General features: G+C 34.8%; 9 protein-coding genes, 1 long non-coding RNA gene and 2 pseudogenes across 16 annotated transcripts in view; 8 read left to right on the top strand and 4 right to left on the bottom strand.

Moving 5' to 3' along the window:
• Positions 1-6,228: 6,228 nt before the first annotated feature.
• Positions 6,229-11,952, top strand: LOC115987689. Its single transcript, XM_031111285.1, has 2 exons — positions 6,229-6,960; positions 11,442-11,952. The coding sequence occupies exons 1-2, from the start codon at positions 6,422-6,424 to the stop codon at positions 11,446-11,448; spliced, it is 546 nt and encodes a 181-aa protein (XP_030967145.1). The 5' UTR covers positions 6,229-6,421; the 3' UTR covers positions 11,449-11,952.
• A 5,529-nt stretch (positions 11,953-17,481) lies between these two features.
• On the top strand, positions 17,482-18,235 carry LOC115987630 (histone H2B). The gene has a single exon (XM_031111221.1). The coding sequence runs from the start codon at positions 17,585-17,587 to the stop codon at positions 18,029-18,031; it is 447 nt and encodes a 148-aa protein (XP_030967081.1). The 5' UTR covers positions 17,482-17,584; the 3' UTR covers positions 18,032-18,235.
• Positions 18,236-29,411: 11,176 nt separating this feature from the next.
• LOC115987682 (organelle RRM domain-containing protein 6, chloroplastic-like) lies at positions 29,412-32,804 on the top strand. Its single transcript, XM_031111275.1, has 4 exons — positions 29,412-29,553; positions 29,638-29,706; positions 29,816-29,922; positions 32,439-32,804. Exons 1-4 carry the CDS (start codon positions 29,517-29,519, stop codon positions 32,511-32,513), a joined length of 288 nt encoding a protein of 95 aa, XP_030967135.1. The 5' UTR covers positions 29,412-29,516; the 3' UTR covers positions 32,514-32,804.
• A 659-nt stretch (positions 32,805-33,463) lies between these two features.
• LOC115987648 (glycine-rich RNA-binding protein 2, mitochondrial-like) lies at positions 33,464-35,417 on the bottom strand. Of its 2 annotated transcripts, none has more exons than XM_031111242.1 (5): positions 35,239-35,417; positions 34,612-34,680; positions 34,398-34,507; positions 34,112-34,283; positions 33,464-33,830 (listed from the first exon to the last, which is right to left on the bottom strand). In XM_031111242.1, the coding sequence occupies exons 1-4, from the start codon at positions 35,336-35,338 to the stop codon at positions 34,236-34,238; spliced, it is 327 nt and encodes a 108-aa protein (XP_030967102.1). In that variant the 5' UTR covers positions 35,339-35,417; the 3' UTR covers positions 33,464-33,830; positions 34,112-34,235. The 2 variants fall into 2 exon arrangements, with proteins under 2 accessions (XP_030967102.1, XP_030967108.1); XM_031111248.1 differs by having other exon boundaries at positions 34,398-34,504.
• Positions 35,418-42,203: 6,786 nt separating this feature from the next.
• LOC115952772 lies at positions 42,204-49,597 on the top strand (annotated as a pseudogene). Its single transcript, XR_004083538.1, has 4 exons — positions 42,204-42,814; positions 43,673-44,004; positions 44,128-44,615; positions 49,379-49,597. The product of XR_004083538.1 is annotated as a polygalacturonase ADPG2-like (transcript).
• Positions 49,598-49,657: 60 nt separating this feature from the next.
• LOC115952769 lies at positions 49,658-78,254 on the top strand (annotated as a pseudogene).
• Positions 78,255-82,841: 4,587 nt separating this feature from the next.
• LOC115987638 (histone H2A) lies at positions 82,842-83,756 on the bottom strand. The gene is made up of 2 exons (XM_031111234.1): positions 83,436-83,756; positions 82,842-83,305 (listed from the first exon to the last, which is right to left on the bottom strand). Exons 1-2 carry the CDS (start codon positions 83,628-83,630, stop codon positions 83,066-83,068), a joined length of 435 nt encoding a protein of 144 aa, XP_030967094.1. The 5' UTR covers positions 83,631-83,756; the 3' UTR covers positions 82,842-83,065.
• Positions 83,757-95,339: 11,583 nt separating this feature from the next.
• On the top strand, positions 95,340-96,097 carry LOC115987621 (histone H2B). The gene has a single exon (XM_031111209.1). It carries the CDS (start codon positions 95,431-95,433, stop codon positions 95,890-95,892), a length of 462 nt encoding a protein of 153 aa, XP_030967069.1. The 5' UTR covers positions 95,340-95,430; the 3' UTR covers positions 95,893-96,097.
• Positions 96,098-96,598: 501 nt separating this feature from the next.
• On the top strand, positions 96,599-100,544 carry LOC115987663. Of its 4 annotated transcripts, XM_031111257.1 has the most exons (3): positions 96,599-97,205; positions 99,646-99,700; positions 99,804-100,544. In XM_031111257.1, the coding sequence occupies exons 1-3, from the start codon at positions 97,111-97,113 to the stop codon at positions 99,966-99,968; spliced, it is 315 nt and encodes a 104-aa protein (XP_030967117.1). In that variant the 5' UTR covers positions 96,599-97,110; the 3' UTR covers positions 99,969-100,544. The 4 variants fall into 4 exon arrangements, 1 of the variants encoding a protein (XP_030967117.1); XR_004091187.1 differs by lacking the exons at positions 99,646-99,700; positions 99,804-100,544 and adding an exon at positions 97,914-98,981 and having other exon boundaries at positions 96,603-97,205; XR_004091184.1 differs by lacking the exons at positions 99,646-99,700; positions 99,804-100,544 and adding an exon at positions 97,892-98,981 and having other exon boundaries at positions 96,603-97,205.
• Positions 100,545-101,374: 830 nt separating this feature from the next.
• Positions 101,375-103,087, top strand: LOC115987615. Its single transcript, XR_004091160.1, has 2 exons — positions 101,375-102,184; positions 102,304-103,087. It is a non-coding gene; the product is annotated as an uncharacterized LOC115987615 (long non-coding RNA).
• LOC115987600 (ACT domain-containing protein ACR9-like) lies at positions 102,718-105,978 on the bottom strand. Of its 2 annotated transcripts, XM_031111193.1 has the most exons (5): positions 105,652-105,978; positions 105,444-105,538; positions 104,377-104,728; positions 103,349-103,656; positions 102,718-103,041 (listed from the first exon to the last, which is right to left on the bottom strand). In XM_031111193.1, the coding sequence occupies exons 1-4, from the start codon at positions 105,652-105,654 to the stop codon at positions 103,366-103,368; spliced, it is 741 nt and encodes a 246-aa protein (XP_030967053.1). In that variant the 5' UTR covers positions 105,655-105,978; the 3' UTR covers positions 102,718-103,041; positions 103,349-103,365. The 2 variants fall into 2 exon arrangements, with proteins under 2 accessions (XP_030967053.1, XP_030967047.1); XM_031111187.1 differs by having other exon boundaries at positions 102,718-103,656.
• A 22-nt stretch (positions 105,979-106,000) lies between these two features.
• Positions 106,001-107,474, bottom strand: part of LOC115987592 (putative pentatricopeptide repeat-containing protein At5g59900) — a 3,057-nt gene continuing 1,583 nt past the window's right edge. The window contains exon 1 of the mRNA XM_031111180.1: positions 106,001-107,474. This exon is cut by the window's right edge and continues 1,583 nt beyond it. Coding sequence (XP_030967040.1) covers positions 106,216-107,474 — 1,259 coding nt within the window. The 3' untranslated portion in view covers positions 106,001-106,215.

Raw genomic sequence — 107,474 nt, 5'->3', positions numbered from 1 at the left:
AAAACAAAGTTCTTCAAAACTTAAGGTACGTTTGGTACACTGAATGAGAATTACGACAGGAATTGTAATCTTTATTACTAAGAATAAAATGTGTTGTAATGTAATAACTAAACATATTCATTAGTTTGGTTATAAGTTATAACATTAGAATGAAACTTAACATTTATTTTAGGAAATTTCTTACTCATACAATTATATTTCCTTCAAAATTGTTATTTTTAAATTTAAGAGAGATATGTGTTATTTTTTATTATTTTTTATTTTTATAATTGTTAGTTGTATATGGAAAGTTTGTTTACTTTGAAATATATTAAGTTTTGAACTTATTGCACTTACTAAGGAATAACTAATACAACCTTTTATAGAGGAATAATTATTCCTCATTTTGAAGAATAGTTATTCATAAGGAATGATTATTCCTTGTAATAAAAATATAACCAAACTAAATAATAATTAAACCATAGGAATAACTATTACATTACAGCGCCTATTACAGTCTATCAAACATGCCCTTAGGATTCTCTTTGGTCTCTATTGAGAAAATAAAAATTTAGGATTTTTTTTTTTTATTTGCATTCGTACTATGAGATCCTTTCTTGCAGGCACACAAAGTCAATTGCTATCTTTTAGTTGCTTTTTTCTTTTTAATTTTTTTTTTCTCCTTTTTTATTGTGGGTCTTCAAGTTCTTCCTCCACTAAAGTGATCTAGTATAGCCAATACCTCCACTCACAAAATTAGATAAGATCTACTCAAGGTCCAAAACCCACTTAAGAATAATTCTCAAATCAAATCTTTGCAATGTCACCACGACATCACCATAATGGGCAAGAAGTCATTGCAATGTCACTAATCAAATCTCTAGCATTTACTCATAACGCCAACTAGGGGTGTTAGCGATGCGTTTCGGTGTGATTTTGGGCTATTTTTAGCACCGCACATTGCAATGCGGTTTGGCCAAAACCATAACCGCACCGCACCTCAGTTTTGCAATCATATGTATGGTATAGTGCGGAGTACAAAATGCGGTTTAAACGGTTTTGGGCTGGTATATTGGTCACACACTCCCACAAATTCACCTTCTCTTTTGTTTAGAAAAAAAAATGCAAACAATTGAAGTAAGAAACATAATCAAAATATATCATCCCATCCATAAAGCTTCAAATCAATGTCAAAATAAAAAACTTAATAAACACGAAATTCACAAAAAGATATGATTGAAGTAGATCCAACCTTAGATTTTGAAAGGCTTCAGCTTTTCCCACCTCTTTTCCTCTTCCTACACCACACCCAATCCAAAAATATATATATGTATATACTCAAACAAAAATTAACAAACATAACATAGTAGCAAAAAAAAGAAGTGTGTAAGAAATAAAACTGAGAGAGATTGAACAACTTGACTTTGAGATTGAGGGAAAGACCATGAAAGTGATATACATTAAAGCTGTTTGGTTCAATGTAAATCAAATTCCGAATGTAAAATGAATGCAGGGGAAAGTAAATTTTCGTAAGGAAAATAAAATTCGGGTGTTTGGTTCTGCAATGGAAAATAGTCCAGAAAACGATTTCCGATATTTGGTAACATTATGAAAATGCTATTTTTCTACAATTTTTTCACATTTTCTCAGCTCCCAAACAAATTTTATAACAGGAAAATTCAAAATATATACTTAACACAACCAAAAATCAAAATAAAAACATCTTTTATGCACAAACTCGAAGAGAGGAGGAAGAAAGAGTGAGAGATTAAGGGAAAGAGAGATAGATCGGGAAAGAAAGGATAAAAGTGGATGGAGGCGACAGCAACAAGTGGGGGTTTGAGAAATGGGTTTGCGGAATGGGTTCGTCGGAGTGGTGGGTTCGCCGGAGTGGGTTTTCTGGGTTTCAGGGATGGGTGTGGTGGGATGCAACCAAATCGGGTTGAGTTTGAATAAGAAAAAATGGAGGGGACGACGAAGCTGGAGGGAACTTCAGACGACGCCTTGTGGTTTGGGCATTACTCAACGAACAAGCTCAGTCTTGGGTGGGTCGAGGACGAGATTGGTTTTGGGTGGTGACAATCTAGATGACAGTGCCGATGAGCTTCCAGCAGCGACTATGAATGCGATCTTGCCAATGCTGGGTGCAACGAGACTGGTGCTTCTGGTGCGATCTCCTTGCTATTTCTCTCTCTCTCTTCTATTTTCCTGGGCTGTAATTCATTTGAAGGTTAAATAAAACCTAAAATGGTTTTACACCCTTCAAGCCTTATTTTACAGTCAACGCAGAAAACCAATTTCATTTGACCCAATTTTTTGTACCTACCAAACACACACGCTGGTGTAAAAGCATTTCCGGAAATGGTTTGAAGCCAAAACAAACGCAGCCTCATAATTTAATTTAGATACAAACAGATTGAAATAATGATACTGAGAGGCGGTTTAGCTAGGGGCTAGTGTATAATACTATTTTAATATTTGTATTGATATTAAAAATTTGTAATACATTTAATATAAAATAAATATATATTAATAATTAGATATATATATATATATATATAAGGTAAAGTGTGGTGCAATTTGTGCTGTTATCTAATTATAAAACCGCACATCGCACTACACCATGCAATGCAGTTCACTGCTACTTCTGGTACGGTGCAATTATGCCATTTTGCGGGCGGTTATGCTGCGGTTTAGTAAACACCCCTAGCGCTAACAATCAACATCTATCTCTTTCACTAGTCAAATCCGATGATTCCAATAGTTTTATGGGTCCCCACCTTCAAAAATTGGCACCGATGAGTTAAGCGCAGGTCTTATCCTCCAAAATCCTACTCTACCTCGATCCGACCATGAAAACCCTTAAATCCAATGAGTTCCACAAATTCAAACGATGAATCAAGTTAAATCTGGTGGAGATTCACTAGATCCGACAAGATCTCCGTTATATATGGCAAGATCTCACGTGATTTGGTGAGACTCTCGTTGCTGCTCCACCTTTCTTTGCCAGTTCTAGTTTTGCTGAATTCGACTACAACCCAATGAGAATCTGATTCGGCTAATCCAACCTTCCTTATCAATCAATGACAAGTCTAGTTCTCCAACACCCGACAGGATCGAGTCAGGTGCAAGTTGAGCACAAACCCAATTTAACTCGACCCATAAACATCCTTACTCATAAGAACATTGCCATATGCATGTAAAACTATATATATTATGTTATTTGCATGTAGATTTTAAATTTTATTAAAATGAAATATGTGAACCATTACATTGATATTGGCAAAAATAAATTATGCAATAATTCATAACCAAACCTAACTATATTTAGTATAATCATTTTTCAATCAAAATTTTGACATCATACCAAACGGAATTTTTTTATAAAAGCTATGTCATACTAAAATGCATTTAGAATATTCCAATAGAGCTTTGAAAAAAAAAAATCAATGCTATTGTATAATAATAATAATAATAATAAAAGTTATGTTCTATAAGTTGTAACAACTTCAGGTGGTTACTTTCTATTTATAGTTTTTTTTTTTTTTTTGGTGAAAACTTTCTATTTATAGTTATGTCCTATAAGTTGTAACAACTTCAAGTGGTTACTTTCAATTTATGCCAAGTATACATCTTTTCTACCTCTTTTCTTTTTAATTTTTATCTATCTCCTTTTATGTCTCCTTTCTAACTTACCGTTGCCGCTACTTTTTATCTTCTTTGTCAACACCACCATCCTCAAGGTTTTTGATATTGCCTTTTTGCCCAGCCCTTGTTTGCGGTCACTCACCTTTTTGTCACCACCAATGGCTTTAGATTCTATCTCTTTCAATGGATTGTCGTATTTTTATTGTACTATCGTTGAAATTTGTAGCAATGTGTTGTCAATATGGTTAGTTGTTGGATTAATTATTTTGATTTTTTTTTTTTTTTTGATTTTTTGTTCCTTATAGGTTCATGGATACAATTTTGTTTATTGTTATTATTATTTCGGGAAAATTTGTATGTAATATATCATATGTACAATCGACCAATTGAAAGTAAAATATGGTCAATATCAATAGTCACTAACGTGTTCAAGAGCCCTCCACCCGACATGCTCGAATCGAGCAATGGGTTTTTAAGAAATATTGGATTGAGATCTGGTGCAAGTGCATTTTAGCAATTGCACTGTTCAATTTACCCAATCCCTTCACAATTATTTATTTATTTATTTAACTTTTTTACTTTTACTTTTTTTATTGTTACTCATTTTTTTATATTTAATAGTTGAGATTTAAAGTTGCAAAAATGCAACTTTAAATCTCAACTATCCATACCAATTGCATCAAATGCACCTAATCTCAATCCATAAATATTGACCCAAATCCAGGTGTGACCAACCCTATGATATGACCCCGTGATTAGATTTTTATTTTTTATTTTTTTATGTATACAATTTATGGGACTTTATTGACCTAAACTACTATATTAAATGACCGAGGGAGAGATGAGTTTCGCTTGTCCCACTCTATTCTAAATGTGTGTCCACACATATATATATAACAATCGCATACCCTCAATGCGATAGTCACCCCACAAGTATAGATACTTGTGAGGTGTGGGAGGTAAAAGTCGGAATTCAAGTCTCCAGGAGGGAGTTTCACACACATATACATTTAGATTAGACTAAAGTATAATTTCTATCTTGTATAGTATATACACACACACACATACACATACTAGCCTCATCACATGTGCTTTGCGCGTGCGATGAGGTTTTTTTTTTTTTTTTTTTTTTTTTTTTTGTCTAGTGTCATAATTTTTATTTAAAAAAAAAAATTGGATAAATTTGTTTTGAAGACATGAATTAGTAGAAGAGTGTCCTATTTTGTAGACATTTTAAGTGGAGTTAGAGATATATTTTTACCGGATTATTTTCAAGTTTTTTCCTTATTAAACCTAAGGTTTAGGGGTATTTTTGAACCACATAAAAGTCCAATCCAAATAGAAGAATCCTCTTACAAATAGTACTAGTCTCATCACACGTGCTTTGCGCATGCGATGAGGCTTTTTTTTTTTTTTTTTTGGTCTAGTGTCATAATTTTTTCTTAAAAAAGAAAAGAATTGGATAAGTTTGTATTTCTGAACTATATAAAAATCCAGTCCAAAGAGGAAAATCCTCTTATAGATAGTACTAGATTTATTACACACGTTTCTCTTTTTTGAGAGTCTTATTACACATGCTTTGCGCGTGCAATAATACTCTTTTTTATTTATTTGTTTTTTTGGTTTAGTGTTATAATGTTTAAAAGTGATATATAAATAACTATTTTTTTTAAGAAATAGGCAAGATAACATGGAATAATGTTTAAAAACGAGATAGTGATAGTGCCCTAACTTTTAGGCTGAACGAAGAAGATAAAGTAAAAAGCCTAAAACTTAGGAATAGTAAATTACTCTTTTAACTCATTTGTGTTTTTTAATTTAAAATTATTTATCTAAAAAATAGGGATATTCGAGAGAGATAAGGGTAAGCAAAATGTTGAAAACAAAATCGGAAATCCTATTATTAATAGTATAGATAGATAGATAGACAGATATGTTTTTTTTTTTTTTAAAAAGAAAAAATTATTAACGCTCTTATGGCTACTCTTTCATTTCTCTCTCATTTCTATTTCATTAATGTGAAAGCCACCTCATTAGAGATGACAAAATGTATTCAACCAATTTGTCCTCAACTTGCCCTACTCTTACCTTGAATAGGTTTTCTCAATTTTCTCAATTTCAAGTTATGTTCATTTTGCCTATTTTATTATTCAAATTTTATTTTATAGATCCAAGCGAACATAGTTTGTCACGTCATTTAAATTATAAATTAATCATGAAATGAACAAATTAGATAAAACCTTTTTTTCTAGAAAAGAAAAAAAAAACTAATTAGATAAAACTTAATACATTAACCATATATATATATATATATACAAAACTTGGATGATACACAAGATGCGTTGAGTATGAGGTGCAAGGTTTAAGTATGAATTTAGACTCACTTAGGTTGCCTCCCTCAGTAACTCAAAGTTTACTAGTGTTCTTCATGGAATTGGGGAATTGTGCCTCATCGTGGTCCCCTTGCACCTTAGCGGGGTCCTAGATCGAGCGGGAATAGTCATGCCTAAGTAGGATGGCTACACTCCTTACCACTTTTTTTTTTTTTTTTTTTAAGAAAAGAAAAGAAATATATATATATATATAACTTGATACGGAGACAATCAGAGAATCCTTTTCTTGATGAAAGTGAAACAAAAACCCCTCCCCAATCCAGTTGCAATCCCTAAACCAAAGGTATAAAAACCACAGAGTTCTTCTAACATCAATACAAAACCCCGTTAAAACCCTCCTTTCTGTTCCCTATTCCCAAAACAACCAAAAGAAAAAGTCCCAAAGCCTCAATCAAACAATAATGAATTCATACAATCCCACCAGCAACCTCGATGCTATCTTTCTTCAGTCTCTGAATCCACTACGCCTCCACACCAATCTCTTTCCCTCTCAAACCCCAAAACCCCAGCCCCAAGAAACCGACAATGGCAACCACAGAGCTCAGATACTGAAAGAGGAAAGAACAATCGAGAGGGAGATTATCAAGGCAATCACAACTGGGAAGCTCGACTCGCTGAAGCCCAACTCGGGTCAATCCGTACCCATTGGCGAACACTACGTGTGCGTTTCGTTTCACGAGGAGTCTGACTCCGATTGCAGAGTCTGGGAGTGGCACGGGCACGTGGTGTTTTACGACGATGAAAATGGGTACACGCAAGAGTACGTGTATGGGAATTACTTCGAGAGAATGATGATGACGAGGGAGGTGTTTGGTGACGAGAGCGATGAAGAAGATGAAAGCAATGAGAAAAGGAATTTGGGGTTAGGAGACTTGATTTCTAGCTTGAGTTTGAATGATGGTCATCTCTTTTCTAGGAACATGGGTTCCAATTCTCGAAGGTAACTTTTTTTCTTTTTCCTTCAATTTTTTGTTGGGTATGCATTGGTTTGAGTGTGTGTGTTTGGGTACATTGTGTTATTAATGTTGAGTAAATTATACTTTTCATTACTGAAATTTTGGTGTAGGTTTGATATTAGTCTTTAAAATTTGAAAAGTTCAGTTTAGGTCATTGAATTTTAAAAAGGGGACAATTTAGCTGGGGCAAGAGCTACCAAATTGAACCGACCACATATTTAAGGGACTAAAATCGAACCAAGGGACAAAATTGTTGCCATTTTTAAATTTCATGGACCAAATCCAAACTTTTTTAAATTTGAAGACAAAATCAAACTTACCTAAAATTTTACGGACCAAGAGTATAATTTACCCTAAAATGTATGAGTTGGTGATTTTGAGGTCTAATTTAGGGAGTTCATTGTTGGGGTTTGCTTGAATTTATAGGAAGTTAGGAACTGATGGTAGCCATTATGATTATAACACTGTATTCTCAATTATTTTGATATCCACTATTCTTTAATGAATATAAACAAAAGCTAAGATTACAACATTTGAAATTATCATGGTGGGTTCCATACCCTAGAGGCACCATGGAACAAACCAAATTTATTTATGTAGTAGTGTAGTACGGGTTTTTTGTAACTTTGGTTTATTCTTTTTTTTTTTCTTGCTTTGTTTGTATATGTTCATAGATATTGCATATTGCAGTTCTTTAAGGGTCGGGGTTATGATTTTTTTGGTTGTTGCATGATAATTGGTTTTTGCAAATATTTTTTTGATAATCTTTATGTTTAGTGATTGGTTGTTATTACCTGATTATGGGACTTCATTTGTATTTGTGGGTTGCAGGTTTAATCATACCTTTAGGTTGCTCTCTGTTTAATCTGTTAGTTAGAGGTTTATAGTTTTCAATATATCTCCAGCCAAGGAAATTTAAATGGCCAAAATTACAATCACTTTTAGTAAAACTATTGATCCATGTAATTACTAGAAGAGCTTGATTCCATGAGCGTTTGTGTCGTTTGATAATTTATTTCTAGTGACAATTTTTTGATTATTTAGCTACTGAATGTAAACAAGTTAACGTCTCCTAATCCCTAAAGATAACAGTTCATGATTTTGTACTTGGGTTATATATATATATATATATATATAATTTTAGTCATTTTTGTAGTTCCTGCTAAATTTTTTTATGCTTATGTTGAAGAATCCATCAATGAAATCTTTTGTTAAGTGAGAATGTCATTGCAGCAAGCCTTTCCCTTTAAATTTAGATACTCTGCAAAGGCTGGTTAGATGATTTTCATGCTTTCTCTTGGGTTATTGGAAACTACAATCTGATACATGTGGTATTAACAGAAGCAATTTTATTAGTAGACATTACCATTCAATTTCTTCTGTTGTTTTTGCTATATACCAAAATGTTATTTCAAATGGTCTGGCTTGTGTCATTGATATCTGCAACCAATATAAATTTGACCGGTTTCTTCCATTACGTACCTTGAGTTTTTTCTACTAGTGCACTTGCAATATATGTGCCCTACTAGATGAGATGCACTAAACTATTATTTCAGTTTGTTTAGGTTTTATTTTTTTTTTTTTTGGGTGTTGTTTTGTTGTTTTTGTTTTGTGCATTCACCTTGTGATGATCACAAAGGATACTCTTTATCATTTTTAAGAATAATTAATAAGCAAATGAGGCAATTTTCACTTTTAATTCTTAAATATAGACAATTCTTACAGCTATTTGAGTAGGTTGTCAATTATCACTATTTTTATGATTTTTTGAATGTTTTTGTTCATTGTTCATCTTGGGGTTTGACTTCACAAATTCTCCTTCTCCTGTATTCCAAAATATTACTACAGGGTCCTATTACACATGCTCAACAAAGCTTTATCCCAATTACCTGGGGTTGGAATAAAAACATTCCTCCAGTCCTTTATTTAATATAAGGATTCTGTCATTTCTTACTGCCTGCATTATGCTTTGGCTTGTTTTTGCAGCAGCACCAACTTGAGTTTGTATTCTTTCTTGTTTGATGGTGAGGCAATTGGCCTTCTTGCTCATGAACAAAACATTTGGGCTTAATTTTTATTTTTAGTTTATCCTTAGCTAATGTTATCTTTAAGCTCTTGTTAAGGTTTGAAAGTATGATTTTTTTTATTGGTAATATGAATTTTATTAGAAGAGGAAAAATAAAAGCTAGCCACTCCTCACATACAGCCTAGGAAAATTGTCAAAATGAGCACAAATCTAAAAACTCAACAGGCAAGGGAACAGAAAAACCACTCCTCACAGTCATCCACTCATACAAAGAACCCAAGAAAAACCGTTGCAAGTCCAGGATGGAATGTTCCTCCCCCTCAAAAATGCGGAGGATTTGCCCTCTCCAAATAGTCCCCACAAGACATAATGGAATGGTCCCCCAAATCTCCGCAGGTTGACAATGCCTAGAACCCCCTTTCCAATACACCATCAAGTCCACCACTTGTCTCGGCTTCACCCAAGAAACGCCAAACAAATATAAAACAAAGGACCATAAGTGAGATGCATTGGGTGCAATGAATAAGCAAATGGTGTACAAATTCCTCACTATATTTTTTTTGATAACTTAGGGAACCTTTCTAAAGAAGAGCCCTTCGGACTCACCTCTAGCCAATAAAACCTACAAGCAACTAGCCCCACCCACCACAACCAATTGTCATGTAATCCAATTTATCAACAACAAAAAAAATGTCATGTAACAGATTCTTCACTATTCTCACGCATACAACACCAATTGACAACATATATATTCCTCATTTTCAAATTATCAAGAATAAGAATCTTCCCTTTTAGCTGCTGCCCAAGTAAAGAAAGCCACCCTGTTAGGAACTTTTGCCTTCCAAATATTTTCTAAGGTAAGGAATGCAGTCCACCACCCGTGAGAATTTTATAATAGGACTTAACAGCAAAAAGGCCACTTTTTTCAGGAACCCAACACATCCTATCTTCCATATGCCAATCAAAACTGTGGGAATATAGATAATCAAAAAAGACCTGTAAGCTCCCTAACTCCCAATCATGAAAAGACCTTGTAAAGATAACAGTCCACACTATTTCGCCATTATTCCAACACATAAGATCAGCAACAAAAACATCTTTATTCTGGGCAATCTGAAACAAAGCCAGAAAGTTCTCTTTAAGAGGGGTCTCCTAATATCATGAAGAGTAAATCCAAAGATTGAGTGCTAGGAGTGAAAATCATGGGAATTGATCCATCAATTATATTGATTTACTCTTAATAATATGGAAAATGATTTATAGTTTCCTACAGTTACTTATGCACTTGTGACCTACTTTTAGTCATGGATAGTCTTATAGCCATCTTATAGCATTTGGTATTTAATTAGCAAAAATTAATGACTTTGAATTTTGTACCTGTGATGTCCAGCTTATCTGCAACACATTTGTAGACATTTCTTTATCAATAATAATTCTCTGCATTGCAGAAATGAATGATGCTTAAGGTTCATATTTAATACATTTAAATTATTAATTTGATCAAATGATCTATTTATAAACCCAAAAAACAAAGAATGATCAAATGATCTCCTGGTGGTGGTGTTTTTTTTTTCACATGCTTGACATTATATGTTTTTTGTGATTTGAATGGTGCGTTAAGGCAACCAGAGCCATGCTAGCTGCTGTTGGAACTCTCTTTTGGTGTAAACAAGAGTTTTACACACAAGCAGTTGAAGGATTACATTTGTAGAACGGAAAACGTTTTCAGCACTGGATGCCATCATAATTATCTGATTCAGTGCACTTTTCTTTGATTTCCTCTACACCTTCAATCATAATCGTCAGAAATAACATTTATTATGAGTTAATATATGTTTATAACATTGCTTGTTATGTGAGGGTAAATTTTAATACTAAGTGTGTTCAAATTAAGTGCTTGTCTGCTCAAAAGTGTAGTTTCTCTTTCCATTGCCAATTTGGGCCATAGAAAACTTGCTTTATAAATTCAACTCTGCCTGAATGGTTTAGTACTGACTTGGTAACTTGAAAAATCTAAAGGGTACAATAACGGTGATGCACCATGTTTTTGGAAAAAGCAAGATGGTGACATCCCAAAATTTGTTTTGTTTCACTTTTGGGATTGTTTTGACTTCCATGCAAGAAATGCCACTTCTGAATTTAAGAATCATGTGGTCAACATGTTTTATAACCATTTTGTGGAACCTTCTCGTCTGGATTGGCATAATCTGACCGCACATGAACTCCTAAAACAGGCTTTTCAATACAGATAGTTGTGCCTTGAATGGCCAGTTGGCCACCTAACTTGTCTTTCTGTACTGACTACTGTGCAACTTGGGTGTTTGTGTTGCATTGTTTATTTATTGTCCATGTTACTCTGTATGTAATTGTTATGAACCTCTGTTTTAAATAATGTAATACTTCTTTTCCTAATCACTTGTCATCTTTCATACCCTGCAGGTCATAGGAGCTTGTATGTGGGCAAAAGAAGCCTGAAGATATAAAGAACAGGCATTTTTTTTTTTCTTTTTTTCATTTTTTTTCCCGCCATTCAGTCTTTACAAACAGATGTAGGTACAGCTTCATTTTTTGTCTCTGATGGAGATCTGAAAGTTAGAAAATGTACCCAATTATCACCATAGCACTAGAAGTTCAAATTTAGAATCTTAGATGCTTTACTTGTCCTTACAGCCAACATATTAAGCAGGAATTGCCATACCATTTATTTAAATCACTATACCATATGTTATCTGAATTTCAGTTTTCTTCCACCTTCATGGCTCCTACTGCATTTCCTTGCTTCTAGCTTTTCTTAAAGCACGAAGGATGAGTGCTTTTGAGGCAGATATGCCTGAAGTTAACCTGGAGGAAACTGTTAAATTGCTTTGTCTCTGCTCGCACAGATTTGACCATGTATAAGATTTTCATTTGGTTCATTTATCAGAATGGTTGCCTAGTGAAATTAAATTTTTGGAATTTATTATAACCATTGAATTCCTAATTTTGTAGGCTTCAAAGATTTTCTCTTATCTTACAGTTTATCTTGGAAACAAATAATGAGAGCAATTCTGTTACGGGTTTGTTAAGTTTGCTCCCCATGTTAAATCTGAAATGATTGGAGATGGGGATGGCAGAGCTTGGAATTCTTTGCTCATAACAGAGCTAAGTTTTATTTTTGGGCCCGTTTGATAAGAGATTTCTAGTAACGATATTTAAGTTTTGTGGAAATACTTGTGCGTGAAAATATTATGGTGTTTAAAAAAAAGTTTTCTTTGTTTTAACACCGTTATCAAATGGGGCCTATTTCCCGAATAGCATTCTGTGAAGAAAAGGCTCTAAAATAAATCCATTATACATAAATATGATTATTACATTGTTCATTAAATCATCTTTTTTTTTTTTTTTTTATTATAGAAGAGGTTCAGTAAATCATCTAAACATGATATGATTATTAGATAAATAATATACTAATTAAAAATACATGTGAGTTGGTATTTCAATTGACACAGAGTATATTAAAGGAAAATAGTATCTTATTAATTTATGGAATTGAACATTTGTTTTCCTATCAATTGTGGACAACATTTTACCGTGGATTGGTGTAAAATTCATGTCATATTTATTACGGAAGGATTTCCTCTCAATTATAGTCAACACTCAACACTAATAACATATTGAGTCGTTCACCACACAAGAAGCAAACAAACAGACAGTTAGAGCACCATATGGGTTGTTGATGTGGAAACATCAATTGATTAGATGAATATTAATTAACTAAAATCATCCAATCAAACTAACTTGCATATGACTTAAATGTAGTTGGAATTGAACTAATCATTAGTTTCCTTGGTAAAATATGTAATCTTAACGTGTAATGTCAGTTTAAACGTAACATATGGTACATCACCATGATTATTAAAATAGAGAGCAGCTTAAAATGATTATTTCAGTGTGATAGGATATTAGAAAACAACAATTTTGAGACATACAACATTTACTATTAAGGGAAGCTCCATTTTGGTAGTTCTCTTGTTTGCACAAGTGTCCGTTTGCATGTAGCCTTTTGTTGATTGTCGATTGCTTATTTGCTGAAAGATAATTAAAATATAAAAAATTGTATATAATATAAGCAAATAAGTTTAAAAAGTTACAATAACAATATGATGGCAAACAGACTAAATTGGATTGTGAACCTACATAAACTATAAACAGTTGACTGGTACACCTAATACACAATATTTATTTTTTGTATTCTCCCTTAGTCCATAATAGTCTACATCGATTTTTAAGCCGGAGGATCTAATCGACTTACTATTTTGGCCTTTTAGGATTGTCTATGGTAGATTTGGGTTCAATACCCCTTAAGAATTTCATGTTTGTGGATAAGAGTGTGCATGAGTTAGGTTGGGTCGGTTTAAGGGTTTTTTCAATCTGACCTACCATGGTCGAGTTGAAAAAAAATCCAATTCAACTTAACCCAACCTATCACAGTAGTCCAACTCAACCACTTGGATCAAGTTGGACAATTTTTTTTAATTGAGCATTGTAGGGGCCTTTTTATGCCTTTGGGCTAAGGCTTTCTACTATAGGTAAGGGAATTGAGCCTGACCCAATATCTTTGCAAGACCTTTCTCAGGGCCAGTCTATACACAAGACAAAAACCCCAAAAAGACCACAAGTAATATATATATATATATATATATGATATGGCAGAAAGGTTAGTCCAAACAGTTAGCGGTTAGACATAGCTAAAGTAGCAAAATCATAATATATAAATAAAGGGTTTCCACAAAAAGTGAACTAAAGAGAGCCTAAACTTGGACAACCTTATTGTTAAGTTAAGCCATTTTGGAGAATGGGTCTAGATAGCTACTTCTCGTTTTGATGAGATTACAAAGAGTGGGTTTATTACGTGAGGGAGAGAAAAGATTGCCCATCGATGCATACTGTTTCTGCCATATACACTCTTCTATCTTTCTAAGTATTACTTCACTCTTTCTCTTTTCTCTCTTCTTTCCTTTTCAACTCTCTATGTTGATTGCCTTAGTCACTATCATGTTTCCTCTTATGGGTATTATTCCTATATATACTAAATCAAGCTCACGTGATTTCCTTTTTTTACCCTTGTTACTCACTAACCATTTTTATTTGTTGCAAACGCCCTTCAGAGGTGCTCACTACCCTTCTGGTTGAATAGGCTTAACCTCCATTACATCTGGGCATGCTCAGCGTTTTCTCTCTCTTTCACTACCCATCCTATGACAAATTCTTATCCATTTTCATTTTGCCGAGTACCTCTCTCTCCTTTGAAGGGTAAAACCCTAGGTGTGATACCCCAATTTGATTGATTGTGTGATGTGTGTGGGTGTGTAATGAGTCTCACATCGGATATTTACTGGGTAGATCTGGGCTTTATTAACAACTGCAAGGAGCCTCAATTGTGACTAATCCTTTTGAGGTATAGCGCAGTTATGACCAGTGCTTTTTCTTGGGTTGTTACATATGGTATCAAAGCTGGCCCGGTAATCCTGTGTGGGCTAAAAAACACTACCTCACAAAGTGGGCCCTAATGAGGACGTTAGGGATTTAAGTGGGGAGATTGTGATGCACCAATTTGATTGATTGTGTGATGTGTGGGATGAGTCCCACATCGAGTATTTACTGGATTGAATTGAGCTTTATTAACAACTACAATGAGCCTTAATTGTGACTAGTTCTTTTGAGGTATAACGCAAATGTGGCTAGCGCTTTTCCTTGAGTCGTTACATATGGTATCAAAGCCGGCCCGATAACCCTGTGTGGGCTCAAAGACACTACCCCACAAAGTGGGCCCTAACGAGGATGTTAGGGATTTAAGTGGGAGAGATTGTAATACCCCAATTTGATTAATTGTGTGATGTGTGTGGGTGTATGATGAGTCCCATATCGGGTATTTACTTAGTAGATCTGGGCTTTATTAACAACTGCAAAGAATCTTAATTGTGACTAGTCCTTTTGAGGTATAATACAGATGTGGCTAGCGCTTTTCCTTGGATCGTTACACTATGTCTCTCTCTCTACCAATCTCTCTAGCATACACCAAGTGGTCCTAGTCGGTTTATTATCTATTTTGGGCAAAAATGCTTTCCCATCGGAGCATCCTAAAAGAGGTCTTGGGAAGATATCAAAAATAGACCTTTTTTCCCCTTCACCAAACTACACCTTTTGTAATTCTCTCAACCATGGGTCCACCCCCCTTGCATTGGCTGGGTACAGGTTGGTGGTGCTTGGGCCATAGCATTGTTGTCATATTGCTTCATGTTTTGTTTTCTTTCCTTCCCATGCAATTTCTGCAGCGACTATTTGATTTTATTTTTTATTTATTTTTTAAATTCTTTCTTGAGGCTAAGGCCTTCTACTTATGTTTGCTCTTATGGAAAACAACGTGAGCTTGTTGGGCCTGTGGGCCCTTCAAAGTATTTCCTTCATTGTTTTCCCTACCAGTTATTGGTGGGTTGGCCCATTGGGCCTTTTTCCCTTCCCTTCTTCCTTGGGCCCATTCAAAGCTCACTTTCTTTCCTCTTGAAGAGGGTCATCCCACCATGACTGGCTCTTCCACATTGCCTATGGGCCAATGTGTTCTATTCCTTGTTCTTTATGGGTATTTCTTCTCTTTGGGCCTTAGAGGCATTACCCCATTGTTTTGCTTTTATTCCCTAATCTTTCCTTTCTCTTTCTTCACTTGATTTAGGCTTTTTTTTGCAGTTGGATCTTTGTGTCCATTTTATAAAAAATGGGCATCAACAAGCATCAGAATGACATTAACATAAATAAGAGCAAATTTATAACCTAACAAACCTAAGTATAGCACCAACCTAACACAAATGATCTCATTAGTGCTTCAAAGTTTAAACTAACACAAATAATTAAACCAAATGACATTGCATTTTAGTTAGCAAGATATCAAATAATTTTATCTCAATTCAGTTAAGAAACAAATAAACATGAACTAGTTTTATTATTCTTAGTTGTAGGATATTATATAGTTCTATCAAACTCAATTAATAAATAAAAGAGTAAGTAATAAAGTTATATAATATATATTTTTAAATATACGTGGATTGGGTTGGGGTAGGCAGATTTATGAATCTGCTGACCCATATCCAACCCAACCCACCATAAAAAAAAAGTTTTAACAATCCAACACAATCTACTAACCCTTGAAAATTGACCTAACCTGATAGGTTGGGTTAGATCAGGTCTGTTTTAGCAAATAGACAAGTTGGCTGATCATCCTATTTGTAGCACAAGTTATGCAATTAGATATTGTTCATTGGTGAGTTGCGCTTAGCATGTTGATATATAATTAGTCATAAAAAAATGACTCTTTCATCTATAAAGAGATCCAAGATCTACAATCTTAGTGGCATGACCTCGCTTATTTGCAGATTTAGCCCCTAGGCCTATTTTGTAATATGTCAAAAAGGAAAAAAAAGAAAAAAGAAAAAAGAAAAAAGAAAAAGGAGAGGGTTAAACCATATAATGGAAGAAAACGTTTAATATTTAAGTTCAATTATTACTACCAAGAATCTTGTGACTTAATTGGTACACTTTTATACATAAAGTGCATAGAAGTTTAGGAAAAAAAAGGTTGGAGCTCAAGAGCTGCATATTGTAACTATCTAAATAAAAGTTATATTTTCACGAATTGAGCAATGAATTTATCAATTTTTGCTAGTTCAATTTCACTTAAATTTATTTTATCTTTTAGATAGATAGAACATAAATTTATTTTATCTTTTTCATAGATAGAACATAGTGTCCATTTTATGATAATTAATTTTCATTATTAAATCAAGACATAATAGTCTTTTTTTCAATATAAATAATATTCAATTATAGGTTGTTTATTTTTATTTGTTGTGCTAAAAATTCATTGAACGGTAAATGATTTTTTCAGTCCAATAGTGCAATTAATTGGAATTCATTAAAATTTATATTGTATCAGTGGCCAAATGTTGCTCTCACTTTTTATTTTCCAAAAATGCCTCTCGGATAATTTCAAAGTTCAAAGTTCAAAGTTCTTAAAGCTTTTTTTTTTGAGAAACTCAAAGTTCTTAAAGCTAATTTTGCTTATTGGTGGAAACTGAAAAATGAAGGAAAAAAAAGGCGCTTGCTAATTTTCAAAGGTTACCGCGCTAGTCCAAAACCCAAACTCCAAATTCCAAAAACCAAAGATGTGCCCGCGCGACCAAAAACAAGTCACGAAATTAAAATAATCATCTCAGCCGTCAATTCTCCAGTCCTCCATCCAACGGTCATAAATAATCCAAGTCATCGATCCACACCAAAAACGACGTCACTACCCCAAACTCCGCATTCTATAACGCGCCACATCCGTCAATTCTCAAACAATCTAACGGCGCAAAACACATTCCACGTCACCGATCCGCGTGAAGACCCCATTATCCAATAGAAATCAAACTCTCTTTTCTATATAAACCCTTCACAGCCTTCATTCCCCCACACACAAAAAATATCTCACACCGCTTCTTCAATACTCAATCAAAAGTCCTTTTATTCTCTGTTCCTCTTTACCCCTTTCACTTTCCAAGAAATTCCCAATGGCTCCCAAAGCTGAGAAAAAGCCCGCCGAGAAGAAGCCGGCAGAGGAGAAGAAATCAACCGTCGCCGAGAAGGCTCCGGCGGAGAAGAAGCCGAAGGCCGGGAAGAAGCTCCCCAAGGAAGGCGGAGCTGGCGCCGGAGACAAGAAGAAGAAGCGCGTGAAGAAGAGCGTGGAGACTTACAAGATCTACATCTTCAAGGTCTTGAAGCAAGTTCACCCAGACATCGGTATCTCCAGCAAGGCCATGGGGATCATGAACAGCTTCATCAATGATATCTTCGAGAAGCTCGCTCAGGAGGCTTCCCGATTGGCTCGCTACAACAAGAAGCCAACCATTACTTCTCGGGAGATCCAGACCGCGGTTCGCTTGGTCTTGCCCGGTGAGCTCGCTAAGCACGCCGTGTCTGAGGGGACCAAGGCGGTGACTAAGTTTACTAGCTCTTGAAGTGTGGTGGTTGCTTGTGATTTATGGAATTTGAATGTGTTTATTTGGCTAGGGTTAGGGTTAGGGTTTCGTAGATGAATGAATGCTTCTTCTTTTGGTTTTTGAATATGTGGTTTATGAATCTGTTCTGTATGTGAACAATATGGATCTTCTCGATCCAAATTATGTCTATGGTAGAAATGAAATCGGATAGCTTTTTCTTAATTGTTGCGTTCTTCAATATTCCTCTTATTATTTTGGTTACTGTTTTGAATTAAAGTGTTGTTTTAGTTTGTAAATTGGTTATTGCTTGGCGAAGTGAAGCGTGTTACGTATATGTGAATGTTTTGTTGGTAGAATGAATATCTAGTAGCACACTTGAGCTGTGGAGAACTGAGTCTTAGTTCATAGTAAAAAAAAAATGACATCAATTAGTCGAGATATAGGTCACAACTTTGGGATTTTTATCAATTTTATGTATCTATTTCTTTTCGTTTTATACCCAACGAAATAGGGCCAAGAGTGTAATATTAAGTCATTCATAAAAAAAGGGTGTAAAAATTAGTCATTCATAAAAAAGAAAGTGTAATTAGTCTATTAGCTGTATGCAGTCTCTGAAATATTGGCTTAGGGAATTAGGAACTGGGTGTGCAATTTAGTCAATCAGAAACTGTTAGTTCTTAAAGATAGTCACAATTTTAATTAAAAAAGTCTATAACAAGAACCCTTCTTTGTTAGTAATATATATATCTTGTGAGGTCCATGGGCGGATGAATTTTCTCAACAAAAAATCTTAAATTCTTTTTCGGCTGTATTTTTGGTTCTCGATCTTCTGCTCAGTTTTGCACTACATATTCAATCCAACTTTGTGTTCTATTGGCAGCAATTTACATTTCTTGTATTTCCTCGATTGCTTGTAAGTTTCAAGTCTGTTCAACGACACTCGTAACACCAGGTTGACCAAGCTTACATGCCATGATGCCATACCCGATACCCATGTAACTTTGCAGCAAGACGAGTAAAAATTCTTGTGTACACTAGTATGTTTAATTCTTGAGGGCTTTCTTGGATGGTGTTGGGCCTTCTTTGTGCAAGGCTATGTGTCAGTCAATAGAGTATGGAGGGACAGCCTTGATAGACCCAACTTTATTTTTAGGGGTCAAGCTTGGAACTAGACATTAGCCAAAAGAAGACCAATGACTACTAGTGCACCTTTTCCACCCAACATAAGCCATGCTGAAAATCCGAGAAACAAGACACGTGTGATAGGTGGTCTTTAATCCCTGTCCAATGATAAGTCAATACATGATAATAAGCAAAATCCACTAGTAAAACAATACATGATAATAAGAAATTAGTCTCAACAATGATCGCATATAAAAGAATTCAACAATACAAGGCCAATAATTAGTCTGAACTAAACAATAACACAACCATAATTCCAGCAACAATAGAATAGTAAACCAATATTAAGTCTTTCCATGTGCACTTTGGATTAAAGGGGAAAACTCGGTTGTGGTGAAGGGGGAGAAAGCATGTCCAGTTGTGCACAACAATAAGTTGGTCAAACCCTTGCTTTTCAACCAACTTAGATCTTCTTAATGATAAATATTTTCCTTATTTGAGAAGGGCATTTAGTTAAGTGGAGTGAAAGAAGGAATGTGAGGTGTAAAAGAAGATTTTCAATGTGCTTTTGGATATGGATGATGATAGTTGGGGAGAGAGAGAGAGTTGTATGTGGGGAAACATGGTTTAGTATTTTTGTGAAATACGCGCTAAATAATAAAATCGAAAGCACCGCAAAAATAAAATTAATGTGGTTTTAGTTAACTCTAAAAGCCTACACTCATGCACAACACCCTATCAATAAGAGGAATTACAGGCTACAGCCACACACACATCAACTCTCACAAAAATTTCTTAAATAGAAACTAACTCCAAACCTAATACACTCTGAGGTGCCCTCAAACTAACGCTAGAGAAAGCTTAGTCTTTAACTCTTTCATGAGACAACTTTTTTTCTAATTCTCATACAAAAACAACAAAACTACGCAACTACTCTTTTTATAAGGAGTGACCTTCTTGCTTCTTTTCTTTTTAGTGTGAGACTAACTCTTTTAATATAACTAGTTGCAATCCTGCACGATGCGCAAGAATATTTGATTATTTTGTAATAAAATATAATATATAATTTTTTTTTCTAAAGTATTCATATAATCATATAAGAGAATTTAATTTTAGATGTATTGAACTATGAATTAAGAAACATTTTTTTTTTAATCACCAAACCAACTATGCGTGGCTCAACTTGGAAAACGAGCTTAGGATCACAATTAATTTATGTTATGGGTTGATAATAATCCACAATGGTAGATTTGAACAAGAACCACGAAATTATACGTAAAAACCACGTAAAAAGGTGTATTCATAAGATTTTTGGAACAATAGTACAAGCTTTTTCTCAAGAACCAATCTCCTCTCCTATTCTCTCTTTTTTCTCTCGTATCTCCTCTCTTCTTTGCTCTTATCCTCCCTTATATTTGCCATGTTTTCTTCTCCAACATAAGATGTCCCTGTACAGTTTGGCAACTTTCTGAATCAGGCTTTTCTTTCCTCAATGTCATGATGAATGGAGACTTTTGGGGCTTCTTTCTTTGTTTTGATCAATTATCCATCATTAAATGCGATTGTGCCAGGCAGGTGACTGTAGATTTATCAAGAAGCTTAAGTAGGTGTCCTTGGATAATCTTGTAAGTTCCAGAATTCTTCTTCAGAAGCTCGGCAGGCATTTTGGTTTTACTAGCTCAGCAATGATCTTGACTTTGGATAAGGTCCTCGATGAACTTATCCTCGGATCCATGATGATGCACCATTTGGTCCGTGGTCTGAGGTATGGGTCTTTTAGGGAGGTCTGTTCTTAAATAAGCATGCATTGGGCTCATTTTAGCTCATGACCTAATGTCATTTGGGCCCTATAAACCACCTCCCTACAATAGATGTTAGATGGGAGATTTTGAAATGACCCTTAGGATTCTTGCCACAATCTCGTCCCATGAAGTAAATGGGCACAAGATTAGGGGGGCTATTGTAGGGAGGTGATTTATATGGCCCAAATGACCAAAATGCCCATGCCAAGCAAACTCTGACCGAGTTGACTCATGGTCAAAGTAAAAAATTCACCTAATTTCCAAATTTCATCATTTTGTATCAAAATTAACATTTCCAAACATTTTTCAAAGTTTGACCATAGTCAGCCTGAGCTTTACCTTAATTTGACCAAAAATATGAAGCTTGATTGGGATGAATATGAGCTCATATTGTAGACATTTGAATTCCTCTTTAGAATGATAGCTCATGGGCCTAGATCGGATTTAAAACGATCAAGATATTGCAAAAACAGTGAAAAAATGTCCAACACTGTCATTTTCAAGACGAAGTGTGATAAAGCTTGATGTAATTTAATCTCAATTACATTGTGATTAAATGACCTTGGTTTGACCCAAATAAGGAGTTGTTGGGACGGACTTGTGATAAATTTCAATTTGGTAAGCTTGAATTGTTAAATTTTTTTTCAAATTGATTTAAAAAAAAATCATAATATCAAAGACGGATTTTTCCAAATAAAATTTGTGTGTTACCCTACTTTTAGAAACATCAAGCTTGCACAATTTGAAAATCTGAGTCATAAAGTTTACATTTTTTGAAAGTAAACATCATAAGCTTTCAAATGGTACCTTGCTTGAGCCAAACAGAGGTTGAAAAGGCCGAAAAGTTTTTGATCACAAAAATAGGACAAAATCATGGAAACCCATAAAACCTTTTTTTTTTGAAGCAAAACCCATAAAACCTTAGTTTGGAACTCAGCTTGCAGCCAAATTCTTAAAGGCTCATGAAAATTGATTCCAAAAAGCTAGTGCTTTCACAAAATAAAGTTGATTTGTGCTATGTTTATTTTTGTTTAAAAATGTATTTTTTTAATGGTAAATGAAGATGTGGGTTACAAAAGACTAATGGAACTAATCTCAGTAATCAAAGTGCCAACTTTTGAACCATGAGTAGTTAATGTGAAAACAAGCCTAACATCATGTATGTTTAATTAAAGAGATTAAATTCTGTAAGAATGTGGTGTAAAACTTATATTTTACCTCTCCAATCCCAATATGTCAATCATCTTATTACAAATTTAAGAATAAGCACAATCACGTCCCGTCAATTCTAATATTCATATATAAATCCAACCAAATTGAGAATTTATTGAGATGTTGTTAGGTGTGGTAAAATGTATTGAATTTTAAGTAAAATACTGATGTGACAATCTTTTATTGAATGATATAAAATATGAATTATACACCAAATTCATGAGTCTTTTGGCTGAATATTGCTAAATCTGAAATTTATTTGCGTTATAGGTATTGTTCAAACTTATTTAGCGAAATGAGGAAAGAGAGTGAATTTCGGCAACAGTGTTGCCGAAATTCAACAAAAGTATGAGAGAGAAAGAGGAAAAGTGGGAGAGAGCAAATTTTGAATTTCGGCAATAGTGTTACCGAAATTCCTGCTGCCCAAATTCCCTGCCCAAGTGTGTCCTGTGTGCTTGAAGTGTGAGTTCCCAAAAAAATACAATTGCGGCAATGCCATTGTCGAAATAGGGGAAAAAAATTGGTAATTGTGGCAATGCCATTGCCGAAAATGGGAGGGAAAAAAAAATTGGAATGGAATTGTGGCAATGGCATTGCCGAAATAGGTGAAATTTTTTTTTGGCAATTGTGGCAATGTCATTGCCGAAAATGGGAGGAAAAAAGAAAAATTGTGGTTGCCGAAATCTGGGGAGGAATTTAAAAAAAAAGTGTTACGTTCACAATATTTTTACAATATTTTCACAACAAATCATAGGTGATTAGTTATTATTAGTTCAAATTTGAATTTGATACTGAGATTAGTTTTTTAATCCAACAATAACAACCTGTCACTTAAAATTTGTTGTAAAAATATTTTAAAAATTGTGTGCACTTATCATTTCTTAAAAAAAAAAGAAAAAAAGAATAGAATTGTGGCAATGGCATTATTGAAAATGTGAAAAAAAAAGAGGAATAGAATTGTGGCAATGATATTGCCGAAATAGGTGAAAAAAATATATATATATATATATATATATTTTAAGAAATGATAAGTGCACACAATTTTTACAATATTTTTATAACAAATTTTAAGTGGCAGGTTGTTATTGTTGGATTAAAAAATTAATCTTAGTGTTAAATTCAAATTTGAACTAATAATAACTAATTACCTGTGATTTGTTGTGAAAATGTTGTAAAAATATTGTGAATGTAACACTTTTTTTTAAATTCCTCCCCAACGGCAACCACAATTTTTTTTTTCTCTCATTTTCGGTAATGACATTACCACAATTGCCAAAAAAAATTTTCACCTATTTCGGTAATGCTATTGCCACAATTCCATTCCAATTTTTTTTTCCCTCCCATTTTCGGCAATGGCATTGCCACAATTACCAATTTTTTTTCCCTATTTTGGCAATGACATTGCCGCAATTGGTTTTTTTTGGGGGCAGAGAATTTAGGCAGCAGGAATTTCGGTAACACCGTTGCCGAAATTCAAAAATTTCACTCTCCCACTTTTCCTCTTTCTCTCTCATACTTTTGTTGAATTTTTTTTTTTTTGAAAGCCCTGTCAAACTTCATTCATTAAGCGAAGAAGAATCAAAATACAAGGCATCAAGTGCTGGTGGTGGAGACTCTTCCAACCACACAACATCCTCATCTACAACATTTGCATATCTAGCTAGTGAATGGGCTACTGAATTAGCACTACGCTGAATACAATTAAAAGCAACATAATGAAGACCTGCTGCTAAGTGTCTAATATCATCATAGATCACACCCAATCGCGACCAGTCCTGATGAATGGATGAAACAGAGGACAAAACTACTGAGTTATCCCCTTCCACAACCAGTTCCGAGAAGCCTGCATTAATAGCAAACTCCAGAGCTTTCCGGCAGGCTATCGCTTCCGCTTCTTCACTGTCAATCACCGCTGCCCCCCTTGCAGAAAGAGCTGCCAAAACCTCCCCAGCAGCGTTCCGGATCACCGCACCAATCCCTGAACTATTAGCGAAGATAGCTGCGTCAAAATTCAGCTTATATAGCTGACCCATTGGAGGCTTCCAGTTCTGCAGAAAATCAGCAGAGACTGAACCAACTGCCAAGGAGCTCTGAGCCTCACGGTACTCCTTTAGATAATCTGTAGCTCTCTTGTTTAACTGCATAGGGTGTTGCATACAGCCACCATGTACCAGCAAGTTTCTACGATGCCAAATGAGCCAGCATTGGACTAAAAAAGTCTCGAGCTCTTCCACTGAAAGTTTGGCCATCATAGCATGAAAAAGCTGCATAAAATCATCAAACTCCCCACCACACTTCTGTATCCGCACAGTGGACCCAGCCCAAACGTCCTTAGCAGCACCACAATCCCAAATTGCATGAACCAACGTCTCTGGACACTGTCTACATAAATCACACCTGTCTTCTTGCAACACTTGCCGTCGAACTAAGTTCACCTTTGATGGCAAAATATTCAGGCAGGCCCTCCAGCCAAAAACTTTGATTTTACTAGGCACATGGAGTTGCCAAAGTTTATTCCATAGACAACGGTTTCTCCTTGGGCCAGAACTTTCCTCCCTTCCATTGGAATCGTCATCTAACATGCGAGCCACCTGATAACCCGACTTAACCTCATACTTCCCCTTACGCCCAAACTTCCAGACCAATCTGTCTTGTACATGTCTCCTGCTCAATGGAATTTTCAAAATTGCCTCTGCATCAAACTGGTTGAAACATATACTAATCTTCTCCTTATCCCATTCATGCACATTCCAATCTATTAAATCTGAGACTCTCCATTCCCATTCATCATTTTCAGTTGGAAACAATACCTTATTCTCAGGATGATTCGGTATCCATCTGTCTTCCTTTACTCGGATTGAGGAACCTGTGCCCACCCTCCAATAGCACCCTGTTTGTAGAATAGATTGAGCAGCCAACACACTCTTCCAAACATAGGAGCTGTTAGGACAATCTCCTGCCTCCAGAAAGCTACATCTTGGAAAGTACTTGGCCTTGAAACACCTCGTTAGCAGTGAATTATGGTCTTGAGTCAACCTCCACCCTTGCTTTCCTAGCATAGCTAGGTTAAAACTCCTAATATCCTAGAAACCCATCCCACCTTCATTCTTTGGTTTTGTCAGAAATTTCCAACTCTTCCAATGAATTTTCCGTTCATCTCCGGTTTGCCCCCACCAAAACCGTGAACAAAGTGCATTTAATTCATTACAAAGCTTTACCGGTAGTAAGAAGACTCCCATGGTATAAGTTGGGATGGATTGTGCCACTGCCTTGATTAGAACTTCTTTTCCAGCACGAGATAACAATTTGCCTTTCCACCCTTGAAGTTTTTTCCACACCCGTTCCTTAAGATATGCAAAGGTTTGATATTTGGCCCTTCCAACCAAAGTCGGTAGCCCCAAATAAGAATCAAATCTATCCACTTCCCTTACTCCCAGAGCTTGTTTAATCCATTGTCTTTGTCTCTTAGAAGTATTGCTGCTAAAATATGCAGATGACTTCTCAAAATTAATGCATTGTCCAGAAGCTTCTGCAAACAATTGCAATGTATCAGAGACCACCTGCACTTCTTCCTGACTTGTTTGGCAGAATATTAAGGAGTCATCAGCAAAAAGCAAGTGTGAAATACATGGAGCCCGTCTGCATATTTGGACCCCATGAAGCCGCCCTTCAGATTCTGCTTTGGAAAGCAAAGACGTAAAACCTTCTGCACATAAAAGAAATAGGTAAGGTGATAAAGGGTCCCCTTGGCGGAGCCCTCTTGAAGGGATAATATTTCCATATGCTTTACCATTAATCCGAACTGAAAAAGAAGGAGTGGAGACACAGCTCATCACCCTATTAATCCATACCCCCGGAAATCCCAATCTAAACATCATACCCTTCAAAAAATCCCATTCCACTCGATCATAAGCCTTACTGACATCAAGTTTCAAAGCTAGAGCACATTTTTTCCCCTTTTTTCTCCCATGCATGGCATGTAAGGTTTCATAAGCAAGCAGCACATTATCAGTTATAAGTCTTCCTGGCACAAAAGCACTCTGGGTGGGGGAGATCAACTGGGGTAGAATACTTTTCAGTCTATTAGCTAAAACTTTAGAAATAATTTTGTAAATTACGTTACACAGACTAATAGGTCTGAAATCTGTCATCTTCACCGGAACCTTTACTTTTGGAATAAGAACAATATGAGTGTAATTAATTTCAGGTAACATTGTTCCAGAATTCAAAAAATCCAACACAGCAGAACAAACATCATTACCAACTATATGCTAGAACTTTTGGTAAAAAAGAGCATTCATACCATCAGGTCCTGGAGCTTTGGTCGGTCCCATCTGAAATAATGCTGCTATTACTTCCTTGACACTATACGGCCTCATCAACTCTTCTGTCATCTCTGTAGTCATCTTTTGAGGGACTGTGTTCAGACATTCTTCCATTCTCTCACAAGTACCTGAGTGAAAAATTGTCTCAAAATAATTAGCAGCCACTCCCGCCACTTCTTCAATATCCTCCACCCAATTACCATGTTGGTCTTGAATACCCTGAATGAAATTCCTCTTGCGCCTCTGAGAAGCTTTCGAATGGAAAAACTTTGTATTCCTATCTCCATGCTTCAGCCAGGATACCCGAGAACGTTGTGCCCAAAAGATTTCCTGTTTAAGAAGTAGATCATCCAATTTTTTGCTTGCTACAAGCACCTCCTCCCTGCTCTCCTCCGTTAACTCTTCTTCATTCATCTTCTTGATCTTTTTAGTCAACATCTTTATTTCTTTCACAGCAGGAGCTGTTTTGGCCGACCCCCAAGCCAGTAAATCCGCCCCACACTCCTTAATTTTATCCACCGTTGCACTTAGACCAGCAACCTCACCACCCGAATGAGTCCAAGAATTCATTACCACATCTTCACAATCATCCCACATCAGCCAAGATTCTTTAAACCTAAAACCCCGAGGCCCACTCCTCCTGAAGTCACGGTCTGTACCTGTTTGGAGAAAAATTGGGACATGGTCAGATGCATGACTGAACCCGTGGATAAGAGTGCTAGCTGAAAACCTCTCTTTCCACTCCCGGTTTGCCACAGCTCGATCCAATCTCTCCCTAGTATTAGCTGCCCCCGGTCTTTTATTATTCCAAGTAAATTTGTACCCTTGGAAACCCAAATCATATAGATGACACAACTCCAAAGCTGCCTGAAACTCTTCCATCTGCTTATACGAAGGTGGATGTCTACTCTGCTTTTCAGACTGATGCAAAATTGCATTGAAATCACCTATACAACACCACGGCCCATCCACAAACGAGGAAATATGAGATAAAAGCGCCCAAGACTTCTTCTTCTCACTAGCTTCTGGCCACCCATACAACCCAGTCAAAAACCAAGTGAAACCATCATCCTCTACCACCTTCGCTAATATGTGATTATCTGTGAAATTAATAACATCTAACCGAACTTCAGATTTCCACAACAGTGCTAATCCCCCCCCAGAATGAGGCTTTTTAACAATGAACTTATTCTGAAAGGGCAACTCTCTACCATGTTTAGCAAAACCATCTTTATCTAGTCTAGTCTCCATTAAGAAACAGACTGTGGGAGCTTGATCCCTCACTAACTTGTGAAGGCTTCGAACTGTCCAAGAGTTCCCAAGCCCTTGGCAGTTCCAGCTAAGAAGTTTCATTGTGATCGGCAAGGGTGCATGGGCACCCCCGCCGATTCCTTTGAATTAAGATCCACATTGCTTCTCCCTCTCTTCACTACTTCAATTTGCTCCTCTCCATTTTGACTGGTTTCTTCTCTATGTGTACTTCTTTTCCCCAATACAGACTTTGCCCCTTCCTTTATTAATTCCACCGGCCCAATATCCATACGCCTCAGCCTAGTCCACGTTGCTTTTGTTTTTGGGCTGTGAGGCCCAATTCCAAAGTCCACTCCAGCCACGTGCATGTGTTCCTCTCCTTCAGTACCACACCCCGGTTTTGAACTAAAAGACATGCTCCTTGTATCAGTTACCCCACAACCCGGCCCTTCCTTATTTGTAGATTCCATCCCATTAATTTCGGATGCCACATCAGCCACTTTCCTTTCTGTTCCTTGATGTCCGTTAGGCAAATCCGCAAGTAACGTATCTTGTTCACTAGGGTTTGAAACCCTATCCCTACCGTCCGCCGCCTCCTGTACATGACTGGCCTGAGCAGTCCAGTTCTCATCCCGGTGAAACTCCCCAGTGGCATTCTCCCTGACATTATTCCGACGAGGAGGTGAACGATTTCGCCCACCCAACGCCTTCAACCAATCACCGTATTGGCAGCTTATCTCTCCTTCCTTCTTAGTTGCACTAAAGTATGCAGCGCAATGCTTTAAATCGTGTCCTAGTAAGCCACAATGATGGCAGAACAGTGGAAGCCGTTCATACCTGAAGGTAACCCAATGCCGCTCACCCTCTGAACCAGCCAAGAATGCACCCCTTCGAATCGGTTTTGATAATGGAACCGCAACTTTAACCCGCATAAAGTAGCTCTGCCCCTCCGTTTTCCTATTCTTCTCCACTTCGACCACCGACCCCAGTTTACTCCCCACCGCCTCTGCAACCTTGGGCGACATCATATCGAAAGGGGCGCCCCATATTTGTATCCATAGAGGAACGGATTCAAACTTAACGTTTTCCGCCGTCATCCCCGCCTTCCACCGAAGCAGCATCAGAACCTGGTTGTCAAACGACCATGGCCCACCCTTAAGCACCCTAGTCATCTCAAACTTAGAGTGGAACTTGAGTTGAAACAGGTTCGTGCCCACCTCAACAATCTGGACTGCCTCCTCTAAACCCCATGCTCGTTTCAATGTAGAAATAGCCGCTTTCTTATTGAAGGGACGACAAGTGAGGAACTTCCCAATTAGACTAAGCGCACAATTCTCCAGCCCTTCCTTCCTTCCATCATCCGGGATCTCAATAGTCTCCTCTTCTTCTGTAGTCAGTCGCATGTTCTCCAGTATGCTCGAAACTTCATTTGCCATGGTAGCGTCACAATGAAAAAGAAAGAAAATTCAACCCCTTAGAACCCTAAGGGAGAGATGTCTCGCACTAACGAGAGAGAGAGCTCCTACAAGCGAGGAGAGGAATTACACTTACTTTTGTTGAATTTCAATAACACCGTTGCTGAAATTCACTCTCTTTCCTTATTTCACTAAATAAGTTGGATCTATAACGCATATAAATTTCGAATTTAGCAATATATTAAGCCAAAAGACTCCCAAATTCACACTCTTAATTAAAACGTGAAAAAACGACCCTTCAAACATCGTTTCTATGACCTACGCCAATGTATACATACACTAACTCTTGCACGAAGAACACCAACTTGGAACTGAGATGGCTAATAAACTCAACTCACAGCTATTCGTTAGCAGTACTCTCTCTCTCTCTCACACAGATACACACATGTGGGTTTTGTTCAGAGCCGTGGTTTTAATTCTTGCTGTTGTCTGTGTAGGATTATCATCGTACACCACAAATGAACATCTGAAGAGGTTGTTTTCGCGATTTGGGGTAGTTACAGAAGGTATGTTATGTGTGCAAGTAACTGATTTTTTTGTTTTTAGTTTTTGTGTGTGAGGAATATTATTTGGTTGGTTTTTGCTCTCTGAGATTGTTTTGACTTTTTTCCGTAGCTAGGTTAGTTAAAGACCCAAGAACCCAAAGGCCCAAAGGTTTTGGCTTTGTCACATACGAATCAGAGGTAGAGGCTCAGAAGGCTTTGAAGGCCATGAATGGCAGGGTATCATCTTTCTCTCTCTGCGTTATAGAACTCAATTATTTCACTTAAAATACTATTACAATTAATTCTAATGCAAATTCATATGTAATTTAATCTGGTTTTATTAGAATATCTGGGTTAAATATTCAAATTACTGATTGGGTGTTGTGTATATTAGTAAATTGATGGGGTTTTTCCAATAGTTAGGAATAGGGAATTTCTTTTTTAGTTTATCATTGATTGGTTTTCTTAGTAATTTGGACCAAATGGCATCTCTTCCCCCCATAAGAGGGTGAAGTTTTAGGTCATCAAGTTCATCTGTGTGGGTGCCTGAGATGTGTTTACCTATGGAAAATGCAAGGAAGAGTAGTTTAAAGGTTTGTTTGGTTCATAATCATATTTTCGGGGAAGATGAAGGTAAGGAAAATGGATGATCAGAAGAAATTCTTATTAAGTCAAAACACATAACTAAGGTCTTTGAGAAAATGAGGTTGACACTCTTGCAAGTATTTAACTATTATTAGAGCAAATGCATTGTCGTGTTTGTTTTAGTGCAATACATAACAATTTGAGGTTTGCAATAGCTATGGAGGGGTTTTTCTTCTATGAATTTAGCTCAAAGTCTGAGCTTATCCAAAAAAAAAACTTTAATGTCCAACTTAGATGAAAGAGCTTATTCATGCCGGGTTAGACTTTTGAAGATTCATATGATCTTTTAATTAGTAATTTGGTATCACCACAGAGAACTGTAGTTGGTGTCTGGACCTGGAGAAAGTGAGAAAGGATGCACCCTTCTGCTTTGAGTGCTTGTCCAATTATTTTAGATATTCAGTCATTTAAGAGGAGTTGGAGTATGGTGTTTTTTCTTTTTGGGGCCTACCGGGTTATGCCACAAGGGGGGTGCGTTGTGGAGCTTTTAGCGAGTTTCCAAGGCAGGTTTGGTAGATGCAGCAATATTGTGATTTGGAGTGGCGCATTTGGAGTGAGAGAAATGCTAGAAATTTAAAGGATGTGAAAAACTTGTTCTCAATCTGAAGCTTTTATTCCTTAAATCTTTATTTGAGTAAATGAATGCTTCTGCTCTATTCTATTTTGCCCATATGCCTGAGATGCGTGACAGTTATACTTGTAGTGCTTAATTTTGGTGTACCTGTGTACATGGATTACGCCTTCTTTGTGTTTAATCATTGAAACATTTACTTATAAAAATAAAAAGAAGAAGAGAGCCCCAGATACCCTCAACTTATCTTGTTAGGAATTGTATCTCTGTATGTAAGTATTTACTTTCATTTCCTTTTTGTTGGTCTATATCATCATTCAAAGATGTTAATGATTCAATCTTATCTGCTCAAGAAAAGAAAGTTCAACATTACGTACTTAGTCTAATAAATTGGCAAACATTTATGTTGTCCTTAAATATTTAAATTGTGCCAATCTGTACTAAATGGAAATCTTACATACGAAGTCCAATAAATTGGCACACATTTAAGTGAGAACAAATTTTTGTCATAACGTTCTGGTTTATAGTAGTTGATTTCCATTCTTCTGCTGATTAGCATTATGCATACCAGAACCAAAAACATGGTAACACTTCTTTTTTTAAGGCTAATTATGTTTGAAAATTTTTCATTATTATATAATCCATGAATACGACTGTGATGAGGAGAAGGTATATCCTATGCCCGCTACATGCAACAGGTCTCTCACAACGTGTGGGCCCCACCAGTGTATGGGGCCCATGTGCTGTGACCCGCTGTATACAGCAGGCACAGGATATCCTTTCACCTGTGATGAGACTTCTGGAGCACTGTAACTTTGAACGTATGTACTTATTTAACAGTCAGAGGCGACGGGTCATTATGCTTTAAAATGTTAGAACGTAATGGCTGTTCAATGTTGTTCCATCATTTTTAATCATTCGTAATGATTTTCAAGATAGAATAATGTTGGACTTTTATTGAATATTTATTTACTGTAAGTAGGCATTAAATTAAAAATTTTAAAATAAATAAATCTTATCTCGTCTTTAAGGTAGGCCTGTGAACTTATGTTACTTCATTCACAAAGGCTAAAAGAGTTCAAGCCCTAGTGATTGACTGATAGTAGATGTGGATGTTATTATGTATTTTTGCTGAAGTGTAATTATAGAGTAATATACTTATCAAAAAAAAAAAAGTAATTATAGAGTAATATGTATTAGATTTTGTTTTGCATCTCTTTTGTTTGTAGGGTCTTGATGGGAATAGCCTTACCAAGATCATTACTTCAATTAGCCTGTAGCAGCTTTTTCATCTCAAATTTTCTTATCCAGCAAAAAAATAAAAAATAAAAAGAAATCCCATAATTTTGGAGTATAGTGTATTTTGTTTGTTTGTTTTTCAGTCTACATGGCAACTACTTGGAGTTTTAACCTTCCATAATATGCAGTAGAAGCTCAAATTTTATCAACATTGCTGCGTTTTGTGCTTAACTTCATATTTAATGTCTTCGAAGCACCAAATGCCAGTTTATCTTATTATTTTCTTTCTCTTGCACAGATAGTTGATGGAAGACTGATATTTGTGGAAGTTGCAGAGACTGAAAAACCTGGAGAGGATGCTACCTCAAAATAATAAGGCTCTTTTTTTTTTCTCCATGCAGAGATCTGTGTGACAAATGCTGTTGAGATTTATTAGTGTCAAATGATTAATAGCATACTGTAAAACAAAGTAGCCCCCAATCTTTTTCAATTCTTCTCTTCTTGCTACCAAAAGAAAGAAATATTATGCATATTCCTTTGGAAATTAGAATGCATACTAGTTAATTTCTTCTTTCTAGAACAGAACTTTTAGCTTGTTTGAACTTGTAACACCACACGAGCAATGTGCAATATCGTCTGATTCTTATGATTTACCAAAAAGCAAGTTGTTGTGTTTATTAAATACTGATATGGTTCTTATTGAGTTAAAGATCAGTTGAAGTGGGGCACCTTATCTACTCATGATTTTTATGCTTTTGTAATATAAAGGGGGAAATGGTGTTCCGAAGTCTAGATGATCTTAGGAGCCGTAAGGTAGTAAACTGTAAACCCTAAGATAAAGGAGTGCAAAAACATCTTGATTGGAAATAGAAAAGCGTAGTTATGAGGTTACTGCATCAAGAGATGGATAACTATCCCGATTTTGAGCAGGCTAAAGTTCTCACTAATTGTACAGGTAAAGGATATTAGTACAGTGACTTATGAAATGTATTTCAAATTGCCACAAATTTGGAAATCATTAAATTTTTCCCACACCTTTGCCCGGATTCAAAAAAAATAAAAATTAAGGTGGAATGGGGAGTGGCTTTGCCCTACTTGGTACCTTCAACATTATGCTATTAGTATTACAATACAAGATTCAGAACACAAATTTCACTTAATTTCTTGAGGAAATAAATAAATTTATCAACACTATCTAGGTATAACTGCTAAGACTTTTCAGGCCATGATGTGATTTGCCTCAACGCCACTATCCCTGCTCAAATAAGCAAAATAAGTTTTCATTCACCGCTAACAGTGAATATGGTTGCGAATAAAACATGCTAAATGCAAAATATTATATAAAACTTTCAAAAACCTTAGAGCCCTTTATGTGCTCAACCCTTAAGCTAAAATGGACAATTTAGGAATTATTGATAAACCACTTCCATAAACAGATAAACTGTCAGCACAGGGAGATTTGACACTCCAAATTCTAAAATCCTCAAAAACGATGGAAAAAATTCATCCTCTTGAAAGTGTCTCTTTAAGAAACAGGTTTGTTTGTTTGTAGTTAACAATATGCCAAGGCTGTCACATGTATAGGATCCAGCAGCAAGTCCGCTGAATTGAGTAAACCTTTAGCAGCATCCAGCTTCTCATTTACTTCTGAAACACATGAAGACTTGGAGATGCAACCATGACAGTTCACCTACATACAAATACATGCATAAGCTCAAATTAAAGGAATTTATGATAAGTTTCTACCTCCAGGCCGACCATCAAAGATAAAGATCTGAATCCCTAGATTTCCATCACACCATCAAGCAAATGGCCATAGCAGTGAGGTAGGCATAAAAACTCTTTCCTCTTTTTTCAGTATTTAATTGGCACAAGGAAGTATGAAAAGAGCTATTTGACATTTAGAAGGTGATACTGCAACTTTTGTACCCTTTCAATGTTTTAAATTCTAATGCATAAAAAATGACCTACCCAACAGATGAGATAGCTTATAGCTTCATCAATTAATCTCATGGCAAGAGCCACAAAATGTTAGCGGAACTGAGTCCCAACCTTCCTCCATGCCTCAAAGTGCTTGTACCTGAGATCCAAGTTGCTACCCCCGGTGTGCATAATGCACACGGATATTTCTGCCATCCAACATCTGAAGAGGATCATAAGATGCTAGTAAATCACATTAATTTCGATTTGAGATTAGGCCCTTAACAGGGCTCTTTGTAAGGCATAAATAAATAATATCATGCCAAAGTAAATTTACCTGACCATCCATTTCTTTTAGAGCTATGGTGGCAGTAGTTTCAGAAGTGAACCGCACAAACCCGTACCCTTTTGATCTTCCACTGACGTGATCACATATAACTTTAACTGCTAAATATGACAAGAGCATAACACCCTCAAGTAAATTCATGGTCATCAAACCTATAAGCATAACTATAAGTAATAAGTTACAACCAAAAAATCTACTACATTACCTTCAATTATCTCGCCATGTCGTCCAAAAGCATCCTTTAGAACAGCTTCATTAGTATCATAGGAAAGTCCTATAATCCAAAACTTAACATTACTCTTACAAAATTCGGCCATGAAGTACTGATATTCTCAGGAGACCAGGAAATAAAAAGACTCCCAAAATCTGAACCATTAATTTAATCTCATGATTGGCTAGGATTTTAAGAACTCCACGAAGGAATTAACTATAGAGAATCCTGATCCCGAAAAACTCGTTATGCCGAACCTATTGATTTGTGTATTCCATTTGGGCATGTGAGAATTCAATTGGCCTCTCTCATTTGATTAAGTGTAGGACACAGGACCCAGAAACTTAACATATCAAATGAACACTAAAACCATTGAACCTAATTATTTATACCATTTTGGAACCCAAACCAACAGAAATTATGTGCGCTCAGTCAAAATTTTAAACTATTGCATATTTTATATTCGCATCCTGGAATAACATATACTAGAGAAAATTGATAGCAAATAGATCCCAATTAAATTAATAAATTTCTCAATCGAGCAATTTTAGGAATATGAGTTTGATACTGAAAATTCAGAAAAAGATAAAGATAAATTGAATAGTGAAAGTTAGAAACGACCTCCAACAAATAACTTGGTGGAAGCGTGGCGGGCCCACAACCATCTGCCTGAACGGAATGTCGTACGGCAAATACGAACACCATCTTTCGAGCACTGCATTTTCTGTTATCGTTGCAAAGACGAACACTACCGGCGGAGAAAATGCTGACGTTTTGACTGGAGTGTAAAGCTAAAACGTTGGTCGTTTTAAAGGAAGTAGCAAAAATAAATAAGATAACGTTTAAATATTTTATTTGATTTTTTTTTTTTCCATTTAACCTTAAACCTCTAAGAATTTTGTTAGTCGTTACGTTTCAAAACAAATTGAACAACTAGCATCTTGAGTTCTTAAAACTCAAGTTCAATGGTGGAACTCGAGCTATTAATCCTTGAGTTCTGGAGTTTTGAAACAACTTACGTGGACAAATTTTCCACATAGAACCACGTAGAAGTCGAGTTTATAATACTCGAGTAACAAAAACTCGATTTCTCAACAATCAAAATTTCAAACATGTTTTCAAAAACACAAAACACAAAACACAAAACACAAAACACTTTCACACTCAAACACTCTCTTCCTTCAGACACCTAAACCTTCACTCTACCGGAGATGCTCCCCTTATCAGCGGCCACTCATTCAGACACCCAAACCCTCACTCTACTGGAGACACTCCTTTCATCGGCGGCCAGAAAACCCTTAGTCATCTCCTCTCTCTAAGAACAAAGTCCGTTAACCTTACCCTTTTGTCAAAATCCCGTTTGTCCCTGCCCTTTTGTCAAAATCCCTCCTTGTTTGTCTCCTTTCAACATCCCAGGCTTATATATATATTCCACTAACAAAAGTTCAGATTTTTTCTTTGTATAGGTATCTCTGTCTTTCTGTAACACCCCATAGAGCACCCAAGTTTCAATTTTTAAGGTTTGTTTTTTCATTTCTATGTTCATTTATAGTTGGACCCAATTTCTTTGTTCTTTTTGTTTTTTTGTTGGTTCCTTATACCCTTTTCCATTTATAGTTGACTCAACTGCATATTACATTTCTTTGGTGTATGTTTTTTGGGATTTTTTTAAAATGTGATTGTGTTTATGCTTTGTGATTTTGTTTATAAATATGTGTTTTTTTTAGTGATTTTTTTTAGTTGGTTATTTTTTTTTATTTTTTATTTTTTGTAATTGTTATGTTTCAATTTGTTATGAGTTGATATTTTGATAAGTTTGTACTATTTTTGTGAAGATCTGATGAGGAAACATTAGTGGATTGAAAAAACAAAACAAAAATAGAAAAAAGAAAGAGGAAAGTTTGAATTTTGTTATAGTTGCTTGATTTGTGGTTCTTATATATGTTGGGGTGGACATAGAACTAGAAGTTTTACCAGCGGTTTGTTTGCAAGTTGAAGCTTGGGTATTGTAGGGACACGTTTTGGACCTTAAACCCAAAGTACGATTGGATCAAAGCCCAATAAGTCCAATACAATGAATTTGTAGAGAGTGGGTTGGACAACTAAGCTCTAATGAATGAGATAACAGTTAGAATGGATTTTAGAAGATAATCAAACAGAAATGGACTGGAATAATATAAGTAAATTGGTCCTCGACACAATCCGAGGATGTCTGTTCTAGTATATATTGATTAGAAATGGTTACAAATAGGTTTAAGCTGCTAAAGTGATTTCCTTTACCAATTTCCAATCTCCTCTCTCACTACTTCCTTCCTCTTTTATATCCTTTTCCTTTTTCATCTCTACCCTTCACGTGCAGGCTAGATGATTGGTCTTGATACCTGTTTCATCAGCACCTTCTTGAAGTATTTAGGTAGTAGTTATAAGGCTGAAAGCCACTGTTTAGGTATCACCTCCACATTAATGCGGCCAGAGAGTTAGCTGCAGAGCAGTTAGTGCGGTGGTAGCATCTTTCTCTTTAGATATTTTAGAACTTCCTCCCTGTACTCTGTTCTCACAATGCTTATCCGTACTAGCAGAACTTCCTAGAACATCCCCTTGGCGGCAGGTTAACTACTCAGACCTTGGCTTTGACTAGCCGAGGAAACATTTATCCTCGGACTACCATCTTGTGCCAACATAACCAAAACTGACCTCGTCATCTACTAACATGGACTCCCTTGACAATGTTTACTCCTCCTCGGACGATCCCAATTCCTCGGCTTGGGCTTTAGGCCTAATGTATATATGGATAACGAGCTCTTGGGCCCAATGCCCCTACAGGTATTATATTGGAATCATTGTGGACCAAACATATTCGTCTGCCTGATTAGGCTCAACAAGATAAGCCGCAAAATTTCTAATCAAAATTATTCTCCATCTTACTCTCTTTATTTTTATTTTTCATTTACAAAATTCCTGACTTTCGTGAACTTGTAAAGAACATAATTTGAAGTGTTCTTTTGTCAATCACACATTCAAGCAACCACTTAACTGTTGTTGTGAACTTTTTTTTCTTCGCCCTACAGGGTCATTTTAAAAAAGAAAAAAAGAAAAAGCCATTGTGAACCTTTAGAAGTTTTGAGGGTATATTTTATACGGCAAGATGAAACTGATGCTTTGATGCCTAATTAGGAACTTGTTCTCTATAGAAGGTTTTTTTTTTTTTTTTTTTTTTATAAAGAAAAGTAATTCTAGTTCCACATATTTTTACATACTTTATTATAATCGGTGACGCCCCCAATCAGGTATTGTCCTCTTTGGAAATGGCGTTGAGCCTTAGTCCTTAAGGATTTGTTCAATCCCACATCGGGGAGAGACGCCTCCCACTCATGCCTTATAAGTCTGTGGCCTAAGGATGAGGGTACCATTACTATACATGAGTGGTACACTCATCCTTAGGCCAAAGGTTTATAAGTAGGGCTGTACACGGTGCGGTGCGGCCGGTTTTTGTGGCCGTTTCTGCACCGCACCGGAATCTTCGGTTTCCTAAAATCCCAAGCCGCCTCCGCGCCTGAGGAACAGTTCTCCGGCAACATCGGTGGCGGTTCCAGTTGGTGCGGTGGTCGGTGTCCACCTGTCTATCACACACACAGATAGGAAGAGAGATCTAAAACCCAAATCAAACCCAGAAAACTCAAGGATTCAAACCACGAATCAAAACTTAGATAAAATCTAAATATCAAAAGATTCAAAACCAATTACAAACCCAAATATTAAAACCCAAACAAGCTCAAGATTCTTGAATCTAACCATCGATTGACTCACCTGCGAAGTTTAATAGAGTAATCAACCACCGGAAATGAAGGCAGAGACAACACCTTGAAGATCTGACCTGGGTGGCAGCAAAAACAGAGGTGCTTGAAGATAAAAAGCTGAAATGGTGGTGGATTTTGTGTTGTGGGTTTTGTGTTGTGACAAAGAGGAGAGAGGAGAGGGTGAAACTCCAAAAAGCGCAGCATCAAGCACTAGTTGTGGCGGCAGCAAGCGGCGGCAGCAAGTGGCGGACGTTGAGGGGAGAGAGAGAGGTGAGATGAAGACTTTTGTGGCTGGGACTGGAAGAGGTAGGCGGATGAGACGATGAGCGAGAGATATGGAGAGGTTGGGTAAATAAACTTAGGTTTTTTTATTATTATTTAAATCTGATTATAAAAACTACGTCGTTTTGGAGCTGGTATTAAAATTTAATATCAGGTCCTAAAACGACATAGTTTTAGTGCCAGATTTTATATATATATAAAATAATAAAAAGAAAAAAGAAAACCTATCCTTAAGTGAAGTCCAGCGCCGCTTTCTTCTTCTTCCTATTCCTTGCATTTGCTTTCATGGCTTCTTTGGTTTTTCTTCAATCTACTGAAACATGAAAATAAAAAACTGTAAACATTGATACATACATGTTAAATTATAGTGTGTGTATTTATATATATATATATATATATATGCCGGTGCGGTGTGGTTTCTCGGCGGAGTGCCAAACAGCCACCGCTCGCCGCACCGGACGCCCTCGGTTTGTTCAGATCATCGCCGATCACTGCGTTGAACACCTACGGTGGGCTTGTGAAGTGGTCGGATCGGTTCGGTGTCGGTCGGTACCTGAACAGGCCTACTTATAAGGCATGAGTGGGAGGCATCTCTCCCCAATGTGGTATTGAACAAATCCTTGAGGACTAAGGCTCAATGCCATTTCCAAAGAGGACAATACCTGATTGGGGGCCGAGATGAAAGTCCTCCAACAAAACTCAAATTAGAATTCCAAATTAGAGTTCTAATTTTGCGTCATGTGTCCTAAATTATTTATTCTTAAAGAGTTTTATTTCTTAATTTTAGAATCAAATGTGGGACTACATCATAAATATTCATCCAAGTGAGTTATTAAGTATAAAAACCAAAGAGTCCAGGATAAATGAATTGTAAAAAAAAAAAAAAAAAGTGCTTCACAATAGAAAAAAAATAAAAATAAATAAAACATGGACAATTTACATTTTATACGTAATAATACCCTTATAATTTTTTTTAAAGAGTTAAAATATAAAAATGACTATCAATAGTATTTAAATTATATATATATATATAAGAATTATATTATGCATCTTATATTCTTATTGTATATCTTTAAGTATATCCATGCATATGCATGTGGTTACAAGCTAGTAGTAATAGTAATAGACAAAGCACTAGCATTGGGTATACTAAATTCTAAATTTTTAGCATTTAGCACACCAAAGATTACAAAATCCCTTCCATTGGATGTTTCAATTGTCAAATGCCAGGTCGACTCGTATTTTTTTAACCTTTTTTTTAAAAAAAAATTATTTAAAAAAAAAAACACGCATTTGCCGCTTGGTAAGTCATACAACACATTTATTTGGTGTAAAATACATTATTTTGAATTTACCACCCATATCACAAAATAGCTTAGCTCAACAAATTGATATTTGTTCAACAATTATAAAATTATAAAAATAACAATATTGCTAACCAAAACAAAATAGCACAAATACAAAGGAGTTTAGTCTACAATTTGAAAATCTAATTAAAATAGACACACAAGTTTCACTTCTACACAATATCAATATCCCAAAATAGAGAACGAAATTACAAATGCCCTAATGAATAGTTAATTTGACAAAAAATAAAAACATATAAGAGATTTAAAATTTTGAAAACTAATTTCATAATCTAATGGTTGTGTTTAATTTTAGATGTGTTGTAGTTGACACTCTGTTTCAATTTGGGAGTATAGATCAAAGTTTGATTATTTACTTATTTATATATGGTTTCTTTTATGAATATCATGTCATTGTTACTAAACATACACTCTAGGAACACATCATCTTTTATTTTGAAAATCTGTTTATTTTGGCTATGGATTGTTAAAAAAATAGTCCCAAGTATCCATAATTTAAGTCATTTCATTGATATACTTTAGATTTACTTTTTTCACACTTATAAATACTTCTCAAACATGTCTATAATTTCAAATATATGTTTTTTTACTCTACTGAGACCAGATTATTTTGGCATTTATATTGTTATTTGACATTTAAATTTTTTTTACTAATCATGTTATCCAAGTGAGAAGAAGTCAAAATCATTCATCTTTTAGATTCTCTAGCATACAACTAGATAAATGTCTCAGTTGTTTTCTTTAGGCCATTATATTTGAATGACGTTAAAAAAATTGATATTTTTTTTTTCTTTTAAAAAAAAAAAAAAATCAAGTGGCAATAACATTATACTTGTTAATTGAGCTCGAGTTTTGCATTATAAAACCAATACAAACAAGTAGACCAACCTTGTCTTAATTTAATTTATTTTTTTACAAAAAAAAAAAAAGTTTTAAAATATGGATTGGTTTAACCTAAAAAAATGGGTCAAATCACAGATCACCCATTTTTACTTTGGGTGGAAAATTTTAGGTTTGGGTCAAGTATTTTCCCACAAATTTGAATCAGGTTGCTGGGTCCCATCCTATTTTCCACGTCTGGATCATATCACTTGCCTTCTCTCTCTCTCTCTCTCACACACACACACACACACACACACACGAATACTCTCTTCTCATTGTCTCTCTCCCTTTCTCTAACTTGAATTCTCTTAGTTTGGCAACGATGTTTATAAAGAAGTTGATTGGCAATGACATTAAGGCGTTGAGATCAAAGGTTTTTGCGCTGGCATAGTGCTTTTATAATGGCAGTGCTATCACTTTTTGGTGGTTTGCAAGTTGTGGATTTTCATATTAAGCAAATCATAGCAATTGGTTATGGATTTTTGGTGTTTTTGAGTTGTGGATTTTTGCATTAAATGAATCGTAGCAATCAAGTTGGAGGCAGGGCAGCTGGGTTTTTGCATTAAGTGAATTGCATCAATTGAGTTGTGGGCTTTTGGTGTTTTTGCAAGTTGTGGTCTTGATTTGCTTAAATCTAGTGAGTGAGTTGTGGTAAGGGGTTTTTTTTTTTTTTTTTTTTAAAAATTAAAAAATAATAATAAATAGAATATTGGTGCCATTTTAGGGGTGGTAAGAGATGAGATGTATGGTGTATTGTTAAATATCATACTAAAATAGATAAAGTAAGTTTTTATGTGTGTTAGAATAGCATTTTTTTAAAACATCCAATGCTAATACTCTAAGTGAATTGATTTCAAAATCCTACATAAGCAACACTTTTATAACAAATTTTAGGTGACAACGTGTTACAAGCTATAATCTAGGTCCACTATTGACATAATTTTTTACCCCACAATAATAGTTTGTTATCATCTAAAATTTATTGTAAAAATATTATGAAAGTATTGTGGACTTAGCATTTCTTATCAAATTTATTTATTTTTAGATTGTCATAAAATATATCCTATTACTAATCTTGTCTCATTTCACAATAATTTTCTTACTTTTAGGATCATTGTAGCTAAAGGAGTTGTAAGAGATAAGTTAAGCCTTAAAATAGAAAGACATTTTAGTAAATAAACTACGATAAACCCAATTCCACGAATGAATGAGACTACTATAAAAATTAGTTAACGATTCAATATCAAATGGGTCAAACAAAAAAATGGCAATCCCAGTAAGGCCATTACTCCTTCAACTCTTCCTCCTCACCCTGCTCTTAATCTCAATCCATCAATCACACCCAGCCATTGCATCCACAACCCATCTCCCACTTTCCAAATATCCTCACTCACTATCAGTCACTGACTTCGGAGCCATTGGTGACGGACTCCACTATGACACAGTCGCCATCCAATCCGCCATCAAAGCCTGCCCCGCCTCCCACCACACCCAATGCCACGTTACCTTCCCTCCCGGAACCTACCTCACCAAAACCCTGTTCCTCAAATCCGGCGTCGTATTGGACATCAAAGAAAATGCAACATTGCTGGGTAGTACAAAAATGGAGGACTACCCAAAAGAATCGCGGGAATGGTACGTGGTGGTGGCGGAGAACGCGAGTGATGTGGGGATCACTGGCGGAGGCGTGGTGGATGGACATGGTTTGGGTTTTGTGAAGAGGTTTGATGTGAGGAAGAATGTGATGGTGAGTTGGAACACCACCGGAGCTTGTTTAGGAGATGAGTGTAGACCCAGGCTTGTTGGTTTCATTGATTGTAAGAATGTTAGGGTTTGGAATATCACACTCACAGAGCCTGCATATTGGTGGTGCGTATACACTTACGCTATACCCTTATTATACTTTAGCTTTCCCTCTTCCTTTTAATGATTTTGTTGTTGTTCAAAGTTAGCTATTCTTCCAGGATTGGTAGTTTATACATATCGTATGGTGGAAGAGGTGATGTTTGTTGCATTTTTATTCTCTGACTTTCAATATTTCTTCCACCACCCACATTGTTTTTGTACTTCTTGTGTGTTTTCTTTCCATAAAGTTTTTGAGTTCATATATATTTTTTCATAGATAAAATAACAGTTCAACCTAAGAAATTGATATATATATATATATATATATTTATATTTAACGAGATTGTTAATTTAGATATTGATTTGGGGGGTATTGCAAAATAATCTCAAATAATAGGGTTGATTGTACTTGTACAAATTTATGGTTTAGGGTGAATATTACAAATGACCTCTCATAGTTTAAGGTAACACTTCACCTTTAGTTTTCCTCCATATTGTCTAGTTGTGAATAAATTCCCTTTTAAATAATTTTTTGTTACAAAATGTATAATGGGAAACTATAATAAAGTTTTTTTTTTTCTCCCTCTCTTTTAAATAGTAGAGATTTGTACTTACCTAAAAGAAAAAAGAAAAAAAATTGATATTTCTATTAGTGTATTACTGCGATAATTATAGATATAGAAAAACTATTCCAAAACAAATGAAGTGTTTCTTCATTTTCATTTTCATTTCTTATTCAAATTGAACCCTTTTCATAACAATGCACAGAAAGTTAGCACTTACAAAAAAATAATCAATTTGGTGCAAACAGTTATGATATTGTCAATTGCTATATTTTGATATTGTAACACTCTTATTTATAGCCATGTATCTTATGAACAGCTTGCACATAGTACGGTGTGAAAACACATCAATTCATGATGTTTCGATTTATGGAAACTTCAACACACCTAACAATGATGGGATTGATATTGAGGATTCAAATAATACAGTCATTACAAGGTGTCACATCGATACAGGAGATGATGCTATTTGTCCAAAGACATACACTGGCCCCCTTTATAACTTGATTGTGACAAACTGTTGGATTCGAACAAAATCTTCAGCAATCAAACTTGGTAGTGCTAGTTCATTTGATTTCAAGGGTCTAATTTTTGACAACATCACAATTGTACAGTCTCATAGAGGGCTGGGATTTCAAATACGTGATGGAGGTAACACTCATCTTGCTTTTCTTGTTTTATTGAGAATTTTTCTTGAATGATTGGAAAATTAAGCTCAATGATGCTTAGACCTTTTTTTTTTCTTAAAAAATAATAAGCATTCACCTTGTGTAGGAAATGTAAGTGACGTTACCTTCTCAAACATAAACATAAGCACAAGATACTATGATCCTTCATGGTGGGGAAGAGCGGAGCCTATATATGTGACAACATGCCCAAGAGACTCTAGTGCAAAGGAGGGTTCAATCTCAAATGTAGTTTTTATTAACATCACTGCAAATTCTGAAAATGGTGTATTCTTATCAGGTTCTAAACATGGGTTACTAAACAATTTGAGATTCATAAATGTGAACCTGACTTATAGAAGATGGACAAATTATTCTGGTGGATTGATAGATTACAGACCAGGATGTCAGGGACTTGTTAATCACAGCATTGCTGGGATCATCATGGAACACATTGAAGGTTTGGAGGTTGAAAATGTTGACATGAGATGGTCTAATCACCAATCAGGACGCTGGAACAATCCTCTTGATTTCAAGCCTTCAACTGTAAATAATATTTCTTTGTTTAATTTTCGTTCAAGTTTGTACTAAAAACTAGTTGCTAACCCGTGCAATGCACGGTGTTATTTATCATAAATGTGTAACATTTATATTGATTTTGATGTCAAAGTAAAAAATAATATTATTATTCTCTTAATAACTCAAATGATATTCCATTCCTAAATAACATCAGTTTACCTCGATAGGGAGGCAGAAACTATAGAAATTGAAGCCCACCAAGCTCTGTTGTAGTCTTGTGCTGTTTTTGTACCTCCCTACGGTGTTTTTCTCATTCTTTGTCAATTAGCCACTAATTAGGTGAAACTTTTAAACTAAAAAAGAATTGATTGGAGTTTGTTATGGCCATTGGCTAAATCAGACATTTAGGGTGGGTTTGGATTCAGCGTTTGCTGAATCCTGCGTCCACGTTTTTCCCTTTTCTTTTTTTTCTTTTTTCACTTTCACGCGTTTAAGGAGAGACAGATTTTACTGTTCAGAGACAATTTTCACTGTTCATGCACTGTTTCGTCATTGTTCACGTACTGTAGCAGCACTGTTCACGCATTTAAAAATATTAAAAATAGGTCCCACGGTACTTTTCACACATTTAAAAATTATTTTGCTACAATGTTTTCAGTTTTCAGTTTTCAGTTTCAGCAATAATAAGTTCAATCCAAACAGACCCTTAAATTAGATGTTAGGACCAACAAAAATAGAAATTGAATGGAAATAAAGAGACCCAAATATCAAAACAAAAGACAATCAAGATAATTCAATCATTCTAAAAATATACAATTTAATATAATGTCTAGTAGAAATAATTAGTATTAGTTTAAAACATCCAATATAGTACAAATAATAACTAATTCAATGATTATTCATAAAAGCAAACACCAATAAGTTGATTATAAATATGGTGACAATATTGGAATTTAGTATCACCTCCTTCATTTGTCAAAACATGATTAGAATTTGAAATTGATATAAGGAGAGGATAATGAAAAGATATTGAAAACTTAATTAAGATTAATTCAATCTTTCAAACACACCTATTGAATTCTACAAAATGGAATAAAATATTTTAAATTCAGATACTAAACGTGTTCACTTTTAATCATGATTTCCTACAACATAATGAACACAAAATATTGATTTCATAAACAGAAGTAGTGACTCACCACCAAATTTAGGAAGTTCATCTTCTTGCTTCATGCTTCTTGTTTTTAAATTTTAAATTATAAAGTTCTACAATAAAAAGATCAGGTTCAAAATTTGTATTGGATAAAATACAATAAATCAAAGTACTAAACCTAATGTTTAGGCTCTGCTAGATAAAACGTTCCCAACTATTGAATATGAGTAGTCACAATGGTGCTCTTTAACTTAGTTTGCTCTCTCTCTCTCTCTCTCTCTCTGTTGATTGCCACCAATCTAAAAACCACAACAACAAAAAAAAAAACCCTATATAGCTCCTATTGTATGATGCTACATATGACGTTATGTATGACTTAATGTTGTAATTAATAAATTTGTTTTATTATTATCCAAAATAATGGTAACATGAATATTTGGACATTATCATATAGTCCATGAGATGCATAGTATGTGATTTATGTGATTTAGTCACAGAAGATATAAATCACAAGTTCTTTGTAAAGTTAGAATTTTAGTTCAAAGTCGGTGATGAAATTGGGCATTTCATCTGCGAAGACTATATAACATATCAACTAAGATGATTTGTTTTGATCATGGAAGTGCAGACTTCTAATTGATATGTTGATATATTTTAAGAGTTAAGACATATTGAACTGGACCGCTGTGAGATTTATTATTCTCCTAACGACTATCAAATGAATAATAAATCTCACGATTTCTATTTACATGAACTCTTAATTCTGAGAGAATAATGGACATGATCATGAAGTATAGGTTGCTTTGATATATCAAGAGTAAGATCTAAAGTAACGATCAAAACCTCAGTATTTTGGGTAGCCACATTTAGTCTTGATGGAACACATATTCTCAATATGGAATTCATAATCTCTTAACGGAGATATAAAATATTCTCTTGACATAAGTTTAATGAGTTTGGTTATTCAGAATGTTAGGCCTAACTACTTTAGTAAGGAGTTACCAAAGTATATATTTATGAAATTGGATTTCATAAATATATGAAAAATAACTTAAAGAATTAAACTGGGTATTCAAAGATTAAGATGTAGTAATTTTCAAAATGGTAGTCTACATTCATGACTTTGTATTATTATGAATATTTTATGAAGGAGTTGCACGTACAATAAAATCTTAGGATATAATTTATTAATAAGACCTAGAGTGTAATTATATTTATATAGTGGTATTAAATATAATTAATAGTAACTTTGGACTTGTTAAAAGTTGACAGAAAAGCCCAAGGCTCATTGAAGCTAAAGTCTTATTTGTTCTCTTTTGGTCCCACTCCAAGCCACATACTAAAGCCCAATTGGAATGACCCAAAAGATTAACCCAATTAGATAATTAGTTATAAAGAGAGAAACATACAGAATTTTGGATGAGAATGAAATGGTTTGTATGCGAGTATAGGGCACTCTTTTATTCTCCCTTGAATACATACATATAAATTGATTGAGAAACTACACTTCTTGGGCACAAGTGGAATTGGAGTGAAGATTAAAGTTTTCCCAAGTACTTAATCTTTGGTTTTTGAATTTCACCGCACCAAGGTACACTCTCTTGTTCTTATATTTTGAAATTTATATAGTACATGTTATCAATTGCGAATGAAGTAGATCCATTAACTTTTCGTTACGTATATTTTGTATATGATACAAACATGTATTTTTCCAACAATAGGAACACTCCTGCAGATGCAATTTTCATCAAAAAAGAAAAGAAAAGAAAAGAAAAAGCAATCTATATATCAATTCCAAGAAATACTAAAGAAATAATTCCAAGAAACAAAGAAGGAGTGGAAAATCAACCTTCATCGAGGAGTGGGACGCAAAGATACTAATGAGATTTAATATTTGTGTTGGTGCTGTAAAGGGAGGTTTGTATGCAAGAAAGAAAAAAAAAAATCAAGGTTTATGTTTGTGTTGATGCCATACAGGGTTCTTATGCAAGAAAGGAAGAAACCCTAAAGATTTTTTAAAAATAAAACTTGTTAAAAAAATATTAAAATTTTTTTTATAGAATTTTAGTTGAAGTAGGATTTTCAAACTCTTGAAACATACATTTAATAGAGTTTTACTTAAACTAAACTATTGTAACACTTGATAAGATAATTATAAGTTGAAGAGAAATAATAAATAAATAAGATATAAAACCTAAAATAAAAAGAAAAAGAAAATAGTGATGACGTGGAAAATTATGGAAGTTTCAGAAGTTTCGGTTTTATATATTGTGGGGCCAGAGAATTTGTGACTCCGGCCCACTTTGCATTAGGGCCCAAGGCCCGAGCCGAAGAGAAACATTGCCGATGACATATAATGAAAGTCCAAATGGCCTAGATATAGCTGATGACAATTCTGTCCTCGGCATCCCAAAGCACTCCTAGAAAAAAAGGGTGAGTATGGTATGGGAGTGGTTCAAAGGAATAGCTAAACATCTTCGCAGTGATGGGGAAAGGACCCCTGAACAGTGTGGCGACAAAAGACAAGAAAAAGGCTGTCATTACTGCAATTAAAGTACTCTGCGCTTGACAGAGCAATACTTTTCAGTTTTTACAACCACCCCCAACCACTTTGGGTATGGGCTGATAGGACAAGTATCAGCCCTAAAAGGCTGAACCTACACGTGGACGTTAGGGGGAGGGTAAATGCTAGTATAAAAGGAGAAGGAAGCAATCTAGAAAAAGGGGTTGGGAAAAAGGCCAAGAACCAGAGCCTCCCAGTCCGTGCCGAGGAGAAAGACTTCTTGGGCAAGCACGGTTCACCTCTGCACGATTACCATGAACACCATGACCAACCACTGTCCGGTGACCAGGGTCTAGCCTTTTAGCCCACTCTCTACAAATTTATTATTTGGGTCTTTAACGTTCGAACCCAATACATCAGTTTGGGATCGTTACAAATTGAGTCCTTACATATATATATATATTAGTATTATGCCCATACGATACACAGTTTAATAAAAAATATTTTGATAATATAATTAAATTGAATAACAATTAAATGAAAAAAAAAAAATTAAGTTATATGGAAGATGTATATTATGTAAGTTCAAGTTTGACATTTTTTTTTTCAAAAACAAATATTATAAAATATTTTAAAAACTATGGCAAATTGTAAAAATAGTATAACAATTATCAATGAAATCTGTGGGGATAAAAGATGAAAAAAAAAATCTATTTTTTTAAAATCTAAAAAATAATTGAATTTTGTATATTTGTCCTTATATATAATCTATATATATATATATATATATATATAATAATAATAATAATAATAATATATTTTATGTAAAGAGAAACTCAAATTAAAATTTCTAATTAGAGTTATAATTTTATGCCATGTGTCTAGATTTATCCTTCTAATTGTTCAATTCAAATCTGAAATTGGAATCTAATTTTACTCCATCTCTTATTAAACGCTGTCCTCCTCTCTCTCTTTTTTTTTTTTTTTTTTTTTTTTTTTTTTTGAATAAAACGCTTGGATCACCTCCCATTCTAAAAATCTGTGTTTTACATTAAATGTTGTGCTATTTTTTTTTTTGGGGCTAAATAAAACCTTTTGATATCAGACACGCCTGGTTCACCTCCCCTTCTACAATAATCAAACGCAAATTAGAAATATAGCTCCCCACAGATCCAAAACTCTCAGATTCAACACCTCCAGAACTCACACTTCGACCCCAACAACACCCACGATGACTTATTGGAGCCTTCGTGTTCTTGGCCTGACCTCAACCCCAAAACCCCGTGGGACCTCAAGCCTAGAGACCTCTCCGATGAAGTGCCACCGTCTAACCCTGACAACAATGTTCCTTACCAGTTCAACCATGACTCTTCCACCCTCGCTTCCAAGCTCCGTAACCACTAGATTTTCGGCGCTACTAAGTCCTCCGCCGCAGCTGCCATCATGCTCTAGCAGCAACTCTTCATGTCTCGCGGTGCCGGGGTCGGAGTCGGCGAGTCTGGTCTGATACAGATACCGCTTTCTTTGGGTGCCTCCGACGATGTCGTTGATGGGTCATCGTCTTTCAAGTTTCCTAATACGGTGAGTTTTCGAGTTTTGAGTTTGACTTTATAGTAACCGTTTGTGCTTTGAGTGTTATTAATGTAAATAATGGTGAATTATGAGGGTGTTTTTGTTTAATTTATCAGGGATCAATGATGAATGCTTTTCAGCTATGACTATTCTTATTTAATATTTTCTGGTTATTCGTATTTTTTGATTTCAAGCATTTTGGATTTATATCTATCAATGTCAATTCCTTTCTCTACAGAGATGAGGTGGGTTCTTTCTAAGCTTTTCTTTTTCAGGGTTTGTAGGTGGAAAGGGAAATCCTTGGAAGCAATCCAAGTTTGAGTAGAAGCAGTACTACCACGTATAGTTTCTACTTTATTGGAACCATCACCGGTAATTTTTTTTTTAATTGAATGTTAAATATACTTTATGTTTGGACATTTGGTTGGATTGGTTTGATTTTTAGGTATTCGGGTTAGAATTTATTTTTTTTCATTTAGGTATTTGTCTTTGGATTTTTTTTTTCTATTTGTTTTTGTTTTAAATATTAGGATTAAAATGGTTATGGGCTATTCTGTAATTGATTTTACAATCTGCATACTATGCTGCCAACCATGTCTTCTTTGCTGGATGCTGCTTCTCTCTTTACAACAATCTGAACCTAAACAGGTACGTATTGTTTTAGACATTTCTTATATGATTTATTCTATTCTAATCTATTTGTTTATAGGACTTCTACTAGATGTTTCTTTGCATATATTTTATTTGAATTTTCTTCAATATATTTATTTAATGGTATATTGCTGTGATCAACATGAAGATTAATTAATATTTTAGATGCCTCTTAGAAGAAGTGAATCTAATTTTTAATATTAGTGCCTCTCCTCAAAAAGTCTAAATATGTGCACATTCTCATGGATTGATTCCTTAATGTACAACTTTGCCCAGTTTTGAAACTGGTGGATATATGACAAAAATACAGGTATACTATAGTTTTTAGTGGTAGATGATTTTAATATAGTTAATTTTTTTTTTTTAAGTTCTATTGCCATTTATAAATGGCCATTAATATCAGATTGAATTAATTATGAATCTAAGAGCAAGCACCGTGAAACTAAATTGAATTTTAGTATAAAACTTCGAAATGAATAGCAAAGTAGAAATTGACAATGAACATTCCACCTGACAATTATCAATGAATATTCCATGCCTTTATGTATGGGTGGATTCTTTTATTTAAGCATTATGATATGTTAATCATGGAAAATTTTGTGTGTATTGTTGTGTTTTCCTTCTCTAAAATGGGATATGCTATGAAGTTTTCAGGTTTATGCATGTGCAGAAATAATAATAGCTTAATATGCGTCTTTTAATGAACCAATGCTGTATTCAATTAAAAATATACGAAATTTTATTTTGTTTTAAAATACATCAAGTAGGCTTTAGGATTGAGGTTGAATTTTTTCCCCCATCAATTACATTTCAGGGTTTGCTATGACTTCAGCTACATTGTCTAAGGAAGTCAAACAATTTAGTGAGAGTTCTGGTTTTTTGTTTATGTGTCCTTAGTATGTTTAATTATTTGGTTGATTTATTAATTGACATGCTATATCAATAATAGGTTGTTGGTTGTTGCATCTTCATCATGATCACAAGGCCTCATCAATATAGTTGTTCTGACATATAGAAAAAAAAGTCCATTTAAAACTATCCAATGTTTAACTTAAAAAGTGAAAGGTTATATCGTATGAAACAAACACGTCTAAAAAAATTAAAGCCAGATGCTAAATCTCACACAAACGTTAAACCCACTCATCCAAAGCTAACTACCATTAAACTACCTATTTTCTTCCTCAAATAAACATATTTTTCAATATGTTTTTTCCGTCCTTTTGTCAAAGCACGAATTCACAAAGATCTTTATCAGATGAGATGGTGGGTATTTTGCAAGAAGATTACTAAATCAAAAGGTTAGGAACCGCCATTGTGAGATTGTCTTACCACAGTCTTCAGCCTTACTGCTACTGTTAGACTGTTGGACCCGCTGCTGGTATTTATGTTTTTAAAATTAGGACGTTAAATATAATTTAGGCTTTTGGGTTAGATTTGATTAGTTTATATTAGATTTCCTTTTCACTGTTCAAGTGACGTCACAAGGCGGCAAGAGAGAATAGCAAGAAAAAATATTGTAGACAAAGAAGGTATAGGCAATAGGGAGAGGCTTTGGTTGAACTTTGAAGTTAACAAAGAAGACAGATTAGTCTCTTTCTCTCTATATCTCTTTCTTTATTTTTTTTTTGTTCGAAAAATTTTTCATGCTTTTTTTTTAGTTCTAAATTTTGGATATCATAGTTTTTTATTGCGCAAATGTTACTATTTTATTATTTATTGGCATTGTTTTAGGCACCCATGAAATATCTTCAACCCACAATTCAAATGTTATCAGGTACTAGATCTCTTGGAGATAGCAAAAGATATCACTTTCTTACCCTTTTTCATAACCATCATAACTCTAAAGTCAAAATAGAGCAACATCTTTGCCAAACAAACTTCTTCTTCTCTTATTGTGTATGCTATGTTTATATTCAATTGCTACTTGAATCAATTTCTTCTAAAGAAAAACCCATACAATATATCCCCTGTTTTTTTAAGTGGGGCAGGTTAATATGATTTCAAGAGAGAGGAATATGCAAATATGTCTATTTTCTTAATGCCAATCTCTTTCTCTCTCCTTGGAAGACTAACAATTAAGGGGTTTTATTTTTTTAAAAGGGCACTATTTCGTTTCTCTATCCTAAAATATATATATATATATATATATATATATTGTTTTTGAATTTGAATAAATGCTTGAATGTGTGACGAAACCCAAATACCTAAATATTTATTGCAAGTTTGTGTATCTTAGTATCTATTTTTTATTTTTTTGTTAGTTTTTTATCACTCATGTTGTTGAATAATTTGTTTTGTTGAATTATTTTTGAAAATTTGTGCACTCATCTTAATTTCACTGAATTTTGCATATAAACTCATGTTGCTGTTGCATATAACCTCATGTTGAAGTTGTTTTTTATATTAAATAAGTAGTGTGGTACTCAGTTAAGGTACATCAAGATGTTTCTTCATATTTAGATGTGGGTAAACTAATTACATGACTTTGGGTGTCCATATTCTAAATTTGCCACATATGTGCACCTTGACAGCAAGTGTAAACTATAATATGGTGACATTTGCTGGCTGTGTTCATAACTAGGACTTTTTTTTTTTTCTTTCGTACATGCCTGCTTTTTGTTTCATTTTAAAGGTTGGATGGAATACCATGTTGTCTTTGGTAAGATGCTATATGGGATGGATGTTGTCTACAAGAGTGAAGTAGAAGGATATCTTCCTTTATTGTTTTGGGATGTTATTGGTCAAATATATATAAATTTTACCATTTACCTAGAGATGGTGTCTTTAAGAAAAGTCTTCAAAAATCTCATCCACAGTCCATCTATTTCTAAGTTATTTTCTTAGAACAATGGTCACAGTCCATATGCAGTTTATTAACAAATTAACTGTTTTTAAATGGATAACATTAGAACTATGTTTTGATCCAATTTAGTATTGGTTTCCTATGAGCATTCAATGTTACAACCTTATACCCAATTCTTGATATGCATGTGTTTGCACCTGCACCCAATTAGTGACCAACAAATTGGATAATTTATGATATAATAATCCTTAGAGTTTTATAGTGCAACTCAATGCATCATTTTATGTTTTATGCTAATGCTATATTTTATGAATATTTTATTTTTATTTTGCTAGCTCTTAATTGCTGCTTAGAGCTAGAGAGTAGTTGAAAAGAGGTCGAGACAAATAAGAAAATGAATATTGATGAAATTGAGAAAAGTGCAAATATTATCAAGATCCTAATGAAATAGGAGTTGATAGAAAAGGACAATGGTAGGAAGCATCAAAAAATTGAAAACCAAATGTACATGGCTCAAGGAAAGAGCAAGGCAATGCAAATTTCTATTGGTACCAGCTCTTATCTTTTAATGATTGATATTGAGAAAATTCTATAATGGAAGACTTGGATAGGCCTACCATGGCCGCTTCCTTTGCACTTACATAGGCTTGGACATTTGCCTACCATACCTAACCATTAAGGTTTTTTTTTTTTGGATAAGTGTATATAGCTAACCATTGAGTTTATAAAACAAAATTTAAAAACTTTACTGGTTTGAGAGAAAGACATGTCTGGCGGTGGCAAAGTCTGCAAGAGCGTTCCTTATATATATGTGCGTGTGTGTGGGGGTTTGCTTTTTAAAATAGTAAAAATTGAAAATTTGGCCATGCTTGATAGAATTTTGCCTTATGAGATTTTGTATGCAACATAAGTTTTCAGCATAATAATACTGCCAAGTCCTCTTAATTAAATTAATAAGTTTCTCTTTAATTTTGAAAGTTCATAGCCATTACTTGATGCTCACACATCTTTTCTTTTCTTTTTTGGCCAGGAAGATTTATACTATTAAAGGAAAAAAAAAATTTCTTTACAAAAAGTTGTCAGCACTTCTTTTCCAATTATACAAAACACTACCTCTTGAAGTGGTAAACCAAAAACATCCAGTCCCATTTTTTTTATGGGACATTGTTGGATGAATTGCATGGATCATGTGTTTTTACAAAAATTGATTTGATAAGTGTGTATCATCAAATTAGGATGAAAGAGGGTGATGAATGGAAAACTGCCTTTAAAACTAAATATAGATTGTATGAGTGGTTGTGGGTGTGAGATTTGGGATGGGGTTGAGATTTGGGATGGTCTCAGATTGGGTTGTGGCTGTGAAGTGTGGAGGGGTCTCACCAGCGCCGTTGCCGATATTGGTTGTGGTGATTGATGTTGAGGTGTTTTTTTTTTGGTGTAGGGGCTAATATTGGTTGTAATGTTTGTTTGAGTTTTTTTTTTTTTTTTGGTAGCAGTGGTTGATATTGGTGGTCAGTGGTTGATTTGTGGGGTGGCCGATTATTGTGGGCAATGGCGGTTGATCTGTGGGTGTGGGTTGTTGCTGTTGTTGATAATAATGATGATGATATGAAGGAGTTAATATATTATTTTAATGTGTAGTATATATTATTTTAATGTATAAAATTGAAGGATAAAACATTTGATGAATGAGATATTACAAAATGATGTAGTAAAATAATAAAATAGACTTTTAATGTCAAAATGACATTTTTTATAAAACGGCTGACGAGAATGCTCAACAAAAAAAAAAATCAAATGGTATCTCGTATATGACTAAAAGGAAACTAGAGTAGGTTTGCGTTTTTTTTTTTTTTCTTTTAAAGACAACTTTAATATATAGCCCACCACGTGTAGGACTTGGAGCACACTATAATCTCAAATCTGTATAATAAAATTTCTTGGGCAATGAAAAATCTCCGTCACTGCACACGGATAATATTAAAAAGTTGAAAAATGTAATTCCTTTAATGATTTTGATAATGTGTATGAGTGGTTGTGGGTGTGAGATTTGGGATGGGTTTGAGATTTGGGATGGTCTCAGATCGGGTTGTGGCTGTGAAGTGTGGAGGGGTCTCACTAGCACCGTTGCCGATATTGGTTGTGGTGATTGATGTTGAGGTTTTTTTTTTTTTGGTGTAGGGGCTAATATTGGTTGTAATGTTTGTTTGGATTTTTTTTTTTTTTTTTTGGTAGCAGTGGTTGTTGATATTGGTGGTCGGTGGTTGATTTGTGGGGTGGCCGATGGTTGTGGGCAATGGCGGTTGATCTGTGGGTGTGGGTTGTTGTTGTTGTTGTTGATAATAATGATGATGATATGGAGGAGTTAATATATTATTTTAACGTGTAGTATATATCATTTTAATGTATAAAATTGAAGGATAAAACATTTGATGAATGAGATATTACAAAATGATATAGTAAAATAATAAAATAGACTTTTAATGTCAAAATGACATTTTTTATAAAACGGCTGACGAGAATGCTCAACAAAAAGAAAAATAAAATGGTATCACGTATATGACTAGAAGGAAACTAGAGTAGGTTTGCGTTTTTTTTTTTTTTGCTTTTAAAGACTACTTTAATATATAGCCCACCACCTGTAGGACTTGGAGCATACTATAATCTCAAATCTATATAATAAAATTTCTTGGACAATGAAAAATCTCCGCCACTGCACACAGATAATATAAAAAAGTTGAAAAATGTAATTCCTTTAATGATTTTGCTAATGTGTATGAGTGGTTGTGGGTGTGAGATTTGGGATGGTCTCAGATCGGGTTGTGGCTGTGAAGTGTGGAGGGGTCTCACCAGCGTCGTTGCCGATATTGGTTGTGGTGATTGATGTTGAGGTGTTTTTTTTTGTGGTGTAGGGGCTAATATTGGTTGTAATGTTTGTTTGAGTTTTTTTTTTTTTTTTTGGTAGCAGTGGTTGATATTGGTGGTCGGTGGTTGATTTGTGGGGTGGCCGATGGTTGTGGGCAATGGCGGTTGATCTGTGGGTGTGGGTCGTTGTTGTTGTTGTTGTTGTTGATAATAATGATGATGATATGGAGGAGTTAATATATTATATTAATGTGTATTATATATTATTTTAATGTATAAAATTGAAGGATAAAACATTTAATCAATGAGATATTGCAAAATGATGTAATAAAATAATAAAATAGACTTTTAATGTCAAAATGACATTTTTTATAAAACGGCTGACGAGAATGCTCAACAAAAAAAAAAATCAAATGGTATCACGTATATGACTAGAAGGAAACTAGAGTAGGTTTGCGTTCTTTTTTTTTTGCTTTTAAAGACAACTTTATATATAGCCCACCACGTGTAGGACTTGGAGCATACTATAATCTCAAATCTGTATAATAAAATTTCTTGGACAATGAAAAATCTCCGCCACTGCACACAGATAATATTAAAAAGTTGAAAAATGTAATTCCTTTAATGATTTTGCTAATGTGTATGGGTGGTTGTGGGTGTGAGATTTGGGATGGGTTTGAGATTCGGGATGGTCTCAGATCGGGTTGTGGCTGTGAAGTGTGGAGGGGTCTCATCAGCGCCGTTGCCGATATTGGTTGTGGTGATTGATGTTGAGATGTTTTTTTTTTTGGGGTAAGGGCTAATATTGGTTGTAATGTTTGTTTGAGTTTTTTTTTTTTTTTTTTTTTTTGGTAGCAGTGGTTCATATTGGTGGTCGGTGGTTCATTTGTGGGGTGGCCGATGGTTGTGGGCAATGGCGGTTGATCTGTGGGTGTGGGTTGTTGTTGTTGATAATAATGATGATGATATGGAGGACTTAATATATTATTTTAATGTGTAGTATATATTATTTTAATGTATAAAATTGAAGGATAAAACATTTGATGAATGAGATATTGCAAAATGATGTAGTAAAATAATAAAATAGACTTTTAATGTCAAAATGATATTTTTTATAAAATGGCTGACGAGAATGCTCAACAAAAAGAAAAATCAAATGGTATCACGTATATGACTAGAAGTAAACTAGGGTAGGTTTGCGTTTTTTTTTTTGCTTTTAAAGACAACTTTAATACATAGCCCACCACGTGTAGGACTTGGAGCATACTATAATCTCAAATCTGTATAATAAATTCTCTTGGGCAATGAAAAATCTCCGCCACTGCACACGGATAATATTAAAAAGTTGAAAAATGTAATTCCTTTAATGATTTTGATAATGTGTATGAGTGGTTGTGGGTGTGAGATTTGGGATGGTCTCAGATCGGGTTGTGGCTGTGAAGTGTGGAGGGGTCTCACCAGCACCGTTGCTGATGTTGGTTGTGGTGATTGATGTTGAGGTGTTTTTTTTTGTGTAGGGGCTAATATTGGTTGTAATGTTTGTTTGAGTTTTTTTTTTTTTTTTGGTAGAAGTGGTTGATATTGGTGGTCGGTGGTTAATTTGTGGGGTGGCCGATGGTTGTGGGCAACGGCGGTTGATCAGTAGGTGTGGGTTGTTGTTGTTGATAATAATGATGATGATATGGAGGAGTTAATATATTATTTTAATGTGTAGTATATATTATTTTAATGTATAAAATTGAAGGATAAACCATTTAATGAATGAGATATTGCAAAATGATGTAGTAAAATAATAAAATAGACTTTTAATGTCACAATGACATTTTTTATAAAACGGCTGACGAGAATGCTCAACAAATAGAAAAATCAAATGGTATAACGTATATGACTAGAAGGAAACTAGAGTAGGTTTGCGTTTTTTTCTTTTTGCTTTTAAAGACAACTTTAATATATAGCCCACCACGTGTAGGACTTAGAGCAAACTATAATCTTAAATCTGTATAATAAAATTTCTTGGACAATGAAAAATCTCTGCCACTGCACACAGATAATATTAAAAAGTTGAAAAATGTAATTCCTTTAATGATTTTGCTAATGTGTATGGGTGGTTGTGGGTGTGAGATTTGGGATGGGTTTGAGATTTGGGATGGTCTCTGATCGGGTTGTGGCTGTGAAGTGCGGAGGGGTCTCACCAGCGCCGTGGCAGATATTGGTTGTGGTGATTAATGTTGAGGTGTTTTTTTTTTTGGTGTAAGGGCTAATATTGGTTGCAATGTTTGTTTGAGTTTTTTTTTTGGTAGCAGTGGTTGATATTGGTGGTCGGTGGTTGATGGGGTTTGTGGGCAATGGCGGCTGATCTGTGGGTGTGGGTTGTTGTTGTTGTTGTTGTTGTTGATAATAATGATGATGATATGAAGGAGTTAATATATTATTTTAATGTGTAGTATATATTATTTTAATGTATAAAATTGAAGGATAAAACATTTGATGAATGAGATTTTGCAAAATGATGTAGTAAAATAATAAAATAGACTTTTAATGTCAAAATGACATTTTTTATAAAACGGCTGATGAGAATGCTCAACAAAAAGAAAAATCAAATGGTATCACGTATATGACTAGAAGGAAACTAGAGTAGGTTTGTTTTTTTTTTTTTGCTTTTAAAGACAACTTTAATATATAGCCCACCACGTGTAGGACTTGGAGCAAACTATAATCTCAAATCTGTATAATAAAATTTCTTGGACAATGAAACATCTTCGCCACTGCACACAGATAATATTAAAAAGTTGAAAAATGTAATTCCTTTAATGATTTTGCTAATGTGTATGGGTGGTTGTGGGTGTGAGATTGGGATGGGTTTGAGATTTTGGATCTCAGATCGGGTTGTGGCTGTGAAGTGCGGAAGGGTCTCACCAGCGCCGTGGCCGATATTGGTTGTGGTGATTGATGTTGAGGTGTTTTTTTTTTTGTGTAAGGCTAATATTGGTTGTAATGTTTGTTTGAGTTTTTTTTTTTTTTTTTTTGATAGCAGTGGTTGATATTGGTGGTCGGTGGTTGATTTGTGGGGTGGCCGATGGTTGTGGGCAATGGCGGTTGATATGTGGGTGTGGGTTGTTGTTGTTGTTGTTGTTGTTGATAATAATAATGATGATGATAAGAAGGAGTTAATATATTATTTTAATGTGTAGTATATATTATTTTAATGTATAAAATTGAAGGATAAAACATTTGATGAATGATATATTGCAAAATGATGTAGTAAAATAATAAAATAGACTTTTAATGTCAAAATGACATTTTTTATAAAACGGCTGAGGAGAATGCTCAACAAAAAGAAGAATAAAATGGTATCACGTATATGACTAGAAGGAAACTAGAGTAGGTTTGCGTTCTTTTCTTTTTGCTTTTAAAGACAACTTTAATATATAGCCCACCACGTGTAGGACTTGGAGCACACTATAATCCCAAATCTGTATAATAAATTCTCTTGGGCAATGAAAAATTTCCGCCACTGCACATGGATAATATTAAAAAGTTGAAAAATGTAATTCCTTTAATGATTTTGATAATGTGTATGAGTGGTTGTGGGTGTGAGATTTGGGATGGTGTCAGATCGGGTTGTGGCTGTGAAGTGTGGAGGGGTCTCACCAGCGCCGTTGCTGATGTTCGTTGTGGTGATTGATGTTGAGGTGTTTTTTTTTTTGTGTAGGGGCTAATATTGGTTGTAATGTTTGTTTGAGTTTTTTTTTTTTTTTGGTAGCAGTGGTTGATATTGGTGGTCGGTGGTTAATTTGTGGGGTGGCCGATGGTTTTGGGCAATGGCGGTTGATCAGTAGGTGTGGGTTGTTGTTCTTATTGATAATAATGATGATGATATGGAGGAGTTAATATATTATTTTAATGTGTAGTATATATTATTTTAATGTATGAAATTGAAGGATAAAACATTTAATGAATGAGATATTGTAAAATGATGTAGTAAAATAATAAAATAGACTTTTAATGTCAAAATGACATTTTTTATAAAACGGCTGAGGAGAATGCTCAACAAAAAGAAAAATCAAATGGTATCACGTATATGACTAGAAGGAAACTAGAGTAGGTTTGCGTTTTCTTTTTTTTTTTGCTTTTAAAGACATCTTTAATATATAGCCCACCACGTGTAGGACTTGGAGCAAACTATAATCTCAAATCTGTATAATAAAATTTCTTGGACAATGAAACATCTTCGCCACTACACACAGATAATATTAAAAAGTTGAAAAATGTAATTCCTTTAATGATTTTGCTAATGTGTATAGGTGGTTGTGCGTGTGAGATTTGGGATGGGTTTGAGATTTTGGATGGTCTCAGATCGGGTTGTGGGTGTGAAGTGCGGAAGGGACTCACCAGCGCCGTGGCCGATATTGGTTGTAGTGATTGATGTTGAGGTGTTTTTTTTTTTGTGTAAGCGCTAATATTGGTTGTAATGTTTGTTTGAGTTTTTCCATTTTTTTTTTTTTTGATAGCAGTGGTTGATATTGGTGGTCGGTGGTTGATTTGTGGGGTGGCCGATGGTTGTGGGCAATGGTGGTTGATCTGTGGGTGTGGGTTGTTGTTGTTGATAATAATGATGATGATATGAAGTAGTTAATATATTATTTTAATGTGTAGTATATATTATTTTAATGTATAAAATTGAAGGATAAAACATTTGATGAATGAGATATTGCAAAATGATGTAGTAAAGTAATAAAATAGACTTTTAATGTCAAAATGACATTTTTTATAAAACGGCTGATGAGAATGCTCAACAAAAAGAAAAATCAAATGGTATCACGTATATGACTAGAAGGAAACTAGAGTAGGTTTGCGTTTTTTTCTTTTTGCTTTTAAAGACAACTTTAATATATAGCCCACCACGTGTAGGACTTGGAGCAAACTATAATCTCAAATCTGTATAATAAAATTTCTTGGACAATGAAACATCTCCGCCACTGCACACAGATAATATTGAAAAGTTGAATAATGTAATTCCTTTAATGATTTTGCTAATGTGTATGGGTGGTTGTGGGTGTGAGATTTGGGATGGGTTTGAGATTTGGGATGGTCTCAGATCGGGATGTGGCTGTGAAGTGCGGAGGGGTCTCACCAGCGCCGTGGCCGATATTGGTTGTGGTGATTGATGTTGAGGTGTTTTTTTTTTGGTGTAAGGGCTAATATTGGTTGTAATGTTTGTTTGAGTTTTTTTTTTTTTTTTTTTTGGTAGCAGTGGTTGATATTGGTGGTCGGTGGTTGATTTGTGGGGTGGCCGATGGTTTGGGCAATGGCGGTTTATCTGTGGGTGTGGGTTGTTGTTGTTGTTTTTGTTGTTGTTGATAATAATGATGATGATATGAAGGAGTTAATATATTATTTTAATGTGTAGTATATATTATTTTAATGTATAAAATTGAAGGATAAAACATTTGATGAATGAGATATTGCAAAATGATGTAGTAAAATAATAAAATAGACTTTTAATGTCAAAATGACATTTTTTATAAAACGGCTGAGGAGAATGCTCAACAAAAAGAAAAATCAAATGGTATCACGTATATGACTTGAAGGAAACTAGAGTAGGTTTGCGTTTTTTTCTTTTTGCTTTTAAAGACAACTTTAATATATAGCCCACCACGTGTAGGACTTGGAGCAAACTATAATCTCAAATCTGTATAATAAAATTTCTTGGACAATGAAAAATCTCCGCCACTGCACACAGATAATATTAAAAAGTTAAAAAATGTAATTCCTTTAATGATTTTGCTAATGTGTATGGGTGGTTGTGGGTGTGAGATTTGGGATGGGTTTGAGATTTGGGATGGTCTCAGATCGGGTTGTGGCTGTGAAGTGCGGGGGGTCTCACTAGCGCCGTGGCCGATATTGGTTGTGGTGATTGATGTTGAGGTGTTTTTTTTTTGGTGTAAGGGCCAATATTGGTTGTAATGTTTGTTTGAGTTTTTTTTTTGTTTTTTTTGGTAGCAGTGGTTGATATTGGTGGTCGGTGGTTGATTTGTGGGGTGGCCGATGGTTGTGGGCAATGGCGGTTGATCTGTGGGTGTGGGTTGTTGTTGTTGTTGTTGTTGTTGATAATAATGATGATGATATGAAGGAGTTAATATATTATTTTAATGTGTAGTATATATTATTTTAATGTATAAAATTGAAGGATAAAACATTTAATGAATGAGATATTGCAAAATGATGTAGTAAAATAATAAAATAGACTTTTAATGTCAAAATGACATTTTTTTATAAAACGACTGATGAGAATGCTCAACAAAAAGAAAAATCAAATGGTATCACGTATATGACTAGAAGGAAACTAGAGTAGGTTTGCGTTTTTTTCTTTTTGATTTTAAAGACAACTTTAATATATAGCCCACCACGTGTAGGACTTGGAGCAAACTATAATCTCAAATCTGTATAATAAAATTTCTTGGACAATGAAAAATCTCCGCCACTGCACACAGATAATATTAAAAAGTTGAAAATTGTAATTCCTTTAATGATTTTGCTAATGTGTATGGGTGGTTGTGGGTGTGAGATTTGGGATGGTCTCAGATCGGGTTGTGGCTGTGAAGTGCGGAGGGGTCTCACCAGCGCCGTGGCCGATATTGGTTGTGGTGATTGATGTTGAGGTGTTTTTTTTTTGTGTAAGGGCTAATATTGGTTGTAATGTTTGTTTGAGTTTTTTTTTTTTTCGTAGCAGTGGTTGATATTGGTGGTCGGTGGTTGATTTGTGGGGTGGCCGATGGTTGTGGGCAATGGCGGTTGATCTGTGGGTGTGGGTTGTTGTTGTTGTTGTTGATAATAATGATGATAATATGAAGAGTTAATATATTATTTTAATGTGTAGTATATATTATTTTAATGTATAAAATTGAAGGATAAAACATTTGATGAATGAGATATTGCAAAATGATGTAGTAAAATAATAAAATAATCTTTTAATGTCAAAATGACATTTTTTATAAAACGGCTGATGAGAATGCTCAACAAAAAGAAAAATCAAATGGTATCACGTATATGACTAGAAGGAAACTAGGGTAGGTTTGCGTTTTTTTTTTTGCTTTTAAAGACAACTTTAATATATAGCCCACCACGTGTAGGACTTGGAGCACACTATAATCTCAAATCTGTATAATAAATTTTCTTGGGCAATGAAAAATCTCCGCCACTGCACACAGATAATATTAAAAAGTTGAAAAATATAATTCCTTAAATGATTTTGATAATGTGTATGAGTGGTTGTGGGTGTGAGATTTGGGATGGTCTCAGATCGGGTTGTGGCTGTGAAGTGTGGAGGGGTCTCACCACCACCGTTGCTGATATTGGTTGTGGTGATTGATGTTGAGGTGTTTTTTTTTTTGTGTAGGGGCTAATATTGGTTGTAATGTTTGTTTGAGTTTTTTTTTTTTTTTTTGGTAGCAGTGGTTGATATTGGTGGTCGGTGGTTGATTTGTGGGGTGGCCGATGGTTGTGGGCAATGGCGGTTGATCTGTGGGTGTGGGTTGTTGTTGTTGTTGTTGTTGATAATATTGATGATGATATGGAGGAGTTAATATATTATTTTAATGTGCAGTATATATAATTTTAATATATAAAATTGAAGGATAAAACATTTAATGAATGAGATATTGCAAAATGATGTAGTAAAATAATAAAATAGTGTTTTAATGTCAAAATGACATTTTTTATAAAACGGCTGACGAGAGTGCTCAACAAAAAGAAAAATCAAATGGTATCACGTATATGACTAGAAGGAAACTAGAGTATGTTTGCGTTTTTTTTTTTTTTTTTTTTGCTTTTAAAGACAACTTTAATATATAGCCCACCACGTGTAGGACTTGGAGCACACTATAATCTCAAATCTGTATAATAAAATTTCTTGGACAATGAAAAATCTCCGCCACTGCACACAGATAATATTAAAATTTGAAAAATGTAATTCCTTTAATGATTTTGCTAATGTGTATGAGTGGTTGTGGGTTTGAGATTTGTGATGGGTTTTAGATTTGGGATGGTCTCTGATCGGGTTGTGGCTGTAAAGTGTGGAGGGGTCTCAACAGCGCCGTTGCCGATATTGGTTGTGATGATTGATGTTGAGGTGTTTTTTTTTTTGGTGTAGGGGCTAATATTGGTTGTAATGTTTGTTTGAGTTTTTTTTTTTTTTTTTTTTTTTTTTTTTTTGTAGTAGTAGTGGTTGATATTGGTGGTCGGTGGTTGATTTGTGGGGTGGCCGATGGTTGTGGGCAAGGGCGGTTGATATGTGGGTGTGGGTTGTTGTTGTTGTTGATAATAATGATGATGATATGGAGGAGTTAATATATTATTTTAATGTGTTGTATATATTATTTTAATGTATAAAATTGAAGGATAAAACATTTAATGAATGAGATATTGCAAAATGATGTAGTAAAATAATAAAATAGATTTTTAATGGCAAAATGCCATTTTTTATAAAACGCTCAACAAAAAGAAAAATCAAATGGTATCACGTATATGACTAGAAGGAAACTAGAGTAGGTTTGCTTTTTTTTTTTTTGCTTTTAAAGACAACTTTAATATATAGCCCACCACGTGTCGGACTTGGAGCACACTATAATCTCAAATCTGTATAATAAAATTTCTTGGACAATGAAAAATCTCCGTCACTGCACACAAATAATATTAAAAAGTTGAAAAATGTAATTCCTTTAATGATTTTGCTAATGTGTATGAGTGGTTGTGGGTGTGAGATTTGGGATGAGTTTGAGATTTGGGATGGTCTCAGATCGGGTTGTGGCTGTGAAGTGTGGAGGGGTCTCACCAGCACCGTTGCCGATATTGGTTGTGGTGATCGATGTGGAGGTGTTTTTTTTTTGGTGTAGGGGCTAATATTGGTTGTAATGTTTGTTTGAGTTTTTTTTTTTTGGTAGCAGTGGTTGATATTGGTAGTCGGTGGTTGATTTGTGGGGTAGCCGATGGTTGTGGGAAATGGCGGTTGATCTGTGGGTGTGGATTGTTGTTGTTATTGTTGTTGTTGTTGATAATAATGATGATGATATGGAGGAGTTAATATATTATTTTAATGTGTAGTATATATTATTTTAATGTATAAAATTGAAGGATAAAACATTTGATGAATGAGATATTGCAAAATGATGTAGTAAAATAATAAAATAGACTTTTAATGTCAAAATGTCATTTTTTATAAAACGCTCAACAAAAAGAAAAATCAAATGGTATCACGTATATAACTAGAAGGAAACTAGAGTAGGTTTGCGTTTTTTTTTTTAGCTTTTAAAGACAACTTTAATATATAGCCCACCACGTGTAGGAATTGGTGCACACTATAATCTCAAATCTGTATAATAAAATTTCTTGGGCAATGAAAAATCTCCGCCACTGCACCCAGATAATATTAAAATGTTGAAAAATGTAATTCCTTTAATGATTTTGCTAATGTGTATGGGTGGTTGTAGGTGTGAGATTTGGGATGGGTTTGAGATTTGGGATGGTCTCAGATCGGGTTGTGGCTGTGAAGTGTGGTGGGGTGGGGTCTCACCAGCGCCGTTGCCGATATTGGTTGTGGTGATTGATGTTGAGGTGTTTTTTTTTTTTGGTGTAGGGGCTAATATTGGTTGTAATGTTTGTTTGAGTTTTTTTTTTTTTTTTTTTTTTTTGGTCGCAGTGGTTGATATTGGTGGTCGGTGGTTGATTTGTGGGGTGGCCGATGGTTGTGGGCAATGGCGGTTGATCTGTGGGTGTGGGTTGTTGTTGTTGTTGTTGATAATAATGATGATGATATGGAGAAATTAATATATTATTTTAATGTATAAAATTGAAGGATAAAACATTTAATGAATGAGATATTGCAAAATGATGTAGTAAAATAATAAAATGGACTTTTATTGTCAAAATGACTTTTTTTATAAAAGGGCTGACGAGAATGCTCAACTAAAAGAAAAATCAAATGGTATCACGTATATGACTAGAAGGAAACTAGAGTAGGTTTGCGTTTTTTTTTTTTTTTGCTTTTAAAGACAACTTTAATATATAGCCCACCACGTGTAGGACTTGGAGCATACTATAATCTCAAATCTGTATAATAAAATTTCTTGGACAATGAAAAATCTCTGCCACTGTACATAGATAATATTAAAAAGTTGAAAAATGTAATTCCTTTAATGATTTTGCTAATGTGTATGGGTGGTTGTGGGTGTGTGATTTGGGATGGTTTTGAGATTTGGGATGGTCTCAGATCGGGTTGTGGCTTTGAAGTGTGGAGGGGTCTCACCAGTGCCGTTGCCGATATTGGTTGTGGTGATTGATGTTGAGGTGGTTTTTTTTTTGTGTAGGGGCTAATATTGGTTGTAATGTTTGTTTGAGTTTTTTTTTTTTTTTTTTTGGTAGCAGTGGTTGATATTGGTGGTCGGTGGTTGATTTATGGGGTGGCCGATGGTTGTGGGCAATGGCGGTTGATCTGTGGGTGTGGGTTGTTGTTGTTGTTGATAATAATGATGATGATATGTAGGAGTTAATATATTATTTTAATGTGTAGTATATATTATTTTAATGTATAAAATTGAAGGATAAAACATTTGATGAATGAGGTATTGCAAAATGATGTTGTAAATTAATAAAATAGACTTTTAATGTCAAAATGACATTCTTTATAAAACGGCTGACGAGAATGCTCAACAAAAAGAAAAATCAAATGGTATCACGTATATGACTAGAAGGAAACTAGAGTAGGTTTGGGTTTTTTTTTTTGCTTTTAAAGACAACTTTAATATATAGCCCACCACGTGTATGACTTGGGGCACACTATAATCTCAAATCTGTATAATAAAATTTCTTGGACAATGAAAAATCTCCGCCACTGCACACAGATAATATTAAAAAGTTGAAAAATGTAATTCTTTTAAGGATTTTGCTAATGTGTACCTTTAGGGCACACAATAATTACTTATTTTTGAAAATATTTTCTTTGGAATTGAAAAAATATTGACAGTTTTTTCAATTTTCAAGAAAATATTTCAAAAAAAAAATTTATTGCACATATATTAACTACAAAAAATGTATTGTACTTTGGGAGATATTTCAGAAACGGATTGGGATTCGGAATGCAATTGTACTGGCAATTTTAAATTTCAACCATCTATAATTAGATGTTGCTTCATAATCTAATAATGGACTGAAAAACGCTAAGATAAATGATAGGCCTCTTCCTCAAAAACTCTCTTTGAGACTAAATTCTAAGTCACTGTTTGATTCATTTGACCGAGTGGAGCTGTGGAAGCAACAATTCTTTGTCTCTGGAGGGAGAGAAGCTTTAAGTAAGATGAGAGTAGCAAACTAGTCCCATCTTCTCTCTCTCAACTCAATAGTATGAATGCGCAGCAATCCCTTGCCCCCAGGTCCTATTGACCATGAATTTTGACCCGAATACAATTTTGACGTTTTTGCCAAAAATTTGTAAATAACATATATATTGGTCTGCGAAAAAAAAAGGGAAAAATCTTTAGTAAAGAAAAAAAAATCAGTCAAATTTTATATGAAAAATACCCCGGGCTCTTGCCAGCCGAGGTTCGACTGAAGTCAAACTATAATGATGTCATAATTAATTTAATAATCAAATAATATAAAAAATTAGTTATATAGACTAAAATAATATTTACAGTTGATTAATTATATATGGATTAAAAATAAAAATAAAATTTTCTTAATTAAGTACGAAAGTTATATAAATATTATCCTACCATTAGTTTAAACAAATCCAAACTTATAACAATATTTCAAAAAATTTAATTTACTAATATAATTGAATAAAATTTTACTTTAAATTTAAATATATGAAATGATATAGGAATATTCTAAGTCTCCAACTGTGAAGTGTGAAACGGCCAGCACAAAAATGTAATTTAGACAAGAAAAGGAAAAGTATATTAATTAGTAATGAATATTGAGATGAGAAGAGGGTAGAGATATTTATGTAATTTCAAATTTGAAGAAGTCCCTATTTCCCAAAAAAAAAAAAAAAAAAAAAAACCGCATCCAATGCGTCAGACTCAAGACTTTAATGACATATATTAGAACATTTTAGAAGTGAGAAGAAGCAACTTTCTCTCACTCTTCTATCTTTCTCCCTTTGTCTTTCTCTCGCCCGTCTCTCCAAAGCAATTCTGAACCTTCCAAAACAGTAAAGATACTGTCATATTTCAAGTATGAGTGTATGACACAGTGACTAAGCATTTTTTTTTTTTTAATATTTTTTTTTTCAAAAAACGGTGACAAGACTGACCCATACAACATCTTTTTATTTTTATTTTTTGGGAACAGTCCCACAATGCACAACTTGTTATGGGTTGCGATCGGTGGAAGGGTAATAGAGGGAATTTTTTTATCGATTATAACTCGTTATATGATGAATTATAACATAAATTGTGCATTTTTATGTCGTACTAAAACTGTTTTTTTTTTTTTTCTCAAAAAATACAAGTAGCGACTAGACAAGACCACTATGACACTATTCCTTCTATACACTTTTTTTTGACTGAGAAAAGTAGGCTTCTCACACACGTTGATGTGATAAGAAATCAGAATCAAAGCTCTAGAAGTGCCCAGCTAGATATTTTGTCATATGTACATGTCATGCTCTTTAAACTGGTATTTACATTTCTGACCAAACAAAACCCCCCTGACAATTGCTTTCGAGTCATAACTTTATCAGGGAAACAAGCAAAGCAAACTCTCTCTTATTGATTACAACCTCAAACGCATGCCTTACAGTTATTAGAGGAAAGCTTGAGCTTCCATAACCAAACGTTATGTGATCTGATCCTCTATGCCCAGAAAAAGATCATAGAGGATCAGATCACATACTTGATTTAGCAAGTGCGGCATGACATTAGTTTTACTGGACAACAAGATAACTTGAAGATTCAGTACCACGAGTCATGGCCTTACTTTGGGTCTAGCATTAATTTGAAATGGTCACACGCCACCTGCTCTCAAGGCCTCAAATCAGATTCAAACTCCTTAAATTTTACTCCACCTTTTTATTTTCAAAAAATTTTTTTCAAAAAATGCAAGTGGCACGAGACTCCTCCTGACACACGGTTTTTGACTGAGAATTAAAGTTCAACTAGAAATATTTGACAATTTTATATTAAAAGAAAAATAGCATCACCAAAATTTAAAACATTCTCTAGAACCAAAATAGCATCACCAGAATATTATGGAAGGCCTTAACATATAAACTTGAAAATTTAAGCTAAACTTGTTAGGCGTGATTGGTAACAATTCAAGCAACCAAAAATGCAAGTATTTTCCACAAGAGCCACAGTCTATATCTGAAAAATGAAATTCAAGAAGCAAAATATACAATTCACTAGCAAAATACCTATCTGCATAGTCAAACCAAATTTAAAAGAGCCACAGTTCATTGCGGTACTTCTTCCTTAACATTTCCATCTTATCCACCAGTTGCTCTGTAATCCAACATCATCCCTATCAGTAATTCTATCTCGTATTCGTTGCGAACAGTAATTCTATCTCATTTTTTGTTGCTTCGCAACGAATACGAGATAGAATTATTGAAAAGGATGTTGGATTAGCAGCACCTGAAGGAGAGAGAAAACGTCAGCGCTGGAAGAAACGAAGCTTCGGTTTAGTTCTGTTGGGTTCCGGTGTTTGGGATGTGAGAAACAAAAGTAAGAAAAGAAGAAGAAGATGGGTGGTTTGGGATGAGAGAGAGTGTCTGACCACTAAACTAGTGGTACCCATCTTGCTATATTTTGGAGAGTGAGATTTTGATTTAATACTGAGAAGTGAAAACAGATCTGAGATGGGATTAACTCATTGAAGACTGAGGCTTGCGTGCGGATTCGGTGGAACAGTATTTAAGATGGGATTTCCCTTTCGAGTTTAGCCGTTCTGAGCTTCTGTCTTCTGATGATTTGATTTTTGCTTTTGGAAACAAGATTCTACAGCTGTGTACGTGTATTTCTCAATTTACCCAGACTCTTATGCGTGTAGGTATAATCTTATCAAACTCAGTTTCACGTGCTCACCTCAAGAACCGAGAGATACATATCTTCTTTTTTCCTTTACTCGTAAACTTTCGGCCGGGTCGGGTTATACGGATTTTCAAACCCTTAATCTACTGTTCAAACCGAATATTCGGGTTTACAAAGAAAACAAACCGAATCCAACTGATCAGAGGCTTCGGGTCTACCCACTGGTCTAAGGGTCGGTCGGATTCAGCCTTAAAACAAGCCCACCTTCCCATCAAACCAAATTAAATTAATAAGATAAAGATTTTACTAATGTATGCTTTTAAGAGCACAAATCAATTTTTATTTTTGAAAACTATTTTTTGAAAATCGAAAAAATAATGACAATTTTTTCAAAAATAAATGTTTTCAAAAATAAAAAATTTAATGTGTGACCCACACATTAACTAGACCCATAAGATAAATTGAAATTGGTTGTAGTGTTTGTTTGAATATTCAAAGAATCTTTACATAGAGCGGGTCTTACGGCTCAGGCCAAGCTCTTTTAAAAAATAAAAAAAATACCTAACCCATCGCAGACGACGCAGCTCCTTCTTCTTCTTCTTCTTCTTTGTTTCTTCACTGCTCCTTCTTTCGTTCTTCTTGGTCTCCTGCCTTCAGTTGAAGTAGATGACTTCTTTCAACATTATTTTTGCCTTTTAGTTTGGTGAGCCTAGCACGTGTGACATGACAAAGCCTTGGAAATGACAAAAATGAGTTTTAAAGTTTCTGACTCATTGCCCTCCCCAACGTGAATATTAATATTGTCGAAAACGGTAATAAGTTTGGGCTGAATTTTACTGTAGTGATAAGATTGCTAGTTGGTTTGATAAAGTAGTCATCCAATATATGTTTGTTGGAGTACAAGTGTTTCTTCACTTTGATACAATGCATCCATCTATTCTTCACAACCACATCCCATAAATATAGTCAAGTAAAGAATGTAGGCGAGGCTTGAATAGGCTTTGAAGATGATTGACAGCTTGCTTTCTGTCAACCACTCTTTTTAAAATTTCGTTGGGCTCCTTATTTAATCAATTTTGTAAAGCTCCAAGTCTTTATACGGCCACTCAGCTTTTGTTTATTTTTTTATTTTAAAATTTTTCATAAAGAGTTGAATATTCCAATGGGCTTTGGCATAAAACAATTGATTGGATGGTCTAATGGCTTGAGCATAACTTTAGACATAAACTCTTATAAAAAGATTTAAAAAAAGTAAAATATTGAGTTTTATCAAACAATATTTATGTTTGCTTAAGATTTCATATTTTTTATTTGCCTTATGAAAGTTGTGATATAAAAAAGATATTTAAAAATTAGATCTTTATTTTTATTTAGACTATTTTAGTTCATTTTTCTACTTATATTAATTTAATATATTAATTCATATTTTAAATAATTATTAAATTAATTATGACGTCATCACAGTTCGACCCCGGTTTGACCTCGGTTCAACCTAAAAAACGTTGAACATCTCCCTTTTACGGTTCAATGAACGGTCCGGATCTGAAAATCTTGGTCACAATATTGTTAACAACATACTTCATAATTACCTTATTCATATGATAAGTTATTAATAGTAGTCAAGAAAGTAATGTTACTATCCTAATGATGACTCCGAAAACCAATAACAATTTATTAACTCAATAATTGTAAAAAAATGTTTATTGTGTAATATTGCTCTAATTTAATGAGAAAATTTTAATGATTCTTTTCTATTTCGTGCCATAAAAGAAGAAAAATGATTGAATACTTTGAGAGTATCATAAAAATGTATTGCTAAGTTTTGTGAATGAAATTTCTGGTTAATAATATGAATTTAGACTTAACTGAGCCTTTTAAACATGAATAAACTCATGATTAATAATATATTCATTCTCGTGCGGTAGCACGGATTACATGCTAGTTAAAAATAATAGCATAAGTTTGTTAGAGTTTGTGTTTGATTTAAATTTTGATGAGATCATTTTTCTTGAAAATCCTATTAAAATTATTCAAAATAAAGATAAAGATTTTTTAGAATTTAACTCTATCATGGACTCTTTAAAATTTTATCACAATACCTACAATATAAAATGACAATTCATTAAGAAGTACAGTGGTAGAGTATATGAAGGAACCATTCATTTCAAAATTACATTTAAAAAAAGAAAATAAAAGGAGAGTTAACGTAATACACATAAAAAAATAACATTTTTAAAATTTTTTTTAAAAAAAGAGAGAGTTAACGTGATACATAATAAAATAAAATAAATAAATAAAAAGTAGAACTCAAAGAAATTCAATCATAAACAAAAGAAAATAAAAGAAGACAAAGAGAAATTTACAAAAGATAGAACCTGAAAATTTGTTGGAATCTCTAACAGTAAATGTCTTTAATTTAAAGGAAAAGAAAGTAGGATGTAGAACTAAACTAAATGTCTTCAATCTGAAGAATAATGAGATAGAAACTGCAAAGCGTACGTGAGTTTGTGAGTCTTAAAGTGTAAGAGTTTTAATTTACATATTTATCCCATTGAAAACTCGTAAGTGGGTAGGATGAAATTATTATAGTCATAAAAAATGAGGAATGGTAGAATAGATACAAGGGTCTATTTGGATTGAACTTATTTTTGTTGAAACTGAAAACTGAAAACACTGTAGTAAAATAATTTTTAAATGTGTGAATAGTACCATGGGACCAATATTTAATATTTTTTTAAGAATAAAGTGGTTGTGGGTCTCATGAACAGTACTGCTACAGTGATAATTGTCCCTGGGCTAAAGCAAAAGGTGTGAAGTAAAAAAAAAAAAAAAAAACGAACGCAGATACAGACGCAGCTTTCAGCCCAATCCAAACGACACCTAAGAGGTTACTATCCCATTATCTTTTGGGTGATGTTATTGAACTAAGACTTTTATGTCTTCACACAAGTTCATCGTTTCTAATTTTTGTTAATCATTTTATTTGAAGGAACTGTTGACGGAAGGTTTCTTTTGGATTCCCTCTCTGGGTGGCCCAACTTCAATTGCTGCCTGACAAAGTGGATCTGGCATTTCTTGGCTTTTTTAGTTTGTGGTAATAATAATTTTTGTTGCCATGGCTTGTTAAGCTAAAAGTTGTCTTGCATCTTTATCTATTTTGAACATTAGTTTTTCATGTAAAATTATTTATTAACCTTCGTTGTCATGGAAGTTTTATGTTAGTTACTGATCATGGAAGTGTTAGGTCAATGTCTCAAATTGAAGCACATATCTGCAACATTTAATGATGCAGAGATTATTAGTTAGTGGTCAGTGTTAGAGATATATATTAGACATATTAGCCCAATGTAATAGGCTCAACCCCAGTCCTACTTATACTAGTAGTCTAGGATTTAGTTACCTATATATACACATGTTAGGGTTCATTGTAACACAGGTTATTAAACTACACTCTTACATAATAAAGATGTAGCCCTTAAGGGATTCCTCCGTAGATGTAGGTCGTCAAGGCTAAATCACGTAACCCTCATGTTCTCGATGTTCCTATTATATGCTTCATCTTTTGCATTCACTCTAGCATATACCACATGTTCATATTCTATGCTTCCTCTTCCGCATTCACTCTAACATATACAACATGGTATAACACATTGCGTTGCTAATAATTATATTTAACATGGTATCAGAGCCAAACTTCGTTCTTGGCATCAAACAAACATCTCTAGCAAGCAAAGAAGATTCTCACGTGCACATCACCATCAGAAGTTACACATGTTTGTCTGCTGGATCTAGACTCCACGGCATCTCATAGCCACCATAGCTCTGTGCTGTGTCAAAATCCCCAACCAAGCAAACCATGACTAAACTTTTCAAATATGTGCATATCAAGCCTTCATCTGTCGAAACCAACCCCACAAACATGCTCCACGGCCTCCTGTGAGGAAAACCCAGAAATCCAGTCAATCGAAACCTAGCCACGCGCCGCACTTAGCTCCGGAATATCTCTCATGCGCCACATCAGAATCCTCACTCGCAGATCTTCTTTAGTGACACGTGCCACCCTGTCAGCCTCCTCGTCCACTGATTTACAAAACCCGAGATACAGGCCTCAATTCGACCTCACACGTGCTGCCCTAGTTTCAAGCTTCTCCTCCATGCGCCGGTGAACATCGCACACTCTTGCCAGCTTCGAAAACTGCTGCTGATGTCATCTGACGTCACCGGATGATGTCATCACTCCACATTAGCAACCACGCAAGCACGTCCACGTCAGCCACAGCCACGTCAGTGCCATGTCATAAGATGACATCAGCGATTCTGCTGCCCGATCTGTGAACCGACCCGGACCATGTATCCGTTGACTTTGAGCCTGGACCAGTTGACTTTGACTTTTGCGTTGACCTTTGACCAAAAGTCAAAATTTCTGAAAGGGCCTATCTTACTCAGTTTTTCTCGTAGATTCCAATTTCGGACTCCGTTTCTTTATTTGAAGCCCCAAAATTGGTCAATTGGCACATTCTTCATTGTGATTTCTTCAAAGGCATTCTTCACGGCATCTCCAAGTGATCTTCTTATGCTTATCCAACCTTAAGCCTTCATCGAACTTCCACCTTGAGTTTGAGGGAGGGTGTTAGAGATATATATTAGACATATTAGCCCAATGTAATAAGCCCAAGCCCAGTCCTACTTGTACTAGTAGTCTAGGGTTTAGTCACCTATATATACACATGTTAGGGTTTATTGTAACACAGGTTATTGTCCTACACTCTTACACAATAAAGATGTAACCCTTAAGGAATTCCTCCGTGAATGTAAGTCGTCAAGGCTGAATCACGTAACCCTCATGTTCTCGATGTTCCTATTCTTTACTTCCTCTTCCGCATTCACTCTAGCATATACAACATGTTCCTATTCTATGATTCTTCTTCCGCATTCACTCTAGCATATATAACATGATATAACACATCGCGTTGCTAATAATTATATTTAACAATCAGGATATGTTTGGTATTGTGGCTTGTTTCCTACACTGTCCCATCTTCCAAGTCATTGACTCATTGCTATCCTCTTCCTGACAAAATAATCTATACTAATTGGGGGGCGGCCCAATATAATTTGGGGCCTAAGGCGAAAAATTTATGCGGGGCCTCTAATATGCAAATATTAATTAAACAAAATTATTTAATACGAATCAAATTAAGATTAATTTGATACATTAAATACATAAATAATACCAACTGGACTAATGTTAATTTCATATAGTGAATTGAATATCATAGTTGAATTATAAATATTAATAACAAGAAATAAAAATATATTGCGATTGAAAAAGATACTTTATTTTGGATATAAGACAATGCATAGTTAAATAAAGTTGTAATCTAATTTTTAATTATATATTTTGATTTTAAGAGAGAGAGAGAGACAGATATTATTTGGTGTATGGTTTTGTAGGATATTAATTTACAAAAATCAAAGTCTCAAACTATTAGGGGAAATTAATCTATAATTGATGATTTAACACATTTGCAACATCTTTTTGAAATATTTTAGGGTTTAAATTGAGTTAAGGTTTTATTGGTCTTATACTTTAAGAGTCTTAATGGAAATGAAAAAGAAAAATGCGCTAATTAAAAGCACTATAAAATGTTCAAAATATAATATGATATTGTCTCTCATTGATGAACTTCATTAATTTAACTAATGAATGTTTATATCACGTTTTTTGTGATTAATAACATGGCAATTTGTAAGCCAATAGTAAAATTTATATATCACTAGTAAAAAAAAATGTACAACTTTTAGAAAATATATATAATTTTATAAAAATTTTGGCCTTTAACTATAAAAAATGGGGTCTTTTTTTCTAAGGAATTTTTTTTTTTTTAGTGGGGCTTTAGGCCTAGGCCTTGAGCCGGCCCTTGCTGACAGGTGAATTGTTGCACATTGGGCTATTGGTGACTGGTGCAAATTCCAAGTCCATCTTCTTTGCCTTCCAAAGCAAGCACAATTTAGAGAATATATATATATGTGGGTCTGAAGTCTGAACTCCTTACTTAATGGGCTCTTAGGGGGCCCAATCGTGGAATTTGTCTGGTCTTTTGGCAGATGATTTATATAATAACATGTGGTACAATGACTGGAGAAGCTTCTAATGGCCCATGGAGATGCCTTAAATGTCTGGGGTAATAGATGACCTTTCTTTCTTAAAAAAATTGTTCAATAGGAAATTTTTCTACTTTCTATGTGGAAAATATCTCCCGATGTCTTCTTCTTTGTAGTTTCGAAAGATTTTAAAATTTTTATATGATTTATAGTGAAAACCACCAAAAATTTGAAGCTAAAGAAGGTAGATAAGCAGTTTTTGAAGTTTGAAAAGCTAAGTTTGCCTTAGTAGTTTGATTTGGGTATATGCATGTCTTGGTTGGTAAGCATGTCCTAGGAACAGGATACTGATGAACTGTGTTCCACGTGAAGGATCTGCGGCATCAGATTTACACTTTTACAATAGCACGTAAGGCAAACCTACTTTAGTTCCTCAGTTGTATTCTATACATGTGTAGCACTTAATGGCCAGTTTTCTTTCCTTTTTTATTTTTTATTTTTTAGGCAAAATTTTGCGTTTGATATGGGTTTTACCATGTATAATTTTTCATGCAGGATGACCAGCCACCTTTGGGCTGGTATAACACTGCGGCATACCTTGTTTTACCTGTCCTCTTTGTTGTTTCTCAATATGTCTCAATGGAGCTCATGAAGCCTCTCCAGGTAAATCATAATCCTCTTTACCATTTTTTTTCTTCTCGCTTCTCATTTTTCTTTAAGCATTGTTAAGACTTGATTGTCTTTTATTGGCAGATGGATGATCCAACTCAAAAGAACACACTTCTTGTTTTCAAGTTTCTTCCATTCATGATTGGTTACTTCTCCTTGTCTGTGCCGTCAGGATTATCAATTTACCGATTGGTTTCTCCTTGCCTTTATGCATCTACATGCTTTAGTCAATAACTGGCTATTGTTGTTGAGGATACATAGCCGACCCCAAAAATTTGGGACTAAGGCTTGGTTGTTATTGTTTTAGTCAATAACCGGTTTTATAAATTGTCTATTTGACAGTTTTGATATGTGCAGAGTAGTTTATATGTCTAAGAATTTGAACTAGCACAAAACTTTGGGGTGGTTGTTCTATGACCTTATGATCTTAATGCAGGAGCATAACCAAAAGTTATTTCAATATTTCATTTTAGATTTTTAGTGGATAATTTCATATTGTAACGTAGTTATTTGTTTAGTTTGGATTGGTATTTGAGTTTGGTTAGGATTAGTAGTTTATCATTATCATTTGTTTAGGATTATTGGATTAGTATTTGAAATTGTTTAGGATTATCAGATTAGTATTTGAAATTGTTTAGGAGAGTTTATCCTTATCTTTGTGATTCCTTGAAGCTGCATATAAAACTCCAAATGATTTCTTTTGTAGGAGAGACTATTATTATTATTATTATTATTATTATTATTATTATCGAGATTATTTGCAGAGATTGCATATTATTTGTTTGGTGGTGATTCCAAACACCTTAGGTGGGAAGCCTAAGGTTCTTCGGTAGGACTAATCTAGGTGGGAAGCCTAAGTTGTCCTGCATCAGATCTGCTGCATGTACTGATTCTGTGAAAAAATTGTGATTTTCTCAATTCTGATTATGCTTGCGTTAATACAACATATACCTACTAATAAATAAATCTTCTTTAATTGTTATGTTGAGAATCTGCTAGTCTAAATGTCTGAATCTTCTTTTATATGAACTATTTTGTTAAAACCTTATTTCTCCATACAAACTAACATGTCAAGAACTGATTAATTGCATCAGATATTTTGAAATGCAAACTGAATCATATGGTCTTGCACTGATATACGGCTTTGCACTGATATACTCTCTTTTCCCCCTTCTAAAAATTTATGCTTGGTGGATCTCAAAAACTATATTTTTACAACAAACTCTTCTGTCCATTTGTTCATAGAATTTACCATGTGGTTTTTAGGTTCACAAACAATGTACTCAGCACAGCCCAACGAGTATGGTTACGCTAAATAAGTGGTGCAAAACCTGTTGTGAGTGAGAATGCTAGTGGAATCATTACATGAAAAAATGCATGTATCATCAGCTTCTGAGTAATTCTTAGATACTCCCAGAGCACAGAGAATGGTACTTCCTCCTCTCACATTCATGGTGGGATTTACTCATTATATTCATAGTGGGGTCCACTCGTTATACTCATCGGGGTGGTGGTGGACTAGTGGGTTGAAGACAATAGGATAACTAATAATAAGCCAATAATTTAATATAGTTATACAAAATTAATTATTACTTTAACAACTAAAATCTACAAGGTAATAAGCTTCAATCATATTTATTATGTACTTGACAAGAAGTTGCAGATGTTTGTTGGATTTACTATTTTGTTTTTTATAACAGTTGATGTCAGAACCTTATCGAATGAAGCAATTTAGAATCTAAATCTACAATGCATAGTAGTTGAATTCTGTTACAGTTTTATTTAACTTCATATGTTGATACTTACAGAAAAACCTACTGATTTTAAGTTCCTCATCTTAAGTGCATCTCTAAAATTTAACCATCATCGCATATATTTGCACAGTTTTAATGTTTTCGAGGCTTATGCTTTGAATTTCATCTTGAATGTTTGAGGCACAAGACCATGGCATAGCTTCTTTAGTTTCACTCATAAATATTTTCTTGTTAGAATTCTTTTGTTGTTCTTTATGATTTTTTATAAGAAATTTATTAGAAGAAAGGGATTGTTGTTCTTTATGTGTGTAAGTGATTAAGATATATTTTATGCTTAAAGGAAAATATAGTATTTGTCACGGATGCCATTTTTGTATATCCTCCATGTAGGACTTTATTTTTCATGATCTAGAAGTTTTTATCAATCAAATAGGAGAACATCGGGATTTTTAGTATTTATTTTGCTTCATTGATTTTCCTTGAAACAAACACGGCATTAAGAAAAGGCTCTTTCCTCGGTTTCATGTCATTTGGTTTCTTTTTTGTCTCTTATCTATTCTTTTCCTTTGTTACATTAGTCTTTTTTGGTTAAGAGTTGTTCTACATTGCTTCGAAATTTCTTAGAGTTTAGCTCAATAATACCAACCTTGAAAATTTTCCAGAAAAAGAGGTGACTAATAGAATATTTGAGAAATCCAATGTCTGAAAACCAGTCAACTAAGATATTTTAACATGATGGTTTCTTCTCATGTAGTCATATTATGAGTTTTATTGTGTATACAATAGATTATGAGATTTATGGCTTAGCCCTGGGCTCAACAGATGGCAGAAGCTCTATACAGATCTCACCCCCCAGAAATCATTGCTTCCCTGCTTAATGACTGATATTTACCATAACCTTGCATTTACAAACGAATTTTTGTTATTGTTTCAGGTTGAAAGTATAGTTTTAAGTATAATATCAATGCTTTCTGGTCCTAATGACGAATCACCTTCAAATGTTGAAGCTGCTATAAGTGACTGTTGGCTATTGATTTTTCTCTTTCTATTTATAAGTAAAGAACTATGTTGTGCAACATGTGAATATGAAAATGCTTCAAGTTAACATAATTGTAATAGTAAATTATGTGGACAGATTATAGGCAAGTTTACAGACTGTGCTTAAATCTTTTTTTTTTTTATAGATAAATCCTTTTCAATTCATAATGTCAGTAGCCCTGTGATAGATTGCTTTATTCAGCAAACAGCTTGACCAAATGAAGAACATGCTAAGGCTCATCATGCATGAGGCAGATAATGGATTTGCAGGAAGTCCACGGCCAAGGGAAATTTAATCTAGTTGGTTACAAGCATCTATGGAGGGACTAATTTCTCTTCAGTAGATCTTAAACAATGTAGGATGGATATCATTTAATGAATGAGAAGAACGAAAATGGTTTGATTTCTTGATTTTAGTTATTCAGATGGTGCACTCGTGTAGGTGGTGTAAAACTGATCAAAGAAATCCCGTGCTTGGTAGAGGATCTTGAGAAGAGTTGGCGGTGGATTACTTCTGACTTTGCAAATTAAATGTTATATTCCAGACACCAGAGATCTAAGTGAGTTTGTGTAATGCAAGAGACTGAAACTTGTACCGATGGTCGGTCAGAGAAGTACAGGCTTAAATGATGGAGATTATTTAGATAATGAAGGAGAATAGTCTTTACTGATTTCTTCATTTCAGGTATCTTGATGATGTAAGAAAAGCTTTAAAAGTTCTCGAGAAAGATGTTCTATGTAATCAGGTGGTAGAATTATCAAAGAATGTCGTACTTTGGTACAAGATCCTGAATGGAGTGCTCAAGTGGGGGGTTATTTCCTCGATGCTGAGGAGTGTAAAAATTTTGGTATGTACTGATTGTGGGGTACACAAGTAATCAAGTGAAAATACTAATTACAAGTTTTGAACATAAGATGTTCTCATGACTGCATCTAGGGTTCAAAGGTGCCAAGCCAAGCTTTGCCTTGCTCATGCTTCACTTGTTAAAGATCATACAACCTTCTGCTCAAATCAAGTTTATTTTTAGCTTGAGGCATCATAAGCTTGTTGAGTTCATGAACAGCTTGACGAGCCCATAAATTTTCTAAAGTTGATAAATTATAGCCACTCAAGTACCAAATGCCCGAAAATAACAAGCCTATGGACTAAAGAGGGTTAGGGACTCATCATGGTTGCAAAGTCTATATGTCAAAAATTGAAAAACTTATTTATAATCAAGGTTTTGAAAACAACCAAAAAAAAAATGTATAACCCAAAGAATCTTGAACTTCTTGTTTAGTAAATAAACAAATAAGCCTGAGCTTTTACTAAGTCGAGATCCTAGTTGCTCATTAATGGCTTGGTGATAGGAATCACCTTAATGGTGGTGAGTTTATTCAGTAGTTCTTTGAGGGAACTGGCCTCCTAAGGAATGAGAATAGGGAATAGAAAGATTAGAGAGATTAGAAAGAAAAGAAACAAAGAATGTGCTTGTATTATTTCTGATTATCCCTCCAATTCTCACATCTGCTCTGTATATACAATTCAGTTAGTTAAAATAATTAGCTCATTCATAACTGCCATCCTAACTAACTATTCTTCCAATCACTGACTCAATCAGTCACTAACTAAATCAACTACTCCTATCACTTGGTTCATTTCTTCTTGTGTTCTCATAAGTTGAAGCCATGATCTTTACGTGTACTATTTGGTTGGATTTTCTGCTTTGATCCTCTTAAGTCCTTAAAACTAGTTAACCATTTGGCATATTGTTGTAATTCTGTTTCTTCTATTCACAAAATTGATATTTACTGTGATTTTGAAGTTTGTGGTCATTATGATTATGTAAGTTGCAGCTTTCCTCTATTATCATTTTTCCTCCTCAATTGTTCTTTTCAACTCCTCCATTTATTATTGGAGGAACATCATTTTCCAATATATATGGCCAAAGGATTTATTTATAAATATAGCCACATATTGTTTGGTACCACAAAGTGAATTTTTTTAATTTGCGTCTCTTATTACAGAAGGAATGGAGAGATAGGAAAGACGAGTTCAAGAAAAAGGTCAGCAGATGTGTGAGAAAATCACAAGAAGCAGGCCACCGATGCCTTTTTTTTGGGGGGGCGGGGGGGGCTGGACTGGTTCACCACGAAATGTGTTCGTCGTTGTACCAAGCCATCGAAGTTCTCGCACCCATTTATTTAGTTCTTTTGTTTTATCTAAGAATGGTCGAATTGTATGACTTGGAACATTTATGTAATTCAAAAATGCTTTGGTTGGTGTTTGATGACAAGCATTCTTGTTCAATACTTAATGTCATCTGATCCATTTCTAATTCGCTTAAAATAACACTTTTTTTTATCCAAATCTAATTGACCGAACCCGATCCCTACCTGCCCACTTTGCCATGTCTAGTTTCTAGATTGGTACCATACAATAGAGAAAAGAATAACAAATTTATCGTTGAGTTCTGGAAATTTTGCTCAACAAAGAGAGTCAAGATTGTTGTCCCAAAACTTTTCAAAATAATTAACTCGCCTAACACTACGCTTGATCCATGTAATCTCACTTGTACGAGATTTTTTTTTTTTTTTTTTTTTTTTGCAACTTCTGCTCCAGTTGTTTCACCTCCACCAATTACAAATTAATCCATAAAAAATGCAAATTACAATGAAATATAGTAAAAAGTTAATACAAGGAAATATGGAATGGAATATGCCATCACATAAATTACTATCATATTCAACGCATTTTTTCAGCTTAATAAATCAATAAAAATCAATTTTCCTAAATGAGCATTCCTCCATCCTAGATTTTGAACCTATCTAGGTACCAGAACACCATTCATGGCAAATTAACAAACATATTTGGCTTGTTAGGTTCTCCCTCACAGAGAGCCAACTTGTTTCAACTAAAAATAAAAGGCGATAGCTTATGTAGTACTTGTTAAATTACACATCCAACTTTGGATGCCACACACATTGTAAAGAGAGAAAGGGACAGACAGAATCCACCAAAAGAGGAGAGAATAATGAATCAAGCATGTGCAAGCAAAGGTTGCTTTATGAAAGGAAAAAGAAGGAAAAAATTGTTCTTTGCTTCTACTTTAGTCCAGTTCGCACATGCATACCACTTTCTAAGGGAAAAAAAAAAAAAAAACATCTCCCTCAACCAATAGCCAACAAAAAATACTAATAACATTACCCATTAATTTTTGGTAGTAGAAACAAGTGGTTTCATTTCATCCATTAATTCATTGCCAAAATCCTAACATAGCTGTTTCAAATCCATTAACTTTTCCCCTACACAACAATCAACAAAAATTAACAAAAAATAAGCAAGATCCTAAAACCAGCTTACATACAAAATGAAAACCAAGCTTCTAAATTTAGGCTAAAGACTAAGCTAAGCCTTCTTGGGTGACTTTGCAGCCTTGGAAGGAGACTTGGGCTCTTTGGTAGTCTTCTCAGTCTTCTTTGGCAACAAAATAGGGTTGATATTAGGAAGGACCCCACCATGAGCTATAGTAACACCAGCAAGCAATTTTCCAAGCTCTTCATCATTCCTCACAGCTAGCAACACATGCCTTGGGATAATCCTAGTCTTCTTGTTGTCACGAGCTGCATTTCCAGCCAACTCCAACACCTGTTAAAAGAAAACCCAAATTAGATACAACCCAACAAAAATTAAGACTAAAAAACCAAAACCCAGAACGCAAACACGGATCAGAGAAAGAATAAGAGGCTTAAAAGGGGTTTGTTGTTGTTTTTGTTACCTCAGCAGCAAGGTACTCAAGCACAGCAGCCATGTAAACAGGGGCACCTGATCCACAACGTTGGGCGTACCTTCCTTTCTTAAGGTACCGGCCTATCCTACCGACTGGGAATTGCAAACCAGCTTTGACGGACCGGGTAACCGACTTCTTCCTTGAGCCGCTACCTTTTCTTCCACCGGCACCTTTCTTATCCATTCTAAGAGACAAAAACACAAACACCTGCCGGGCAAGACTGAAACGAAAACTATAGAGAATGAAGGATTGAGATTTGAAGGGTAAAGAGTGTGACAGGGAGAGGTAGATATGAAGTAAGGATTGATTTGGCGTGGCTTTATAGATGGGTGTGTAGTGCAAGAAGCATTAAGGTTGTGAGGATTAGGGGGTCAAGGAGTATGAACCGTTGGATTTAGGGCTTTTCTATGGATGTGGGTCTTTGTGCCGCGATCCGTGTCATTTGAAATCGACCAATGGGGAGTGAGTTTGAAAATTTTTTAAAATTTTTGTGCGCTGGGAAAGGACACGGTAAGAAGTTTTTGAGGATCTCCGCCAAACTTTTTTCAATTTCCCGCTTCAGTTTCACTGTGTCTTTTGTTTTTTGTTTTCAAAGATTTTTTTTTTTTTTTTTTATATAAGTAATTCAAGTTCTATATAAAATATCACAACTTTTACAACAATTATACTACATGGTAAATTGTGATTGATTACATATTACTTTCACATAGATCTACTATTTTTTCTCCATCATTCACAATTTGTCATGTGGACAATTGTAACTAAAATTATGGTACTAAAATTTCTATTTTTTAAAAAAATTTATGTCAATAACGAATACAATAGTGATTTTAAAAATTATTTTTTAATGAAAAATATTTTTTTTATATAAGATAGAAATTTCACTATAATCTAATCTAAGTGTATATAGACCTGCTTGGTAGGGGTGTTTAAATAATAGTTTTCAATGTTTAAATACTCATACACGTATTTCCACAACACTTTTTAACTAAAAATATTTCCACAACACTTAAATAACGAAATTAGAAATTGTAAGGACACGATTCGTGGCGGACCGTAACAGTGTTGGGTTCGCACGTAAAAGGGCCCAAACAATATCATTTGTAGAGCGTGGGTTTGAAAGGCTAGGCCTTGGTCACCAGACGGCGGGTCTTTCGTGGTATTCATACATGGTTAAGTTTCCTTCACTCCTGGAGTCCTTCTCCTGGAGGTGGGCTGGGAGGCTCTGGTTTTTGGCCATTTTTCCCAGCCCCTGTTCTAGATTACTCCTTTTTCCTTTTATACCCGTTTGCGTTCACTGTCCTTCGTTCACGTATAGGGTCAACATTTCCAAGATTGATACTTGTCCCATCAACCCATACCCAAAGTCGTTGGGGGTGGTTGTAAAAGCTGAAGAATACGGCTCTGTCAGGTGCAGAGTATTGAATGGTAGTAAGGGCAGCTTTCCCTGAATATTTTAGAATTTCTTTCAAGTTTAGTTCTATACCGTTTTTGCCCCTCTCTCCGGTGGGACTTTGGGTCCACCGAGGACTGAACTGTCCTCGGCTGTAACCCGAGGCCATTTTGTGCTTTATATTATCAAACTTGGGTCATAACCCTCCTCGGCTTGGGCCTTTGGACTCCCTACGGGTAAATGGGCCTGACCCATAAATTATTTGGGCCCCACAGAAATCTTTAACCAAATAGGTCCTATGTGTGTGAAACTCCTTCCTAAAGACTTGAACCCCAACCCTTCTCTTCCCCCACACTCCATAAACACTTAAAGTGTGTTTGTTTGGAAGTGAAATAGACTTACTATTTTTTCTCCATCGTTCACAATTTGTCATGTGGACAATTGTAACTAAAATTATGGTACTAAAATTTTTTTTTTTTTTTTAATTTATGTCATTAACGAATACAATGTGATTTTAAAAATTATTTTTGAATGAAAAATATTTTTTTTATATAAGATAGAAATTTCACTCTAGTATAATCTAAGTATATATGGACCTGCTTGGTAGGGGTATTTAAATAATAGTTTTCAATGTTTAAATACTCATACACGTATTTCCACAACATTTTTTAACTAAAAATATTTTCACAACACTTAAACAACGATATTAGAAATCTCTAACCAAACAGGCCCTATGTTCCTTCCTAAAGACTTGAACCTAGCCCTTCTCTCCAGCCCTTCTCTCCCCCCATGCTCCATAAACATTTAAGGTGTGTTTGTTTGGAAGTGAAATAGGTTAGATGGAAAATTTTGAAGAGAAAATATGGAGGAAAACTTTTTTGGAGTATGTTTGGTTGGTTAAGGAGGAAGGAAAACAAATGATGGAGCCCAAGTGTTTTTTCCCCGAGCCCACCAAAATATTTTATCTCCAAAATGGAGAGAAAACTGAATGGAGATTAATGGGGTGTTTGGTTTGTGTTTTCAAACAACCATTTTCAGTTTTTAAACAACTTTGTACATATTTCCACACATTTTTTTACTCACACGTATTTTCACAAATATTTTCAAATAACAATTTTCGATTTTTAAATACATATACCAAACCAGCCCTAATTTTTTCTTCATCAACAAAAATACCCATGCGCCCATGCCTTTATTATTTTATTTTATTTCTCCCTTGACAGTTGGCAGTAAGTAACGTTGCCCTTCTTTTTTTTTAGGGGGGGCAACGTTATCTCTTCTTTTTTTATTTTTTTATTTTTATTTTCTAGGCCTGGGATTGGGCGTTCCCCCTTTTTCTTTTTTCTTTTTTTCTTTTTTTTGGGGGGCAGTAACTTGCCTCTACCCTTTTTTTTTGTTCTTTTTTTTTTTTCTTTTGATTTTCTAGGGCCTGAGTGTGATAGTTGTTTTTTTTTTTTTTAAGACTTGATTTTTATTTTGGGACATGATTTTTACTTTTTTAATAAATTTGGGTAATTGTTCTTTTTTGTGGTTATTTGTCACTTTTTTGTTTTAATTGGACATTATTTTTTAACAATAGTATATGAGTAAATTGATTCAGACTCATTTTTTTCATCTTTCTACTTTTCCGCTCCCAACCAAACAAAAAGAAGAGAAAATAAAATATTATCTATCCTCCCACTTTTTCATCTTCTCACAATTTTCTATCTTCCCACTTTTCCACCCCTCCAACCAAACGGACCCTTATACTTGTGGAGTGACCATCACGACAATAGTGCAAGGTGGTTAATTAAAAATATTTGTGGTGCAAGCAATCATAATGGCAAAAAATTTTGCTTTGAAAATTTTCCAAAATTATTAGACTTAGTGTTTTTTTTAAATAATTTCTAATTTAATCTTTTACTTTTCAAATGTGTTTAGTTGAAATGAAAATAAAGAGAATAGAAAATGGGGAGGAAAAATATAAGATATTTTGGGTGGGAAGGGCGTCTAGTTGGGTGATTTTGAGAGAGTAGGAATGGCAAAGGAGCGAGTATGGGGCCGGTTTCCTATTCCCCGCCCCTGCCCCACTTTCGCTTCAAGGCAAGTTTTTTTTCCTACCCCATTTTAGCACACCCAATTTTTATATATATAAGAGTTATTAAAAGTTTTATTTTGAATGCATTAAATCAAAAATCATAAAACATTTTTTTTTAAAGTTCTAACATTACAAAACCTTCTCAAAGCATAACAATACAACAATTCAAGTAATAAGAAATACAAAAACAACTCAAACATAGCAATACAACAATTAAAAAATGTGAACAACGTAAATATTAAAACATAAAAGTATAAATTCAATAATACAATATATATATAAAAAAATCATAAATTTAAAGTTAGAAGGCTAAAAACACATATGTATGTCTTAAAAAAACCTATCAAAATATTTTTTAGTTATTTAAATGTAAACAGGGGCAGGTGCGAAGGAAAATGTTAACCCCCATCCACACCCCATTTGTTATGTGGGGCAGGTAAAACCCGTCCATTAAGGGCAAGTGAAACGTGTACCTGCTGTAGAATGGGTTGGATGGAAAGTACTCATTTACCCCTTTCCCTCTTCACAAACTAAATTCAACGTTAGCTCTCTTTTTTATTTCTTTTTTTAGGTTCTTTGTTGAACATTTGGTTTACTTATTTTATTCCAACAAAATAATTTTTTATATAAAAATATTTATATATAAAAAATTATGTAATAGGGGCATAAGAGTAAATTTTTACAAACTCTCTTTTCTATCCTTCCACTCTTCAACCAAAAATTAATAAGGAAAACTAAAATATTTTATATCTCCCCACTTTTCCATTCCCTTCCCATTGAATGTGAAATATATATATATATATGTATATATATATATATATATATATATGTATATATATATATATATATATATTAATTTTATTTGATAGTATCGCAAGCCTCGTAGTTGAACTAAATTAGTTACAAAATGTAGACTAAACATTTGTAGTTAGGGTTTAGGGGATTGAGGGAATCGTTAGCAATGTCAATTTTGGCAAAGTTTGAATAGTAGGGATAGATGGATTTGTAAGCTTTGGTAATGAGGGAAAATATGGTAATGTTGGCAATGAGGGCAAAGGTCACAAAGTGGGTATGACTGGTAATGTGGGTTTTGGAAGAGTTGGGATAGGGGGGATTTGTGAAATTATGGGTTTTGGTAGTGTGAGCAATGAAGGCAACGTTGGCTTTGGCAAAGTAGGTATGACTAGAAGTGTGAGTTTTGGAAGAATTGGAGAAAAGTGTTGGAATTGTGGGTTTTGGCAATGTTGGCAATGATGGCAAAGTTGGCAGTGTTGACTTTGGCAACGTTGACAATGAGGGTAAAGACGGCAATGTTGGCTTGGCAATAAAGGTAAAGGTGACAGTGTTGGCTTAGGTAAAGTAGATATGAGTATGATTGCTAATGTTGGTATAGAAGGCTGAGTAGATTGTAAAAGATGGTGAACTGCAAGGCTAACATTTATACTCGAGATGAACATTGTAATTGTGCACGCCTAAAATGAGGCTATTGGGCCTAACCTCACTTGGACTCATAACTTATTTTGTAAAGTGAGTTTAGGATTTCCTACTTCGGGTTGTTCTTGGCACAGAAACTCAATGAAGTTACTTCTCTCTCTCTCTCTCTGAATCACTCTTTTTTCTCTACTCTCTGTTTCCTTGGGAACTTTTCAACAACCTTTTTATTCCTCCAACTTCTCATATTTATAGCTCTAAATTAGTGGAGAGATCATGATTACTATCATGGTTAGTGCAATGGGAGGTCCAATATCATTAGTCGTAAGTGGATGGTTAGGTGGAAGTGGAGTGTGGTGAGAGTGGCCTTGGAACTTGGTTCCCACTCCAGCAGACATACTCGACAGCAATGTTTCCTAAGGCACTGCTGGGTATGCAAAGGATGGTGTGTTTGAACGTTATTCTTTCTTTGTTGTTCGGGAATGGTTTGCCGAGTAAGGATCAGGTGACAAAACTTGGGCCTGCAGTTTGTGTGGGTTTGGGCTGGGGTTTTGGGTAGAAAGAGACTGGGGCCATGGGCCACGCTGCTGGGTCAGAATTCAAGGCCCAAATGGATCTGGGTACCACGGTGCCATACAGTAATGAATATAATTAAGATGAAACACTTGAAAGATGCTATCAGTAATGGAATACTTATTTTGGTTACAAGATTAGAAGAAAAAGTCTATGTTGTTTAACAACAAAGGATGTTATGGTTTGGTAATGGTAACAATGATGATTTACACATATATTTATACAAGCTATTGGACAGAAAGTTAGAGTTTGGTTGAGGTAAAAATGTTGAGATTGTAGTTATGGTTATGATTTGGTTGATGTTATGGTTATGCATTGGTTATACAAAGGAGGTTATGATTTGGTTTGAGATGACAAGTTGAGGTTATCAAATATGAATCTTGAGAGGAAAGTTATTAATACCTCTTGATAAAATTACAAATATATTTCTTATAAAGATAATAATTAAAAAAAAAATTACAAATGTATTTATACAAACTATTTTGTGTCTTAAAATCTTGAGTATTATAAATTTTGAAACCTTGTTTGAGATTTATTGAGCTCATCTAATTCGTGCAAATTTTTAACTCACTTTGCCTATAAATACTCTTAACTTACGCACCCTTCGCTCAAATCATGGTGAAACCCATGGTCATTTGTTTTATTGCACTATTGCTATAAGAATTTCTTGATATTGTATTCTCACAATGCATTAAAGTGAATGCATATAAAGTGATGACTCAAAATTTAAGTACAAACATCTAATATTAATATTTATCCAAAAAGAAAAAGAAAAATCTATTGGTGAGCAATACTTTGGTCTAGCACATTTTTTTTTTCTTCGTAGTCTATTTGGCATTAGCTAGCTTTTAGCTTTTATATTTTATGCACAACTTTTTAAAACCTCGTTTCTTTTTTCTAATCTTTTTTTCAAGGTACAAATATACTTTTGCACATTTTTAGTAAAAAGTTAGATATGTTGTTCACAAATAGACATGTAGAATCCAATGGATGCATATGGGTGAATGGGTAATTAAAATTATTTTAATGCGATTTGCTTATTTTTATGCGACCTTTTTGGAAGTTTATTCAAATTTTCAAAATGAATTTTTGTTAAAGTTAAAGGATGCCTGAAGGACATTGGTTTATAAATTATTTTTAACATTTTTTTATGAAAAAAAAAAGTATTTGATTTGTTTGACAACTTTTTGTATTTTCCATAAAAGTGTTATACAAATTTTCTTAAATGAACCCCAAGGTTGGCTTAGTAGTTCCTAAGGCCTCATGACATCTATACACCCGAAAGTATAATTAAATAGTTAGAGTGGTCCGGATACCCGTGTTTGTCAAAATTCGAATTTTATATGTGATTGTGATAAATACTAATTGTAACTTAACTGGGGCCAAACACATCATGTGTTGTGCATGCAAGAGTGTGGTTGAATCCCACATCAATTACTGATAAAGAGGTTTAGCAATTTATAACTTATAATCACATTTTCCCCATTTTGGCTACCCTTTTTTGGGTTTAAAGGACCTAGGATGTTTCTTTGGTTTTTAAGAACACTTCCAAACTTTTTGGTCATGTTCCTTTGGTCTTTGTCAAGACAACCAAATATTATTCCTTGTTAGGTAACTATTGGAACCCGAGAGACACAATAACTATTTCCTTTGAATGGAAACGCTCCACTACTATGTTAGGTGAAACTAAATTTGAATGGTTTTGTTTTAAAGAACACTAGGATCTTTGAATGAAGGTTTCTCAAGAGATTCTAGAGAGCAACGGTCGAAACATTTTACAAGGGCTATAAGATTCACAACCACCGTACAAACATATTAAGGGCACTCAAAGATAGGTTAAACATGACATTGGATATGGACATTTCTTAGTTAGATAAACTTGATTCCTAGATTCAAATTGAACTTTGTCAAGGGTTCATTTTACGTTTGTTGTATCTTAGACACACGTCTTGATGTTATTAGACAACGCTTAATCTAGACTTTTTCTAAGAAGGAAGTTGGGCTTGGTGCTCCACGGAATGGGCTCCAAAGTACTATTCTACCGCTGCCAATTTGTGCACAAACGTTAAGTCCAAAGTCCAAGGGAAGACACTACAAAGTGGGCTTATCCTCTGTTTCTGCTGCAGAAGGAACTTTTCTCTAGTTTATGCCATAGGATTGACTTTTCTGTTATGCGGTAAAACCTTCTGCTGTGCAGTAAAATCTTATGCTATGCAATAAAACTTTTTGCACTTTTCTTCAACGTGAATGACTACTCTTTTATTTCTTAATGCATAAATACTTTTTCTACTTCCTGCACATAAACAAATCTAAAACCCAAAAAAAATACCCATCAAGCAAATATTAGTTTACATGGGTTAGCATATTCTCAAATATATACATACATACATTCGTAAATACACTTATACGTATTCACATATACATATATAAAATATATTTTACAAAACATGAGATGCAACGTATACATGTGCTTATGGTAGAATAATGATTAGTTCATGTCAAAAGTAAAACACGTAATAATAAAGAAATGAGAAAGTTTCAGCAAAAAAGGTTTAGCTAGTATAATAGCTAACACGGTAAATATAATAAAAATGTGCTACAGTAGAATAACTAGTACATCAAGTAAAGATACTACAACAGGACAACTGATGCAGCAAACGTGATAAAAACGTGCTACAGTAGAATGACTAAATACAATAGATATAAGTTCTAACAAGTGAAATCAAATATATTTGCAATTTAAATGAAGTATTGAATCTTCCCATTGGATAAGTAAACCAAGAAGGAACCCAAACCCCAACTTGAACAACCTTGTCATAGGCTTTTGCCATCAAAGTCATGCAATTTGGAGAATAGGCCTAAACGGCTACTAGCTATTACTTTTGGGGGACTTCAAAGAGTGGGTTTGCTAAGAGGGAAGGAAAAGATGGTCTATTGATGCATGCCCTTATTCCCGCCGTGTTTCTTCTATTCTTTTTACCACTTTCTTTCTTTCTTTATCTTCGTTCTCTCTCTCTAAGTGCCTCCCTTAGGTGCTTCTCCCCCTTCATCCATGGCTACCTCTTCATTTTATAATGAGCTAATTTAATGGGATTTCTCCATTTTACCCCTAAGGCTTCACCAATTGTTTTTGGCTTGTTATGGGCATTCCTTCAGGATTGCCCACCAATCCATTGGTTACCTAGCCACTACCTTTGTTCATAATATGTTTGCTATATCACTACTCATTTCATGACAAAATTTCATTTTGTTTGTTTTTTGTTGTATACTTCTACCTCTGGATTCAAATGGAAAAAGATTGGGCTATCTCACTACCTAGCTCTATGATATGCATCAGATGGTCTTAACCATCTACTACTTCTTTTGGGTAAGATACCATCCTAGTAGGGTATACTCCCAAAAGAAGTCACGGCTAAAAACCAAATATAGACCCCATTTTTCCCCTGCTACCAAACCATACCCTATGAATCCCCTTGACCATGGGCCTAACTCCCTTGTATTGGCTAGGTACAGGTTGGTGCTGCTCCGGCCCTTCTGTGCTTGCTTCACTATCTTCTGTTTTTGTCATCTTTCGTTCCCACGCTATTTCTGCTGTAGCAGATTAGTTTTGTTTCATTCTGCTGCGTGTTTTTGTCGTATTTTTTATGTGTTTCCTGCTTTGTTTGTCATTTCTTTTGGTTTGGCTTTTCTTTCCTTCACGCAATTCCTGCTACCGACACTTCCTGCTGTTCCTTGTTTCTTTTTATCGTGCTTCTTCATATTAGTTTTCACGCCTATCTTTTTATACAAAAGGATTTGGGCATTTGTGGGCCAAATAATGTTAAATGGATCAAAAGGGTCTTGGGCCCAATTTGTCTTTATTTGCTAAAACCATTCTGCCAGAGAACTGTATTATGCGGCAAAGTTGTATTCTACTGCAGATCGTTTTCCCTTGCGTTTATTTCTTTGGACCTCTCTTGCTCTTTGATCTTCTTGGTGGGCCTTTAGGCCTTGCTTTTCATTGGGCTTTCCTCCGTATGGGCTTTTGGGTACGGATTTACAAAAAATGGGCATCAACAAACTTGTATATTGAAAAGATGAGTGTCGGACAAAAATTGTTATTTAGTAAAATCCATTAAACATAATTTCACCCATAAGCGTTTGGGCATATGAGTTTTATTGATGCGAGTAGTGTCCAATTAAGATAACGTATTTGTTAATTACAATCCATTGTTTCAAGGGAAGACCCTTTGATCCCAACTACATTTTCTTTGTATGAGTTTATTTTTTTGTATTTGAGGGGATATGTGTCTTTATTTATTTGTAGCTTCACCTAATAATGTATTTAGGTTGCCTACATACCCTTGGTGGGGATCAAACCAATTTGTAATTCTTAAATTGAGGTTTTGGATTTAATTAAAGTCATTAAATTTGTTAACATCATTTTTTCTTAAGGACTTTTAATTAAATCATGGACATTGAAGTCAAATACTTGGTATCTAATTAAGCATTGACTTAATTTTATTTTTGGGTGAGATAATTTATTTTAATCTCAAGGATTAGTCATTGTTTTTATGTAAATTGAACTAAAGACTCTCTTTTTGAGAAATTGGATGTCCAAACTAATTTCTCTTTCTTTTATTTGCTTCTTTGTAGGAATTTTAACAAGTGATGATATTTTGATTGAAGTCTCCAAAATTAATTAAGGGAAAGAAATGTTTGAGAGAATTTTTATTGAACTCTATTGAACGAATTCATGATGGTAGAGTCAAAGACTCTATTGATTTTAAGAAGATATTGGACAAAAGTTTGAGAGAATTTTTATTTGATAATTTTCAAAAAGGATCTGCAAGTTAGGGACTCCAAGTTTCATATATGGAGTTAGAAACTCCTCATGAAACCCGATCCTATTTGTTTTACCAACCAAAAATTCATTTTTGAGAAAAGGGGAGAGAGATTTAGGAAAGAAAGGGATTGGCGAAGTTAGGGATGGCAATGGGGTGGGGCGGGACCGAAGGATGGGATCTTCATCCCCGCCCTGCATGATTTTGTCTTGCCCCATTCCCGTCCCGCCCCGCATGATGGGGAAAACTTTATCACCCCATTCTCGCCCCTTGGGGCTCTGCTCCACTCCGAAAAACTCTACTTTTTGTTAATTTGCTCTACAATTAGTACAATTTTTTTTAATGAAACCTATTTTATTAATAAAAATATACTTAAAATTATAACTAAATTTATCCCATCAAATCAAATCAATTTTTAGAACAAATTTGAATAGTATATCCAAGCATTTAACAAAACAATCATATAAAAAAAAAACAAAAAAAAAACTCATAGTATAACACATAACAAAATAAATGCAGAGAACCACATTGGATATAATAAAATAAGCTAATATTGATATTTTATTTAAATAGTAGGGTTTTAGGGTATGAAAATTTACAATTATAACCCTTAGCAATGCGTGTGGGGTGGGGCGGGGATGAGGAGGGGCGGGGTGGGGTGGGTCTAAAAAGTTTAAACCTATCCCTGCCTCGCCCCGTGGTGCGGAGCTAAAATCTTACCCCATCCCCGCCCCATCACCTTTGCGGAGCAGGGAAAACCTGCGGGGGGCGAAGCGGGGGAGGAGCGGGTTAAACGGGGCAGGGCAAAATTGCCATCCTTAGACGAAGTTTCATATACAAACCTATTACTGGAACTTCTTCAAGCCTTTGTGTCCTCTTAATTTCTGTACTTGTTGAAATATTCTTTTTTTCTTTTCTTTAAATCATTTAAAGCTTTTAATTATAGAAAATTACCAAATTGTCTCATTTTAAATAATACATAAGTAAAAAATGATATTACAATAAATTTATAACGGTAATTTTGTTCATAATAAAAAAAAAAATCAATTGGGTAAAATTGATCCATCTGGATTGAGTTAGGTATCGGCTCACGAGTTACTGGTCCAACTAGAGGGATTAGTCCAATTTCATAACAATTTTTATATTTTTTTCCTTAGAATCTTTGATAACAAAGCTTAGAGCTCGTAGTGTTTTTGGAAGGCAAGAATTTGTATTGCTAGTTTTTAATGAAGTTATTTCATTATATCTACTTAAAAAAAGAAGAAGGAAAAAAGAAAAAAAAAGAAAAGAAAAAGAGAGGAGTCATCGAAATTGTAAAAGCATACAATCCAAGCCGTCGATCCCCACTTAGCCACGATCAAATCCAACGTCCTTCATACGCCACGTCATCAATCCGTGGCTCACCCTAACCTCCAATCAAAACAAACCAAAGACCTCTTCACGCATCCTCTGCTAGCCGTCGATTTCGACTTCAAACTCCCCCAAATCCAACAGCCCTTAAATCACCATGTCATCAATCCGCGTCTTCACCTAGCCCCCAATCAAAATCAACCTAACCGCACTATATATACCAAAATACTAAACCCATCTCTTCATCGTATCAAATTTCCCAACAAACTCTCTCTCTCTCCGAATTCATTGTTTGTATTTGTTTACCCAAAAAAAAAAAAAAACAAGAAAATTCCAATGGCACCCAAGGCCGAGAAAAAGCCCGCTGAGAAGAAGCCAGCCTCCGAGAAACCCACGGAGGAGAAGAAATCCGCAGTCGCCGAGAAAGCCCCGGCGGAGAAGAAGCCCAAGGCCGGGAAGAAGCTTCCCAAGGAAGGTGGAGCCGGCGCCGGAGACAAGAAGAAGAAGCGCGTGAAGAAGAGCGTGGAAACCTACAAGATCTACATCTTCAAGGTCCTGAAGCAAGTCCACCCAGACATCGGGATTTCCAGCAAGGCCATGGGGATCATGAACAGCTTCATCAACGATATCTTCGAGAAGCTCGCTCAGGAGGCTTCGCGTTTAGCTCGTTACAACAAGAAGCCAACGATTACTTCTCGGGAGATTCAGACCGCCGTTCGTTTGGTCTTGCCTGGTGAACTCGCCAAGCACGCCGTGTCGGAGGGGACCAAGGCGGTGACAAAGTTTACAAGCTCTTGAATTGAATGATTTGGTATTGCTAGGGTTTCGGGCATTACTTTTTTCATTTTGTGATTAGGGTTAGGGTTTCGGTGGTACTTTCTAATATGATGTCGTTTTATGTTTTTTTTTGAGTAATGTTGGTTGAACCTAATAGTGGTGATGTAAGTACTGATATGATTTTAATTGGAAATGGAAATGCTTTTACCCACATTGATTTCTGTTTCTATTTTTGATTAGTGGTAATATCTATGTGAAATGTTTAGTATATTCAATCTATAATTGATTCCTGTGTTCGTTAAGTTTTTTGCCCATTGAGGAATTTCATAGGATTACTGGGTTAGTCTTTCTAGATTGTTTGGTGATTCTGTGAATGCAACGCAGCAGATGTTGGTTTGTAGTGTGTGTTACTACCCTTTGATGAAGTAGGTAGATGCATTTGATAAGAAATGAGTGTGTGCATTTAATGGTTGCCTTTTAGTTTGTATGTGTGGTGGTATTACAATTGCAGGAATGATTGGAAAAATAAGATTCTATCCGTCTAATTTGAGCAGAGTGAACATATCAACTAATGGAGAGATTACCTTGTTTGTCTATTTATGCATTTAATTTTAATTTTTATGAATTGGGATCTATCTTATGCTGATTCTGTTGTATAAGCCATTTTATGTTTGCATTTTTTTTTTTTTTTTTGCAATGACTTTCTTCCCTCTTCTATATATATATATATATATATATATATATTTGAGATTGTCAGAAGTGGGAATTACATTTGGTTGTTTGGTTTTCACAATTGAAAGGCATCTTGAAGCATATGCATATCTTCCTAGGAGGTTATCTACGTTCTTTGATAAGATTCTTCCCTATGTTAATTACATTATATTCACAAAAAATAAATCACCTCAATGTGCAAAAATATTTCTCTCTGAACCCTTCTTTTCTCATTATCTGATACATTCATGACATTTCTTTGAGAAAATTAATTAAAAAAAGATTTTTTTTTTTTTTTTAACTTAATTGAACTATGTGCAGGAACTGTTTTCGGATGTTGGTCACCTGAAATGTCATACAATCCATTATGACAGGAGTGGATTAGGTTCTTCCGATGAATTCTCTGTTCTGCTGTACTTTATAAAAACATTTTTTTCTTAGGGAACGGCTGAAGTAGTCTTCTCCAGACTAGGAGATGCTGTGGTTGCTGTCAAGAAGTACAACAATGTCCAGCTTGATGGGAAACTAATGAAGATAGAGAGTGTGGGTGTAAACATTGCGACACCTACTGTAGCTCCAGCAGCTAATGGCACTGTTGGAAATTTAAATGGGATTCCGAGAGGGTATGCACGATCTAACAAATAACTCTCTGCTAATGTTCTTTTGCATATTGGTTCTTGTGTTGTCAGGTTTTTGTCTTGTCTGCTTTGCTTGGGATGGCCTACATGATGTCAAGTTTCTTTTTTTTTTTTTTTGGTCTTGTTTGCTTTATTTGGCATGACCCATCTGCTCATTCATTATCATTATTAATTTTTCTCATCTACGGAGGGTATACTTGAAATGCATTTTGGTTAGAATTCAAAACATGGTTGTTTGTCTTTGCTCTATTGATCTTTTTGGCATAAAGAGTACATGGTATGCATGTTTTTTTCATATTTGAATAATTATATTCTACTCATAGCTTTTTATACTGAAAGTTGGAATATCTGGCTGTCAATTTAGTGGGAGACGGTTATGACAAATTCCATTATTTAGATTCTGCTGTAGTAGGAGCATGCATTTTGCTTATGTAGTACCTGATTGGGAAATATATGAAAATTAAGAGGTAGTTTTTATTTATTGCAATGTAGTTTTTTATTTATTGCAATGGTTTTATGTAGAATTAACTGTAAAGCAATTACAGAACAATTTTTGTGGTATATGTGAGTTTGAGAGCTTACAGTAAAAATACTATTAATACCTAAAGTGCATCTAGCGCTTAAATAAACCTTTTTTAGAATTATAATCTGATGGTATGATTTTGTGAAAGATGCTGCAACTATTACCTATAGGGGCCACGTGTGGAAGGAGTCTCTTACCTTGGACTTGGTAGATTTTTGTGGAAGATGCACAAGAATTAAGCCTATGCTGTGCTGCTTTTGTGATGTTCATCCACTCTCTAAATCTGGATTCCTTTTTTCTTTTGATATTCAGAATCATGCACTAGCCTAAGGCTTTTTGGTCTGGGAGAGTTTTATATGTGCCTTCATTGTTGTAGGTGACAATCCTTGGATTCATGTGATTAAAGCATATACTCCATTCATGCATTGATATTCGGAATCATTCGCTAGCCTGTGGAATCAGTTTTGTATGTGTTTTCATGGTTGAAGGTGACAATGTCTGGATTCTTGTGAAAACAAGTAGTTTTAAAGTATACACTCCATTCACACATTGATATTCAGAGGGTTTGTCTGCGGAAGGAATTTTGTATGTCTCTTCATTATTGAAGGTGACAATGCCAGGATTCTTGTGAAAATAAGCGGTTTTTAAGTATATACTCCATTCGCACTGACATCAGGGTCAAGAGTTGTTGCAGGCTTGTAAATCATTTTCAATGCCAACACTCCATATTTTGTTGCTTGATGGTGAAACATTGGTGGTATGGGTTTTAGTAATGCTGTCTTGGTTGAGGAGTCAACTCTGATCAGTCACTGGATGTAAGTGCATTGAATGATTCATGTCTTGTTTTGTTGGCCAATCCAATGGCTTCTTTTATGGGAAGAGAGTGACTCTTATGTGCCTGGTTGAGGCGGGTTCCAAAATGCTTTAGTTGTTGATGGTACCAGACTCACATGAGAGCAAGAGACTGCTTAGCTTTTGCTCTTCTTCTGATTGATTTCAGTGTTTGCAATGTGATTACCATTCTAGTAGCTGCAGGATCATGTTTAGTACTACATTCTACATGGTAGTGCTCTGAAATGACCGACGCTGCATCTGCATTCTGAGCTTGTCGGTATTCCAAACTGAAATCCAAAAAAAGAATAGGCAATGCTAGAAATGCTTCTTTTGACTTTCGGTCTAATTATTGGATAATTCTGTTCGGTTATTATGTTATGTTAACACAAGTATGGTTTGACTTACTATTTTGATTAAATATGTCCTTTTGTTTTAAATATATAATAACAATCTGTAGTGGGTTTTAATCTCATCTTTTATTTAGTTAGTGAATGATGTGACAATTTTTCATTAAGACAAAAGGAGATTCCAGTAAAAAAAGTACTAAATGAGATTTCAATTAAAAAAGTATTAGAAGTAAGTAAATTTATACAAGTGTCTTAAAAGGGGATGGTTCCCAGTTTTTTTTCGTTGCTAAATTGTTGTCACTCAACGAGGAGGTCAAGGTTTAAACACCAATTTTAACTTTTTGAAAACGTCTGTCTTTTGTGTATCTAAGTTGGCTTAATTTGAACTCAAGTAATACTAGCATAAATATGCTCATATGTTCATGGGAACACTAAAAATGGGGAAAGGATCTCCACATTAGTTTTTACAAAGCAATAAGGCTATTGTCCAAGTAGAAGCAACGGAGTATTGCCCCAGCATTCTACTACAATACAACTTTTGTGTATTTTATGTAGCTAGTTAACTTGTTACTTTCACATGAACCCTTAACATTTTTCTTCATTGCTCACAAGTTTGCTATATGGGCAATTGTGACAAAAGGTGTGTTTTATATGATCTTAGAAAATTTGTTGCCTGTAATGTAACTTACTAAACACGTTCATGTTAATGATTTGTCTGCAGATATTTCATATTCTGTCACGAGTGGGAAGATAAACCTGGCCATGGATTATTGCCTGTAATGTGTCCTAAATATGAACAAAATGAAACCTGTTGGTGAATTTTCTTTCAAAATTCGTTTGAGATATTTTGCCATCGTTACCTGTTCCTTTTCTTGTCAGTGTTCCTGTTTCGTTGCCAAGGAATTGAGAAAATCAAAGAAAATAGACTTCATTCTCACGCCCTCAAAATCGTATGGGCTTTGTGGAACAGAAGAAATAATCTTCGGCTTGGGAAAGCCAGTGGTACACTTGGACAGCTTTTCTCACAGGCCAAAGACAGAGTGAAGGAATTTGCACTATATAACGCCATTACGACCTCGGCTATGCGAAGTATACCGGCACGTTGGACACCACCGGGTGATGAGTATTACAAAGTAAACTTTGATGGGGCCCTGTTTCAGGCAGATAACTGTGCGGGTTTAGGAGTTGTAATAAGGAATGGAGATGGACAGGTCATGGCGTCTCTTTCTCAGAACATCCCCCTTCCCTCGACGGTCATTGAAGTGGAGGCATTGGCAGCATGCAGAGCACTAATCCTAGCGCAGGAAACTGGTTTCACCCGAGTAGTGTTGGAAGGGGACTCTCAGACCCTCATCACTGCTCTCAAAACTAGTTCACACACTTTGGCTCATTTCGGACACATTGTTCAGGATATACGGTATTTAGCCTCTAGTTTTTCAGATGTAAGGTATTCACATGTACGTAGGCAATGCAATACTGTAGCTCACTCACTTGCGAGATGAGCAATCCTTTCCCCTTGTTTACAAGTCTGGATGGAAGATGTAACACCAGAACTTGCAGATGTAATTCAAGCTGACTTACAAAGCCATTGAGTAATAAAATGCACGGTATTGATTCTCAAAAAAAAAAAAAAAAAAAAAAAAAAAAAAAAACCATCCAAAAATTAATCCTCCAAGCGGAAAAAGAGGTGAGCTACAAATTTTAAAGGGAGAGATGTCAGCTTCCCCAGTCCGAACCCCAAATAGAAAACCAGTAACATTTTTTCCCCATAACAAAAAATAAGCACTCAAATCATACTCATTTAATACTATCCCAATGTTTCATTTTGATCAACTAGAGATTTAAATGTAGCAATTTAAACTTGACAAACTAAATCACACATATATTTAGATTCTCAAAAAAAAAAAAAAAAAAAAAATCACATATTTGACAAGGCATGAGAAGTGGGGTGGGGGGGGGGGGGGGGAGAGGAGGGATGCTAAAAGGGAGAGAGTAGATGTGGTGCAAAGCTAAAAAAAATGATCAGTCGTACTCCCCAAAAAAAATACTGGTATCTTGGATACCAATTGATGCTGAAACGGATAAACTAGCTAATGGTTTTGCGCATAGTGCAAGTATTTCAACATGAAACACCGGACTCATTAGTCTGGATAGTACATCCTTATGCACTAATAGAATGGAGAAACAATAGAATGATATGTTCAGAGTTCATAACTGACCCTAAAACCATCAGACTCATTAGTCTGGATGATACTTCCCTACGCACTAAATGCATGGGAATTGCCAGAGCGTTGGTTCAAGCCATATGGGGTGCGACATACTGTAATTATATTTTTAACCATTTTAAATAAATAAATAATAACTTAACAATACTTTTAATTATAATACAAGCAGATAGCTTTATAAAATGATTAAAAATTATTTTATCAATCAAAAGGGTGACTATGTAGAATAAAATATTGGGCCCTAGAATAATTTGAGAGAAAACTACATAACAGTTGACAATTGACAATTGACAATGAGGAAGAGGTAATGCTTGTTAAGCTTTTGTTTGATTACACATTCGTTTTGCTAAATGAGAGTTGTGAGAGGCACTCCTTTCTTTCTCTCTTCTCCCCTCTCTTAGGTGGTAACTCATGGAATGATTCCATGAGACCTTCCTCTCTCCCTGCATGTGGAACTTACAAATATATAGAAAATCATATATTGTGAGAAAGTGACTTCATGGAGTTGCAACATAATAAGATGATCCTCTCCTCTCCTCTCCTATGCCCTTAACTATTTTCTTAATTTGTACATTTCATCATGTCGAACTCACAAATATATAGAATATCACTGTGCACAGTTTATTTGTATCTTTCTAATATAATAGGTTGTTCAACATTCAGGAAAGGACACAGATCCACCAACTAACGAGTTTGTGAAACATTTCACTGAACTAAAGATAAACTTAATTATTTTATGCATTGCGTAAGTAACAAAATATATCAATGAGAAAATGGCATTCTACAAACAAATCAAATTTTTGGTAAATTCTATCTAAAGACACTTGCTTTTTGGTTTCCACTACTTCTTAAAATTTGGAAAATAAGCCGTGGAGTTTGGAACCATCCTTTCCCCCTGAGTGATTCTAGGACCACAACCTATTTCACCACTTTTTGCCACAACTTTAACGTGGCAAATTATGAATGGTTGACTATCACTTACACATGGACCCACAATTTTTCTTTTACCATTCACACTGCCATATCACAATTGTGGTAAAGAAGTTGTGTAATAGTTTGTGGTACTATATTTTTTTCCCTCCCTCCATGAAGTACAAGTCTCAAGGTAAAGTGGCTTCTGGATCAAATGGGAGTATAGGACCAAACCAATATAGGTAAAGAAGTTGTGTAATAGTTTGTGGTACTATATTTTTTTCCCTCCCTCCATGAAGTACAAGTCTCAAGGTTAAGTGGCTTCTGGATCAAATGGGAGTATAGGACCAAACCAATATAGTGATAGTCTTTCTTGTAACGAAGCCACTGTAGTCTCCTTGAAATGCATTTTGCAGCAGAAAAACTAAGCTACAGTAATGACACCAAATTGTTAACGGTTTCCTATGAAAACCGTAAAACTTATTACTCCCTTGAAACCCAAGTTTGCAAAACTTACTCCCTTCAAACCCAAACTAAACCGATATGAAGAAGAAAATGCAAAGCAGAAATACATATCAATCAGACACAAGAAAGTGAAAAGCTCACAAAGCCTACACGGAGAAGCAAAAAAGACATTCCCATTTAGAAGGCTTACGCTCAACACACAGTCATGACTTGAGGAAATTTGAGAATACAAACTTTCTGCATTAGATAACCGGAAGTTAATGCACCAGGTTATTGATCATTTAATCCCAAAAGGATGGAGGGAGGAAAGCAAACAAAGTTGAGTCCAACTTAGATTCTTGGTATAATATGAATAAATCTACTCACCAGCCAATCAACGTTCTTCTAACTCTATCTAAAATTTGATACCTAGCTATCATTTTGGACAACTGTAACCTGCAGTTCTCATCCAAAAGAAATCTGTGAACCTCCCATTCATGATCTGATTCTGATGTTGAATATCTTCCTATTTCAGCCTAAAAACCCAAGACAGAAAGTGTTACAAGTATTTCAAGATTTGACTAGGTAATTTACAATATGGAAATGATTCAAGAATGCCATCAGTACTGCACAAGTTTGTGTGAAAAAGCAAGTACCATAGTTAAGTGCTAGGCAATATCCAATTACCCATGCCAACATGTGGAATGGAAGGGCATTAGCAATATAAGAACTAAGGTTCCCAATTTGCCACATTACTTGCTGGAAATGTAATATTCATTTAACCATCTAAGATTGAAGATCCTGGTAAATGCAATGTGCTGATGAGTTTTTTGAATCACTTACTTTCTAATGCCAAGCTTTCATACTGAGAAAATGCAGACCCCAAGAGATTTTAGAGCAAGCGTAACATCATAAAAAACTTGTGGTCTTCCATTTCCAGATAACCCAACTGGATTAGCAACCAGCAGTTCAGTGTCTGGTCCTCGGTTGGCAATGATGACACGCAAGGGATGAAGCATTTCTACCTGAAAACGAGAACATAGTGCACTCTGTTTCTCTGGATCCAAAATCTTTTTCCCATCCTTTTGCTGAATAAATAGGTCTAAATCATGATAGCCCATTGAATTTGGTGAGAATCGACCATAAGCTATCTGAACAAGAAGAAACAATATACAATAAATATCAGAAAACTGCAAACATGTAATCATTTGTCAGCAAAATTTGACATCCAAACTTACGCGGTGGTTATAGGAAGAGGACTATAAGTTTCGTCGATACATATTGAGCCCAAGAAAAAAAACCACCCAGGAGTTCACTACTATCTAGTTGACCTCAACCTCTCTCTCAAGCAAAAATAATTCATAATCAGTACCTTGTCTTTTATTTGTTTGATTATTATTTATTAGTGTAAAAATGGTGACCCTAGAAGCAAGTTGGACAGACTATTGGCTCATAGGAACAACAGATATTTGGAACAGTTCACTCATGGTTTGCTAACACCACATGGAAAAACCATATCAGTAGCCAACCTTGATAGGATAATCAAGGTGACCTAGTCATAGTTAAAGACACTGGGACTACAAGATTGCAGTCTAATAGCTTCAATTACCAAATAGCCAATTAAGGTGGTAGGTAGCTTAATTCTTTCCAATTAAGCTACATGGGAGCCCAAGGCCAATGGCTAATCTGTCAACTTGAATTATAGCAAATCAAGTAATGTATTTCTGCATAAAGTAAAACAACATGGGAGGAGGGCCAGCCTAGTCAGGGATACCTAGGATCCAAACTGAAACATTACAATATCCCCACAACAGATTTGAGTTAAAAAGTAGTCTGTCAAAATAATCTTGGTGAAAGATATAAATCCATACCTGGATATTGCAGTCTTTCAAGGTTCTCATGATGTCATATAGGAGACCCTTGTGATCAGCACAGTGTATTTGAAGTAACGTGTAAGCTGGGCTCAATGAATTGTCTACTGTGACACTAGCCTTCTTCAATTTTGACATATCTGGACTAAGAGCTTGAGAGCGGATTTCCTTGTCTGATAATTCATACCCAAATAGCTCCTCAGCTACCTCAGGAGAAAGAGAGGAAATTCCCTGAGGCCATTCATACTCAGTACCTGCCAGCTGAAGTTCACAGCTGATACATGATTCTCCCAAAACAGCATGCACTTGTTCTAGTGTCTCATCTTGTTGCTTCTTTGTGTGTAGAATCTCCCTGAATTGAAATAGTAGATGTGAGTGAAAAAACCATCAAGTTTCACCTTTAGTGATTGTTACATTTGAAAAAAATATCAACAAATAACAATAATAATAATAAGCTCTAATCAATCAGAATGAGGACGGCAATTTAGTCCCATCAATTCTAGTCAGTTCCCTGATTTCTTTGACACATATGGTATATTTTATTTCCAGATGCCCAGGAAAAATAATTACTTGGTTAGCAAAAGTGGAAAGAAAAGTTTAAAAACTGAACATGGAGAAAGCGGGAAAAAGTGGAGGATAGGTACCAAAAAAATACTGTACCATTGACATTAGGGAGCTTAAATCTATATCCTAGATGTAGAAAGACAAAAAAGATAATACAACTTTATTAAAACAATATTTGGATGCTAATTTGGGAATCACATAAAAAAATGGGAATCAGCAAAGTGAGCATGCAATCCAATGATGAGAAAGGCCTGTAATGAAAACGACAAACCACATCACATTTATTTCCTTTAGGCCAAAAGTGGACAATATTATTAAATAGCGCAGAGGAAGGAAATTCTAGACATGATGTTCATTATGTGATAGAAGCCTGCTAATATAGTCAATGACTTTAATAACTCCTCGTAATCAAATCAAATGCATATCAAGAGAAAATTCCACCTTGTATCACCATCATTATCATAATAATAATTATAATATCAAACCCCAAAACAAAACCTCACATGTTATCTTTTATGAAGAAGAGGTCAAGAACACTGCCATCCGGGGTTGTCATCACTTTTACCCTTTGAATTGTAAGCTCAAGCTCACAGAGAACCTGTGTAACACACAGACACACAGACACAAATAAAGCTACTGCATTAGAACCACACAGACACACAAATAAAGAAACTAAAGGGCACTAGAAGAATTAAAGAGAATCATTGTTACCATGTAGTAATCCTTTTCGATCAAGGCTAAAAAACTTCAATAGGTAAACCGGAGAAGACGTGTAGTGTGGATATGATTGGTCCAAGTAAAATGACACCCCATACACGATGGGCATACAGATACAAGATGGTTTTTTAAATTCAACCATCTCAAGATGAGTGAATTGGATTGAGGACTACCCATAATACTATGTAGCACCATACCCCATCAGTAGAAACATCTACAACCAAAAATGGCCATAATACTATATACTGGTAAAAAACGCTTACAGCAAAACGTTGCTGCCATTCCATCAGTAAAAGATTCTTTTCATTCTCATACTGGTCATCCTCAATCAATATAGTACATTATCTATCGTTCACCTCCAAGTTTATAAGCGTAATTACGTACAGAAAGAATTTAGTCATCTATTTCTAGCAATGCAGGTAGTTAGATCTAGTTACATGAGCCCAAGGTCAAAGCTCATGGTTCTTCTATGGTAAATAAAAGAGCTCTGGTATTATGTCACAGAGACTGTCAATCAACTTCAACAATGCACGTAACAGATATTATTCTTGAGCATGACTATGTCGAAAGAACTGAACTTTTTAAGCAAGTTCCATGAATAAGAGTGTTATATGTGACCCGATTTGGCATCACCCCTCTTCTTATCATGTCATCACGCAATTCAAATGCCTTGGTGAGTTCTCCAGTAACACAGCAACCATATATCATAAAATTATATGCTAATGTATCTGGCTTAAGACCTTTGTTTAGCATGGTGTTCCACAACTTAATAGCTTCCTGTAAATTACCCCTTCTACAGTACTCATAGATAAATGTTGAATAGGTAATGCAATCAGGAAAAATACCATTGTCAGTCATTCCAACAAGGAGCTCAGTGGCGTCCTGAATCTTACCCAATTTGCAGAAACCACGGATTAGTATATTATATGTGACAGTGTTGGCTAGAAACCCTTTAAGCATTGCATTGTGCAGCTGTATAGCTTCCTCCATATTTCCTTCCTTTGTAAGGTGGTCAAGGAAACAACCATATGTGAGCTGATTGGGAAGGGCATTACCAATCAGCATTTCCTTCAAAAGAAACTCTGCCTTATCCATATTTCCTGCCTTACATAAACCATTTATCAAGGCAGTATATGTCACCACATTGGGAAAGCATCCCTCAGAAACCATCAAATCCCAAAACCCAAAAGCCTCCTTAAGGTTTCCAGCTTTGCCATATGCATCTATCATACTTGTATATAGTACTTCATCAGGCTTTAGTCCGTAATCATGCATCTCCTTCAAGAGACCAAATAATTTTCTTGTATCATGCTGCTTTAGAGTTCCGCAAATGAGTACTGTATAACACACAAGATCCATGTCTACTCCTCTCTCAACCATCTGACGACAAGTAACCAATGCATCCTTTAACCTTCCCTCCTTGCAGTAACCATGTAAAAGTGCCCCATAACATATCACGTTTAACTTATGATTCTTTTTGTGAAGTTCATCCACGAATTCTTTGGCTTCAGAAACTCTACCTAAAGAACAAAGACCACTAATTAGGGGCCTAAATGTGTATGTATCTGGTTCAAGACCCTTCTCAACCATTTCATCAAGCAATTCAAAGGCTATTACTGTGTTACCATTCATACAGTGACCCTCTATCAGAACATTATAAGTCACCTCATTTGGCATAATGTTACGCTCAACCATTTCATCAAACAAATTACCCGCTTCAGTCATCATATTTGTACGACAGAAACCAGAAATAAGTGCAGTTAAGGTGTAAGTATTAGGTGCAATGCCCTTCCCAGTCATCTCATGATACAACCTAA

Source organism: Quercus lobata, chromosome 1, assembly GCF_001633185.2.
Source record: "Quercus lobata isolate SW786 chromosome 1, ValleyOak3.0 Primary Assembly, whole genome shotgun sequence".
In the NCBI taxonomy this organism is placed as follows: domain Eukaryota; kingdom Viridiplantae; phylum Streptophyta; class Magnoliopsida; order Fagales; family Fagaceae; genus Quercus; species Quercus lobata.
The sequence above is the reverse complement of the archived record's forward strand: the minus strand, read 5'-3'. Positions and strand labels throughout refer to the sequence as shown.

Bases quoted from the DNA above. Each gene is read 5' to 3' on its own strand.
- LOC115987689 (XM_031111285.1), top strand. From the start codon at position 6,422: ATGAATTCATACAATCCCACCAGCAACCTCGATGCTATCTTTCTTCAG.
- LOC115987630 (XM_031111221.1), top strand. From the start codon at position 17,585: ATGGCTCCCAAAGCTGAGAAAAAGCCCGCCGAGAAGAAGCCGGCAGAG.
- LOC115987682 (XM_031111275.1), top strand. From the start codon at position 29,517: ATGGCTAATAAACTCAACTCACAGCTATTCGTTAGCA. The intron at 29,554-29,637 runs GTACTCTCTCTC...TTGTCTGTGTAG, and splicing joins CTCACAGCTATTCGTTAGCA to GATTATCATCGTACACCACA. The intron at 29,707-29,815 runs GTATGTTATGTG...TTTTTTCCGTAG, and splicing joins ATTTGGGGTAGTTACAGAAG to CTAGGTTAGTTAAAGACCCA.
- LOC115987648 (XM_031111242.1), bottom strand. From the start codon at position 35,338: ATGCAGTGCTCGAAAGATGGTGTTCGTATTTGCCGTACGACATTCCGT. The intron at 34,681-35,238 runs GTCGTTTCTAAC...TTTGGATTATAG, and splicing joins CACCAAGTTATTTGTTGGAG to GACTTTCCTATGATACTAAT. The intron at 34,508-34,611 runs GTAATGTAGTAG...TGTCATATTTAG, and splicing joins ACATGGCGAGATAATTGAAG to CAGTTAAAGTTATATGTGAT.
- LOC115987638 (XM_031111234.1), bottom strand. From the start codon at position 83,630: ATGGATAAGAAAGGTGCCGGTGGAAGAAAAGGTAGCGGCTCAAGGAAG. The intron at 83,306-83,435 runs GTAACAAAAACA...TTCTTTTAACAG, and splicing joins TTGAGTACCTTGCTGCTGAG to GTGTTGGAGTTGGCTGGAAA.
- LOC115987621 (XM_031111209.1), top strand. From the start codon at position 95,431: ATGGCACCCAAGGCCGAGAAAAAGCCCGCTGAGAAGAAGCCAGCCTCC.
- LOC115987663 (XM_031111257.1), top strand. From the start codon at position 97,111: ATGAAGATAGAGAGTGTGGGTGTAAACATTGCGACACCTACTGTAGCT. The intron at 97,206-99,645 runs GTATGCACGATC...ATTTGTCTGCAG, and splicing joins TTAAATGGGATTCCGAGAGG to ATATTTCATATTCTGTCACG. The intron at 99,701-99,803 runs GTAATGTGTCCT...TTTTCTTGTCAG, and splicing joins CTGGCCATGGATTATTGCCT to TGTTCCTGTTTCGTTGCCAA.
- LOC115987600 (XM_031111187.1), bottom strand. The intron at 104,729-105,443 runs GTGAGGTTTTGT...ATTTCAATTCAG, and splicing joins TTCTTCATAAAAGATAACAT to GGAGATTCTACACACAAAGA. The intron at 103,657-104,376 runs GTATGGATTTAT...CTTCTTGTTCAG, and splicing joins TGAAAGACTGCAATATCCAG to ATAGCTTATGGTCGATTCTC.